This window comes from Balaenoptera ricei, chromosome 15 (genome assembly GCF_028023285.1).
Source record: "Balaenoptera ricei isolate mBalRic1 chromosome 15, mBalRic1.hap2, whole genome shotgun sequence".
Taxonomy (NCBI): domain Eukaryota; kingdom Metazoa; phylum Chordata; class Mammalia; order Artiodactyla; family Balaenopteridae; genus Balaenoptera; species Balaenoptera ricei.
Window position 1 is genome coordinate 408,857 of NC_082653.1, and position 119,944 is coordinate 528,800.

Here is a 119,944-nt window from a genome sequence, read left to right on the forward strand (position 1 = left end):
CCCTAGGCTAACAGGTGGGGTGAGCCCTGGTACTGGCTCTCGTGGGCAGGCCTCCTGAGCAATGGCTGAGCGCCGCTGCGTGCTCCACCAGGGCAGCCTCTGCAGCTCTCCGTTCTGCAGGGACCATGGACGCGGCATCCCAGCAATGCTGTTCTTCGTGGAGAGTGGCTGGGGGTCGAACCTTCTTGGTGGCGAGGGGGGCTCTCTCCGGGGGCGGGGGGCAGCCATCAGCGGAAGGGCCCTCCTCTGTCTGGCGGCCGCCCTCCTCGGTCTCCCCAGCATTCTTTGCTCCACGGGCTACACCTGCACTCCAGGCAGGCAGGTGGGGGAGGACCCCCGCAGAGAGTGCCCTCTGTCCCCTCAGGGAGGACAGAGTGACCGGCCAGACCCTCCTGGAGGCCGAGAGGCAGCCACTTCTGAGGATGGCTGTACCCAGCCCCCACCTGAGAGGGCCCAGGAAACGTGGGCCTGCGGTGCCAGACCCGGGGTCCTCCGGAGGAAAGGCCTGGGAGGGGCCCTGTGCCGGCAGGGCCAGCGCAGGCAGCGGGGAGTGGGGTAAGGGTGTCTGCACAGCCATTTCCAGGCGCCGGCTGCAGTGAGGGAGTGTCCCAGCCTTTCATCGCTGGCTGCCAGACCGCGGCCGCCCTTGTTCACTGAAGGAGAATCCACCCCCCCCCCCACAAGCCTGCCCTCCCCCAGCAGCCCAGTGAATGCCTTCTTACACATCCTGAGAAAGCATCCATAATGGCCCGCCGCCTCCCACCTTCCCAGGAATTCCGCGGCGCTGGGCCCGTAGGGAGGTAGGGCGCAGACGGCCTGAGGTGCCTCCCCATTGGATGGCCAGGTCGTGCTCGACTCCCTTGCCGCGGCTGGCCAGCCACAGGCTCACCTCCCTTCCCACCGTCGCGTCCGGGAGAGGAAGCGAGGTGGCCTTTGCCCCCGCACAGGCCAGCCAAGAATGCGGGGCCACGCTTCCCATTCTGCCCGCCCGAGGACTGGAGGACAGCGGGGGCGAGAAGGGACGCGCAGGGCCCATCTCGGGCAGCACGATTCGAGATCGCTTGCGGGGGAAGCGGGGCACCCGCTGCTTCGCAGGACCCCGCACCCCCCAGACAGACCTCGCGGGGGGAAGGACCGACGCGCGCGCGACCGCCGACGCTCCTCAGTTGGCCAAACTCAAGCCCCGGTGGCAGGCACTGTCCCGTGGCCCCTGCCCCGCGGTGCGCCTCTCGCTGGGCGCGCCGAGGTCCCCGACAGCGCGGCCCCGAGCCCCTGGGCGCCGTGGGAGCGCTTATTCTCTGCACAGCGCGCAGCCAGCACAACCGGCGGGGAAGGCGCGAAGTTTGCGAGACACGCGCGGCGCGTCTGTGCGTTGGGGGGCGCGGACAGCTTGCGGCCCGGGGACCCCGCGCCCCCGAGGAACAGGCGCGTGGGCAACGCCAGGAGCGCAGTCCGGGCAGGGTTGGGTTGCCCTCGTCCCGACCCGCATCTCCCATCGGTGGTCTCCCGGCTGCTGGGTCCCCGTGGGAAGGGGCTCGGGCGCCTGGAGACCCCACGCCGCGCCGCCCCCGCCCCCCGCCAGCCCCGCAGAGGGGGCTTCCCACAATTCCGAGCGAGCTCCAGCCCGCACTTCCGCTGTCCGGCCGCCCACGGGGGGGCGGAGGCGAACCGACCCCCGCCGAGGCCCCCTCCGCCCCGCGAGCGGAGCCGGCCGACCGAGGGGCGGGGCGGTGGCCGGGCCGGCGGGGCGGGGCCCGGGGCGGTGGCCGGGGCCGGGGCCGGGGCGCGGGCCAATCAGCAGCGGCCGGGCGCGCGCCGGGGGGCGGGGTCAGGGTCCGCAGGCGGGGCGCGCGCGCGGGCGGCGGGGGCCGCGGGGTTGGAGCGGCGCGGGGGCGCGCGCCGGCCTGACGGACAGACGGACGGACAGACGGACACAGCAGCCGAGGCGAGCGCGCAGCTCGGACCCGCCCGGACGCAGCGCTCGCCCGGCGGCCGCGGCGATCACCCGCGCTGGTCCGGCGGCCGCGGCGCCCGCCCTCGCCCGCGCCCCATGGGGTCACAGGTAAGCGGCGCCGGCTCATTGTCCGCGGCCGGGCCGGCGCATCGCGGCGGGGCCGGGGCTCGGGCCGAGCCGGCTGCTCCGGGCCGGGGCCGCTCCGAGTCGGGCGCGCCCCCGCCGCCTGCCCCTCGCGCCCCGCCGCGCCCCGCCCCGCGGGGGCGCCCTCCCGAAGGCGGTCGGCGCGCCCGGCTGCGGCTCCGGGGGTGGCGGTAGCGACCCCCGCCCGGCCCCCTCCGGTCCCTGAGCTCCGGTGGCGCGGGCGGGGCGGGGCGGGCGAGGGCGACGCGGGGTCCCCGCGGGGCTGCGCGCGGAGGCGGAGGCGGCGACGGGGCTGCCCCGCGCCCCTCGCCCTCGGCGCCTCCTGCCGCCGCCGCCGCGGTCCCTCCCCCGTCACCTCCGAAAGGGGAATTTTCCAGCTGGTAATTTCTGCTGCGTCAACGCCCGGCCCCAGGAGGCAGCCCGGGGGCGTCCTGGCGCCCCCCGCCCGCTCCGCCCCGCGCGCCCCCCGCCCGCGCCTGCGAGCCGCACCCGGACCCGCCCGCGCCGAGTTTGCCAGGAGTCTGAACTGCGGGAGGTGGGCGCGGCGGCTCCCCGCGCCCCGCCGGGCCTTGGGGGTCATTGTCTCCCCCTGAAGCCGGGCACCGGCCTCGTCTCCATTTTAATTACGGGCTGAACCTGGGCGCAGGGGCCTCGAGGCCGGGCGGCTAGAGAAGCGCGGAGGGGACGGGGCGCGCGGAGCGGACGGGGCGCGCGGAGGGAGCGGGGTCCGCCGCGAGCAGCGTCTTTGTTTCTCTGTAAATAGACATGTCAGTTTCACAGGGTAGCAAGAGTCACTGTCTGACAACTCAATCCCGATGGCAAATGGGGGATTTTCTGCACCAGGAATAGGGTTCTGGCTAGTTGGGGTTCCTCCGCCCCTGCTAACAAATTCATTATTTGTAGGTTTAACGGAGCACGCACAATAGGGCTGGACGGAGGAGCCTGGGTACAAACCAAATGGGCAAAGAACTGATATTTTCTGACACCGAGGAAATACAAACAAAAGAAAGTTTGACCGAGATTCGCAGCGAATTTCCTCACGCTTTCCGTGCTCCAATCTCAGCGACGCGTTTGTCGTGGATTGCGGAGGCAAGATTGTTATCAGCATTGTTTACAGAAATGCTAATTAGGCAACGGGTTTAGCGAACCCGGCTGGGCGCAGACACCTGTGCGGAGTCCTCGCGTGCGTTTTAATTGTATCAGTTGTAGAATCTTTCATACTGCATTTATCATCAAAGCTAACTTCCCTTTTGGGTAGCAGAGTGTGGATTTACTCTGTCGCTGGCCTGCGTGCTGCCTGTGAAAGCAGTGTTTCCACTCTACAGGAGTGGGAAGTAGTTTGTTCCCCAAAGGCAAATTTACGGAAGGGTTTTGCACATGAATAATGAAGTAAACAATAGAATTTTATCATAGTAGACTCGTTCTACTTGCTATATTTCATGGTAGTTTTAGGTGCTGTGAACTGAAAACTTTGGGACACCTTGCTATTACAGAAAGGACTAAGCGAGGGGCATACTGAGGCAGAAGTTGCTAGATTTAAGTAGGAACTTAGACACTATGTTCCCCTAAAAAGCTAGTAATTATTTTTATATCCTTTACTGAAGGGAAGGAGGTGTGTGTGTGGAGTTTACTGTGAGAGTTCTCTTTAGGGAGTGGTGGAATGGACGCATTTAGGCTAAACCCAAAATTCAGCCTTTCCTGGAGGCCAGCCTCCAGACAGGATTTCATTAGGCCTCATTGACATCATCCTGCATGAAAGAATTTTGTTTTGATGAGATAAGTTCTGTTCAGGTTTAGCTGTTTCGTGTTTGAAAATGAGCTGTTTTTCCACATCCAGTTTCTGATGTTCAGGACTGGCGGACTGTTGGCTGCAGGGGCTCTTGGGTGCTCTGTGTCCCTGCTCGGTCACCCAGGGTCAGGGGGCCACCGCCCTCTCCTCGGTCACACATTAGCACAGGAAGGTGAGGTCGACCCTGAGAATGGGTGAGACTCCTCCGGGGACCTGGAAGGACACCCTTTTACAGTCAGAAGATGTGTTATTTGCAAACACGTTAAACCAAATATTAACAAACTTTCCAACATTGTCCTTATGTGGGGTTTTTCAAATTAAGGGAAACTGGGCCACTGTGTCCCTGTGGTCTGTGTTTCTGGGGCAGCTGTGCTCCCGCTCTGCTCTCTACCAGAGGTCTTGGACCGGCTGAGGACAGCCCAGCAGAACATCTTCAGCAGGCTCCACGAGCCGTGAACTTGAACTCATTCCTCATTTTGCTGATGCTTTATGTGCCCAGGTGCGCTCTTGGCCTCTGTGTTGAAGTGGGTGGAGAGTTCTTGTGCCCTGGTCTGGGGGCTTCGTGTTCTCATAAAAACGGAGGATTTTTCTTCTGTCTGATTGAATGTATTCTACTTTGAAATCTGTTGAGTGATGGTAGATTGTCAAGAATTCCCTTGTGAATCTGCTCCCTCCCCTGAACAAAAAAGATTCTTCTTCTTGCCACAAGTGTGCTTGAATGGCCTAACTCCCAAGAATAAACAGATGATTGAAAAATCTCTACTGAGGCCACAAGACTCATTTCAGTCTTTGAAATACGGTTGTCTTGTCCTAATCCTGGCTCTCGTGTCCTCTGCTCTTGGCTCTGGCTTTGGTATGACCAGTACAGCTGGGGTCTTCAACCATGGGATCATTGGCGTTTTCCCTCTTTTCTGCCTTTCTAGCTTCAGTACTTTGTGTGCCTGACACGTGCGTACTCGGGCTTCGTGTTCTGGTTTGCTGTTGATGACAGAACACGTCCTCTGGTTCTGCTTGTAGATGGAGAAATCATGGAAAAGAAAAATAACTGTTTCTAACAAACTGAAAAGTTGTTCTAGTAAAGGATAAGGACGAGCTAGACCAGTCAGATCTGACCTTAGTGTGACTTATGCAAAGTTTTCCCTTCAGTATCTCTCAACAGTGCCATTTAACTCTTATTTAGATTTTTAAATGACTAAGTATTTTTAAATGCCATTATTTGGATTTTAAAAATTAGTGACCTAGGCACTTTAGAAAGTTGAGAAACAATGTTAACATATTTTTCAACAGCATTTACAGAGGTTTTGTGTTTTGACAGGTGTGTTTTTTGAGCCATGTTAGAGAGACATTCCCAGAGTTTCTTACTCATGACGATTTTTGACCTTATCAAGGGCTTGCTGTGGACCAGCCTTCAGGCCAGGTTGGGGACAGAGTTCCCACGGAGGGGCCGGTGACCCGTTGGGAAGGGTGGGGGGGCGGGGGCCTACAGGAACCACAGGTGACAGGTGCTAGTGAGAGCTCGGAGCAGGACAGGGTGTAGCCCACCTGGTGGGCTCTCTAAAGACTCTTGGAGGGAAAGGGTGTTCGTGCTGACACCTCTCCCGCCCCTGATGGGCCCATGGCTCCAGCCTCCGGTTCCGGTACGTGTACAGCAAATTCTGTTCTAACTTCTGCTTTGCCGAGAGTGGGTAGCCAGTGAGAGGGCAGGACTCTTGGGGCCAGGCAGCTTTTGGGGGCTGATTGGCTGTCAGAATGGGGGCGAGAGGTGGTGTAGTTACAAATGACGTCTTCCAAAGCCCGTGTTTCAGCACAGGAATCACTTCCTGAACATCCACGCCCACAGACCACCCTTCGTCTTTGGGGAAAAGTCTCGGGGAAGCTGTCCTTTTCCTGGCCCCCAAGTGGCACCCCAGCACTGCTTGTCTGAGTGGACCAGGTGTGCAGCCCTCTTCTGAAAAGATCCACATTTGTGTATGAAAACTCTCCTGTCAGTGCCGCGTGGTGGCCTGAGGCCCCGCGTCAGACCCCTTCTGTGTAGAGCAGAAAGAAGGCACCTCTGTGTCTTGGGCTGCGAATGGACGGTTCGAGAATCTCAGGCATCCAGAGCCGCCTCTGTGAAGGTGCACACACGTGGGCGGCACGGCCCGGGCGGCTTTGGGCGCGTCACCCTCTGAGCGCGTGTCACTCGGCGCGAGGGGGGTCTGCCCTGTGTCCTGCGGCCGCCCTGAACGCTGTCCATGGCTGAGCCTGGGGCAGGAGAGCACAGCGAGACCATCGGTCAGCAGAACACGAGCGCTCCAGACCAGGCGCTCCCTGGCCTGCGGTGCGGGCGTGCTGCTCTCCGGACGGGCTCCCCGGGCCCATCCGCCCCCAGGCACAGAGGTGGCCGCACCGAGTTACGCGGGGACGGTGTGGGCGCGGGTGCAGGCAGGAGGGCTTTCTGGAAGCACACTCACAGGACCCGCTGCCGGGCCCGCTGGGCGAGGGAGGGCACCGGGGCTCTGTGTGCACCGGAGAGTTGGTTACAGTGAGAGGGTGGACAGGGCGATGGAGAAGCCACCAGGAGGGTGGCCCAGAAGAACCGGGCGGGGGAGGGTGAGCGTCGGGCGTGCTGCAGACTCGGGGGGGGGGGGGGGGGAGGGCCGGGTCGCCGGGGGGGGGGAGCTCGGGGGGGGGGCAAGTGGGCAGCGCATCCGCCTCTGGTGCGAGCGGGTCAGGCCGGCGCCTAGAATGGGCCTTCGCCTACTGCTGTGGCCCCATCCAAGTCTGGGGCAGGTTTATTGTGTTTTCTCATCCCATCCCATCCAAAGTCATGTCGCTTCGAGCAGCAGTTTCCTTTTCCTTAGGAAGTTCAAAGACAGCTCAGAAACGACTCTGCTTCCTCCAGGGGCAGGAGCGAGCGGGCTCCTCGGGGAACGGTCCCAGAATCGCAGGGCCTCTGGCTGCTCAGCCCGGGTCCCCCCCGTCCAGTTCCTGGGCCAGCGACGTCCGCTGCGCTCCGGACGAGGTCGAGGCCGAGACGTCTGATGCTCAGACTCATGCGCGCAGGCGGCCGCCGCCCCTTCCAGGGAACCAGGCTCCTTGGCCTCGGACCCACCCTGACCCCTGGCCTCTAAAGAAGCCGCCCGTCTGCGCCTGGAACCCGGTCCTGCCCAGCAGCCCTGTGGCGGCCGGCTCCGTGGCCCACACCCTCTCTCGCACCGAAAGTGGAGCAGGCTGGCCAGCCGGAAGTAATGGTGTTTTTCCATTGCCTCTGGTGATATAGAAACATTGTTATTTCATCGCTTTTATTTTATATGAAGACTTTCCCTCCTCAACCTCAGAGTGTTTTGAAGAACTTTTCAGAAGTTCAGGGACCATGAATCATGACAGGCTCACTAGGTACCTGAAGAAAGTGGTCTTTAATGTTGGGTACCTTGACCTTTCCTATTTCTTTCTTTTTTTTTTTTTTTGGCCACACCACGCAGCTTGCGGGATCTTAGTTGCCTGACCAGGGATTGAACCTGCGCCCTCGGCAGTGAAAGCACAGAGTCCTAACCACTGGACCGCCAGGGAATTCCCCCTATTTTTTTCTTACGATGTTGGCAGAATGAGACCAGAACAAGGAGTGACAAGGTGACGGTGTCCTTGGACATCCCTTACCATTAAAGTCACTGAGCTCCACTGGACAGTGTGATACACACTTGGCTGTGGATGGGTGGTCTTTTAAATCTCTTTCCTTCTCTGGTCTGGCTTCTCCATCACCTGCTGCTTTTGATTCCTTTGTGGGGTGGAAATCCCAGCTGCCTGGACCCGGGAGCAGAGGGAGGGTAGACGTTCCCAGTGGTGGCAGTACCACGTGGCTGCGGGGACCGTGGTTCCTCTGTGATGAGCGGGGGGCTGTGGAGCTGGGAGCACTTCTGGGTGTGTGAGTGCCCTTGCGGGCCCGAGAAGCAGGTCGGGAAGGGTTAGTGCCAGGGGACCCGCCTTCGCTGTGGCTGGCAGGTCTGCTCCACTGAGGCTCGGGTGGTCCTTCAAAGACGGGGTGTCTTCCCCTGAGATCAGCAGACTCACCGAGCCTTGGAGAAGCAACACAGGGCAAGCGCCGGCTCACCCGATGCAGCCCGTGGGTCACACCGACCTCACATTTACTTACATTTTTTTTGCCTCGTCTTAAGAAGCAAGAATATCCATGAAGTCGTGAGTTTGGTATCTCAGTTATATTTTTCTTGGTGCACACTGAAACGGACATGTAACTATTAGGATAGACCATGATTTGTCCCTTTTCCTGCTGGCAGGGAACGTGCACTCCCCGTATCCCCCTCAGCCGCTCGCTGGGAGGGGACCAGCACCCTGGCCCAGGGTCCAGGGGTGAGACTGGACTGTGCGGATGTTGGGTGGGAACCCCTCATGCCCCATCTCAGAGGCCTTTCCTACCGTCTGACCGGGGAGCAGTTGGTGTAAGTTAGGCTGCTGTTTAAATGAGTTCCCTGGGGCTGTCAGAGCACAGGACCACCAGCCTGGCAGCTTAAAACAATAGAGCTTTATTCTCTCACAGTCTGGAGGCCAGGAGTCCTAAATCAAGGTGCGGGCAGGGCCACCCTCTCTCTGGAGGCTCCAGGGAAGGGCCCTTCCTGCCTCTGGTGGCTGCTGGCAGTCCTGGGTGCTCATGGCCAAGACACATCCCTCCAACCTCCTGCCCTGTTCTCGTGGCCTTCACCCTGGTGTCCAAATTTCCCTCTCCTTATGAGGACACCAGTCACACTGAATTAGAGTCCACCGTAATGACCTAAGCTTAACTTTATTACATCTGCAAAGACCCTATTTCCAAATGAGGTTACATGCCCCTGCAGTTAGGACTTGAACATATCTTTTGGGGGGACGTGATTCAACCCACTACACCGTTACAGCTTGTATTTGCCTGACACATTACCACATACATTTCTCAATCCCAGCGTTTCCTGAGGCCTCTGTGTGTGTCTCCAGCTGTCACCTCTCACTCCTGCCCTTCCCTTGCTGGTAGAGCAGACGTGGCCAGTGACAGCGGTATTGGTGAGTTCACCCTGCGGACCTGCACTCACCCCCACGCCTGCAGCAAGCAGGGCTCTTGGTCCAGGGACACAGCAGCCAACAAGGTCCTTGCTCTACTTCCCAGAGGGGAAAGGACAGGGCAGGCAGATGCCGACGACTGCCATGGAGAGGGATGCGGCAGGGCCCGGAGGGAGGGCGTGGGGCGGGGAGCAGAGGCAGAGCCCAGGGTACCCAACGGGGCCACTGGGGTGGGTACTTGCTGCCGCCGCTCCAAAGCAGGACCCGACCCCTCCTCTGGACCCCCTCTGCACGGCTGGATACCCATGTGCCCGTCTGCCCCCCAGGTCGGACCCAGGCCTTTCTCACCCCCAGGCAGCTGGTGAGACTTGTGGCCCCTTTTCTGGATGGCGTTTTTATTGCTTCCTGTAGGAGACACTGGAAAACAAAGTGTAGCAGCTATTGAAACATAGTCTCACAATCTAGAAAACTTTCTTCCACGCTGTAGTAACAAGAGGAACCTCACGTACCATCAGGTAAGGCCGTCGAGTGGCTGGTCTGAAGGCCTGATTCCTACAGTGAAGAGTGTGGAGGTGCCCCGTGGTGACCAGCGGCCGTGGTTGTGGGCAGGGCTGTTGTCCTTGGCGTGTCCTCCATGTTCACGGGTGAAGTCCCTCTACGGTGGGTCCCAAGGTCACCAGGAGCCTGGGGGCCCCACAACCTTGGGAGGCCAGGGTCCCTGCTGTCACTTTGGTTCACCCTCATGGTCACCCCCTGAATGAGGACCCTCGCCTGCTGGGGTGGGACGGGGCGGGTTGCACTAGGGGTGGCGCCTCTGAGATCTTTATTCTGTTTCGTGTTGTTTGTTGAAAAATCGGAGCTGTGGGTCCCACGTGGTGGTCTGGCTGGTGGCATCCTCTGACCGTCAGGAGCCCTGCCCTGTTATCCCGTGAGGGGTCAGTAGAGCCAGGCGGGGGGGACCCATGTGTCTGGTACTCAGGGTCCAAAGTGTGACGGTGACGTCTGCATCGGAATTTCTGACTTAAAAACAAATCACTTTCATATTTGCTGCCTGCTTTGAAAGATACTTGTCCCTTCCGTTAAGGAGATGTATATGTTTTGGGTTTTTTTCGTGGTTTTTTTTTTTTTTTTTTTGGTTGTGCTGCAAAGCAGTCGGATCTTAGTTCCCCGACCAGGGACCGAACCCGTGCCCCCTGCATTGGAAGCACAGAGTCCTGACCACTGGACTGCCAGGGAAGTCCCAAGGAGATGTATATGGAATTTTCAAGATAATATTATCACCTATATAAGTTTTATTTGAAAAATTCTAGATTTGCCATTGGTTAATAAAGTATAGGAACATCTTGGAATTTTTTTAACATAATTTGTTTGGCAAGATTATTCCTTTCGAATATTTTAATGTTTGTTTGGAGCCATGAGCTATTTTTTTTTAAATTAATTAATTAATTTATTTATTTTTGGCTGTGTTGGGTCTTCGTTTCTGTGTGAGGGCTTTCTCTAGTTGCGGCAAGCTGGGGCCACTCTTCATCGCAGTGCGCGGGCCTCTCACTATCGCGGCCTCTCTTGTTGCGGAGCACAAGCTCCAGACGCGCAGGCTCAGTAGTTGTGGCTCACGGGCCTAGTTGCTCCGCGGCATGTGGGATCTTCCCAGACCAGGGCTCGAACCCGTGTCCCCTGCATTGGCAGGCAGACTCTCAACCACTGCGCCACCAGGGAAGCCCCCATGAGCTATTTTTACCTTAGTTTTTTCCCAGGTAAGTCGTTTTTATCCCTGGGTAAAAACCAGCCCTGGGTCTGAAGTGTGTGAGCTGGCCCCTCTAGAGCAGTGGCAGCTGATGAAATAGGTGTATGGATGAGTGATGGGAGCTTAAGTCTAGAATTTCTGTCTCGTGAGGAAAACACTGGGATTTTGGCCGAGCTGGCGAGGGAAGTGGGGTTTGCTCGTAGTTGTTGCCCAGTTTCCCAAGTCCTGAGAAGGTGAGATTCTCGGGTGTGTTCCTGTCCGCCGCCTGGACCCTGATACCAGCCAGCACAGAATCGCGCTGGGGCAGCCCCGGCCCCAGAGGATGACACGGCGGGTCCCTGCAGGGCTGTCTGTCCCCAGCGTGTGCTTACTGGCCGGCGGGTGTGTCCAAGTGGTCATGAGTCCAGCTCAAGGTCCTGGTGGGAAATGTCACGTGGCTGCCACCCCCCTTCCTGGAGTCACTCAGCAATGTCACCGTATTTAAGGGGACCCATAAGGCGGCACAGCAGGCCTAGCCGCTTGCTCCTGAGCCTGCGCCTTCCTCCAGGCTCCCAGGAAACACTGGAGAAAGTGCTGGTTGTACCCAGGGCACCGGCGAGGGGTTCCCTCTGCCCCTCGGAAGTCAGGGCCGGGGGCAGGAAGGAGCCGCCTGTGTCCCCGGCGGCCCGCCCCAGGGCAGCCTGAGGTTCTGGATGAGACGGTGCGTCCCTGCGGGGTTCTGGGCCCTGAGGGGTGGCCCGTCCGCTGTCCTTTCAGGCAAGTGTGCGAAAGTGAAGCATGGACCCCCTGCCGTGTAACCCCAGCCCACACGCGTTCGGGGCCCAGTAGGAGGAGGAAGGTCAGCGTGGGTTCTCTCTGATCAATGCCGATTCTGCCTCCTGGACGTTAGTCTGGTGTCATCCGGCCCCATGTGAGCGGGTGGTGGACAGGCCTTTGATCTCTGAGCCTGTGAATAAGGGACTGGCGTGGAGGAATGGGGTCATTAGAGCGCACGTGCCGGGTCCGTGCTGCTCCGATTCCCACTTCTCATGAATTCTCAGCACCCGTGGAAAGCACATTTTTTTGCTCCTCTGAGTTGGGGCTTGTTCGTTCTCAGTGTGTTGGGGTTACTTCCTTGGGGGAGGTTCCAAAAATAGAATCGGGGTGAAGATGCAGCACATGCGTGACTCGGGGCACGAGTTCCAGAAGGACACCTTGCTTCACGGCACGGCCCCTGTGCGGACTTTGTCCTAACCCAGGGGTGGGTGCCCACCCCCAGCAAGCGTTGCCTGACCCCCACCCATGCCCTATGCTGCATGTTTCTGTGGCAGGGACGGCGAAGCCCCCGGGTGGGTGGGGGACCCCTGCCCGTGGGCTGCAGCCACTTGTCACCAGGGCGGGCTGGGGGAGCCCCTGTGTCCCCGAGGCCCTCCCCAGGTCAGTGGCAGCTCCCAGTTCCGACCTCGTGAGTCGGGGTTTCATGTCTTAAAGCACCTTGGAGCTGTCCCAGCCGCACTTGACAGAGAGGGGCTTCCCTGGGGGGGAGGCTATCCCTCCCACGCTGGAGGGGGGACAGGGTGCCCTCAACCTCCAGGCCCTCCCTGGAGCCCAAGCCCGGCCCCAGCCAGGGGGAGGAGGAACTGGCCCCCAGGGGCTCCTCCCCCCAGGGATTCTCCCCAAAGGAGCCCCCACCCCGGGGCCCGCAGCACCTGCTGAGCTGGCGCCCAGCTGAATCCTAGTGGGTCCAGGTAATCCCCATGCTGGGGCCCGTTTCCCGCCAGGTCTGTCCCACCTTGGCCTCCTGCGTCCGTCACACGCCCCTGCCTCAGACCCTGTGGCCTGGCCTGTGCCCCCAGCTGCTGCTGCATCAGCCCACCCCCCCCCCCCCCCATCAGGGGCCAGTGTGACCTCTTCACTGCTGAGGCCTGGTCAGGTCCGGGACCGCTGGGTCATTGACGTCCATGCTGTTGGAGGGCCGCGTGGTGCAGGTCCTCGTGGCGGACACACACTCTTCATTCACCCAGCAGCCGTCCACCCAGCCTTCATTTATTCAGCATCTAATGAGTGTTTACCGTCTGAAAGGCCTGTGCGGAAGTGATAGTGGGGACTTGGAAACGTCCGATTAGTGGCTGAAATTCCACCGGATGCCAGAGCAAACATTTGTGCTGGTCCAAGCCTGCGTGGTGCTCTCACCGCCGCTAGCCGGAAAGTGATGGACCACGTTTCTGCCTGCCCCAGGTCCAGGCCCAGCGACCCATCAGTACTGGGTTTCCCAGGCAGCACCTTAGGTTTCCAGCAATGCAACTTTTAAGAAAAAAGAGACCTATAGGGCTTCCCTGGTGGCACAGTGGTTAAGATTCCGCCTGCTGATGCAGGGGACGTGGGCTCGAACCCTGGTCTGGGAAGATCCCACATGCCACGGAGCAACTAAGCCCGTGCGCCACAACTACTGAGCCTGTGCTCTAGAGCCCTTGAGCCACAACTGCTGAGCCCGCGTGCCACAACTACTGAAGCCCGTGTGCCTAGAGCCCGTGCTCCGAAACAAGAGAAGCCACCGCAGTGAGAAGGCCGCGCACCGCAACGAAGAGCAGCCCCCACTCGCCGCAACTAGAGAAAGCCCGTGCGCAGCAACGGAGACCCAACACAGCCAAAAATAAATAAATAAAATAAATTTATAAACAAACAAACAGAAGAGAAAGACCTATTAAAGATTCCAGCAGTTACTTGATGTAAACAAATGTTGCAAAATGTTAAAAAAAAAAGAGTGGTGTTTCTGGTTAAGGGTTAGGTGGAAGTTCTCTGAATTATTCTTGTAACTTTTCCTTAGGTTGGAAAGTGTTTCAAAGTAAAAAGTTGAAAAAGACAACAAAAGAGTCCATCCTATGGCTTGAGAACAGGCATTGCTTTTACGTTACTTCCTATTTAGATTCTATGTTTTTCTTGGCGGCAGGGAGCACAAGTGTTAGTTAACATCTCGAGTCACAGTGTATCTCAGATTTAAAACCCTTGGAAAGCATTCTTCTGCCTTGTTAAGCTGATCAGCTTTCTTTTTAAGAAAAATTTACAAAAATTTTGAGTGGATGTGTGGCTTTTTCTAGGGCTTTTGTAACAGAGTGCCGCAAACTGATGGCAAACACAGCAGAAATGTGTTCCCTCTTAGCAAGGGGTCCAGGGCTGTGCTCCCTCTGGGGGCTCTGGGGTAGGGTCCTTCCTGCCTCTTCAGCTCTTGGGGCCCAGGAGCCCCTGGGCTTGTGGCCACGTCCTTCCCGTCTCTGCCTTTGTCCCTCTGTGCATGTCTGTGTCCAGATTTCCCCCTTCGGTGACACATCAGACCCACTTGGGTCTTAACTTGGTTAAATCTGCCAAGATCCAATTTCCAAATAAGGTCGCATTCACAGGTACTGTCTTTTGGGGACAAAATTCACCCCACGATAGCGAGTGACTCTGTATCCACCCCCCAGCTTTGCTGTGAGCTGTGACTGACGCAGACCATTGGAGCCCACTTCCCAGCCACACCTGCGGTGTCAGCTCTGAATTGCGAGACCCACAGCATGTGGCACTGGGATGTCGTGGGGCGTGTGGCCAGTCGTGGCTGGTCGGGGGCACGGCCTCACGGTCCACCCTCAGGCCCACCCAGGGTCAAGAAGGTGCTGTCTGCTTCTACTTCTGTCAACAGTTAAGATGGGACATTTAAACAATATTTCTTGATTTTAAAACGTAAGATGTCAATATCCCAGGTTTCAGGTGAAAAAGGTACTCCTGTCTTTTTAACAAAATTAATTAGTTAATTAATTAGTTAGTTTATTTTTGGCTGCGTTGGGTCTTTGTTGCTGCATGCGGGCTTTTCTCTAGTTGTGGCGAGCGGGGGCTACTCTTTGTGACAGAGCACAGGCTCTAGAGCACAGGCTTCAGTAGTTGTGGCACACGGGCTTAGTTTCTCAGCGGCATGTGGGATCTTCCCGAACCAGGGCTCGAACCCGTGTCCCCTGCACTGGCAGGCGGTTTCTTAACCACTGCGCCACCAGGGAAGCCCGGTACTGTCGTTTTGTTGACCCCCAAGGGTGTGCACCGGGACTGTTCAGCATCAAGATGTGGTCCCTGTGTGGAGAAGCTCTCAGATTCGGCGGGAAGGTGTGAAGGTGTCGGGTGACAGAGGCACCTTGCGAGCCTAGTGGGAGGATCCCCTGGAGGCTCCCTGGAGGAGGAGGCAGTGTCAGCAGCTGGGCGCTTGCATCCCTTTCGTATTCCACAGCAGGGATTGCCTTTGTCGCTCCACCTGTAAAACAAGCACGTTTGTATTGCCCGGTGCCCCAGCACAGCCCAAGGGAGCTGATAGTTTAGCTGCCCGTTATGATGAAGCGTGGTTTAGAGACAAAACGTCCAGAATGGGAGTCGAGTGTAGCAGGAGGTGCCTGGGAGCACAGGTAAAGTGGTGACCTCTTTCTTCCTCTTTCTCTCCCCAGTCCCACAAAACAAATTCCCCCCCACCAGCTTCCCACCAGCAGAAGTGACAGAGCTCTCGGGCCGACGCGCCCAGCTGGGGCCTTGGCTCTCACTTAGGCCTTTATGGGAGGTCTCCCCTGTCCCTGCCTGGTCTCTTCTGTTCTCTCCCTGCCCCTACACTTGTTCCCAGGGCCCTGGGCACCCTCCCCTGTGCCAGAACCCGAATCAGGACATCTGGGACCCCCCGGGGTGGGGGCTGATCTCCCCTGAGAGTCCAGGTCTCCCCTCAGTGTGTTGGGCCCTGGGCTCTCGGTCTTGGTGGCTAGTGCCACCCTGAGGCCTACACTGGCACCGCCCTGGCTGGTTGCGGGGTCTTTCCCTGGCCCTGCCCCATCTCGTTGTCGCGTGCTGTCTCCCGCCAGATGCCCAAGGTGTCGTGCCGTCTCTGGGCTGCCTGTGTTTTGGCCGCCGCTCGCTGCGCTCTGACCATCCTGAAACACAGGGGCTCTTGTGTCCCAAGGTGCTGGGGCCGACTTCTGCGGTTCTTCCGTGGGTCAGGGCCGCGGTCCTCTGGGCCTGGGCTGGAACGGCCTGGGCGGTGGCTCGGTGGCCTGGCACCTCCAGGGTCAGGGCTCGGCTGGGTCGCTGGGGTGGCTGTGCTGTCTCCACGCCAGCGCAGACCTGGAGTGCGAAGGCGGACCCTCTCCGGCCCCCTTGAGGATTGCTTAGCCGCAGGCCAGGGTCAGCGTGGGAGGGCCCCCCGCCGAGGCCCTGAACCCGGGAATGGCAGCTCGCGGGGCCTTGTGCGGAGGCCAGCGCCACTGCAACGTGCTGCTTCCTCCTGGGGCCCTCTCCCCCGCCCCACCCCCAGCCCCTACTCCCTTGTCCTGACTGGCTTGTGCCCCCATCTGGGACGCCTCCCCGATCCTGGCCCCTCCCCAAGCACGGGCGCCCTCGCGGCACCTGTGTGCTGCTCTGGAATCGCGGCTGGGGGGGCCTCGTCCTCAGCCTGGGCGCCAGCACCCAGCGCAGCTCCAGGCTCCTGGGCGCCACAGGGGCCGCTGCGGAAACGGCCTGGGGCAACGCCGGTATGTGGGTGAGACCCTGGGACTCTGTGGGTCCTTCCTCGCTGAGAGTGAGAGCTGGGCAGGCGGGGGGTGGGGGAAGCCGCCCCAACGGTCTTGGAAGGGGGGGTCCCCGCGGTCACAGGACGCGTCTGGCCCTACGCGGTCAGGGTGCGCACCCTGAGAGCGAGGTGACGTTTACGCAGGTAGGAAAGGCGGGGTGGGGGGGCACTCCAGCCTGGATGGAGGCGAAGGAACCCAAAGAGGGGGCAGCAAGGGAGAGGGCGGGGCGGGGCGGGGCCCATCCTGCCGGCACAGCTTTGCCTTCTGAGATCACGCAGGTCTCCAGCACCCAAGGGCGTCAGACTGTGGTCACCGGAGAAACTTTGGGCGAAGCCGCCCCCATCAGGCAGTTAAGGATGACTTCTGTTAACGCATGTGGGGTATTTCTTTCCAGGCAGGAGCTCAGTTTTAAATCTTAAAAGGCAACCATGAACACTGACAATACGATGTATATAAACTGTGGGTTATAACATGATTTCCCATCGTTGGTGTCTTGACCTTGGGTTTTTCAGAACGTCGTAACCCTCGGGGTGAGGGAAGTAGTGTCCGTGCAGCGAGGGTCCTGCCCGTGGGCCGCCCGGGGTTAGGCAGCGCGGGCTCTTGTCGGGAAGCATCAGAGTGCTTTTCATCTACGCTGAATCACCCCGTTGGCGTCAGTGGTGTTCCGTGGTAGATATGGTATGTCCTGGGGCTCCTGACAGAAGCCGGGGCTGAATGTCTTAACCGACAGAGATTTATTCCATCGCAGTCCCAGAGGCCAGAAGTTGGAGGGCAAGGGCCGCGACCCCTCTGTCCCGGGCATCTTTCCAGCTCCTGGTGGTTCCTTGGCTGTGGCCTCATCACTGTTGTCACATAGCCGTCTCCCTGTGTGGTGTCTGTGTCCCAGTGTCCCCTTCCTATAAGGACACATGTCACGTTGGATCAGGGCCCACCCTAACGACCTTGTCTTAACCAGTTACATCTGCAAGGGCCCTATTTCCAAATAAGGTCACATGCTGAGGTCTGGGGATTAAGACTCCAACGAGTGAGTTTGGGGGATACGGTGCGACCCACAGCAAAAGGCAATAGATATGCACGTTTGTAGTTGAACAAGAATGTTTCCATAAAAATAGATTCTAATCGACCTTGTAATGATTTGCTTACAACAAACTACTCATCAGAGAGTGTAGTTGGATGGGTTTGCACACGCCTGGGGTCTCCATCCCTCGCTGTCCCCAGGCCAGGCAGCCCCTGACCTGCCTTCTGTCCCCTTCCCTGTAGGTCGCTTTGCAGGTTCCGGTTTCACGGCAGGGACTCCTGCACTGTCTCCTTTGTCCAGCTGCTTTCACGCTGCGTAGTTATCTAGAGAGTCACCCGTGTCTTTGTGGAAGGGCCGTTTAGATGGGCTCGGCCGGTTGTGGGGGGTGCGTGGAGGAGCGGCCTCGCGGGGCCTGCGGGGAGCAGCTTGGCTTCTGCAGGCCAGCATGGGGCGGCTTGGTTCTAGCACTAAAGGTATCTTGCTTCCGCTTTAAAACAATATTTGCCTGTTAGGTAACATTTGAAGGAAAATTTCAAGGAAGTGTAAATTGAGTGCAATGAAAATGCAGAAGTGAGAAGGGAGATGAAGTTGTGTTGGCAAGGAGGTTCTGTGGGTGTTGGAGGCACTTACCTGTTAGGGTTGGGTTTTTCTGGACTGAGACTTGGTGACTGGCCTGGGGGAGGGGCCGGCCCACCAGGGGCCCAGGTCCCTGTACAGACCTGGGGCTTGTTTGGGTGCAGCAGGACACACGTCCAAATTGCATCCACTGTTTTACATTCTTATTGAAACCAGTTGCCTTCCAGGTGGAGCTCCTTAGGTACCAGAGGAAAAAAATACCCCATCCAGCTCCCAGAATTACTACTTTGAACACACAGTGCAGCAAATGAAATATACTCACAGCAGTCTCCACGTTTCATGGTTCTTGTGCATTTTGAGACTTGGCGATTTATTTGGCTTTTGCCCACGAAGCATCAGTGGTCTCATGGACGCGCTGGGTGAATAAGACACATAGCTCCTGCTGATAATTTGTGAAGATGGCTTTTGGTTGAGACCCCTCTACCTTCAGATGCTGTAGGGAAAAGGTTCGGGAGGTGCTCTCGGATTGGGGTGCCGGGGGCTCTGAACCCTGGAAGTGACAGACAGGGGAGCACCCCTGACACCCACATCGGGTACCTGCCGCTCAGAGAGGAGGCTGGCAGAGCAGGTCTGTGCTCACATCTGAGTGCGGCTTGTTTGGGGGAGACCTCAAAGCCCCCCTCACCCCTGGGTCACCGTGCTCAGCAGCCGAGACTTGTGTCTCTCGGGTCGTGGGAGCTGTCTCGCAACAGTGAGACTCGGGGGCCTGGGATGGTGGCGCCCAGCACGCGCTTGGTGGCTCCCCGACGGCCGGACTCTGGGAATCTCCAAGCCTCAGTTTCCCTGCCTGGCAGCTTGGAGACCACCTCCGCCCTTCCCGGAGGCTGCAGGATTGGAAATGGGTCCTGCAGCAGGCAGGCTGCCCACTGGGCAGGACAGACCCGCGGCTGCCCCCTTCGTCCCTCGCTGTGGGGTCTCTGGCATGGTCCCTGTGCCCCAGGTTACCCGTGTGAGGGCGGCCAGCCCCGAGCCCCGCACTGTGCAGGACGACGCAGCTTTTGGAGTTCGGTCTGGAACATGGATTCAAGTTGTTCTGGCACCGAAGTGGTCACGTTTCATAAGTGATTCTGTCCGAAACTGAAGTGTCTTGAGATTAGCAAGCTATAAATAAAATAGACAGTAGAGACCCCACAGGAGAAGTAAAAACACTGGAGAGATGGTGTGGCTTCCAGGTGGCACGTGGGTCACTTTGGTGAAGTCTCAGGTGCCGGTGTGGCAACAAATGCCCCTTGGTCTCACCCAGCCTTAGCTGCTCCTGTCAGTGTGGCATCTGAGTCCCTGAGGACCGCAGGCTTCTCTCGGAGGGTCCCTTCCTCACAGGGCTGCCCGCGTGGACCTTTGGATGCATGAAAGTGCCCTGTGATCTGTGCAGCAGCACAGGTAATTCAGAGATGACAGTCAGGTTATCAGATGTGTGTCCTGTGAACGGGTGTGGGTCCACAGGTGTGTGTTCTCTGAACAGCTGTGTGACCCACGGCCAGGTGCATCTTCACTTGACAGTAGCAGATGCTCTGCTACCCTTGCCCTCAAAGAAAAACTGTGGTGAGCGTGCTTTAGTCTGAAGCCTGCATCTTTCTTATCAGGCCCTCATATGATGTGACTACCCAGGATGCTTCCATTTTTAGGGTCACAGCTGCTGACATGCAACTGGGCAGCTGCTCTTCTGCTGCAGTCAGGTGGGTGGGACCCCCATGACCTCTTACTGATGTGGAGACATTACCAACTTTGTAATGCAAATTCAGTTATTCCCCTAAAGCTTCCTGGATAAATTACGTGTATCCTTAATACTTCCATAGCAGACTAATCTGTTGTTGTTTTTTTTTTTTTTTTTTTTTTGTCTGCACCGCACGGCACTTGGGATCTTAGTTCCCCAACCAGGGATCGAACCTGAACCTGTGTGCCCTGCAGTGGGAGCGCGGAGAGTCCTAACCACTGAACTGCCAGGGAAGTCCCCCAGACGAATCTATTTTTGATTATCATTCCTTTAGATGCCTTTTCTTTTTAGTGTACAGGTGACTTTTTTCCCTAATGAAAATTGTGTTTTCTTACGACAAAATCTCTGTGAAGTACATAACTGATTTTAAGCTGCTCTGATTGAATATTAATTTATTTTAGAACTTTCCATATGAGTTGAAATTATTTGAGAAACGCAAGCCCCCGAGGTAGTTGTTGCTTCTCTAAAATGGCACTGGCATTTTGCCCCTTTTCAGTGTTCTTCCTAATTCTTAGACTCTCTGTTTCACTGGCGAGTAAAGAGGCTTATTATTCATATAGGAAGCCAGGCGATGAGACATGTCTCTCCCTAACTTGAATGCGGGGTCCTTAGAGCTCTCGGTACCTCCCCCCATATTCGGCCGGAGCTCCGCGTGGACTCTGGGCATGAAGCCGATGCTTTGAGTTTAAATGGTCGATTTCCTGGTTTGACGTGTGTTTTGGTTCCTCCCTCAGCGTCTGGCTAACCTGAGTCCGTAACGCCAGGTGTGCGGTGTGAAGCCACACCTGGACGGCCTGTCTGTCCCCCTCCCTGCCTCCCACGCCCTGGGGGAGGGGCAGACCGGCTGCTGACCACCCTCGGGGGTGGTCTACGCACCCAGGGCCGAGCACCCCTGGTGTCAGCTGTGAGCCGAGGGCCCCCGCAGCCAGTTCTGAGCTTGCCTACTCTCCTCAGGGCCCGTCCGCAGGGTCAGGTCCCGCTGCTGTCACACGATTGATCGAAGCAGCGTGTTTCCTTCTGGTCTTTGAGTCGGGGGGCTGGTTGGAGCGGGGGGGTCTCTGTTCTCGCCTGGCAGGGCCGGTGCTGGGTGGGCTGTCGAGGGAGACAAGGGAGTGAAAGGCTTGGACCCTCCCCAGCCTCGTTCTCCCAGCCTGGGGACTGTGGGCGTTTCCAGGTGACCTCAGATGATGATGCGAAACGTAAAGTCTAAAGGAAGGTGTTGCACAAATGAGGCGGCCCCCGCTCTCCGCCCTTCCCCCCCCCCCACCCCGGGAAAGGTGGACGGACGTCCGCACCTTTGACCAGCTGGAAAACGGTGTGTTTATCAGGAAAGACCTGTCTTCTGCAGGGCATCTTATGTGGTGAGCCTGGCCCCAGGTTTCGTACAATGAAGTCCTAGCCCCCAGCGCCTCAGAACCTGACCTAGTTTGGATGTGATTTGTACTGAGGTAGTAGGATGGGCCTAATCCGATATGACCGTGTCCTTGTAGGAGGGGACACTGGGACAGACACGCACACAGGGAGACGGCAGAGGCAGAGGTGGGTGATGCTTCCACGAGCCAAGGACACTGAGGATTGCCGGTCACCGCAGAAGCTGACGGAGGCCAGGATGCATCCCCCGGCGGGGCCTTTGGAGGGAGTCCTGCCCACACCTCGGCCTTGGTCAGGCTCTGGCCTCCAGTCTGGGCGGCACTGAAGTTCTGTTGTTTTGTCTGCCCAGTCGGGTGGCCCCGGGAAACTTTGGGAGCAGCAAAGATCTGGGGAACGAGTCTGGGGAGAGCACCGCGTGGGGCCCAAGTCAAGAAATGATTCGGGTGCTTGGGACCGCGAAGGGGGTTCTCATCGCCTGGGGTCCCTCCCCGCACCAGACACCTTCCTGGGGGCTGAGCTGGTCACAGGGCCTTCTCCCTCTGGGGCTGGCTCGGGCTGGAGTTTGGGAGTTTGTGGACGTCCAACTTCAGTCCTCACTGTTCTAGGGGTTTTGTTTGTGTAGCGTGTTGTTGTCGCTTTGTTTTTAAAGGGTGCTTCTTCAAGGGTGAGGGATGAAGGTGCCCCTGGGTTACTTGGCCTAGATGTTCTGATTTTCTGTTTGGGTGAGAGAGTCGCTTCGACTGTGGATGGGTGTTCTTCTCCTTTCTGGAATATTTGTTTGCTCGGAGGGTTGGCTGCAGCGTGTAGGATTCTGTTCAGAGCGCCGTGTGCCCGACGACAGGTGAGCCTCAAACTGGACGCTGGTTCAGGTGCCCACCATCGAGTGCCCTGTGCCCGGCGGCCGCCCTCCGTGCACCCTCCTAACTCCCTCGGTGCGTGTGTCGACCGTGCGGGTAACCCTTCCGTTCTTGCCCCACAGAGTCCGTAGAAGAGACCACCCTGGGATCCCAGATGAACAACCGGCGGGAAGATATGGAAATCGCGTCCCACTACCGGCACCTGCTCCACGAGCTCAACGAGCAGAGGCAGCACGGCGTCCTGTGCGACGTGTGCGTGGTGGTCGAGGGCAAGGTCTTCAAGGCCCACAAGAACGTCCTGCTCGGCAGCAGCCGCTACTTTAAGACGCTCTACTGCCAGGTGCAGAAGGCGTCCGACCAGGCCACGGTCACGCACCTGGACATCGTCACGGCGCAGGGCTTCAAGGCCATCATCGACTTCATGTACTCCGCCCACCTGGCCCTCACCAGCAGGAACGTCATCGAGGTGATGTCAGCGGCCAGCTTCCTGCAGATGACGGACATCGTGCAGGCCTGCCATGACTTTATCAAGGCCGCGCTGGACATCAGCATCAAGCCGGACGCCTCAGACGAGCTCTCGGAGTTCGAGGTGGGCGCCCCACCCGGCAGCGGCGCGGACGCCCTCATCTCCGCCGTGATGGCCGGGAGGAGCATCTCTCCGTGGCTGGCCCGGCGCACGAGCCCCGCCAACTCCTCCGGGGACTCGGCCATCGCCAGCTGCCACGAGGGTGGGAGCAGCTACGGGAAGGAGGACCAGGAGCCCAAGGCCGACGGCCCCGACGACCTCCCCTCGCAGCCGCTGTGGCCCGGCGACGTGGGCTGCGGGCCCCTGCACGTCAAGGAGGAGCAGCTCTCGCCGACCCACTACGGGGGGAGCGAGCCGCCTTCCGCCGGGGACGCTGCCATTCAGAACTCCTTCTCCGAGCAGGCTGCGGGGGACGGCTGGCAGCCCACGGGCCGGAGGAAGAATCGGAAGAACAAAGACACGGTCCGGCACATCACGCAGCACGCGGAGGACGACAGCCGCGCCGGCTCCCCGCTGCCGTCTTTCCTCCCGACGTCCGGGTGGCCCTTCGGCAGCCGAGACTCAAGTAAGCCTTTCGTTTGTTACAGGCCGGGCTCAGGCGCCCTGGGGCCACGGACAGCCCAAAGGCGCTGTTTGTCGGTGGCCGCGGGGCCGCTCGTTTTGTCCATGAAGTGGCACCTCTCCAGGCTGACGCTGGTGGCTTCCCGCGGGTCACCCCCTTCTGTAGTAAATCGGTGTGAGCGCAGGGAAAGTGGCCGACGCGTCCCAGCGGGCGCGCTGGGCTGGGGATTTTCTGGAGCTGGAAAGGCGGGGTGACACCCGGAAGGAGCCCCAGCGTGGGGTGTGGAGGAGCCTCTCGTAGGCACTGGGTGGGGTAACTTAATTTTTAAAGATGTAAACGTGACAGCGTTAAAAAGATGAAGAAGTGCACGAAGTGACGTGACTCGGGTGGAAGGGAAGGACAGGCCAGGTGTGTGGGCTCCGGCCGCGGCCATTGTTGTCAACGTGGAAGAAACACCACGTGTGTGTGTTTCGTCCTGGGCACGTGAGGGCTCGTGGCCACAAGCTCCCCTCCCAATGAGGGGTATTTCCTCGTTGCCAGCAAGTGCGGGTTCTGTGGTCCGCCCACAGAGCAGCCGGTGGGCGTTACTGCGCAGGGGGGGAGCCCCTTCTGGACCCCGAGTCCGTCAGCCCTGAGGGCTCTTAGCTTAGCTTTGTTGACGCCGGCCTTCACCCTCTGGAGGATGGTTTTGTCTGTCTCCCAGGCTAGTAAACAAATGAAATGTTTCCTAGATGCCAGGTGCTCTTGCTGGCGCCGAGCATGTGATAACTATGGCTGCACCGAGCTTTCCCGAGTGGCAGATGGGGCCACGAGGGCTGCATTTGGAGTGAGGAGGGGCTTTGGTGGGACAGGGGTTGGTCCAGAGCAGGATGGAGGCTTCTCGGCAAGTGACCACGTTGGGAAGGCCCCTCCAGGAAAGAGGTTAGAAGTCAGTGGGGGCTCAGAGGTGGACAGAAGGCAGTGAACCGTGGGCACAAGCCCTGAAAGGTGTCTCCAGTGCTAGGCCTGTGCTGGGGTTGGGTGGGCAACCCTGGGGCTCTTGATACACTAGCTTGATTATTGTGGTAAAACATACGTATCATGAACTTCACCCCTTTAACCACTTTTAAGTGTGTTGGCATTAAATACATCGCCACTATCCATCTCCAGAGCTCTCTCACCACCCCCAGGAGACACTGTAGCCTTTCTTGTAGGTTCTCATTCTCATTGCTCCTGTGTGTCCCCAGCCCCGAGCGCTGGGCCAGCCTCCTGCAGGTTCAGCCCAAGCTGGTTTCACCAGTGTCTCCCCCTCGGCAGGATGATTCTGTGTGAGGTGGCGTCCTTAGCGCTGTAGGACATCGGCAGTGCCCTGGCCTCCGCCCACTGGATGCCAGGAGCCGCCCACCCCTGGTCATGACGTTGCCAATGTCCCTGATGGGAAGCCCCCCGCAGAACCGTTGAGTGTAACTGAACTAAGTCAGAAGAAGGTTAAGTTTCTGAGATGATAGAAAGCCCACCTGTCTCCCTGCCAGCGGTCGGCACGGTGGTCGTCTGTGTCTGCTCTCTCCGTGACGACTAAACATCCCTTTAGCTCTGACTAAAGCCTGGAGAGCAGCGTCCACAGGGCCTGACTTAAGGAACCTTCTGGGTGGGTCAGGGCCGCAGAGCGTTCCCGTCCTGTCCTACACCTGCTGCATCACGAGTCGTCCGGTGGGCTGCGGGGCTGGAGGCTCTAGGTCGGAGAGCCTATCAACACGTTAAGAACGAGGACGCTCCTTAAGCCTGTGGGTTTGATGTTTTAAATGCAGTTGTCGAGCAGAAGGTGTTTTTAGAATCCAACAAGTGATTTCTGCTGGTGTACTCTTGCTAATGTCTGAAATCCCTTGGGTTACCAAGGCAACTGCGAGATTTCCCCTGAGTTGCTAAGACAAGGACCCGAGGTGTGGGCTTGCGTGGGACGGCTCTGCCCGTCACGGTGGCCATTTATTCCTCTGCCCTGGCCCTGGGCTGGGGTTTGGAAGCGTAAATTGTGATCCCCAATGGAGGAGAGTTTGCTTTCATTAAAGATTTATTACATCTCAGAGGAGAGTATGGTTTTATTCTCATCCCGTTTATGGGAGAAAAGGCCCTTTTCCAAAGGAATGTGTCAGGTGGTTCCTGCGTATCCCTCAGGGCGCTTGACGAAGATGCTCCGATGCCCAGCCCTGCAGCAGGACCGCCCCCCTGTCCCCTGTGTGTCCCCACCTCGGCGTCAGGGACTCTGGGGCCTGTTTGCATTTAAAAGTGATTCTTCCAAGCAGGCAGCCAAGTGCTTTCTAACCCAGTAGCTTCCAAGAAAACATCCATTGAAATGTACCTCCGGGTTACAGCTGTGGGAAACGGCGTTTACACGTGCAGGTGCGATGGACACAGGCCGGGCCCGTGGTAGCTGCCGGCTCCGGCCTCGGCCCCTTGTCTATGATCCCGAGACCGTGAGCCTCCGATGCGGTGGGTTGTACTCGTTCAGAAGCTGGTGCCAGGAGAGCCCAGGTGCCCCATCCGGACATCCCACACGGGTTCCGAAAAGCATCTGCAGAAATAAAGTTCTGAGCTAGAATAAAGCGTGTGCGTCTTGTGAAGGAACTGTTTATCCCTGAACCTCGGTAAGGGCGGACCCTGGCGTCCTGGGATTTTGAAGAGCACGTTGGAAGAGCAGAGCGGGTTCAGGGCTTGCAGGTGGCCCCCGGAGACCCTGGTGGATGCTCTAAGCTCACAGCTGCCGTCCCGCTGGGACCAGGGCCCAGCCCTCCCCTGCCCAGGTCGGAGGGTCTCCTCCCTCGCAGCTCGATGCTGGGGCTGAAGCCAGGCCGGTAGCCCCTCCCTTGGCTGTACCCCCAGATGTTTTCCTTACAGAAATGAGCGGAATTGCCTGGAATTCCTCTGGTCGACCTTGGGGCCGTGCTCAGGGGGCAGCTGCTGCCCCGACACCTCAGCAGTGGTCTTCAGGCGGCGGTACGTTGGGAACGTACCTGCTGCTGAGAAGGGAGGTGGGGAGGGGCCCTCGTGCTGGCCCAGGAGAGCGGGATCGCTGGGGACGGGGCCTGGGCGAGGGCGGGGCTTGGCCCTGAGACCCTTGGCCTGTGCCCCCCGGCCGCCCAGTCCTGGCCTGAGGCCGCACTTCCGAGTTACCACCTGGATTGAAGAGCCTCGTCACTGTGGCTTTGCTGAATGGCCAGCGGAGCTTCTTTTCTGATGAAATGGAAGTTCCTGGACTTTCTAGAAAGTTCAGTTCATGAAGACAGAGCCCCTGAGGTCTCTCATCATCTAGATGTGGAAGCCGAGGCTGGTCCCCCGGGGCCACCCCCCCGACCCCGCCCTGAGGAGGAGCTGGAGGGTCTGGGTCTGGGTGGGTCAGGACAAGGCGGGGCCCCTGGGAGGCGACAGGTGGGCGCGGCCCACGGTCACTCTCGGGACCCCCAAGGCTCCGCTCGAGACAGAGGGACGGGGGTTGGCTGGGGCCCTTCTCTTGGCAGAGCTGTCTGGTAGCTTTTCCATGGCTCACTTGCTGCAGGGTGCGTCTCTGCTCTTCCTGGTCTCGCGGGCGCCCCCTGCTGACCTGACACCGAGGTCACCTGCCTTTGCTGCTTCCAGGCGGGTTCGCAGACATGCCACCACCTCGCTGGGTCCCGTTTTCATTTGAATTTGAGGGGTTTTGTCCTCTTCAACCAAGTGTGTGTTTTCTTCTGATGTTTGGACACTGTGACAGTGACGCCCCCCGGGTGCCAACTGGCGTGGGGACCGAAGCCCCGCAGGCACCCACCTCCCAGGGACAAGGAGGCTCTGGTTGTGTTGAAGTGCCCAGGGAGATGGTCGTATATTTTGTATTTGCTGTATATACGTGTATTTACATACATACACTTAAAAGCACAGCTTAGGAGCTTACGTTTTAAATGGAGATTCTAAAAGGAGTTGTGAACGTAATTTTTAACTGTTCATTTGAAAACTTTTATGCTACTGCTTTTTTCAAACTTTTAAAAAATGGAAGCAGAACATGCACGTTTGACTCTTCTAAGTCAAATCCCAGATGTTCAGCCGGCAAGGGGGGCATGACCCACCCCCCAGACACCCAGACGCCCGTCCTGGGCACCACCTCCCCAGGCAGTGTGTCCTGACTCGGCCTCTGTGTGCTGGTTTCTCCCGGTCAGCCTGCTGTTGAGGAGCCCCCGGGGGTGCCCGCCCCTTCCTGAGCCGTGGGCTCTGTCCTGACCTTGATGGGCCTGGCTGCCAGGACCCTCGGCGCATGCCTTCTGGTGCTGGTGGCATGTGTGTTTTTGGTGTAGACCTAGAGGTGATTCTAGGGGCGTGTCCGTTTCCTGCTGCTATGACAAATCACCGCAGACCTAGTGGCTTGAAGCAGCCCAGCTGTATTATCTGTCGCCCAGATGCCACCGGTTCGCAGGGCTGGATCCTTTTGGGGGCTCAGGGGAGAATCCCAGCATTTTCCAGCTTCCAGAGGCGCCACGTTCCTTGGCCCGTGGCCCCGTGTCACTCGGACCTCAGCTCCGGTGCCGCATCCCCTTCTCTGTCTCTGGCCCTCATGCCTCCCTCTTCCTCTGAGATGGACCCTTGTGTGGACAGGGACCCCTGGACGGGCAGGGTGATCTCCCACCACACTTGCAAAGTCCCTTTTGCCACGTGAGGTGACATGTTCACGGTCTCGGAGATTAAGACCCAGATACCTGGGGACCATCATGGGAACACAGATAATAACGAGGTGTTTTGGTGAAAACTGCCATTCCCTTTCCTATTGTTTTAAGTATGATATACATTCAGTAAACTGCACAGGGCTTCCCTGGTGGAACAGTGGTTAAGAATCCGCCTGCCAATGCAGGGGACACGGGTTCAAGCCCTGGTCCAGGAAGATCCCACATGCCACGGAGCAACTAAGCCCGTGCGCCACAACTACTGAGCCTGCGCTCTAGAGCTCGCGTGCCACAACGACTGAAGCCCACGCGCCTAGAGCCCGTGCTCCACAACGAGAGAAGCCACCGAAATGAGAAGCCCACGCACCGCAACAAAGAGGGGCCGCCACTCGCCTCAGCTAGAGAAAAGCCTGTGCACAGCAACAAAGACCCAATGCAGCCTAAAATAAAATAAATAAATTTATTTAAAAAATAAAATAAACTGCACCGATTTCAAGCGTACGGTTTGAATAATTTATTGTCTCTCTCCCTGCCATTTTATTGGGGGAAATATTCACACTTAGAGAAAAGTTGGAAAAACGAAAGTGAGCCTGCCAGCGCTGAGATGCTCCGCCTGCGCTGAGATGCTCCGCCTGCGCTGAGATGCTCCGCCAGTGCTGAGATGCTCCGCCTGCGCTGAGATGCTCCGCCAGCGCTGAGATGCTCCGCCTGCGCTGAGATTCTCCGCCTGCTAACGTCTTGCTGCGTTTACATGTTTATGCATCTGATCATCCGAACCCGCCTCGTTCTCTGAATTTCAGGGGGCCGACACCGGCACCTCATCCCAGCACTCCGGCCAGCCTCTCACCGGAGCCCGCATTTCTGAGGCTGGGTCCCCCCACCGTACATGTGCCGTTGGATGACAGACGTCCCCCTCAAGACATCCCCTCAGCCTCTGGACACCCCCCCACCCCACCCCGCCTCCTGCCAGCCTGGGGGTCGCAAGGGAGGGCGTCACACAGGGTGTGCTGTGCGGTCCGCTTGTGTCCATTTTGAGATGATGCGGATTTACAGTCACTTGTAAGAAATAATGCAGAGAGAGCCCGTGTACCTGTTAAGCAGCTTCCCCCAATGCCGACATGTCAGCATCACAGCCAGGAAGCCAACCTGGCCCCGCACGGTCACCACCAGGGGACCCTGGGCTGCTTCCCTCCACAGCCTCGGGAACTTCTCATCTGTCCCTGGCTGTGATTTCCAACATGCTCTCACGGTTTGCTCAGGCCGTCACGTGCGTCCACAAATCATCCTTTCACTGCCAGACGTTATTCCGTTCTCTGCTGTAACACACCTGCTGATGGACGTTTGGGTTATTTGGGTGATTTCTGGCAATCATGATCAAGCTGCCGTGCACGTCCCAGGACGAGTAGTTGTGTGATTCGTCTGCGTTCCCCCCAGGACTGGGCTGCTGGGCCGTCGGGTAGCGAGCGTGCAAGAAACCAGCGGTGTGTGCGAGCTACACTCGTGTCAGCGTCCTGCAAACGTGGATTGGGTTCGTTTTTAAATCTTAGCCGTTCTGGAGGGCGTGGGGGCATCTCCTTATGGTTTTCTTTCTTTTTTTTTTTAACATCTTTGTTGGAGTATAATTGCTTTACAATGGTGTGCTAGTTTCTGCTTTATAACAAAGTGAATCAGCTATACGTATACATGTATCCCCACATCCCCTCCCTCTTGCGTCTCCCTCCCTCCCACCCTGCCTATCCCACCCCTCTAGGTGGTCACAAAGCACCAAGCTGATCTCCCTGTGCTTTGCGGCTGCTTCCCACTAGCTATCTATTTTACGTTTGGTAGTGTATATACGTCCATGCCACTCTCTCACTTCGTCCCAGCTTATCCTTCCCCCTCCCTGTGTCCTCAAGTCCATTCTCTACGTCTGCGTCTTTATTCCTGTCCTGCCCCTAGGTTCCTTATGGTTTTCTGAGTGTCTTCTCAGGGGTTCACCAGCCTCCCCTGTCTTCCTTTGAGCGGTCTCTGCTCAGGGCTGTGCATGGTGGTGGGTTTGAGAGCTGGGCCGTCCAGCACCCTGTGCTGGCCGGGGTCCCGCTCTGATGACGAGCGTCGTTTCCTAGTTGCCATTGACCCCTCTTCCTGGGGAAGCGTCTTCTGCTGAGTGGAGCGTCCTCCGAGTGTCCTGGTGGCAAGTCCTTCGTCAGGTGTGTGCTCTGAAAACATTCTCTCTCAGCCTTTGGCTCGTTTCTTCCTGTAACGGTGTCTTTTGAAGAGTGTAGACATTTTAAATTTTGATGAAGGCCAGTATGTGAACTTTTTTCTTTTGTGGTTCATGCTATTCGGGTCTAATCCAAGGGACCTCTGCCTAAGGTCACAAAGGTTTCTCCCATGGTTCCCCTGGAGGATTGGGCGTGACTGCAGGCCTGGGATGCATGCTGATGTTTGCATGTGGCAGGCGAGGGGTCCGCCTTCACGGTCTTCTTCTGCATGTGGGGTCCAGCTGTTCTGATACCACCTGCCCGTGGAACTGCCTTACTAGCTGTATATATTTTTTTAATTAAAGAGAATTTCTTGTATGAAGTGAAAACATTTTGGTAGTTAAAGAAAATGAGGTAACTTGAATTTAACTTGGATAAAGAAGCACTTAAGAAATAATACACCCTAGACACATTAAGTAAGAAGGTAGATTTTAGACAAAGTGCATAATTACAGTTTTTTGAACTTTATTTTGCATTGTTCGTGAGGTCTAGCGGAAGTTAGGACTAAGGTCTGGTTTGAGCTGTAACTCGGGAGGGTGGAGTCCCGCGGGGAGACAGCCTTGGCCCCGCAGTTTCCACCCGTCCAGAAGGTTCCGCTGTGTTGCTGTTTGCACATCTGTGTTCGCGGGGTGCCTGTTCCCTGGATGAGAGGCCGCCAGCTGGGCTGGGGCATCTGCAGGAAGCCTCTCAAAGGCAGCTTGGGAACATCTTTGAGAATCGTGAAGAGTGGAGATTTGGGGAAATCTTAGAAACCGAACGTCTGCTTTCGACCAGGCCCTCGTGGTGAGGGGGGCCCTGTCCCATCACCCCCGGCCCTGGACTTGCTCCCTCCTCTGCTGCATCATCTGTTTATTCCCCACTTTGCGGCTCACACAGCGTCTTCTAGTTTACTTGTTTAGAAATTCTGTTTATTTTAATTATAATCTCTTTTCTGCTTTTCAGCTAAAGGTTGTAAGTGAGTGAAATTTTCAAAATGTTGTAATGTATCACTTAAAGGAAGAAGGACCCCCCCCCCCAAACCCCTTTCTGCTCTAGAATCAATCTTTACATTTAGCACTTGGCACTTTACAGTTAGATGTTGATATTTTTCATCCTGGTTGCCTTGTTTATTAAAAAGAGGTCAGCCTGGGGAAGAAGCCCTGAGCGCCTTTTCCCCTGCCCCGGGCGGTCGGTGTGGGGACATTTCCTGCCGTCACACGCATGTGTGAAATGGCTACACACACTCTGTCCCCTGTCTTGGTGGCCGGTCTCCCCGTCCAGCCGCTAGCAGTGCCGCCCCCCTGCGGCACCATCAGGTGACCCGGAAGGGGTCCACCGCCCCACAGCTAACAGCCGAGCCCGTCGCACTTCATCTGGCCCCTGGTTTGTCAGTTTTTTTGTTTTTTGTTTTTGTAGTTGAATTGCTGGCTCAAAGGGTCTGCACATTTTTAAAAAATATTTTATTATTTTTGGCTGCGTTGGGTCTTTGTTGCTGTGCGCGGGCTTTTCTCTAGTTGCGGCGAGCGGGGGCTACTCTTCGTTGCGGTGCGCAGGCTTCTCATTGCGGTGGCTTCTCTTGTTGCAGAGCACGGGCTGTAGGTGTGCGGCTTCAGTAGTTGTGGCACGTGGACTCAGTAGTTGTGACGCATGGGCTTAGTTGCTCCGAGGCAACTAAGGCCGGGATCTTCCCGGCCCAGGGCTCGAACCCGTGTCCCCTGCAGTGGCAGGCAGATTCTTAACCACTGCGCCACCAGGGAAGTCTCTGAAAGTTTTTTAACATCACCATTTAAGGTTTTTTCCTAAGTCACTGAGTCTAAGTTCGTCACAAAAGACTGTTCAGAGGCAAAATGTTAGATGAGATGTTTTCAGGGTTGTCACTTGGTGGATGAGCTCTAGCAGCTGAAGGAAGGAGCCCCTGGGGTCCTCGCTCAGGAGATGTTGTCCCTGCCTGGAGGGGACTTGGGGACAGTCCTGTGACACACGGTGGCTGATGGCTCGGGCTGGAGGCCGTTCCTGAAGCTCAGGTCCGAGCCTGGCTTCCCAGCTCTCCCGGCTCCTGCTGGGATCCACCTGAAAGCAGCACAAAATGAAGTCTGAGTTTAACCCGTGAATGTCAAGTTGCTAAAGAAAAGCCGTTGCTACTGCTAACGGGTAGGACAGCTGTATTGGTCCCAACCCCCCGCCCCCCCCCCCCGGAGTATTTGGAATGGTTTTAGTTTTTTGATAACAATAATCTAGTAAGAGCCTATTTTGTGGCTTTAGGTAACATCAAACTCTTTATCTATGAAAGGATTTGTTGCAATGTTAACTATTGCTTTCAACTCCCTGTTCTGTTTGTAGAATTTCGTTTTTGACCTCATCGTCTTAATCCCTCCTTTTGAAGTCAAGCTGTGGTCTGCAAGGGCCTGGGAAGGACCTGCTCTCCCTCCTGGCGCCTGGCCGGTGCCCCCAGGCACCTCCCCTGCCCCCTGCCCCTCGCCAGGCTCCCAGCCTGTCTGCCGGGCAGGAGGCTCAGGACCTGGGAGGGCCCAGGGTCGGCCTCACACCCTCTCCCTTCTGGGCACTTTCCTCCGCTTTCTCATTTGAACAAGAAATTCTGGGGAAACTGGGTCTCCCTGCACCTCCAAAGTGGGTGCCAGAGTGAGCGCAGGAGCCCACCCGGGCCAGCGTGGGGCGCCCTAGGCCGTGCTGTGCGTGTGCCCCGCCCATCAGGATGACGTCGGAGAGTCAAGTGCCCTCAGCCCCTCTGGTCTCCTTCACTGACTCTCGTCTTCAGAATGACCAGTTCCTTCCAAGCTTCGTTTGACTGGTGTCACCCCTATCCTGGGAGGCATCCCAAGTGCTGTTTCCGGAATTGGGGGCTTCTCAGCAGACAGACCGCAAGGCTTGGGAGATGGAGGGTGCGCTCAGGTGCTGGGAGCGTGTCCGCGTGTCCTTTCACGAGCTGCTCGGGGCTGTGCAGCTGGCTCTTTACCGGACCCGCGAGGGCTCTAGGTTAGGTCACCGAGTGACCGCAGGTAGCCTGACAGCCTCACAGGCGTGTCTGGTCTTGATTCCCTGGACGGTGGTGCCTTTCCTGAGTCATAAATGTTCATGTGGGGATTTTTCAGTTGATGGCCTTCATTTCCTTCACGGTCACCCTGCATCTCGTGGACCCTCACCGCTCACCCACCAGCATCTTTAGGACGTCGACCCATGAAGTGTGTCTGTGGTTCGTGCTCGCCGGTCCCTCCCACGCCTCGTCTCATGGCAGTTCTCAGTCGACAGACCCCAGACATCCTTCTTCAAAACCCAACTTTTAGCTTTTCACATGTGGTTGGAATCTTTCAGCTAATCTCGATTTCTTTTACACGCTTTTGAACTTAAACTGTTAATATAACTTCATTAAAATTTTGGTTTTGAAACCTGGTGTTTTTTAGTTTTCAGTCTGTTATGGGCTGAATGTTTGTGTCCCCTAAATTCGTATGTTGAATCCCTAACCCTGGTGTGGCTGTATTTGGAGATGGGGCCGGTGAGAAAGTCATCAGGATAAACGGAGGCCCTCGGCATCTGCGTCGCATTGGAGCTTGCCCTCCGTCTGCACACCCACCGAGGTGAGGACAGCGGGGAGGCGGCCGTCTGCAAGCCAGGAAGCAGCCTCCCCCAGGAACAGGGCCCTGCTGGACCCAGATCCTGGCCTTTCCAGCCCCGGAACTGAGACCCACTTAAGTCTTACAGGAGCCCGTGCAGACAGAGGCAAAGCCTTCATTTCAATTCGATTTAATCCCTACACTTAGTGGCTAGAAATGCAAAATCAGTACTGATATAACATTTAGGAATTGGCAGAAAAATATGAAAAGGCTCACAGTTTGAAAAAAAGAAAGTATCCTTCCGGAGCTTCAGTCAGCAGTAGCCCGATGCTACACCTCGACGGTGTCCTTAGTGTCTCGTAGTGTCCTTAGTGTGACCCATCCAGGTGGAGGCACCCAGGGTGTGCTGCCCTGCGGGACATGACGGCCCTGGTCAGGGCCCCTGTGATCTCTCAGCCTGTTCCCCGGGGCCCCAGCGCCTCCAGGGCGCTCGACACCTGAGGGGCTCTGCTGAGGTGGGCCCTCCCCACACCCCAAAACCCAGTTCCTATGCAGCTTGCGTGGACAAATGTGCACTTCCAGTTCGGGAGTGTCTGCAAACATCGGTCAGTGGCCACGTGTCCCCAAGGTGCCTGGGCCCCTGGCTCCTGGCACTGCCTGCCCTGGCTCTTCGGTTCTGATCCTGACTCCTGTTCAAGGACCGCAGTCAGAAATCCAGTCTCTTGCAATTATTGAACTGTTCTGTGAAAGCTGTCTGAGGCATTTTGGGTGAGTCTGGTGGATTGGCTGATGGTGGTTCTTGCCTCCGTGCCCTCTGGGTCTGCAGCTTCGAGTAATTTCCTCCAAAACAAAGGCGCACCACGAAGCAGGCTGGGTCTGAGTTTTCTCGTGTACCCATCAAGGCGGCTAAGGAGTGGCCGAGTCATGGAAGTCGCTCTGCTCTCTGGGGGCCGTCATGGGGCAGGCTGGCTGAGCCCCTTCAGGACAGAGGGGACCCTCTGTCCTCCTGCGTCTCATGGGGAGGCCCACCGGGCTCTCTCCCTCTTCATGTTCGGTTCAGCTGTCTGGAACCTCCTGCGTCTTTGCCTCGGTGCTCAGCACCACCCTAGCGTGCAGGTCTCTGCGGGGAGCTCGTGCGTCCCCAGGACCCCGCCGCCCTTGCCTTGCACACCTGGCTCCGTGGACCGGGTCCTGCGCTTTGTGAGCGGGCGGTCCACCCACCGCCCTCCGCTCACCTCCAAGCATGTGTTTGTGGGAGGAGCCATAGAACCACCACATGGGGCCACCTGTGGTGCCGCCTGGCACCTGCTGACCGCACTTCCCAGGTGCACGGGGCTGTGTCCGGGCGTGATACTCAGGCTGCTTCGGGGTCTCTTTGGTTTCTGCAGCCTTGGGCCCCGCTTCCCTGGGTTCTGAGTAGGGACCTGTCGCTTCCGGGACTGGGTCGTGAGCCCGTCCCACATTTGAGGCTGCCCAGCTTCCCCCCGCCACCAGTGCCTCCTCTGCCCCCCTCCCAAGACAGCCTGGGGGTGGGAGGAGAAGGGTGGCCCATCCCTTTTCCCCCGCCTGCCTTCATCTCCTCTCGGGAATGGTCTTGCTTTCCCATTTCTGTTTTGATTTCTCGAGTCACCACTTGTTCCCAGGGGGGCCCTGGCCAGACAGCAGCTCTCCCTGGGGTCCATCTGGCGCCGGCCCGTTCTGGGGGCACCTCCATGGCCCAGATGGTACAGGAGGCTCCTGGTCCTGCCTATGCGGCCCTGAGCTAGAGGTTGTCACAAATCCTCTTGTTAGTAGCAGCTTTATTGAGACGTAATTCACACTGCTGACAACTCACCCATTTAAGGTGTGTGATTCGCTGGGTTCTAGTCTATTCACAGGGCTGTGCAGCCGTCACCACAGTCGACTTTAGAACATTTTCGTCACCCCAGAAGGAAACCTGCACCCTTAACAGTCACCCCAAGACCCACCCCCTCCATCTCCCCCGGCCCTTGGCAGCTCCCAGTCTCCTTCTGTCCCCATGGATTTGCCTTTTCTAGGTATTTCACGTGAGTGCAATTGGACGGTATTTGTCCCTTTCACCGGGCATGACGTGTTCGAGGTCCATCCGCATCGTAGCCTGCGCCAGCGCGTCATTCCTTTTTATGGCTGAATCATATTCCTCTGTGTTTGTCCTTCGTTGGCAGCTGGGTGTTTGGGCTGCTCCACTTCTGACTGTTATGGGTGCGGTTGCTCTGAGCGCGGACGTGGGTCTTTACCCTCCTGGACGTCCTCCCACCAGTGGAAATGCCGGGCCACGTGGGAACTTGGTGTCCACCCTTCTGAGGACCCGCCAAGCTCTTGCACCACAGCTGCGTCATTTTACGTTTTTACCAGCAGCCGGGGGGGCTCCAGGGTCCCATGTCCCATTGGCACTTGTGGGTTGCAGCCGTCCCAGAGGGCGTGGGACGACCTCCTGGTGCTGAGCTGCGTTTCCCTGACGACGAATGGCGCTGAGCACTGCTCACTGGCCATTTGTGTGTCCTCTTTGGGCAAATATCTGTGCACGTCCTTTGCCCACTTTGTTTTGTTTTGTTTTGTTTTGTTTTGTTTAATGTCTATATTTCCATGTGTTGTACAATTTATCCTTGTTGCTTATTTATTTATTTATTTTTAAATTTTATTTATTTATTTTTGGCTGTGTTGGGTCTTCGTTTCTGTGCGAGGGCTTTCTCCAGTTGCGGCAAGCGAGGGCCACCCTTCATCGCGGTGCGCGGGCGTCTCACTATCGTGGCCTCTCTTGTTGCAGAGCACAGGCTCCAGACGCGCAGGCTCAATAGTTGTGGCTCACGGGCCCAGTTGCTCCGTGGCATGTGGGATCTTCGCAGACCAGGGCTCGAACCCGTGTCCCCTGCATTAGCAGGCACACTCTCAACCACTGCGCCACCAGGGAAGCCCCCCTTTGCCCACTTTTGAGCTGGAGTATTTGTCTTTTTGTGGAGCTGTAAAGTCCTCTGTAGTGTCTAGAGAGGCTCTCGTGTCAGGCGTACAGTTTGCAGATATTCTCTCCCACCCATCCTCTCACTGTATTGATGGTGTCCTTTGAGGCCTTCAGGGGTTTAATTTTTGACGAAGTCCAGTTTAATCTGCTTTAGTGCTTGTGCTTTTGGTGTCACAGCTGGGAACCCGTGGCCCAGTCTCAGGCCGCGGAGGTTTTCTAAGAGTTGTGTAGTTTGGGCTTTTTGATCCATTTTGCGTGTTGCCCCTTCTCTGAGAGATGAAAATACCCAGATGCTCAGCCCCGGAGCAGACCCCCTGTCCTGGGTGGGCGCCCACCCCGCCCCCGGGTTCTGGGTCGAGCCCCTCGCGAGGTCTTGGCTGTGACGTCACCACTGTCCTGGGACCTCGTGGCAGGCCGGGATCGGGCTTGAGGCCAGGCCGCTGGGGTTCAGGACGCTCGTGGCTCCAGCTCCTCCTAAACTTGCCTGCTTGCTGTTCGGAGGGTCCTGAGTCGCGGGCGAGGTCTCTAACGTGTGTTTCCCTCCCCAGACGCGGACTTGACCGTCGCTGAAGCCAGCAGCTCGGACAGCCGCGGGGAGAGGCCCGAGCTCTACGCGCACGTGGACGAGGGGCTCCTGGGAGGAGAAGGCAGCTACCCGGGAGCCCCCCTCACCCCCGAGAAGGACGACGCGCTGCACCAGGCCACCGCGGTGGCCAACCTGCGGGCGGCGCTTATGAGTAAGAACAGCCTGCTGGCCCTCAAGGCCGACGTGCTGGCGGATGACAGCTCCCTGCTGCTGGAGTACCTGCCCAAGGGCACCCACTCCCTGTCCCGTAAGTGCCGCGCGGGCGCTGCGCGGGGGCGGGGTGACGCGCCTCGGGCCGCGACGGGACGGACGCGCTGAGGGCGCGTGCGTGCGTGCGTGTGGGTCGTGGCGGTCGAGGGGCCTTCGGAGAGGAGGCAGCGCTGTCGGGGCGCCGGGAGGGAAGCGGCCGAGGGCTTGTCCAAACGCTCATACTTGAAATCGAGGCATCCAGCCCTAAAGCCTGATCGAGCTGGCACGTGCTGGGCCGTGAGGGCCTGGGACAGGGAGCCCCGCGCCCGGGAGGCCTTGGGACGCGGCGGGCTCGGGCTCCCTCTGCTGGCCTCGCCCCCTGCCTGTGCCGCCTCGTCCTGCCTGGGGAGCGTGGCCAGGCTGCGGAGCCTCGCTTTCCGCCAGGCACTGCTGCTGGTGTGTGAGATTTAAAGAGGATTTGGGGGTTGTGTTTACACCTTGAGTGTCTCCAGCTGAATTCCAGTTGCTCACAAGCAAATAGCAGAGTAACCTAAGGAGCGGATGAGGTACAGCGGTGCTGGCCGAGGGTCCCCCGGGCGCCGGCCTGGGCGGGTGCCCCTCCCCCTCGGCTGGGGCGCTCTGAGCATCACCCACCCTGGGTGCCCGGGGCCTGGGGGCCTGGGGCGGTGTGCCCATGTCCCGGGCGTCCCGAGAGAAGCGCTCTGTTGGGTTGGTGTCTGTGAGGGAGAGTCGGGTGTGGCCCCGTTTCCCTCTTCGGGGCAGAGTGACACACCCCAAAGCAGGCGGCTCTGAGTGCAGAGGGCGTGGGAAGGGCTCCACCCCAGGGCCCTGCGGTCCAAGCGTGTGTGGCTGGCAGGCCTGTGTGTGGGTCCCTGAGCACCCCCGAAGGAAGCAAAGGAAAAGCGGCAGCCAGTGACGGGGGTCTGGGGAATGTGTCTTTCATTTTTGCTCTAATTTTAAAAACAATATTTTCACGAGCGCTAAAATATCCTAAGCATTTGTGATGAAAATTGCTTGTGGCTAATAAAGTCTGACCGTAGAGAACAGTGTCCACATTCTCTTTATTTATCGTGCCGAGTCCGAGGCAGGTGGGACGCCAGGGCGGTTGTAGGACTTGGCTGTGAAGTCAGACCCAGGGGTGGATCCCCCAAGGCTGTTGGACACACTTTAAAAAATACGTTTAGGCCTCGTTTTTTGCATCTGAGAAATGGGAATAGCGTCACTTACACAGTTGTTGTGAATGTGAAACGTGGGACACGTAAGTAAAGTGTGTTTGATAAACGCTCCACGATATTAGTCCATTTCCCGCTCAGCTCAAACCCTGAACTTGTCAGCAGAAACTGTTGGGTTTGTGATGAGCCGGTAGCTTGAGGAGGTGGTCCTAGGGTATCTGCGGTATCTGGGGTTTAGAATCGGCGAGTCCGCGGGTGAACGTCCTGCTGAGGGGACGGCTGGGCAGTTTCATGGACGTCGTGGAAGGAGCAGCCTGGGTGTGTAACTGCAGGGCTGGACACTGGTTCTGGCTCTTTCTGGACGCTCCCAGTTGGTGGGAGTGAACCCCACGTGTCAGAGGCCCTGGGAGGTGGCAGCGGCTCCTTTGTGGCTGAACCGCGTTGTCACGAGGGGGGCGGTTTCTCGGGGTTTCTCCTCCTGTCCCCGCGTCTGGCAGCCTTCTCCTCTGGGGTGGGCCTGATCCCCAGGCCTTTGGTGTTCTGTGCAGAACTGAGCTAGGGATGGGGCCAGGGGTCCAGGTGGCCCGAGAGCACCGGTTGCACCCGCGTTTGGTCAGGCCGTGAGCCGTGAGCCAAGGGTCTGACTGTGGGGGTCTGGGACGAGTGAGGCCCAGGGAGAGATGCTCTCCACCCCCGAGAGTGCCCCCTCCTCCGGCCCTGTCCCTGCAGAGGCCCAGACCCGGCCTGGCAGCACGTGGGGCAGCTGGGTGGAGTCAGAGGGTGAGCGGTGACCCTGTCGGGTGGTCTGTTCCCAGCGGACACGCAATCGGGCAGCCGCACCTGCCCCGGGCACGTCCCCAGGCCCCATGTGCACACACACCCCCCTTCGCAGTTCACAGGGAGCTGGGGGCAGGGGAGTAAAACCCCATGCGCTCTATTTTTAGTACATCCGTGACTAACCCGGGGTGAAGTTGACTGGTGGGTTTTGATATTTTGTTATTTCGATTATGTTTTAACCTCTTTGCTGTAAATACTCTAAATTTCCCACTCTTTTCATTAGTTCTGCCCTTACGAGAGGGTTGAGAAGTTGGCGGCTGGGAGCTGGTGACTTGGGCCGTGTCCAGGGGGCCAGGCATGGGCTCCCATGTTCCCTCGGGCAGAGAGGCTGAAGGGCTTGCTGGAGGAATGGGTTATTTTAGAACATTCTTTTCTGACATCCTAAGTAAAATCTGCCTGTTCTGGGCATACACTAAAATGAGGAATGGAAATATCCAGAGAAGAACTTTATTTTCCAAGATCGTGTGGTCACCTCCCTGTGGCAGGCGTTCCGTCCCCAGCGGGCGGGTGGGCAGGGCCCGCGAGCTGCCTTCCTGCGTTGAGCCGGGACTGGGCAGCCCCTGCGGAGTGCCCGTGGGCGCGTCTGCTCCGTGCTGTTCAGTTCACGGGCGCCGGCTTCTGTGCGCGGACGCGACAAAGCGTCAGGCCCCCCAGAGCCCCTGCCTTCACCCCCCGCCACCGCTCTGCTTCCAGACGGGCCACGGTTTCCGTTCAGTTGCAGATGTTGTCAGGGGTCGCCGGATGGGAGCGTGCGGATGGGGAGACCCCTCCTGGGTGCCGCCCAGTGGTGACGCAGGCCCTGAGCCCAGGCGACTCCCAGCCCGGGGAGCACCGGGGACCTAAAAACACATTCGAAGGAAAACACTGGCTTCACACTGGGCACCAGTGCCGGCAAAGCAGAGGCGCCGCCACCCGGGCTCCAGTGTGGAGACACCCCCAAGCTCGGTAGGTGCAGAGCCTGCCACGCTTCCTCCGGGGAGGCCCGGAAGGGAGATGGGAGCCCTGCTGCGCCGCTGTGCTGGGGGTCCCTCGCCCCTGGTCCGGTTCGAGGGCGTTGGGGGGGCTATTTCCTGACTCCGGCCCCCAGGCTCCTCAGGTTGTTAACAAGGTTTTTCCAGGGCCGGGCCTTTTGTTTTGTGACGTTGGGGGTCCTGTAGGGCCGACGTCCCAGTAGCCATGACTCGTGGTTGGAGGAACAGGGGGAGGGCACGTCCCCGTCGTGATGTCTGACGGTGGCAGCTGGGTGGCGTGGGGTGTGCTGAGCGGGGCTCTCGGCCCTGCTGGGCCGTCCTGGTCTCGAGGTGGCGGGCCCTGCAGTGCGTGAGTGTGGCCTGCCGGGCGTGCAGTGTTGCAGAAGAAAGGGGTGGTGGTCGCAGATGTTCAAATTAAGTGCATCAAACCCGCAGGCTGTGCAGAGCCGGAACCGAAGGTCCTTTCTGGAAGGTTCTGGAGCCTCCGAGAAAAACCGAGTTTCCTTGCTTTCCCAAGTCTGATAGCGTTTGGCTTGGCAATTAAGTTCCACAGATGGTTTCGTTGCTGGATCATCACTCTTTAACTGATTTCTCCATAAGAGGACTTTTGTACTTTTTGTTTTGATTCGGTTTAAGTTGATTCTTTTGCTCTTATTACGTTTGCAGCAGGAGGCTGGCATCCCATTGGTTAAAAGTCACTGTTCACTGAATAGAAACCGTGACCAGCACGTTCATGGCACACAAATGTAGCTGTTTCCCTGAGCTGTGTTTGTGGGTGTGTCTTGATCCGGGAGGGACCTTGAAAAATGCTGAGAGAACATGAGTAACTTTGATTTCACGGGAATGAAGTGGAGATGAAGCAGCCGCTCTGGTTGTTGGGGGCTGAGTGCCCGAGGGGCGGCGCCGTCCCCAGCCTCCCAGAAGCCCCGACCGTCCTGCGCACGTCGCCGCCACGGCTCCGGCGGCAGTCGGGGATTCCTCCTGACGGTGATGGGCGGTGCCGCCCTGTCTGGCTGGAAGGATGTGCTGCTACGGGGGAGAGCTCAGACCTGGGGTGGTGGCGGGCGGGGTCTGCCCTGGACCGGGGGGGCCGCCAGCTGCGGGCTTCCCCCGCCCAGTGTTTCTCCGGGGACGCCCCTGACATCTGTCGGGGAACAGCGGCAGCTGGGTTCGTTCTGATTGTGGCTGAAAGAGTGTTTTCTTCTGGTGTTTAAAATGATCAAGGACTTTACTCGAGTCTGGCTTGATACTGGAATCTTAAGCAATCTCTTATGAAAGGGCATTTGATGGAAGTATTACCACCCTTTTAGGTAAATAGTCAGGTCGACACACCATGAAGGACTTTGCAGAAGATCCTTCCTCAAGCACAGGTGAGCGTGTGCCATGTCCACGCCACGGGTTCTGACTTTCTGTGCAGACACCCCGTTGTAATCATGTTGCTTCTGGGAGAGAGACCCCGCCCCAGACAAGTCACGTGTGGACACCCTGGCGCTTGGGAGTGGCGAGCTGATAGAAGCCCCCAAACACCCTCGCCCAGCGAGATCCGGGCCTCGCCACCTGGCAGCACACGGCTCACCGCAAGATGGCCAAGGACGGTGCTTCCTGAACTCTCTACAGCCCGCCAGCTGGTGTCCGTTCACACGGGTGAGACTCGTTTCCTGTGTCCCCAGGGCCTGGCGCCAACCCGAGTCACCTCCCTCCAGCCCCTCCACCCTCCTGCACTCAGAGCCCGGGATGCCCGCTCTGGGGACCGGCCAGACGGAGCCCAGGGAGCCGGCCACCTCCCCAGCCCAGGTAAGACGGGAGGGCGGCCAGCCACGTCGGTGCAGCCCCGGCCAGACGCCCGTCCACCGCGCATGTCCTCGCGGGCATGGCGCCCCAGAACCCGCGTGCTCGGCATGTCCTGGGCGAGCCTGTGTGGTCACAGCTGCTTTCCCGTCCACCCTCTGCTCCACAGTCCCCTCGGCCCCATGTCACTCAAGGTGACACAGGTGTCAGCTTTGCAGTAATAGTTGCAACGTGTTGTATGAAGTTAAATCGGTTTTGATATTTAAATTAAAATAGTTTTTGGAGGCATTTCCCCCCCTAATATACAGACTCATACAGCAGCAAGTTAAAAACCCAGTTCCTCAAACTGAGCAGTGCCGGCCTGTCTCCAGCAGGTTTTGCCCCGGTGCCGGTGGCTGCGTGTTTGTCCCGAGGCGTCTGAGATCCACTTCCTGTGCCTCAGGTCACAGCTGGTTATTTAAAGACAGGTCTGTTAGGTTCCATTGTTTCCCTGAAGAAAAAAATATTTAAGGAGGGAGAACTTGATCACATATTTTGTAATTTGAAATAAATCAAATGCTATTCCCATGTGTTTGAAAACAGGATGGTTTTGGTGGGAGGGGCAGGCGTTCTGTTGACGTGGATTTTTCGCGCGTCCGTTCATCAAGAATTAACTGCAGCTTCCTTTCCAGACGCGTGGCGGTTTCCGTGTGGTGACTGGACGGGGACACGGTGAGTAGGGGGTGACGCGCGTCTGCACTCCGATCTTCCCAATTCCATCGCGTCCCAACGGCCTGCAACTCATCTGTCTCTCCTTCTAGGTTGATGTCCCTCGGACCGGGAGGCCTGGGCCGAGGGGCGGGCCCCTCCGGAGGTGGCTCCAGCAGGTGCCTGGGGTTTCCACGGGGTCCGCCGGCCCGGCCAGGATGACCAGGGTCTCCTTCTGGCTCATTATGTGGCCAGGAGCACTTTCACGGCCTGGACGGACTTGCCCAGGGCTCCGCCCTGAAGTCAGCCAAGGAGCCCCAAGGAGACGGACGCCTCCGCTGCGGACAGTGGTTTTGAGGCGGCCAGGCTGGAACAGGCACTTGGCACTTGGGGGCGGACGTTTGCATGGGCCTCTGCTGCGGGAAGCCTGGCGTCGGGTCCAGGTGGCCAGCGGGTGATGGCAGAGCTGGCACCAGGCGTCGGTGTGAGCCTTTAAAACGGTCACTTCCCGAATCCTTCGCCGGGCCTGGTGAAGGCCTTTCAGTGCCCAGTGGTGGGCAGGTAGGACAGGTGTGCCTCCAGCCTCCAGGCAGTGGGGATTGTGTCGGATCTTGGAACCAAGTGGCTCTGACCCCGTTACTTTCCAGAAAGATGTGAGGATGAAGCCCAGTCTCCACAGCCTCGGTGTGCCCTGCCTGCCACATGTGAGGGAGACAGAGTTACCAAGCTGGCTTCTTTTCAGAAAGGGCACGTTGTCCTTGCTGGAGTCCAGCTGCCCTGGACGCGTTGGGCCCACGTCTGCGGGTGGCTGAGGATGCAGGGACTCCAGGACCCTTGGCCAAGCAGCAGGTGGGCTTAGGAAGGAAGCAGGCGGCCCATTCCAGGGTCCGAATTCCTGGAGTTGCCAGGCCCATTCCCACCCCCCGTGGCCGTGGCCGTGGCTGTGGCCGTGGTCAGGGCGTGGTCCACGTGCAGCTCAGGCTGCCCACCTGCCCAAGTCACTCCAGTCTTTACAATCATTAGATGAGTTCTGAAGATGGAGAAAAGTTGGGCTTTGAGAGAGGCCCAGGATGCTTGTTGCCAAGGTGACCCCGCCGGAGCAGTGTCCCTGGGAGTTCAAAGACCTGTCGGTGGTGTCACTCCTTCTGAGAGGGTTTATTAAGTGCCTGTTTGCATATAGACAACATTTCTGAGAAAAGGAAGCTTTCCTTTCCTTTTTTTGCTGGTCACGGTGGGATCTTTGGCTGTTAGGTCACAGAGATTGTGTGTCCAGATGGGGTTATGCTGTCGCAGAATGCGCGTGTGCACCACCCATGTTACCTGCGCCCCCGGGGATGCGACCCTGTAGCTGCTTCCCTGTTACTTGCTCGCTTGTGGGACTTTTCCCTGTGTGGATGGAGCGTGACCTGTGCCTGCAAGGAGGCCTGCCCTGTGGAGAGGCCCCGCAGTATTGTGCAAAAAGGCTTTTTGTTAATTTTTTTAAATAATGAAGAAATTTCAGAAAGTTTCCGTTGTACCTAAAAGAAATAGGTTTGTTCATTGAAGCAGTATTTACAGTATCCAAGATATGGAAACAACCTGAGTGTCCATCAGTGGATGAATGGGTAAAGAAAATTCAGTGTGTATACACACACACACACACACACACACACACACACACACGGGATATTACTCAGCCATAAAAAAAGAATGAAATAATGACATTTGCAGCAACATGGTTGGACCTAGAGTTTATTATACTAAGTGAAATAAGTCAGACAGAGAAAGACAAATACTGTATGATTTTACTTACATGTGGAATCTAAAAACAAAAACAAAAACAAACAAACAAAAAAAACAAACAAGCTCATAGATACAGAGAACAAACAGTTTGGTGATTTCCAGGGGTGAGGGTGGGAGAAATGCATGAACTGTTTTGGTGCATTTTATAGTTTAAATGAGTTGAATTTCTTTTTAAGATAGAGAAAGAGAGAGAATATCTCTTCTTTTAAAAAAGATGTGTAGATGGTAAAGTGATGGGAACATAGGAAACATTTTAGGATAGACGGCCCCTGAGTTTGTTCTTAGTTCTAATATTATTTCCCTTAAAACAGTACTGTCATCCAACATATGAAATTTTAAGCAAGTTTGTTTAGGTATTGCATTGCTTACATTTTATTGAATTTCTCATTGAAATATCCTGGCTCAGGAATTGATTTCAAAGAGTTTTTAAAAATTTATCAATATGTAATGTTAATCTTTCTTGAATACAAAGGATTGCAATAATAAAAGGTTGGTAATTTAGGTCTCTTTACAGCCACAAAACTTGCTCCATGTCTACAAGTTCACTGTGGGCTTCCTGGCCTATTACCACTTTCACAAAATGTGACTGGGTAGCCTCACAAACTCGGGTACCAACCACGTGTTGTAGGGTGTGTCTGCATGCGTGTGTGTATGTGTGTAGAAATGGGGACTCCTACTTGCTTGGGGATACTAACTTACTGTTTAGACTGTATTTAAAATATATAAGAATCCAGTCTGGATCATTGTCAGTTTGGTGGTTGCACATAACTCAGGAGCTAAGAAAAGGCACTAATTTATTTTAAAGAAAGAATTCTGAAATAAAATTTCAAGTTCCAGTTTCAACCATGACTAGCTTGTATTGGGCTTACCCTCCAGGCAAAAACTACCTGAAAAGCTGGCCCCCCAAAACCACACACACATATACACACATACACACACCTACATACACATATACACACATATAGACACAAATATACACACATATAGACACACACACACACACACACACACATCCTGGGGAGCAATCAGTGCAGGTGGGACTTGAAGGCTGCAGTCCTTGAGGGAAGGAAGAATCTGTAAAAAAGAGTCCAGCAAACCTGCTGGAACTGAAAATACAATGTGTGAGGCTGGGATCCATTAAGTAGTTTACAGCAGTCTGGGTACCACCCGAGACAGGACGAGGAGACTGGAAGACAGAGCGATGGAGAGGATCCAGGCTGAAGCTTAGGAAAGAAAAGCATGGGGACAAGCAAAGACACACAGAGGAACAGTGAAAATGTCTAATACATGTGTAATTGGGGTCCAGAGGAGAGAGGAGCGAAAATGGAGCAGAAGCAGTATCTGAAGAGACAATAGCAGAGAACGTTCCAAAACTGATGAAAGACATCAATCCACAGATTCAAGAAGCTCAGCAAACCCAAAGCAGGACGAACACTAAAATAAAACAACAACCAAAAAACAAAACTGGGCATGTTGTAGTCAAACTACTGAAAACCAAAGACAAACATTAAAATCTTGGGCTTCCCTGGTGGCGCAGTGGTTAAGAATCTGCCTGCCAATGCAGGGAACACGGATTCGAGCCCTGGTCTGGGAAGATCCCACATGCCACGGAGCAACTAAGCCCATGCGCCACAACTACTGAAGCCCGTGCGCCTAGAGCCCATGCTCTGCAACAAGAGAAGCCACTACAGTGAGAAGCCCGCGCACCACATCGAAAGGTAGCCCCCGCTTGCCACAACTAGAGAAAGCCCGCGCACAGCAACAAAGACCCAACACAGCCAAAAATAAATAAATAAATAAATTTTAAAAATATATAAAGGTTTTTTTAAAAAAAAAAATCTTAGAAGCAGCCAGAGGAAAAAAGACATTAAGAGGAACAACATTGAGATTGACATCTGACTTTTCAGTGGAAACGATGGTGCTAGTCTCTGAGGCGCTGCAGAAATGCCGAGACCAGTATTCTATACCCAGCAGAAGTATCCCTCAGAGACCAAGGCTACATGATGACAATGTCACACAAAGAAACAAAACCGAGGGGATTCATTGCCGGCTGACAAGAAGTACTAAAAAACAGCCCTCTATAGAAAGATCTTAATCATTTAAGGCAATATTTACAGCTCCTTGTGGGGTTTTTGACTCAACTAGGAGCATAGCGCATGACACAAACAGCTCAAAGGGTGGGGGGGGGGGCGCGGCGAGCGAGCTTGGCCGTTGGATGAGTCTTGCCTTCTCTACAAAGTTGCAGTGAATAATGGCAAAAATCATCACGTACAGCTCAAAGGCTTATGAAGAAAAAAGTGGAATAATACTTGATTAATTTGAAAGAAAGCAAGCAAGGAAGTTTAAAGGAACAAAAACCATAAAAGGACAGAATAGAACACACATAGGGAGATAGTAGACGTCACCCAACTACACTAATAATCCTGTTATTACCAATGGACTGAACACTGCAGGAAAAAGAAAAGATTATCAGCTTGCTTTTTTTTTTTTTTTTTAAAGAAATTCACGTTCTTTTATTTATTTATTTATTTATTTATGACTGTGTTGAGTCTTCGTTTCTGTGCGAGGGCTTTCTCTAGTTGCGGCAAGTCGGGGCCACTCTTCATCGCGGTGCGCGGGCCTCTCACCATTGCGGCCTCTCTTGTTGTGGAGCACAGGCTCCAGACGCGCAGGCTCAGTAATTGTGGCTCACGGGCCCAGCTGCTCCGCGGCATGTGGGATCTTCCCAGACCAGGGCTCGAACCCGTGTCCCCTGCATTGGCAGGCAGATTCTCAACCACTGCGCCACCAGGGAAGCCCTATCAGCTTGCTTTTTAAAGAAAATTTGTTGTTTGTAGATAACATGCTTTGTAGATAAGAGCACAGAAAGGTTTCAAGCAAAAAGATAAAAAAGAGAAACCAAGGAAACACCAGCCTACAGAGGCTTATTGATGTCAGCTGCAAAGTAAACTGGGAGGGGTGTTGCTCTAAGGCCACTACACAATGACAAGAGAGTCAGTTCAGTGGGAAACGCAGATCCTGAAATGCATAGGCTTGCTTTTTAAATATATGGAGTGAAAGTTGACAGCACTAAAAGGAGAAAGAAACAAGTCCACAATTAGAGTTGAGGATTTTTAACAAATTTCCTCAGTAATTGATAGATCAGCATACAAAATATCAGTAAGGACGGAGCAGATTTGAACACAGTTTTCAAATATTAACCTTGAATTCCTGGAATAAACCCACCGAGTCACAAGATGCTGTTCTTTTTCTATATAGTTGGACTCAGCTTGCTATTTTGTTTAGGAGTTTTGCATCTTTTTTCAGAGAAGTATTGGCCTATAACAACATGGTTAACCAGGTCGTACATTGCACCAAACAAGTGCAGAACATTCCAAATGCACAGGAAACAGTTACAAAATAGACCAAGCGGGAATGAAACACAGGTCTCAGCAGATCCCAAAGGACGAAATCATACAGAGTGTGCTCTCTAACCTCAGTGAAATTAGATTTTAAAAATTAACAACAGAAGGATACTAGAATAAGTCACAATGGAAATTATAAAATATTTTGAACTGAATGATAATGAAAATACAACATATTAAAACTTGTAGGATACACCTAAAGTGGTATTTAAGGGAAATTTATAGCTCTAGTTGCACTTATTAGAAAAGAATGAAAGTTCTAATTTGGGGGGTCAAGAAGTGAGAAAAAGAATAGCAAATTAAACCCAAAGAAAGCAGGAGGAGCAAAACAGAGCAAATATCAATGCAATAGAAAGCAGACGGACAATAGAAAAATGACCAAAGCCAAACGCCGGTACACTGAAAGATGAATGAAACAGACAAACTCCTGTCGCAATGATCAGTAAAAAGAGAGGGAGGTTGATTGTCAATAAAAGGTATAAAAAAGATCATTGCTAAGATCCTACGGACGTTAGAATGATGATAAGAGAATATCGTGAACAATTTTGTGCTAATACCTTTGACAAGTTGGAGGAAATGGGCAAATTCCCTGAAAAACACGGTGTATCAAAACTGAGCAGAGGGGAGCCCCGTTGGCCACACGGGGCTGCCCCTGGTTGTCTGGTCGTGGGGTGATCAGGCTGGGAGTGTGGCTCAGAGTGTGAGAGCTGGTAGAGGACAGCGTGGCTCTGGCTTGGTCGCCAGGAAGCTGTGCTCACAGGCTGGTTATTTATCATCTCTTGGAATGCCCCGCCCCGGGAGGGCAGCCCTGCCGCGGTCACAGGGCCCCAGACGCCGCAGGCTACAGAGACTGGGAGCAGGGTCAGCGCAGACAGTGGAGGATCTGGAGGAGGGACAGACGCCCAGCCTGACAGCGGCCGAGGGGGCCAGGCAAGGAGGCCGTGGACGAGGGTCTGACTGGGCTGTGATGTGGGCCCCTGTCAGGGACACTGGGGCGGGCGGTCTTTCCAACACGGGGACCCAAGTAAGCTGGATGCCGGCGCGGATGAAAGAATGAATCTTGATTCCTGCCTCAGCATTAAGATGGGAATGACCACAAACCTAAACGTGTTTAGAAGGGGATGGTGGTGCTCGTGGTCATGGTGATGGGCAAAAGTTTCTTAAGCACTTCTTAAGAAGCACTCGTGATGAAAGTTTGATAAAAATTTTGTATTAAAAGAATTAACATATGGGACTTCCCTGGCGGTCCAGTGGTTAGGACTCGGCACTCTCACCGCCGGGGCCTGGGTTCAGTCCCTGGTCAGGAAACTAAGATCCCGCAGGCCGCACGGCATGGCCAAAAAAAATTTTTTATTAAAATTACTGATTTCTTCACTAAAAGACACCATTGTGAGAGTGCAAAGGCCAGTCGCAGACTAGAGAAAAGGTCTGCGGTAAATACATCTGACGGAGGACCCAGGTTCAGAAGCGTCCATAAAACTAAAACATCAGGGACTTCCCTGGAGGTCCGGTGGTTAAGACTTCGAGCTTTCGATGCAGGGGGTCCGGGTTCAATCCCTGGTCGGGGAACTAAGATCCCCTATGCCATGCGGTGCAGCCAGAAAATTTAAAAAACAAACAAAAAATACCCCCCAAAATAAAACATCAAAGGAAAAGCAACTCAGTGAAGGATCAGAAGACGTGACAAGCACGTCACAGAAGAGGGTGTGCAAATGACCAGGGGCTAGGTGTCGGTGGTGGCTGGGAGATGCCGATTCCACTGGGGCCCAGATGTTCTTCTCAGGTGCGCGTCCAGCAGAGGTGAGAGCCTGGCCCACCGCCCGTCGCTGCCGAACGGGCACGGGGTCCTGTGGTCACGTGGATGACAACACGGCAACGAGCAAGGCCACGCTGGCTCCGTGTTGAGTGAGCAAGGCCACACCTGGGTGTCAGGTCCCCCCAGACCGAGTTGTAGCCCAGCGTTTGGTGATGGGGAGCCAAGCGGCCGTCGCCTGGGGTGGGTGGTACTGACCAGCCGCAGGCGCCTGGGTGTGCGGTGTCCTGTTCGGGTGGTGGTTCCCGGGTCTGTCTGCAGGTGAAAACTCACCAAGAGGTACATTTAAGGTGTGTGCACTTCACGTATGGTTCAAAACCTTCCGAAAGCAATTTGGACACATGATAGCTTCACTGCGTTCTGACACACGATAAGTGGCAGCCACGTCAGTTTATAAAAGGAAAAACAAAGTTTGGTCCATGTTAGAATCCCTTTCTGAAATGCACTTGAAGTGCAGTGTCCTGGGAATTACAATCAGGAAGAGTACGAATCCAGGACAGTGACGGATCAAAGACTTGAGTGCCCTTCTGGGGAAACCGCCCCTCCGGACTCACCTGCAACCTGCCAGTGCCTTTGGTTTGCTGGCAGTTCCTTGGTGTCTTGGGCGTTATCTTGAAATCGTTCTGGAACGTTCACTGGTCAGTGACGTTTACGACAGGTCTGATTCTCTGCAGGGCTGGGCGGAGACGTGGCTTCCTCTAAGGCTGTTTTGCTGAGTGGTGTTCTTGTATGTGCGTTTCTGCAAAATTGTAGCTCAGTGTTGCTGAACTTCATACTTTAGATAATCTGGTGCCAACTTCTGACGTCGCTTCCTCACTTTCAAGCTTGCCGTTCATCCTGGAAACTTGGTTCCAGACAAAAGGGCTCCATTTTTAGGGCAGATTGGTAGAGAGTGTCTGTTTCAATTTGATGCTATTTGTGCTTTTTCATTTATTTCAATTACTTTTTCTCTATGTGGATTTTTAAGGCTTTATTAGTGTGTTTATGAGAGTCAAACTACATGATGTTGAAAGGTTCTCTAAGACATATAGACTGTAAACCACGAGGTATGGAAGTGTTAGCTTCTTTCCCATGTGAAGTTATTTTAATCATAACAGTCAATGAAAACTTTCCTCAGTACTGTTCATCAAAGTAGTGGGTTGCATGGTGCCCTCCACCCAAAAGACACGTGCACATCCTAATTCCTGGTACCTGTGAATGTGACCCTATTTGGAAAAAGGGTCTTTCCAGACATAATTAAATTAAGGATCTTAAGATGACATCACCTTGGAATATCCAGTTGGTCCTAAATCCAGTGATGGGTGTCCTTATAAGGGACAGAAGAGGAGACACAGACACAGAGGAGAAGCTACGAGAAGACAGAGGCAGAGACGGGAGAGATGCAGCCACAAGCCCAGGGACGCCTGGAGTCACCAGAAGCTGGAAGAGGCAGGAAGGACCCTCCCCTGGAGCCTCTGAAGAGAGTGCGGCCCTGCCCACACCTTGACCTCAGACGTCTGGCCTCCAGGACAGAGAGGACCGGTGTCTGTTGCTTTAAGCTGCCCAGTTTGTGGATATTTGTATTAGCAGGAAACTAATACATTAAGAAAACACCAAAATTTGGGACTTCCCTGGTGGGGCAGTGGTTAAGAATCCGCCTGCCGATGCAGGGGACACGGGTTCGAGCCCTGGTCTGGGAAGATCCCACATGCCACGGCGCAACTAAGCCCGTGCGCCACAATTACTGAGCCCATGTGCCACAACTACTGAGCCCACACGCCTAGAGCCTGTGCTCCGCAGCAAGAGAAGCCACTGCAATGAGAAGCCCGCGCACCACAATGAAGAGTAGCCCCCGCTCGCCACAACTAGAGAAAAGCCCGCGTGCAGCAACGAAGACCCAATGCGGCCAAAAAGAAAAAAAGAAAGAAAGAAAGAGAAAACAGCAAATTCCTCATCACGGGGTAGGTTCAGAAGCCTGCAGCTGTGTGCCTAGTGGAAGCGTGGGGCGGGGGTCACGCTCACATTCGTGCAGCTGAATTGTGTTTCTGGGGAAAAAATACAGCACTTATGTACAGAGATAAGTGTTTTTTTAACATTTAGGTCTGAATTGTTAAATGCAGGCTAGAATAAATCAGATTTTAATTTTATGTTTATAGAAGCAGAATAGAAAGCAGAAAATAACTCAAAAAATTTATTTGAAATAAAATAACCTAAAAGCTTGTCTCCTCACTTGCCTTTTCCATTGCAGAGCTGTGTTCCGTGCTGACATGAAAACCGGGCTCTGTGCTGGGGAAGCGGCGGGAGGCAGGTGTGGGGGGCCGTGCTGCCGCCTCGTCCACCAGGCGGGTCGGGCCGGGCCTGGGGGTCAGACAGGAAGGGAGGCGTAGAGTGGGGGCTGCCAGGGGCGGTCCGTCCAGACGTGCCAGGCTAGGTACCCTTCCCTCTGTCCTGTCTTGGACCCCCACCCGGACCCACCTGTCTGCGGGCCCTCCTTGGGGAGGCTGGAGCCGCCACCTGGGAAGGGCTGCTTCCTCGCGGGTCCAAGATGCTCTGGTCGCCCCTGCAGCCGGGACCCCGGCCTACGGCCTTGCAGGGAGCAGTTCTGCTAACAGCAGTGACCGCCGTCTGTGTCCCGCGTACCGGAGCATGGCCTTGGCCCTCAGGAGGACTGAGGGTGTGTGGCCCACGGGGCCCGACGGCCGGCATGGCCCACTTCTCTCAGGATTTCTCTCCAGGGGCAAAGGTTCTTTTGTAGGCACTTTGTTGAAGCATCGTTCACAAGGGTAAAAAAATGGAAACACTTTACACGTTTGTTGAATAAATCATGGTGTATTCGCACATTTAAGAACTTACAGTTAAAAATCGTAGCATGAAAATGTGGTCACAGCCGTCACACTGTGAACTGTGGCCGCCTTGTGTGAAGGGATACGGGCGACTGTCCACGCCTCTCGCCTCTCGTCTGCCCCAGCTCCCAGCCACAGGCACGTGGAAAGCTCCTACACGTGAAAAAATGCCTTACTTCTTAGGACAGGGCTTGGATTCTCAGAGACACGTGGTGACTGCCCAGGCTTGGTGGGGACGTGGAGCCCCTTCTGTGTGCACAGACGCCGTCGGGCAAGCGGGCGGCCGGGCCTGGGGGTGGTCATGAGCTGCGATGGGGTCCGCCCAGCCGTCTTGCGGCCGTGGTGGCCTCCCCGGGTGAAACTGTCCGGCATGCGCGTGGACAGGGGCCATCCTGGGCGGTGTGTCCCTGGTGCCTGACGTCCGTGGGTGCGGGAGATGCCAGAGTGAGAGCTCTAGGGTCCATGAGAATGGCCAGGCTCCTGGCAGGCCCTGCAGACGGTCTCACTGACCCATGTTCTGGAAAATGAAGAAATCTGGTTGCTTGATTATTTAGGCACCCTTTAAGATGTCTCAGGAGAAAGTGTACGGCTTGTTTAAGAAGCAAAATAAAACGTTACACTCGGTGTTGCCTGGTGTGTTTCAGGGGTGGAGGTGCAGAGTGACCACCAGCCTCTCGATGCTCATGGGGACCTGGGTGTGTCCAGGGCCGTTGGGCTCCGTGTCACTGCACTGCACCTTCCAGTTGGCGCCATTTCCATGGCGACCTGCCCGGGGCTGGGTCTGAGCACCAGAATGGATTGGAGGCCTGGGGCATGCTTCGTGCTTCGCGGAGACGGCGGCGAGGGCCCTGCCCCCGTGTGATGTGCGGGGCGGCCCGGGCTTGGGGGAACTGGGCAGGATGGAACTGTCCCGTCGTTTGTCCAGTGACCTGGCCGGCTCCCTTGAGCGAGAGGGGCCAGCTTTGGTCACCTTAGCTTCCCCGGCTTCTCCCCACGCTGTGGGCTGTGTCACGTTGCAGCCTCTGTTTTCTTGTCTGCTTCCCTCTGGCACTTCTGGGGGCAGCTGTGACCGTGGCCAGGGCCTGCCAGGCACGGACATTCAGTGGCGTCTGACCAGGGGTCCCGCTGCTGCTGGTGTTCATTCCGCCCGCCTGCCTGCCTTTGGCCTGACCGTCGGGACCCTTGGTCTGTCCCCTGGGTGCTGGTGCTGGGGTGTGGCCGGCGAGCACTGTGGGTGGTGCGAGGGCTGGGGCCTGCTTCCAGATGCCCGAGAGCAGACATCTGCCCCGGGCTCCCTACCCAGGACGAAGTGCCCTCAAGCACTTGGGGGCTCCCAGCAACCCTGGTGAGCTTGGGATGACCAACCCAGGAGGCCTTAGGTCTGAGTCCTGGATGGATGCCCCTTGGCTCAAGAGGGGGTCACTGTGGTGTCCGTGGGGGCTCAGCATAAAGGACGTCACTCGGGGTGAGCTGCCCAGTGCCCGGGCAGAGCGGGACTGACCCCACGGACCCCAACCCCTGACCTCCCCCCTGAGCCCCCTGGAATGTGGCCCCGGCCCGGGGGCCCACGGTATCACTCCCTGAAACATGGGGAGGGACAGTGAGGCCGGACGCTTGCTGCGCATCGGGGGCTGGTGTCCTCTCGCTGGGCCGTGTCCACCAGGTGGCACCCCTGCCCTGGCTGCGGCCATGCGGACACGTGGACGGGGCGGAGACGGGTCTGCGCTCCTGTTTCTGTAGATTCCGCGCGTGCACTCGTGTGTTTTAGGGGCTGACACGGGAGGTACTGGCTGATCTGAGAAGCGTGCTTTCTTAGAACGTGGGAGCAGCCCTCTCTGCTCTGGGCCAGGCCTGACTGGAGGCTCTGGACCCCCAGCCCCACGGGGACACCCGAGCGCGGGCGGTGGGCGGGCTGTGCAGGGTCCGCAGGCTGACCGGCCGCCACCTATCTTGCAGTGAACGAGTTCACGGTCATCAGGAAGAAGTTCCGCTGCCCCTACTGCAGCTTCTCGGCCATGCACCAGTGCATCCTCAAGAGGCACATGCGCTCCCACACGGGCGAGCGGCCCTACCCCTGCGAGATCTGCGGGAAGAAGTTCACGCGGCGCGAGCACATGAAGCGGCACACGCTGGTGAGCGGGCGCAGGGCCGCGTGGGGGTGGCATGTGGTCAGTGGGGGGTCGGCGTGGGTGAGCATAGGGGTCATCACGGGGTCAGCGTGGGGGTCAGCACAGGGTTGGTCCAGGGCACGCTCTGCATGGGGCTGCGGTGTCCGGGCAGGATGGGGACGTGGGCTGTCCAGGATGCCACGGGAAGCCCTGAAGTGGGGCCCGCCTTGCGGTGGGAAAGACCAGGACAGCGGGGAGGCACCCCAACCCCACATCCCTCCTGAGCAGCTCTGCCCCCGGCCCCAGGTGCAGAAGGCAGGTGAGCACATCTCCCCCAGCCCCACTCCTCAGCTTCCCCTTTGGGGCCCCCTCTGCTCCAGCCCGGCCTCTGCAGGTGCTCCCTTCCCTGCCAGGACCCTGCCCCCCGGCTCCTGCCACGTGGCCACTTCCTCCGTGCCCCGCCCTGCAATTGCTGTGGGACCCTGGCCCCTCTCCCCTGCAGCCCCTGGAAGGTTCTGACGGCCTGGCTCGCAGCTCAGGAACAGGTGCTGCGCAGATGAATTTGCTTGGCCAGGAAGTGATAGAAAAGGTCACCCTTGAAACAGGGAGGCAGATTCACCAAAACACAGCGTGAGGAACCCTTGGGTGGGTGAGAAACGAGGGAGGCCAGGCGGCTGGGGCATGGGTGGGGAGAGGACGCTGGGGTGATGTCATGAGTGAGGGGACCTCAGGGCCGCACGGGCTGGGCCAGACCCCCGCAGCACCCTGATCCGCTGACCAGCAGGAGGGGAGGAGGGGCGGAGGGGCCACATCCCCGCGGTGAGGGGGGCCGAGGCGAGACCTCAGGGGTGGCCCCAGCGGGGTGAGCCACGCGAGGGAGCGAGGGAGAGCCCACGGCCTGGGCCTCATTTGGGGCTGGGCTCCCCGGGGAGGCTCCCTGAGGCCAGGTGGAAAAGCTGGAGGGGGAGGCAGCCCTCGGAGCCAGGGCCCGGGCTGGCAGACTGCAGGGACGCCTGTGTCCCCCCGAGGGGCAGGTGTGCAGGGCTGGGAGGCAGCTGAGCCTCCCCTGACAGCAGAAGGGCAGCTTGTTCCTGCCCCGCCTGCCCCGGGAGGCTTAGCCAGGGCGCAGGGGGTGGGGGGGGCCGTCTCAGCAGCCGCCTCCCCGTGGAGCCGAGTACTGGGTCGCCCCGGCGCCCACATCCTTCCCTGCCCATCCATGCGTTCATTCGGACGAGTGCCCAGAGGACAGGCTCCGTGGCTCCCCGGGAGCTGTCCCCGCCGCCCGGCCCCGCTGTGACCGGACTGGGGTCTTTGTTCTTTGCAGAGGGTCCCGGAAGCCCTGGGTTTAAAATGTAGCAAATGAAAAAGACCCCGGAAGGGTCCCGGGAACCAAGTGGTTTGAGGCTTTGTTTCTGGAATCAAAACCTGTGAGGCGGCCCAGGTCCTCCTGACGTCCGACCAGGGCGTACCCGGCCTCTCGCCTTGCCTAGGCTGGTTGGCAGCAGTCGCAGGTCCTCGTGGTCGGGTTTCAGGGAAGGCTGTGATGGGGCAGACGTTCACGGTGGTCTGCGGGACCGCTGAGCTGGGAAGCCGAGGGCGCTCGGCCAGGCCCGTCGGTTGGAGAATTCAGAAAGGCAGGAGGCAGCATTCGAGCAGCAATCACGGTCCCCCTGGGACCCCCAACCCTGCCGCCCCGCGGGTTGGGCACTCAGCCCAGCTCTTGGCTGTGCTGATGGCTTCCCAGAAGGCAGGTGCCTCGAGTCCCTCTCGGTCAACGCTGTCCTGGGCTCCCATCACCCGTGCCCCCAGGCCCCCCAGGCCCAAGCCGGGAGCCACCAGAGCCCTGGCCATCCCCTCATGGGGCAAAAGCGGGGGCGGGGCGGAGGTGAGTGCTCCGCCTTGTGTGCTGGGAGGTGTGGGGGCAGCATGACCCCCAGTGCAGATCTGAGCCCTGGGCAAGCCCTGGGCAAGCCCCGGTGGGGGGGAGACACGGCCGGCCCAGTGCCCAGCAGCCCTCTGGATGGGGACGAGCTTTGGTGGCACCTGCAATTCTGTGCGTTCTGGCTTTGTGCAGCGGCCCCCGGCCAGGGCTAGGGGTCTGAGCAGCCTAGCAGACTGACTGCCACCCACCCAGACCTCACCTTCTGGGCCACTCAATCCTCCCCCTCCACTCAACTGACTGTACGTCCCCCTGCACTGACTGCCGTCCCCCCGCACTGACTGCCGCCCCCCCGCACTGACCATCGTCCCCCACACTGACCATCGTCCCCCACACTGACCACCGCCCCCCCGCACTGACCACCGTCCCCCCGCACTGACCGCCGTCCCCCGCACTGACCGCCGCCCCCCCCGCACTGACCGCCGTCCCCTCGCACTGACCTCGTCCCCCCGCACTGACCGCCGTCCCCCCGCACTGACCGCCATCCCCCGGCACTGACCTCGTCCCCCCGCACTGACCACCGTCCCCCCGCACTGACCGCCGTCCCCCGCACTGACCGCCGCCCCCCCGCACTGACCGCCGTCCCCCCGCACTGACCTCGTCCCCCCGCACTGACCGCCGTCCCCCCTCACTGACCGCCGCCCCCCCACACTGACCGCCGCCCCCACACTGACCGCCATCCCCCCGCACTGACCATCGTCTCCCCGCACTGACCGCCGTCCCCCCGCAGGTGCACAGCAAGGACAAGAAGTACGTGTGCAAGCTGTGTAGCCGCGTGTTCATGTCGGCCGCCAGCGTGGGCATCAAGCACGGCTCGCGGCGCCACGGCGTGTGTGCCGACTGCGCGGGTGGCGGCGGGGCCGGGCCCCTGGATGGCGGCGGCGCCGAGGGCTCCCCTGAGCTGTTCGCGGGCGACGGGCCGTACCTGGAGGACCCCGAGGACCCACGCGGCGAGGGCGAGGAGGAGCTGGGTGAGGACGAGGACGACGTGGGCCTGGCCCCCGAGGACGCACTACTGGGGGATGACAAGGAGGACGAGGACTCGCCGCGGGGGCCTCACAGCCCTGCCCGGGGCACCGACAAGGACTTCACCTGGATCTCCTAGGCTGGGCCGGGCACTGGGCCGCGGCCGCCCCCGCCTGTGTGCGCCCCGGGCCCCCTTCACCTGCTCCCCCCCACCCCTCGAGGACACCCGGGGCTCGGAGGCGGGCGCTGCCCCAGCGCACGGGGCGGGTCTAAGCCCAGGGAGAGCCCTTGTCACCTCTCCCAGCAGGGGCGCGGGCCGGGCATCAGGGGAGCCCAGGACGCACCGGTCTGGCGTCGGACGCACCGTGGCCTGTGACCCGGAAAGGGCCAGCGCTGGCTCGGGTCCCAAGTGTGGCCCCGAGGCCCGGGTCCGGGAGCTGTTAGGAGAGTTCTCCTGACCCTGGGCCCCGCCCAGGGCCCCCGCCTCCGCTCCCCCTTCTCAGCCGTGGGGTCACTGCTGGCGGCTGCCGCTGCCCCCTGCCCTCGAGGGCTGTGCCGTCCGGTGGCAGCCTGCGAGATCCAGGTCTGGCGTCCAGAAAGCCCCGCGGCCCTCCCGCCTCTGGGCTTTGGTGCTCAACACACAGCAGCTGCCGACCTCGGCCCAGGGTGCCCAGGTGCTATCCCCCCACTGAGGCAGCTGGGCGGGGGCCCAGGTGCTCCCACCGTAGGGGCCTCCTCTTTCTTTGTGTGCACTTCTCTGGGCTGGCTTGCCCCTCCGCCCCACCCGTCCTGCCGCGCCCAGGCCACTCCTGCTGACCGTTCCGGGCGGTTCGCCTTCGCTGCTGCTAACACCGGATGGTGTCCCCGACGCCAGTGCTCCCCATGCCACCTGCGGGGGCCGCCCCCTCCCCGGGTGCTCAGGGCCCCGGTTCCGTGAGTAGCTAAGGGAACTGAGGCTGGCACGTAACGTGGTTCTGTTCGGTGTTATCTTTCCCGCTCGACGACACTCGCAGACATGTCTTTCCTTTGGTTCCTTCCCAAGCCCCCTCGCCGTCTTTTAAACGCGCTTACGACCCCCTTCTCTCTCTTTTTTCTGAGAAGCCGGGGCCCCGCCGTGTGCTGTGAGGACACTGTGGCCCAACCCCAGCCTGTCTCCCTTTCAGGCTCGTGACACATACATTCCATCCCCTCCACCCGCCTCGCTTGGGAGCCCCTGCGGGACACCGTGCCAGGGCCCCTTGGGTGCTGAGCTAGAGCCGAAGGAGACACTGGCTTGATTTTCTCTCCCCCCACAATCTGCAAGCCGAATGGCTTTACTGCATTTCTCCCGGGTCCCATCTACTCTTTCTAGGTGGAGAAAGGCAAATCCCACAGAACCCTCCTTAGTAAGTGGCTGGCTGCGTGAACACGGACGGGTGCTGTCCTTGAAGCCCTGCCCGGGGAGAAGTCGCAGCTTCATTTTTTGTTTTGCTTTGTTTTAAACATAGCCACCTTTCTCTCAGTCAGAAGAGGGCTGCCCTCCCATCCTCAGCTGGGGACGCTGCGAACTCCTCAACGCCGGCATCCTTAGGGAAGGGCCGGGCCGGGCCGGGCCGGGCTGGGGGGCAGGAGCCCGGGGCGGGTTGGGGTGCCTCCGGGGCCAGCGCCCCCGTCTGCCTTTCACAGTGGGGCCCAGCTTAGCCCCTCGGTGGGGCTCCCCACTGTGTACCTTTCCCCCACTTTCTAACCCCTTTTATAAAGACTTACTTTCTTATCAAATGCATTTGGAAACCAGACCTTTGCTACCAAGCGTCTCTGGGTTTTGTATGGGGCCACCTCTCAGCCCGCCGCCCGCACCCCGGGCCACCTTTGCGCCACACTCAGGACCTGCTCGCTCCCGCTCTGGACCGTCCTGGCTGACTTTTAACGGGGCCCTCAGTGCCACAAGGGCATTTTCTTCCTCAAAACAATACCCTGGAAAACCGAGGGTCCCACCTCCCGCCCCCGAGCCCCGTGTGTTCACTATTCTCGTGTGCGGTTAACTCGAGAGCTGGATTTCAGAGATGCAGGCGAACACATCGCCTCCAGAGGCGTGGAGGGAAAGACGTGTAACGAAGGTTTCTTTTTTAACGTGATCTTTTTTTTTTTTTCAAATCTATGTTTAAACTAATAAATATTTTTTTATGAAGCGGAAAAGCGTGTAGATCACATCTCACATTTTGTACCTTTCCGTCTGTGTGCGTCTGTGTTTGGTGTCTGCAACGCCGATGTGGGACGCGGTCCATCGGGTGGCAAGGTCTTTGGGGGTGGGGGAGGGGCGGGGGAACCAAGATTTTGTATCAAGCTCTGGATCCTGACCGGGTTGTATGCTTGAACTCTGGGTTTGGGAACAGTCACAACACTGCCAGGACTGGATAGGGACCTCAACTGAAAGGACACAGCTACTGCTTCCAACTTTGCACATCTTCCTTTTTAAAAAAGAGAACTCTGAAAAAATGCAAAAACTGGAACTTTTTGCAATATTATATTAAAGATAATCTTATTTTCGCTCATTCTGTGACATGTGCAACTCTTAAGAAAGCCATACTTAATGGTGTTTTTATTTTTTAGATCCTATATTGTGTTTTGTATGTGGCCCTTTTTAGAACTACTTGTAGTGAGGGCGCTGTGTGTGTGCTTTTCTTAAATATTTATTTTTTCAACATGCTTTCAACCTGTCAACACAAAACAGACAGAAAAAGGGCAGTGTTTGAAGATTGTTGATCTTTTCTGGGGATAATCTATATTATATCGACTTTATATGAATTATTATAAACCTGTGTTTGTATTGGAGATGTGTTTCATATTTGGGGGAGTCTTTTGTAATTGGTCAGTGGACATCACGGCCGTCGCCTGCTTCCCTGGAGCCATCGACGGCCAACAGCACCTCCTCCCTAGTGGTCTTGAGATTTCTTGTCTGCCGGGCGCACTCCGGGCCCGCCTGTGGGTCTCCTTTCTGTGACGGGATTAGTTAGACTTTCTTGCAAAGCGATCACTTTCAATAAACTGGGAAATTGCTGCTTGAGCAGATGCCTCGTGTGTGTTTCAGACAGCGTCCCCTCCTCCGGCCTCACCCTGGGTAGCGGGAGCCAGAGAGTAACCCCCACCCCCAGCCCTTTGTGGCCTGGTTGCTGGCCTCCTCTCTGCCCACCGCCACCCCTGCCCATGGCGGGGTCCCGGCTCCGTGTCCCTCCCCCCAGGAGGCAGACACAGCTTTTGGAAAAATCCCGAATCTTTAATGTTACTCCTCGCCTGGTTCAGCCCAGACGTGAGACACCTGAGCTTGGCAAACACGGTACAAATGTCCACCCGGGCCCTCAAACAGTCAGGTTAAGTGCGGGCAAGGGCGCCCCCTCCCCGACACCCCTCAAAGTGCATCGAGGATGGCCCCGTGTGGCCCCAGAGCAGGGCCCGTCACACCCCTGACAAGTTCAGGGCCGACAGGTGGGGGGCGGCCACCCCTGGGGACCCCAGGCCAAGGGGACAGCTGTGAGGTTTGGCATTAGTGCAAAAGGCCGAGAGGCTGGTTTCTTCAGAGGCACTTTGAGTGGTGGGGACCGTCCCCCACCGGTTAAAAAGAAGGCCCTGCAGCTGGGAGAGGCCCCGGCGGGCGGGGCTCAGTCCAGGAAGCGTTGGCAGGCCTTCTTCCAGCGGCAGGCCGTGCACCACAGGTCCCGGTGGTCCATGCCATACACTTTCCGGCACTTCTTGGCGTCACCTCGGGGCTTCCTGGGGGGACACATGGGGGGCATGGGGTGCTGTTGGGCCGGGAGCCTCCCTGCCCGGTGCCTTCCCCGGCCCCTTTACACACACGCACCTCGGGTTGGCACCGGGCTTGGCGGGCAGGGCTGGCGCGCAGGCCCTGACCGGGATGGGCTGTGGCTCCGGGTGGACGGGTGCCAGGCAGCCCTGAGAGGAGACACTGCTGTGGCCTCGCACCCCTCCAGAGCCACCCGAGGCCTCACCCACCTGGTAAGCGTGGTCACTGGGGCACACCTGGGGGGCGGGCAGGGAGCTCAGCACCGGGGGCGGGGGCAGGGCGGGCGGGCGCAGCAGGCTGGGCAGGGCCGGGGGCTCCAGCGGCTCCAGGCGGGGGAAGGCGGGTGGCACGGAGGCCGTGGGGGACCCCGGGGTCAGGCCAGACAGCCCATCGGTCAGCGAGTCCACACCGACATCCAGCTCCGTGTAGTAGAAGTCCTCCTCGCCGTCGCTCTGCTCCGGCTCTGCCTGCCGCCTGCTGGGGGGCGGGGGGTGGGGTGCGAGCTGACGCAGAGGCCCGCCTGGCGCCCCCCGCCCCGCCCCCGCCCCCGGCCCCGCCGCACCCCAGGTGCACCAGACGGATGTGTCTCTGCATCCCTGACGCCGAGCTCAGCACCTTCCCGCAGCGCTTCCACAGGCACTGGAACAGCCCCTGCAGCGAGCTCTGGGCGACAGGGGGCGGTCAGCCTCGGCGCCCCCCACGTCCACCCCGCTCCAAGGGCTGCCCTGGCTCACCTTCCTCTTCCTCAGGGCAGGCTCCCCGAACAGGAAGTGGGCTGCCTCAGGGGGCAGCGGGGGCGACGGGGTAGATGGAGAGGACTGGTCACTGGTCGGGCCCCAGCCCCCATTCCCGCTGCTGCCGCCGCTGCCCGGTGGCCGCACCGGGGCCTCCCTCCAGGGCTCCAAGCTGGGCTCTGCGGACACACACCGGCGCCAGCATCAGGACTTTTGGGGGCCACGGCTGTGCTGCAGACGCTGCTGGCTACGGGTCCCTGAGTGCAAAGAACCTCTTGGAGGAGGGAGTGGCCGGGAGGAGCTGACCACGTCAGCCCGGGGACGAGCCTCTCCAGCACAGAGAAGGAAAAACAGAAGAGTACGGGGTGGGGAGATGCCTGGCCAGCCAGGTGGAGATGGACAGGTCACAGAGGCCTGCAGGCCTGGGGCACTGCAGCTTTGGCCGCAGGGAGGGGCCATGGGGGTCCTGATGTCGCTTTAGGCCTCAGGAGATGCACTTAGAAGATGGTATTCCAGGTGAGCGGCTCTGCTCGCCCCACAGGGGCTGGGCAGCTTGTAGGGTCCTGAGCCCTGCCGCCACCCCCCACCCCAAGCCAGGCCTCTAAGTCTCACCTGTGCTGAAGGCTACAGCCGGGGCCCCCAGCAGGAGGGGGCTGGTGGACAGGCTTGTGAGGGCTGCGGCAGCCATGACCTCGTCCAGCCGGGCTTTTCCTGGGGGGGCTCTGGAGGAGATGGTGATGGGGGGTGGAGGGGTGGGTAGGGCCCAAGAAGTACTCCAGGCCCGTCCCCGTCCCGGCACACGTGCAGGCCTGGGCACGTGTGTGCACCCAGCTCCCTCACTCCAGGAGCCGGGCAGGAGGCCCAGCTCCACCTCCAGCTCGGGTTGCCGAGCTCCAAATCCCCAGGAACCACCGGGAACAGGCCTGGGCTGGGGTCTTTCCAAAGCCCGACTTCTCTGCAGCCTGGGCTTTGTTCCACCGTGGCTCCTTCAGACCCTGTTGCTGGACAGGAGTCTGAGGCCCAGCCGGTGGGGCCAGGCCAGGCCAGGCCCAGCCCAGCCCTCCCCCCAATCACACATTAACCAGGGTTGTGCAACAGCAGCTGCGGGCCTAGCGCCAGACCTGGGAGGGCGGGAGCAGCCAGCAGTCAGCAGCAGCCAGGGGAGACTGGGCTCGAAGCACAAGCGGGTCCCTGGGCCCCAGCGGGCAAGGCCAGAGCCCGCCCCCGCCTGCGCAGCCAGCCCAGGGTGTCAGGCACCTGGGAGGGTTTCTCTCTCTGCAGACAGGGCTGGGGAGACAGCCATCGGGGGCCCCGGGATGCCTGGACGGTCGATTCCACGCGGGCCTCACAGCCTCTTGGGCACAGAGGCTGACAGGCGCCCCCTCCCAGTTCTGCGCTCTGGCCCTCAGGGTTTGGGGAGGAACAAGGCATACTGATACATCGGTCATTTCTGCTTAACTCCTCCAGGGCTGGGGAGCCGAAAGGCAAGGACAGAAACCCAGTGCAGGATGCTGACCTGCCCTCCCCCGAGGCCCCCCTCGCAGGGGTGGGGTCTGGAAGGCTCCAGCCCGCGCCCCATCCACCACCCCTGCACACACAGGCGCACGGGTGCACATGCCCCCTCGGCCTGGCACGCGAACCCCGGCTCACCTATGCCCTGGCACCGGGATGTGCGCCGACGGCGTCGGTGGCCCCGCCGCCCCCGCCCCCGGGGCCCCGAGGTCCGCGGCCCGCGGCTCCGGCTCCTGCGGCAGCGCGAACTCCACGGCAGGGCCCTGCGGACGCGGCCGGCTCAGCGCGGGCATCGGCCGAGTCCCCACCCCCACCGCCACCCCGACCCGCTGGTGCCCGCCCCCAAACCGGCTGCGGCCGGTGCGGCCCCGCCCCCGGCCCCGCCCCCGGCCGCCGCGGCGGGAAGCGCTCCGGGCGCCGGCCCAGCCCCGCCGGACCCACGGACACGCGCGGCGACGCACCGCCCCCGCCCGCCCCGCCCCGGGGCCCAAAGTTCGTGCAGCCCGACGCCATCTTCGCAGCGGGAACTTTGTCGGCGCCCCCAGCCCGGTACCTGCGGCGGCGCGGGCACCGACACGGGCGCGGCCGCGGGGTCCCGGCCGGCGGCGCGGAGTGGGGGGCGCCCGCAGCCCGGGCCGGGCGCCGGGGGGCGCTCGGCCTCCATGGCCGGCCGGGTACCGAGGCTGCAGCGGCGAGGGCGGACGCTCCGGACGCGGCCCCGGGCCGGGCCGGGCCGGGCTGGGCCGGGCTGGCCGGGCCACCGACCCCCGCCCTGGATCGGCCGCCGCCCGCGCCGCGCCGCCCGGAGGCTGCCGGCCGGCCCCGCCCCCTCCTCGCGGCCGGAGGCCCCGCCCGCCCCGCGTCCATTGGCCCGCCTCGCGCCCATTGGCCCGCCCCGCCCCGCGCCCATTGGCCCACCCCGCGGCCACACCCCGCCCCTGGCAGGCTGCTCCCGCGCTGGCTGCTCCCGCGCCGGTCCGGGAGGGGGCCCGGCTTGTGCCGCCCGCCCGACGGCCCCCGCCCCGGCGCCCCCGTCGCCGGGGCGGGCCGGCTTCCTCGAGGGGTGCCCGTGCGCGAGCTACCGGACCCGGGAGGAGGCCGCGTCTCCTTGGCGGGCTTCCCGGGAGCAGGTTATTCTTTAACGCACGACTGCCCACCTCCCGCGCCCCTTATGTAACTCCAGGGGCTGGGTGGTGGAGCCTTTCCTGTCGTTCAGGGTTCAGGTCCCACCCTGGGGTAGCCACCCTGCGGGCCGGCTCACCGCTCGGAGGAGCCCCTCGGCCTGAGGACTGCCCGCCAGGGCTTGCCTCCCTCCCCACTCGGTCTTCTGAGCCCGACCAGCCGGCGGCCCCAGGTGACAGGGCGCTGGCACCCAGCACCCCCAGCGGGAGGAAGCCCGTTCCCAAGGAGAGGTTTTCACTCCTTCCAGACCCCACCCCGCCAAGCCTCCCAGGCTTTCAAGAAGAGCAGGCTGAGGTATAGTAGTGTTCATGCTCCCTGAGCTGGGGCTTTATTGAGGTCGCACCCCACTCTGGAGGAAGGATCATCTGTACTTGGGTGTTCAGGGCAGAGGGGATGAAGACCCCTCCCCAGGCTTAGACAGGAAGCAGGGGGTCTCCATGCCCTGCACATGTCCTCTCCTGGTAAGAGTTGGAGCTGGGGGGTTCCAGGTACCCAGGAGCCCCCATCTCCTGGATGCTGTCATACACGTTTTCCAGGAGGCTCTTGTCCATGCCCAGGCCCCTGAGAGGGAGGACCTCGTAGGCCAGGTCACTCCCCAGAGCCAAACTCGCTTCCCCACCCTTGGGGTCTGGCTGGTCTGTGGAAGGTCCTGGGTCCCTCCTTTTAGGCTTGCTGACCCTGGAATACAGGATGTCCACCTGGAGAGAGGAAGCCAGTCCAGGGAGGGGTCAGCACCATCCACTCGGCCAAGGATCTGCCCAGTCCCACCCACCCTACCTCACACACTTCACTTCACCTGAGCAGCTGGGGTCGCCTCGACTTTCCCCTGCTCCAGGCCTTGGGGGCCCCGATCTGTTCCCTTGAGCTTCTGGACACACGCATACTCAGCCACCACGGGTATGGCCTCGGGACCAGGCCTGGCACAGCTGCTGGTCAGCTGTGCCCCTGCCCACACCCCAGAGGTGACTGCCAGCCCGGCCCTGGGGATGGCAGCCAGCCCCACATTGGAATAGGTGGCCTCAGGGCCGGTGGAGGGCGTGGCCAGGGGCAGCTCCTGGTGTGCGAAGGCTGCCGGGGGCCTGGTCGTCTTGCCTCTGGACGCCTCCAGCCATTGTGGGCGCAGATCCCTGCTGGCAGGCCGTGGGGCTGAGGGTGGGGGCAGGGCAGAGATTACTCGGGGGTCCGGGGACGCCTGCCCACCGCCAGGCTCCGGCCCTTCCACCAGCTCACCTCTGCTGCAGGGCCGGCTGCGGTGCAGCTCGTGCAGTTTGGTGTCCAACTTGCCGAGGGAGCAGTGGTGGGGTGGTCTCAGCAGTGAGTGGGGGCGAGGAAGGCTGGCCGGTCCCCTGCTGGCCCCAGGGACACCCTGACACCGCTTCTGCTGGCATTACACTGCCCTGCAGCGCAGACAGCTGCCTCTGTGCCCGCTTCCTGGGCGCAAGCGGGTCATCAGAGCGGGGAGGCAGAGGTGCGGGTCAGAGGCCCGTAGGGACGTGTGTGTAGACAGCGCGTGCTGGGCCTGCCTGAGTCCCGCCCCCTCTGGCTGTAGAGCTGAGCCAGGCCCCACCCGGCCAGGGGTGGTCACACCTGTGGCAGGCTGTGCATGACACCCACAGCCAGAGGAGCAGGGCGAGGCGCCCTAGGCCCCAGAGGGCAGGAGGGGCCGAGGGTACCTGTGGCCTCATCCTGCGAAGCCGTGGATGGGCCTGGGGGCAGAAGACAGGGTGCTGGGGGCTGAGGGACTGGGCACCAACCTGACAGCCCCACTTCTGCACCTTGTGCTGCCGGAAGGTCCCCCACCCACCCCCGTGCTCTGACTCAGCACACAGGAAACCCCAAGGCTCAGCAGCCCCTCCCTCCTATGGAGGCCGAGGGGACACAGCCTCAGCGCCCACCCTCCCGCCTCTGCCCAGGGGCTGCTGGTGAGGGATGAGGCATGCTCTGCCTGGTCCCCATGAGGACCTGAGTTGGCAAGGATGACTCAAGTGATGGCCGAGCACGGGCAGTTGAGGAGGGGCAGGGCAGCTGGGACCTGGCCAAGGCCCCACTGTGGTCACTTAGGCCACACCTGAGAGCTGAGGAGGCCCCCAGGCCACGCCCCAGGCTAGCAAGCCACAGGCCACAGACCCACCTACAGCCATGTCCTACCCAGGCATGGCTCCTGTCCAGGTGATGCCCCCTAGCTGTCCACTACGGAGACTGGCCCCCTGAAGGGCTGGAAAGCTGGGGGTCAGCAGGCAGGAAGGGCTGCTTTGGACACTGACCACCCCACCCCTGGCTCTCCATCCCTCCCCTCCAACTGCCCCTGCCATCGGACGTCTGCTTCCTGGAGTCTTGGCACAGGTGCCGGAAGTGGGGGGCCAGCAGCATGGAGCTGTCTCCGAAGGTGGGGGCCAGTCTGCTCAGACCCAGGGAGTGGGCTTTCCTCACCAGAGGGCCCAGGTCCCAATGCCCTGACCTGGTAGTGCCCAGTCTTCCCAGACCCCTGCCCTCAGCTGCCCTAGGAAGGCACCAAGGGGCCCGGGGCCCTGGCCAGGCTGGAAGCCAGAGCCGGCACTCACCAAGGCTGGGGCTGGTGCGCCTCCTCCGCCACCTAGGGTGGCGGGCAGCTTGGGCACCTCGAGCCGCGAGGCCTCTGTGTCGCCCTCGGCCCAGCTCCCCACCTCACTTCCTGCCCGTGCACCACGCCGCGTCTTCTCACGCAGCTGCCACGGCAGCCTCACCCACCTGCTGTGGCCCTGCCTGGGGTCTAGACGGGACTTGGCAGGGGTGTGCTGCGAGCTGGTGCTGATCGGAGGCCCTAAATCATGTTGTCTCCACCCACGATGCAGTGGGTGCGTGTGGGCGACAAAACAGGCGGGCACGGACCCAGGGTGCCAACACCCCCCGCCCCGCCGGGTCCTCCTGCCTCAATAACGGCGCTCCCTCTGGGCCCCGCACAGCCACGGTCTCCTTCCATCACCGCAGCACCGGGCTCACCCGTCTGCGGGAGTCAGGCAACGCGGGGGGCACCCTGGGCTGTGGCCGCGTCTGGGAGAGCAGCAGGGATGCCCGTCCTCCCGGGCCCTCTGCCTCTCGGCGGGGTGCTGGGCAGGACCCTCACCCAGGACCCCCCCAGCCCAGCCCCGTGACCCAGTGCAAAGACCCCTCCTCCTCAAAGGCCCCACAGCCAGCCGAGCCTCCACTAAAGGACACTGCAACAAAGTCACTTTAATGTTCTTGTTCAGGAGACAGCCCAGGACACTGGTAGGTGGGCTCAATGGTCAAGGAAGTGTCAAGAAGGGACCTGACAGGGACCCCTGCAGCCTGTCTCCTCTCAGCAGTGACCACACGCCTGAGGCCGGCAAGAAGGCCAACTGTGAGGGCTGGCCCCTCTTCCGGTGGCATCCTAGCTGTCGAGCGACAGCTGGTCTTCCTGAGGGCAGCGGGAACCGGGGTCCCTGAGCTCTGTCCACGCCACGTGTGGGGCCCTAGAACTCGGTCATCTTCTTGTGGGTGTCCGCCTTCCTCTGTTCCCTCTGCAGGCCCGCCTCCTGGGCCCGGAGCTGCCCCAGCTGCCGCTGGGCTCCCGCCAGCTTCTCCTGCAGCTGGGCCGCTGTCACGCTGTGCCTGGGGAGGGGCCCGCCATTCAGCACTGCCCATCATCCTCCAGCCCCTCCTCAGACCTGGCCCGCCGCCCTCGGGTCAGGGCGAGCTCTCACCCAGGCACCACGGGCAGGGCCCACACGTACCGGCCAGCATTGCGGGCAAGGGCCTCCTGGATGCCCCGGATGGCTCGCTGGGTCTGCTCGATCTTCTCCTCCGTCTGGAAGAGCTGCAGGCTCAGGGCGCGCTTGGCACTCCTGCTGGCGTGGTACACCTCCTCGCCACTCCTCCTCCCCGGGGGCGCCACCCCCGCCTCCAGGGCCCCAGGAGCCCCGCCTTTCAGCTTCTCGTTCAGGAAGTCAAACACACTGCGAGACGGTGGGCGGCCCCTAGGCCCGCCCCCTCTGCCCCGGCACTTTGGGGGCCTGCTGACGCCAGCCTGGCCGCCCCCGGTCCTCTTCTGCAGGATCTCTGCGCACTGGTCCAGCGACTTGCCTCGCGGCAGCACCACGGCGTGGATGGGCTCCACCCGGCCCTCCGCATGCCGGCCCAGACCTGGGGGTACACCGAGCTGGCACTGCCACTGGACTCTGGGGCCGTGCTGAGGGAGCCCTTCGCCCCCCCGTGCAGCACACACTCACCCTTGCCAAACTCGTAGCCCATCTTGGCGAGGAGTCTGGAGCCGATGCCCCGCGTGTGCACCTCCCAGCCGGCGAAGGCGGAGCTGCAGGTCCCGGGGTCAGCAGCACCAGGTTCCACCACTGCAAGCATCAGAGGGCAACAGCTTCACCCCGCTGCACGCGGGGCATCCTGGGCTCCGGCCAAGGTTAGCCCAAGAGCTCAGCTCTGGGCCAGGGCCAATCCCCGGCACCCCTGGCTCCCTGCCAGTTGCCCAGGGCTGTGTGGTGCGAACGACGGGCAGAGCCTGTGGCAGAGCCCAGCCCTCTCCACACTTCAGGGTCACGACCTGGTCACGTGGTGGCCCCTTTCCTATTCCCTGGAGGTGGGTGCCGCCGTTCCCCTAACAGAGAGTACTTGCCTCTACCTGCCGGCTCAGTCCTCCCCTCCATCAGCATGGACAACTTGGCTAACAGATCCCAGGTGGACACCCCCCTGGGGGAGGGCCAGACACTGCTAGCCAGTTCCTCTGTCCACCCGCTAGGCCCCCATGCCCTGCAGGAAACCGTCCCTTCCTGTGCGTCCCATCCACTCCTGTGGCTCGCGTGGGACTGTCATCATTCTGGGTTTCTGCATCTGTAGGTCTCTGGACCTGCCCCAGACCCATCACGCACCCTCTCCTCTCCCCTGCCCGCTGTGGGGGCCTCGCGCCTGCTCCCCGCCCCGAGTGCGTCCTCGCACTGACCACAGTATGGGACCCTGCCAGCCAGGAGGCCCTAGGGGTGGCAGCAGCCATACCTCGAGCATAGCTGGGGTCGTCCACGTCACTGCCGTCTGAGTCAGAGGACCCTGCGGGCTCCGTGCGCAGCGGGGGCAGGATGCTGTCCCCCTCCACCACGGCCTCTTTCAACAGCAAAGAGTCAAACTTGACCGTGTAGTAGCCGCTGTCCACATCTGGAGGGGCACAGAGGCAGCAGGGCAGTGGCCTCAACACATGGAAGGAGCCACTCTGGAAGCTGGGAGCAGGGTGGGGCCAAGGTCAAGGCGGGGCCTTGCTCCTCTTGGGCGTGGGGTGGGATCCCAATGCCCGAACAGAGGAGTGGTCAGGCAGGACTAATTTGGAACACATGGGGAGGGCTTCCCAGAAAGGACCCCGTCAGGGAGGCCCCGGGCAGCCTCACCAGTGATCCGCGCTGGGTACCAGAGGCCGTCCTGCCGCTTGGCCAGACACGCAGAGCCGGCCTGCAGGGAGCTCAGGTCCGGGTCCTGGAAGGGGCGCAGCTCATCCACAGAGACCACTTGCCCATGGGAGAACCTGCAGAGAGGGCCACAGGGATGCAGACTCAGATACGGCCACCAGGGCCCCATGAGCCGGGAGAATCCAGTCTACCTGCCTGGACACCGCCTGGACAGGGAGACAGACACACACATCTACATCCATATCTGCTGAACACACGTGTACATATGCCACACACACCCATGCACACACACACAACACACACCCACGCGCATATACACTGAACACGTGTACAAACACGCAACACAAACACCCACACACACACACACTACACTGAACACATGCGTACACATGTATGCACACAACCCATGCACACGTGTGCACATATACACATCCATGCCCATACATGCATATGTATACACACATGCACACACATGCACAATACACCCACACACATACATATATGCATGCATACATATGTGCACAAACGCATACGCACACATGCGTACATGTGCACACACATATACACATGCACACAAGTATGCACACGCACACACACTCATGCACACGTGCACATACAAACATGCGTGCATACATACGCACACACATATGCACACACATGCACACTTACACGGTATACATAAGCACGCACCTACACACGTATGCAATACACACGCACACGTGTACGCACATGTGCATAGATGTGTACATATGTGCATGCACATGTATGGACACACACACACTTGTGCTTGTGCTCTCACTCTCAGGATGGACCTGGGTACCCTGAGGACAAGATGCTTCGAGTTTCTCCCCAGCCTTCTGGGCTAGAGTCATGTACACACAGGCACACACACGGCTGGTAGACATCCTTGTGATGAGAGCTCCCTGGCGCCTCTCCACCAGATACAACAGGTCATCAAGGCAAGTGTGTCTGCGTGCTCTCACAGGACTGAGTCCTCCCCAGCCAATTAGAAGGAGCTGGTTGTAATAGTGCTGCCTTGACTTCTAGATGTCAGTGAAACAGTGAAACCAAAATGAAAACCGGGAGAGAGGGGGTGGGGGAGGAAGTGGGAACAGAGGGCTGCAACCTTTAACTTTGCCAAATAAAGACATGAAGCAACCACGCACACGTCTCCTGCTGTGCCCCCATTTCAAGGAGGAAGCGGTTCTAACCCCATGAGAGTAAGCGAAGACGGGCACTCGCTCCGGACACACAGCCAGCCCTGCCGTGGCTGTCCTCCTAGGTGGAGCCCATAGGGAGAAAGGAGAGGAAACGAGGCATTTCAGTCACCTTCCACAAGCAGACAAAGGTGGCCTCGGATGCCTCCCTGGCGGGGTTCTGGCCAGTTCCTTCTCACCCCTGACTGTCCTCAGGCACCCAGGGTACCACCAACGGCCAGTGGCACCAGCAGCTGCAAAACTGGCCCACGTGTCCTGCAGTGGGCACGGTGCTTGAAGAGCCCTCTTCAACCAAGGAAAGAGGCCCAGACTCGGTGAATTTGGCCAAACACCCCCTCAACACACCCAGACACCACAGACGCCAACTAAACCTCCCTGCAAGAATCTTTGGTACTCGTAGAAGCCGTAAAATTTGGTGTCCCCCTTAACCCAGCAAGCGCTTCTAGGGAATGACCCTAAAACAATAATGAAAGTTTGTAAAGACTGAGCCAGAAGGATGTGACCCAAACATGAAAGACTCGGAAATAACCTAAGTTCCCAGCCATGGGGCGTAGTTAACGGCGTGTCCATGAAACGAATGTCAACCAAGAGCACAGGCAGCCTGATCAATGGAATGAAGTGCACCCAGGAAGAGCCTCTCGTACAACAAAATTCACGCAAGACAGAGGAGGTGTTACCAACGAGGCAGGAAAACACACACTACGGATTTCGTAAGGAAAAAATTTAAAATTAGTTTCCCATACAAAAAACCCCAACATCACCCCACTCGATCATTTGCTTCACAATATTCACGAAAATACACTCCAGAATAAGTAAAAACTTGAAGCAGAAAACAAGCATTTAGAATGAGTATACACCACAACTCAGTTTGGTTTATCCCAGGAATGCAAGGGTGGTTCAACAGGTGAAAACCATTCAATGAAACAGAGCACATTAATAGAAAACCAGTTCGTCAACCGATATAGAAAAGATACTTGAAAAAATCCAACACCCTTACATGTTAAAAAACACTCAGGGACTTCCCTGGTGGCGCAGTGGTTAAGAACCCGCCTGCCAATGCAGGGGGCACGGGTTTGAGCCCTGGTCTGGGAAGCTCCCACATGCCACGGAGCAGCTAAGCCTGGGCGCCACAACTACTGAGCCTGCGCTCTAGAGCCTGCGAGCCACAACTACTGAGTCCACGTGCCACAACTACTGAAGCCCGCGCCCCTAGAGCCCGCACTCCACAATAAGAGAAGTCATTGCAATGAGAAGCCCGCACACAACAAAGAGTAGTGCCCTCTGGCCGCAACTACAGAAAGCCTGTACACAGCAACGAAGACCCAATGCAGCCAAAAATAAATAAATAAATATATTTTAAAAAAACCAAAACAACACTCAACCTGATAAACAGCAACTATGGAAAACCCACAGCTCACATCACACTCAGTGGTGAGAGACTGGGTGCCTTCCCCCTAAGATCAGGAACAAGACAAGGATGGCTGCTCTTGCTACTTTTATTCAGTGTAGTATTGGAAGTTTTAGGCAGAGCAATTAAGCAAGAAAAATAAATAAAAGCCATCCAAATTGGAAGGGAAGAAGCACAAGTGGGCTTCCTTGGTGGCACAGTGGTTAGGAATCTGCCTGCCAATGCAGCGGACACGGGTTCGAGCCCTGGTCTGGGAAGATCCCACATGCTGCGGAGCAGCTAAGCCCGTGTGCCACAACTACTGGGCTTGTGCTCTAGAGCCCGTGAGCCACAGTTACTGAGCCAGCGTGCCACAACTACTGAAGCCTGCGCGCCTACAGCCCGTGCTCCGCAACAGGAGAAACCACCGCAGTGAGAAGCCCGCTGTTCGCCACAACTAGAGAAAGCCCGAGCACAGCAATGAAGACCCAATGCAGCCAAAAAAAAAAATAAAAACAAAGAAGCAAAAGTACCTCTATTTGTCAATGACATAATTGTATATATAGAAAACCCTAAATAATCCACAAAAAAATCCTATTAGAGCTAAAAAATGAATTTGACAGTGTTACAGGATATAAAATCAACATACAAAGATCAGTTGTATTTTAATACACTAAAAACGCACAATCTAAAAATGAAATTTCATTTACAGTAGCATCAAAATGAATAAAATACTTAGAAATAAATTTAGCCAAGGCTTGTGAACTACAGAACATTGCCGAAAGAAATTAAAGAAGACCTACATAATTGGAAAGAGATCCCATGTTCATAAATTAGAAGACTTCATTTTATTAGGATGGCAATACTCCCCACATTGATCTACAGACGCAATGCAATTCCTATCAAAATTCCAATCTTCTTTTACACAGAATTGGACAAGCTGATTTTAAAATTCATATGGAAATGCAATGGATCTTGAATAGCCAAAAGAATCTTGAGAAGAAAAAAAAATGTTTGAGGACTATGTACTTCCTGACTTCAAAACTTACTACAAAGCTACAGTCATCCAAACAGTATGTACTGGCATAAACACATCCAGTCCATTGGTGTGGACCAATGGACTGGATGAGAGAACCCAGAAATAACCCCTCACACACATCAGTCAGATCTCATCATGGGTGTCATGACAATTCAATGGGGAAAGGACAGTTCTTTCAACAAATGGTATTGGGAAACTGGATACCTACACGCAAAAGAATGAAGCTGGACCCTTACACCATTAGAGCATGTGATTTACAAGGGAAAAAATTAAACTTTTCAACAATATTTTATGTCAAAATGGAGTAAGTTGTATGAAATATTCAAGGAAAGTAATACGAGACAAGAATCTTATACAGTAAGTCCCCTACATACGAACCTTCAAGTTGCGGACTTTCAAAGATGCAAACGTGCCACTGCATGCCAGCTGTTGTACTGTACTACTGTGCTTTTCAAGGTACTGTAAGATTAAAAATGTTTTATTTTTTGTGTTGTTTTTTTTTTTATGTACTTGTGTGAAAAGTATTAAGAGCCTATTACAGTACAGTACTATATAGCCGATTGTGTTAGTTGGGTACCTAGGCTAACTTTGTTGGACTTATGAACAAATTGCACTTACGAACGCACTCTCAGAACAGAACTCGTTCGTATGTAGGGGACTTACTGTATTCAACAAACCTGCTCTTCAAGTATAAAAGACACAAACAGAACCTAATCAACATGCCAGATCTCCGGAAACATTATTCCTGTGAGCCCTTCCTGAAGAATCTACCAGAAAACGAGTCTCAGACAACTGAAATGCTAAAAAGACCCCAACAGATGGAATGATGGTAAGCATGAAATGCAAAGGTCCTTCTAGAACTAAGGTTGGGAGTAAAGGGGAAACAATGGCTGTAATGACCACAAGATCCGACAATGCAGATCTAGTGCAATCACAAAGACAGAGAGAGAATGTGGGTAGTAGTACATGTAAAAATGCTTTTAACAGTTTTCAATCATCATAATTGAAGAATGAATGTTGTTATTCTGAGTGTCCTGTGTGTGTAAAATGGGATAAAACAAATTAGTTATGGGTCCTTTGGAGCCCATCATTCCCTATGTCCTTGAGAACCAGAGTCCTGGCGTAAAGAAGGAAATACAGATGTGATCCAGAAAAGATTAAGTAGAAACACTGCAGTCCTTAATTTGAATTGGAAGTATCAATATAAATTCACAAGGTATTTGTCCTTAAAAACATAAGTATGTGGTATGTGTATATATACACTAACATGTACATTAGTGTGTGTCCACCTATATTTCCTAGCTCCGTCTGCTGAAAAAGCCTACAGCGATGAACCAACTAGCAGCAAAGTGCGTCCCAGTGCCCCCACTGTGGGTTGTGAAATACCATCTCCCATTAAAAGAAACCAGGGCTTCTTGGAGACTTGGCTGCCTTCAGGTCGGGGGTAGGAAGAGTGCAGATGACTGTGGGAAACCCTGACTCCTGGGGCTGTGTCAAAAGGATGTGGGAGCCAACCTGAAGGAGCTCCCACTTGGCAAGGGTGAGACAATTTGAGTTTCAATAAAGATCAGAATCTCCGTGGACTGAAATTCATCAAATATATTTAAATCCATCAGTCCATAAGGATATTAAAATTTTTTTAAAAGCCAATTTATCACCTCAGGATGAAAGAGAACCGATTTGCTATCTTGGAAACCAAGAAAACAAAACAGGAAAGTCCGGCATTATCCTGCCTTTTCCATATGATCTGTACCACTAGGTAGCCAAATTGTAGACAAGGAAAGGCATCTCTCTATAACGTTCGGCTAGTAAATGAACTGACAGAATTAAAGAGCTCTTTTTTGCAATCCACACTGTATCAGTGGATCTCGGCGTTGAGCACCGTTGGCAGCTATACATCAGGTGCCTCCTGACGGAAGCACAACACCTAGAGACATGCCCAACTGGGGGTCCTGAGTGTGACCAGGTCCCTGGATCCATATGCCAGCCTGCGGTGAACACAGGAACATGCTGGGCTGCACCAGGGCGGTCGATGACGATCAAAGGGTCTGGTCCGTCAACAGTGAAACTGTGAGGCCAGGAAAGGCGGGGGTGGGGGTGGGGGTGCAGACACAGCAGTCTTAAAAAGTGAGCAAGATTAAACTACAACGTTTACACCCCTGTCGCACCTGAGTAACAAGCAACAAAGAACACAAGGAAGTGATTATCATAAAAGTCGGGAGAGTGCTTTCTTTTGGAGGAGGGGGAAGGCTATGTTTGGGCTGAGGCAAACAGAGGGGCTCCTGGGGTAACTGGCAAATTTGTAGTTTTGATCTGAGCAGCGAGTACTAGGGTGTTACAATGATTCCTCATGCTATTTCTTTACTTCCTCTGTCTGATTTTATTTTACAATAACAAGACAAAAATTTGAAGTCCACTGTGTCCTTACTACATGTTAGCTACTGTTCAATATTCTTTTACTTCTATCAGCGCATCCCGTTCTCCCAACAACTGTGAGAGACAGCTTCATCTCTGTTTTACGGATAAGGATATTGAAACATAGAACGATGAAGTTAGAACAAATGTACGAAAAAATGCTCAATCTTGCTAATAATCAAGGAAATACAAGTTCAATCAAGATCACCTCCCCAGCTCTCAGTGGGCACGAAGTTGCAAGTAAGAGAACGTGACCGAGGGTGACTACGGAGCAGACCAGGCACTGGGAACCGCACGGCGCACAAGGACAGAAAACGCGTGTGTTCTCCACACTGCTACACACCGGGGACATTCTCACCAGGGACAAAAGATGTGCACTAGGATGTTCACAGCACGTTGTTTGTAATAAATAACAACTGGGAAACTGGACTTCCCTGGTGGCGCAGTGGTTAAGAATCCGCCTGCCAATGCAGGCGACACAGGTTTGAGTCCTGGTCCGGGAAGATCCCACACGCCACGGAGCAACTAAGCCTGTTCGCCACAACTACTGAGCCTGTGCTCTACAGTCCATGAGCTACCACTGCTGAGCCCGTGTGCCACAACTACTGAGCCTGTGCTCTAGAGCCCGTGCTCCGCAACAAGAGAAGCCACCACAATAAGAAGCCCGCGCACCTCAACGAAAAGTAGCCCCCGCTCGTTGCAACTAGAGAAAGCCCGTGCGCAGCAACGAAGACCCAATGCAGCCAAAAATAAATAAATAAATAAATTAATTAATTAAAAAAACAAAACAAAACTGGGAAACACCAGAAGGAGACAGAATAAAATGTGGCATATTCATGAGGAAAATAACACAGCAGTTAAAATGCACAGAATAGTTCTATAAATATCAACGTGGACTTTTCTCACAAACACGCTCTGTGAGAAGAGCTGCAAAACGAAGCATCCTGCATGCTAACCATTTAATTAGAAAATAAGGCACAAATATGTCCTATTTATAGACAGATACACGTCTATAAAGGTCTCATGTACCCTAGAGAGAAACACACCACAGATGTGACAACGAGCCTCCCAAGAAGGGGAGGGGACTGCGACAGAGTGGTGGGTCACAGGGTGCTTCAACACTGTCTATTCTATCTTGAAAATAAAATTTTCAATAAGTAAATTTCAAAAATCCAAAGCAAATGCAAGAAAGTAACCGTGAGGCCCGGGAGGTGGTGAGGGGCAAGTTCGCGGGCTGCTCGGGCCGGGCCTAAAGCTGGCGGCAGGCGGCAGCGGAGGGCACGGCCGAGGGGAGCCGGCTGCCTGGGAGGCCCAGCGGCCACGGCAGCCACGCACACGGCCTGCCCGGCGGGCCTGCTGCCAGGGGGTGAACACGCGTGGCCCTGGGGCCGGTGCCTGCCCACAGGACGCAGCACAGGGACACGCCAGTTCTCATCCCCACACAGGACACGGCCCAGGGACGGGAGGAACCCTCCAGAGGGACCAGGGGCAGAAAGGATGGAGGGCTCCCGCCTCTGCTCCTTGACTGTGTGCTGGGGATAGGGGTGCGCCCACCCTGTGGAAGCGGCAGGAGGCTGATGACTGATCTGCTGTGCACTTTGCTGTATGCACGCTACGCCTTTCACAAGACTTACAGAGAAAGACAGGAAAAAAGGGGGAAATGTAGCAAGTAAGACTTTGGGCCCAGCAAGCATCTATAAAGAAATAAGACAACGGAAGAACTGAAGGAAGTTACCCTGGACTATTGGCTAAAAAAGAAAATCATCTACTGGAAATCTCGGTTAAGTATTCTTTGCAGAGAAAAAGTAAAAAGAAACAAAGTTAAAGTCATGTGTTTAAGCAAAAAGCAACATCGTTACAACTGTGGAAATTTGAATAGAAACAAAGTATTGCTCTTAAATTCCGTAGGTGTGACGACGACATGGAGATAGTTCTTAAAATAACACCCTTATCACTTAGGTGAGGGTGATATCCTGAAGTACTTAGAAGTGAAAAGCCCAGTAATTTCTACAACTTGCTTTAAGGTAATCCAGAGGCAGGAAGAGTTGCAACAAGACTGGCACGACCTTGATGCACAATGACGCCTGCAGCTGGAGCGCGGGCAGCCTGTACGCTACTCCCTCTAACTTCATGTGTGTTTGACAACTTCTATAATAAAGCTTCTATAATAAAAGTAAATTTTAGAAGTTTCACTCTAAAGAATAAAACTGGTGATGGGAGCGGGGGTGGGGGTGGGGAGTCCATTCTTTTCAACATCAGCCCTTCCATACTTCTTCATCTACCAGAGGAAAATCCAAGTAAACACCTAAACAAGGACACTGCTAGAAGAATCCCCTGCCCCCCAAGTTCTCTTCTTGTCAGCACTCTGCTGGACAAAGAAGGACAAAACTTCAAAGCCCAGACGGCCCACCTAGCCCCTGATCCTGTCTGCAATCCACCCCCCCCCCACGCCCCCAGGGGCCCCAGGAACCCAGGCCTTACCTGCAGCTCTCCTGGAAACGGCACTTCCCCTCCAGGAAGAACGGGCAAGGCTTCAGGGACTTGTGAGTGGGGTAGAGATAGAGTACGCGCACGCCCGAGGAGCCGTCATCCGCCTCCTCGGTGCCCACGATCATGGCGTTGTGATACTCCAGGGTGCCCCAGGCACTGTAGTAGGGGGCGTTCACCTTCCTCCCACTCAGCTCTGCCCCGTCCTCGTCCTCCCCCTCGTCCTCCTCCCGCCCAGGCTCCGTGGGTCCTGGCCCGGTCTCTCTCATAGGAACAGTCTCCAGTTCCGCCTCGGGGGCTACTGGCACCTCCACTGCCTCCGCAATGGCGTTCTGGAAAGCCAAGTACTCAGCATCCTCCTGGGCTGGGCGCTCTCCATCCAGCGCCGCCAGCAGCTTGCTCTTCCTCACGGACACCAGGCTGGCCTCAGTGAGCTCGATCAGCTCCTTCAGGTCCCCCTGCAGCTGGCGCAGGTCTGCCAGCTCCGAGGGATCCAGGCCAGCACCCAGAGCCAGCTCCACCTGCTGCAGCTGCGCGTCGTAGGTCCGGAGGGCGGTCTGCAGGCTCTCCTCGTCCATCCTGTTGGGAAGGGCCGGGTCCCTGGGTCCTCACAGGGGAGGCGTGGGAGCCAGAGCTGCGGGGAAGAGAAGCCGGATGAACCCGGGACCGGCCGTCCCCGAGAGGCCGGCACTGAGCGCTGGCCAACCGCCGCCCTCGGTGGACAGCCTGCGGAACCGTGAACCGCCCTGCCTCCCGTTTGGGCCGAGAGAAGTTTCCAGCTCCGAGAAGAAGAGCCAGGGCCAGCCCTTGGCCGCTGGCCTCACGGCCTCCGCTCCATTCCCGGGAGCTGCCGTCAAGTTCCTCCGGGGTCTCTGCGTCCCAGCCCAATGCCCCCGGCCGGGCCCACTCCCCGGGCCCCGCGCCGCCCGCCCCCGTTCGGCCCGCCACCAAGGGCCCAGGCCCCGTCGCCCAGACCCCCTCGCCCCCGGCCCGGCCCTCCTCCGCGCCGTCTCCCGGCCGCCGCCACAGACAGCCTGCCGGCCTCACCGGCCAAAGCCGCCCGGCGCCCGCTTCCGCCCCCGCAGCCGACAGGCACTTCCGCCCGAGCGCCGCCGCCGCCGCCGCCGCCGGAAGTGCCTGGCGCGGGGGCCGCCGGGACGGCTCCGCCCCTCCCCGGGTGGCCAGCCGTCGTCCCGTCGGGCGCCACGCGGGGTCAGCGCGGGGTCAGCGTGGGGTCGGAGGGCCAGGTGCGCTGCGGTTCCGACGGCTGCCCGGCTCCCCGGCTCCGCGGCCCGGCCGGGCGGGCGCAGGTAAGTCGAGGCGGGCGAGCGGAGCTGGGCCCGGGCCCGGCGGCCGGTCCGCAGTCTGTCCGCGCCGCCCTCCACCCGCACACACGCGCCCCGCCTCTGAGAGGCGCCCGCGGCGAGCCGGGTGCGAGGCGGGCGGCGCGCGGGGAGACCCGAGCGGAGCGAAGCCCGAGGGAAGCCCGGGCTGGGGAGCGGGGGGCGCGCTCGGGGTGAAGCGGGGCGGGACGGGCCGCCCTCTGCCTGCGAGCGGAGCGCCCTGGCCGGGCCGGGAGTCGGAGCGAGGGCGCCGGGAGCTCCGGGCCGATGCGGGAGCAGTTGCGGAGGCGAAGGCGGCGGCGGCAGTGCCGGGCTGAGGGGAGGCGGGTCAGGAGGAGCCCCGCTCAGGGCTCCAGCTCTGAGCGGTCAAGCGGGCAGACAGACCCTCTGCCCGTTGGGGGGTGCTGGCGGCGGGTGCTGGGGAGGCGCGGTGCGGGCCGGTTCGCCCGTGACCGATCTCGGGTTCCCAGGGCAGGATGTACACGCTGCTGTCAGGCCTGTACAAGTACATGTTCCAGAAGGACGAGTACTGCATCCTGATCCTGGGTCTGGACAACGCCGGGAAGACGGTACGTGCGGTTCCGTGTCAACACCCTTACTCCCCCGCTGCCCTATGGTCTTGTTGGTTTTATGCTTTTAGCTGCATGTTCTGTACCCAGATAGGATCCGAACTTCGCTTAAGGCCATGGGACAGTTACCGCTAGCTACCTTGAAAGCAAAACTTTGTTTTGTTTTGCTTCGATTTAAAGGAATAGGCCCAAGTAGGGGTATTTGTGAAGCAGCCATGAGAACTCTCCCAGCTCTCATCTCACGCCTCTCTCTCTGCCTTTAGACCTTCTTGGAGCAGTCAAAGACGCGGTTCAACAAGAACTACAAGGGGATGACTCTGTCCAAAATCACTACCACTGTGGGCCTAAACAGTAAGGGCGTCCTTTAGGGCTGTGGGTTTGGGGGCAGAGCCCTGAGGATGCTGCGGTGTACGAAGGCCGAGGGTGAGGCCGCTGCTCCGGCTCCCATTGGCCACAGCATCACGGAGCGCCGGCACCGCCTGCTCCTCCCGGGAGAGCTGGGAGCCCGTGTGTCAGGGACCAAGGCCACAGCCTCACCTGTCTCCTTTTCTCCCCAGTCGGCACTGTGGACTTTGGAAAGGCCCGCCTCATGTTCTGGGACTTAGGGGGGCAGGAGGAGCTGCAGTCTTTGTGGGACAAGGTAAGATGGGCGGATGCCACATAGACTCCCTGGCCTGCCTGTCGTGCCATCTCTCTAGCTGGCACCGTGGTCTCTTCCTCCCTTTCCTCAGAAGGCCTGGCACTCCCCTTCTCTCCTTCCTGTTGCTGTTTTCCGTCACCCACCTGGTTCCTGAGGCTCGCCTCCATCCCAGTTCCCAAGTCACTCTCCCCAGGAGCAGGGACAAACTTGGTTCCTTTTGGCTTAGAGATTTTGTTGCTAATCAGAACAGGACGAGACGAAGAATGGTCGGGGAGCAGACGTGGGGGAGACGCAACGCCTATTTGGTGCTCAGCTGCAGCACCGGGACCTGAGTCTCACCTACTGCGTCCTCCCTCAGTCCTAGCTTAGGACCTGTCCTCCGTGGTGGCCCCTTCCCCATCAGGGGAGGGTGTCCTCCACGGTCCACAGCAAGTGTCTCCTCTTTCGAGGTAGGTTTGAAGCGTTTCTGAGACCTCAAGACTGGAGTCGGTCTTCAGCTCAGTCTGTGCCAGGCACTGGGGTCCAGTAGAGAACAGGGCAGGACAAGCCTCTTCCCTCAGCCCCCTCCCAATGGATTGGCGTGGCGGGTTTGGTACAGCCTAGTGCCGGGGGCACAGACAGGCTCACCCTGATTCTGGGGGCAGATGTGCCCATCCCAGCACTTGCCAGTGGGTCAGTGCCCTGGTCTTGATTTCTGGTTTGACCCCAGCAGCAGGTACCTGGTCACTTTTTCCTTTTTCCTCCCAAAGTGTCCCCCCCATCCTGACCTCCAGCCAAGAGGACAGGTTCCATCCTGCAGCCAGAAGGTCACTGACAGACCGCCTGTGGCCATTTAAGTCGGACCAAGGCAGAGCCAAGCTAGGGGCTGTCTGTGCAAACTCTAGACTCACACGGGGAGTGTGAAACAGGTCCTGACATTCTGTCATAGGCCAGGGTTTCGGGGGCAGATGCTGCGGCAGAGGTTGGGGTGCAAGTGTATGGGGGGGGACGTGGGCCTGGGCAGGGGCGGGGTCATCTCAGATGCTGCCCCACGTCGCGTGACGCTGGCTGGGACTCCATCCCTGTGGCAGGTCACCCCGGTGGGCTGCCCTGGGCGGCTGTGACATGGTCAGGTGGCTCTTCGTGGGTCAGAGTGGGTCTCGCAGGAGCCAGCAAGGGGATCTGCACCGGGTGCACTGCTTGTCACGACAGCCAGGCCACGGCCGGTGACAGGCGCACCTGCACACACACGCCTCTGGTTGGGGACCGGCCCCTCCTGAGGGAAAGCCGGGCTGGTTGTGCCCCCCCATCCCCCCACCAGCTTCCACGTCTGTTGGTGGCGTGGCCTCGTTGCCGCATCACGAGGGGCTGAGCCCCGATCGCTGAGCCTGCCGTCTCGGAGGGACCCTGGGCTGCTCACGTGCTCCGCGACTCGGGTGGAGTGGGTGCCCTGCCGCCTGCCTGTGGCGTCAGGTGCCCCTGCCAGGGTGGGCGCCCTGCTGGCCCCTGTGAGCAGGTAGCATGGAGGTGACCACACCCCTAACCCCAACTCTGAGTCACCAGGAGGGGTGGAAAGTGGGGCTCCTGCTCCCCCTCTGGTTCTGAGACGCTATGTCGTGGCAGGCCCCCTGCCCCCATGCCATCCGGCACGGTCTGGCGGATCTTCACTCGCGTGTCCACTGCTCTCCGTCTACCCCACACCTCCGCTCGTGCCGCACACGGCTGCTCACGGGTCTGTGCGCGTGCCAGCCTCAGGCCAGGTCTGCGGACCAAGCAGACCACCTGGCGCCCTGCCACAGGGGTGACCTCTGGCCTCTGTCCCTCCAGGCCACAGCCGAGAGCCCTCCAGTGCGAGGCCACAGGTGACACTACCATCAGGGCCTGGGCACGGCGGGTGCCGCGGGCTCAGGGCAGCCCCTCGCGCTCCGGGTTTGGCTCACGCTCAGCCCCAGGGGTGCCGCTCCTATCCCTGCCGCTGCTGCCTGGCCGTCACCCGATGCCCGAGGGCGTGGCGGTGGACCTGGCCCCATCTGCCGGCGCCCCGTCTGCCGGTGCCCGGTTGCACATGGATTGAAGTCCCCTGCCACCACAGGGGCCCCAGGGGCAGAGCGGTGATTCCCTCACTGGCTCGCTGCAATCCCCACGCTGTTCCCTCCTGCCTTGGAGGCCTCCACGGTCGGGCCGCAGCTCCTGGCCCTGCGTCACCCAGCAGGCTGGCCAGAGAGGCCCCGGGTGTGGGACACACGGTCTGCAGACCCGGAGGCCACCCATGTCGGGCTTCCTTTTCTGTAGCGAGCGTAGGTGCAAAGGCTTGACTTGTACTGGGGGGGGGGGGGGGTGGTGGCGGGGACAAGTTGGCGTCATGCCCTGTGGGACGTGTGGGTGTTCCGGATTCCTGGGCTCACGCTGGGCAGGAGCTGGAGTGGGCGTGGGGGGGGTCACCCGCTCTGCCAACGTGGGCATTTCCGTGCTCTTTTCTGATCGGGACAGAAGGCTGACTTGCCAGGCCCGTTTCGTGTGTCTGTCCTTTCCCAGGGGTGCTGCCGTTCACCCCCCATAGCTCTCCCCGTACCCTGGGCTCTGGTGGTTTTAAGTGTCGGGGTGGCTCCTGTGTGGCCGCTGCTGGCAGGGAACCCAGGGCCGGCCGCCCTCCCGGCCCCGGTCCAGCCTGCAGAGCTCCGAGCTCGCTGGCGCTGGCTCAGTTGTTGGTTCTGTCCCGCACAGGGGACAGAGCTGCTTTGAATGTTCTGGACTCGCCCCTCGGTGGGCTTTCCGTAGCTCCCCGATGGCAAGCTGCCGCTGCCCCCACCCCCAGGTCTGCTGAGACCCCGAGCCCCATCCCTTTCCCTCTGGCCGCCGTCAGGCCAGCAGGTGTGGTCGGGTCCTAGGAGCGGAGGCTGAAGTGGTGTTCGGAGCACAGCACCCGGCAAGTGGGCGAGGGAGGTGGCAACCCCAGTCCAGGGGGTCTGGGGCGCCTCTCCACTCTGCCCTACCTCCCCGCCCCCAGGAAGCACCCCAGAAGGGTCTTCCAGCTGGGGGCTGCCTCGAGGTGGCCGGGTGCCCGCAGCTCAGCACCCCGTTCTGCTCCCACCCAGTACTACGCGGAGTGCCACGGCGTCATCTACGTCATCGACTCCACGGACGAGGAGCGGCTGTCCGAGTCCAAGCGAGCATTCGGTGTGTGCGGCTGGCCAGGCCCGGGAGGCGGGGAGCGGGTGGTCCCGTCTGCACAGCCCGCTTCCAGAGCTGGGCTTGTGGGGGAGGGCGGCGCCATGTCAGGAGGGCCCCGGCCGAGTGCGTCCACACTTGTAGGGGGTCCGCGAGGGCTTGGGGACCTCTGGGCAGAGGCGGACAAAGGGCGCTCACTGCCGCCTCTCCGCTCGCCCCAGAGAAGATGGTCACAAGCGAGGCGCTGGACGGTGTCCCCATCCTGGTGCTGGCCAACAAGCAGGACATTGAGGTGAGCCCCTGGGCCTGGCGGGCCCCACTCCCAGGGGACAGGGTGCCTCTCCCAGGGGAGGGCCGCTGCCTTCCTCAGACACCAGAGCACGGCTGCCCCGGGGGCAGAGCCCTTCCCCCACCCCAGGCCTCTGGCTGCCCTGCTGCCAGGGACCGGGAGCCTCCTGCTGGGCAGACCCAGGTGAAAGCTCTGGAAAGAAAATGCAGAGGGACCAGGGTGGGAGTCAGCCCTGACCCCGATCTGTCTGCTGCCCTTGAGCACGGCAGCTGTGCCGGCCTCACCCCCTGGGACCACTGGCCAGTGGAGGTGCAGCGGCCATCCGCGTGGAGGGGGCCCTGAGCAGGCCGGTGGCGCGATCCTGGAGCATCTCGGTCGTGGCTGCCAGGGTGCGTCTCGGACCACCGCCTGCTTCCCTGTAGACCTTCCCTGACACCTGCTCCTCTGAGGCTGCTCGCCAGGCAGGACCCCTCCTGGACAGAGTAGCCCCAGGGTGCCCCCCGCAGCTCTAGGAACTGCCCTGGGGTGGGGCCGGGCCTTGAGACTGATCCTTACGGCCTCGCCTCCCCCAGACTTGCCTCTCCATCCCGGACATCAAGACTGTGTTCAGCGACTGCGCCTCCAAGATCGGCAGGCGTGACTGCCTGACCCAGGCCTGCTCGGCCCTCACGGGGTGAGTGGGGCTCACCCTGGGCGCCGGGGGCCACGGCTGGCCCCGCCTCACACCTGCTGTCTCCACAGCAAGGGGGTGCGCGAGGGCATCGAGTGGATGGTGAAATGCGTCGTGCGGAATGTGCACCGGCCGCCGCGGCAGCGGGACATCACGTAGGCACAGCCGGCCCAGGGCGCCCACCGCTCGTCCCGAAGAGCTCCTGCTGGCTCCGCACCGCTGATCCCCCTGGGGGCTGGGTTGGCTTTGCCTTGTGGTGGTTCTACTTGCTTTGTTTTTCTTCTAAGACAAACTTTTTTCTGTATCCAGAAAAGCGTAGGCATCCGGAGGCTTCTTCTGCCGAGGGGAGCTGGGGCGGCAGGGACCCCACCAGACCCCCACATCGGGCCTGGACCCCGACCTCGAGGCCCAGTTTGGGGGCCCCGGGGTGAGGCCTTGGCAGGCCACCACTCGCTTTGGAGCTGCTGTCCAGCAGGCCTGCTGGCCTGGACCTTCGTGGGGCCTTGTGTGGCAGCTGCTTGGAACTGGGTTTTTCCAGAGGTGCGAGGCCCTTCACAGTGCCCAGGGTTGCTCCATGCATCGTGCCCACGGAGGGGGCTGGGGGGCCATGGCTGTCCTCAGCCTCTGTCCTCCCTGATCCTGGAGGCGGGCTGGGGGGCTGGTGTCACCTCGAGGGAGACCTGGGCTCGCCTCCGTCCTTGTCCCGATGCAGCCTCGGGACGGGGCAGGGGAGACCTGCCTGGGAGGCTGTGTGCCCCCGCCACTGGCCCAGCCACCTTGTTTTGATCCCCAGCAAGGACGGTGAAGCTAGGCGGTTGTGCTGGGGGTGGGCAGCCCCCCCCCTGCCCCCCCGCAAGCCTGCCTGCCACCCACCTAGGATGACCGCAGTTACCACCTCGGGGGTTGGGCTGGTGGTGTGCTGGGCCTGCGCTTCCAGCTGGCGGTCAAGGGCGGGGTCCCCCTTAGGGCTGGGGCGAGCCATCTAGAAATCCCTTTCCAGGCCTGTGTCCAGGAGCAGAGGCCCTCCAGGCAAGGCTGGTCCTCAGGACCCTCCCACACGGCCCCTGCAGGAGCTGCCAACCCCCCACGAGCCTAGCCGTGGGTGAAAGAAATAAAAGACAATTGGAGTGGCTCCTGTCCACCGTTCCTCCAGAGGCCTGGTGGCTTCGTGTCTGAGGGTCACAACCCCAGCTGCTCTCTCTGATGGGGCCCAGGAGGAGATGCTGGGAAAGGGATGAGTCAGGGCTGGGGATGGGGACCAGCTGCAGCTGATGTGAGTCATGGGGGAGTGGGGGGCTGTGACCCTGCCTCCCCTGGGGCCCTTCCTGGGGGTCAGGCAGGGGGCTGCCAAGCCAGGACTGGGAGTCGCCCTGGATTGATGAGTCAAGCCCTCATCCAAGCCTGCCCCAGAAGGGAAAAGCGACGTTTCCCAGAAAGCGAGTGAGACACGCTGTCCTACCGGGAGGTCTTGGCTGGTCCCTTGCTGGGAAATCCCCTGCTGCTTTGAGGGTGGAGCCCAAAGAAGGGGTAACTTGAGGGGGAAGCTTCTGGTGCCCCAGGGCGCATGGGCTGGCGGGTTGACCACTCCGGGCTGGCTTCTGTTCCACAGTGAGAGCCCGGGGACTGGGCGACCCTCCCTCCACACCGTCCTAACCACTGAGAGCACAACTGGGGCGGGGAGGATCACGCAGTGAGGCCTGGGGACGGCTGCCACCTGCTGTCCCTGTCTCCCACAACCCTCCCCCCATCGAGGGTCTGTTCCAGTGGTGGGGGGGGGGGGGGAGGCAGCAGGCCGCGCCCGGGCAGCCCGCCCAGGTGTCCCCTGCCAGGTGTGCCCACCGCGCGCCGGCCAGACACCACACTCGTTTGCCAATCGGCTTCATGAAAAATAAATTTAACGCCACAGGGGCCGGATCCAAAGCCTCTTTAGGTGCGACTTGGAGGCTGCCCACGCGGGGGGCTCGGGCCGGGAGCGAATAAATAACGGGGAGGGTGCTCAGCGCCTGCGGAGGAAGCGCTCGCGGACGCTGCGCTCCAGCCCGGACAGCCTGGCCGCGCGCAGCGCCCGCAGCAGCCGCGCCCCCAGCGTCCCGGGCCGCGCCTCGCGGAGCTCCGTGAGCTGCCGCCACAGCCTCCGCCGCAGCGCCGCGCGGTCCTCCCTTTGCGGCGGCGGCGGACTCCGCGCCCCGGGGCCCGCGAGCGCCTGCTGGAGCCTCCTGGGAAAGATGTCCTGGAAAGCCACGAAGTCGACCACGGCGCGCTGGCACTCCTCGGTCCCTGCGGGAGGGAGGGGCGAGGGGGTACTCGGTTAACTGCCAGCGCGCCGTGCGCGTCCCTCCGCGCCCCGCGGAGACAGGACCGAGGGATCCCCGCGCGCTAACGAGTGGGTGAGGCGGCAGCCGTGCTGGAGGGTCCGGGGCGACCGCGGGAAACTCGGCCGGCAAGGAGGCGGGTCTCGTGGGACGATGCCGGGGGTGGGATGCGACGTGAAGGGGACCCGCCACGTTCGCTGCCGTGCCCTCCCGCAAGCTGTTTAAACCCTCGGAGCCTGTTTCCCAACGTCGGCGGGAAACGGCATCATCCGTCAGCGCTGACGCCCTCAGCCAAGTGCATCCCCTAGGCTGCCCCCACCACGCTTCCGGAAGCCCTTCCCAGGAGCCCACCTAGGCCTCCGCGCCCCCCGCCCCGCTCACCCAGTGCCCCCGGCTCCAGCGAGCCGAGCGGGAAGCCCGTGCGTTGGTGCACAGGGCATCGTGGGACGGGGATCCCGGCACGTTAACGGCTAGGCCCAAGGCCGTGCAGTTGCGGTGGGGTTGGCACCGCTCCGAGCTCGAGCTGCTGGCGGAGAAGGTGCCCGGGGAGCACGGTTGGCACTGCGTGTTCTGGCTGGGGGTGCCTGAGGACGAACGGGGAGGCCGGGGTCAGGAGAGCCGGGTTGGCTCCGTTCGGCGGAGGGCCCGGCGCCGCGGCCCCGCCCTGCACCCACCGGGGGCAACCACGCCTGTGCCGGGCGGGCAGAGCGCGTGCTCCAGGCAGAAGCCCGCGTGCGCGAAGAAGCCGGGGAGACAGCGGCAGGCGCGGTTGTGGGTGGCCCCACACGGCCGCGCCTCCTCCTCGCGCTCCCCGCAGATAACGTTGCAGTAGCGGCAGCGCTCCAGGTAGTGCCAGAACTGCGTGTAGTAGCGCGGCGGGCACGCGCCGCACGTCGTGGGGCTGTCCCGGCCGCAAGGTCGCTGCACGAAGGTGCCCGGGGGACACTTGTCGCACGCCAGCCACTCCCCCGTCTCCGCGTCCCGCCACGGGTAGGTGGGCGCGCCCGCCGCCGTCCCCCGCGCTGCGAGCGCCAGCAGCAGCGCCAGCAGCGGCCACAGCGAGGGCCTCATGGTCTCGCTGGAGGGGCAGCGGCCTCCCGGGCCGCGTCCTATAAGGGCTGGCTTGGCCACGCCCCCGCGGAGCCCCGCCCCGCCTGAGGGGAGCGGTCGGCCACCTGGGGGCCCAGGCTTTGACCCCTCCCTCCGCAGAGTCCAGTGCCAGGACGGTCCCGTGCGGGCCCCCAGCACCACGGGCAGCTCCTGACCCCGTTACCAGGCCCGGCAACCAGCGGGTGGAGGGGGCAGCGGCTCCCCCTCTGAACAAACCAGGTGCGAGGGCGGCTGCCCAGGCGCCTCCTTCCTTCCAGGCTCCCCCACCCCACCACCAAGGCCGGGCCACACAGGCTGCTTCCCAGCAGTGCCAGCAGCTTTATTAGAACCCTGGCCCTTGAGCAACAAGCAGGTCCCTGGAAGGTCCCCGGGACAGAAGGTGCAGGGCTCCCCTCCTTCCTGCTGGGGCTCCACCCACAAGCTGGCAGCCAGGGAAGTTCTGGGGAAGCACCTTCCAGTGGACCCACCCCAGACCCCAAGGTGGCCTCGGGGCCTCTCACAGGGGGCCGAGATCCTGCTGCCGTCTCAGAGGTTCCCCGCGGACACTGGACTGGCCTCCCCGTCAGGTGCGCTCTTGGCCAAGGGGTTTCTGGTTATCAGGCCTGGCCCACCCCCAGCCGACAGGCAAGTGTCCAGGCTGCGCCCCAGGCAGGAGCAGCCTCAGCCTCCGCAGACCCTGCAGCGCCCAGAGGGTCTCAGCGTTCACTGGGGCTCCGGCCAGAAGACCTGCGTGAGGCTCTGCTTTCTGGTGGCAGCATGGCAGGCTGGGCACGTCCTAGAGGCCTGTGGGGAGAGGGCGCTGGACACAGCTGCCAGACCCCACGGCTCACCCCAGCCCCGCAGCCCACCGTGTGGGGCAACGCCCAGCAGGCCACGTCCACAGGGGACACGGCCGGGTCCACAGGGTCTGGCTGCCGACCTGGAGGTGCTGTCGCCAACAGGCCCGGCAGCAGTGGAAGTCGCAGGAGGGGCACTGGAAGGGGACCACGTCCTCCGCCCTGCAGCCAGGACACGCCAAGCCCACTGCAAGGGGGCTGACGTGAGCGCCACGGGCCTGCTCAGGCCGGGCCCCCACTCCCAATGGTCCAGGCAGCCCCTCCCACGAGACCTACCCCACTCAGACTGTGCCTGCCCGCAGGGGGCAGGGGGGGGCCGGCCGGGAGCCCCCGCCCCCCGAGCCGGCCTCTGCGTAAGGAAGGAGGAGATCTTGCTCTGGGTCTTCCCGGGGGGTTTCTCTGGCTGCGAAGGGCCTGGAGACAGGAGGGAGTGAGTACGAGGGGTGCCTGGCTCTTCCCTGCTGCCCACCTGCCCACCCTGCCAGGGCTGAGGGGGGCTGGGGCGACAGGGCGGCAGGAGCACTAGGCAGGCGGCCCTACCTGGCCCGCGAGCCCCGCAGACGAGGTCGGAAGGCGCAGCAGGGCTCCCCTCCCAGGGTCCTGGAGCCTGGGTGCCCAGGCCCGCGCACGTCTGCCGGAAGCGCTGCTTGTGGTGCGGGCGCACGAACATGCCGAACCCTGCTGGGAGCGCGGAGCATGTCTCAGGCGTGGCATCGCTCAGGAGTGGCCTTGCCGCCCACCCACTGCCCGCCACCCACCGCACTGCCCGCCCCCCACGCGGGCCACTTGCTCTGCAGCAGGGACAAGTCCTCAGGCTTTGCGGTGGTGAGTGAGGCCACCACGGCCACCACCTTCTCGAAGTCGTCGTCCTGCTTGTAAGTGGTCAGCGCCGCCAGGAGCTGGCTGTAGCCTGTGGCCCCCAGGGCCCTGTGGGCATCGGCCAGGTAGGCACTCACAGCGGGTGGGTGCTTCTTTGCTCCAGGGGCTCCAGACCCCTCAGGAGGCCGGCGGCTGGGGTCTCCTGGTGGGAAGGTAACACACCTCAGTCCACCAGCTTCCCAGGAAACCACGCTGGCCTCCCCTGCTCTGGGGGCGCAGAACCACCGCGGCCCCCAGGAGGCTCCTCCCCGCCAGGCTCTTCCCTCTGCTCCTGGCTCTGGCCCAAAGCCTCTTCCGGGACCAGGCACCTGCAGGGAGCAGCCCGGAGGCCAGGTGGGGCCGGCCCTGGTTCAGGTGCTCGCGGGGGTCCAGCTGCCTGGCTGCACCCTGGGACACGGTCAGCTTGGGGTCAGGCTCCCTCCTTCCTGAAGAAACACGGAGACAAGGAGGCACCCAGCTGGTCCCTGAGGGTCCAGAGCATGACCAGGGAGGGGACGGGTCTGTCCAAGGGGAGACCGGGCCTCAAACTCTCATTGGCCAACCGCAGGAGGCCCCCGACAGCTGGGAGCGGGCAGGCCTCCTCCCTTGCCTTAGATGGGGGCCAGGCACAAGGACACCCCAGTCCAGGAGGGAGCAGAAGCGTGACTCAGGCTGGACTCGCCAACCCCAGGGGCCCCCTGTGATTCCCGTCCTTGGGGAAGGCTCGTCCAGAGATGGGCTCTTCCGTAACCAATGGGAACAGCGCCTCCCAGGCCCTGGACGTGCAGGGCCCACTCCAGGTGGAGACAGGGGTGGACGGGGCTCCAGGACCCCTGTACGTACACGACTCCCCAGGCACAGGTCCTCCTGGGAGGCCCGGGCCATGTGTCCTCTGGGGGCCCACACCTCCCCGAAGTGGGGCCCCCCGCATGGATCTGTCAGCCTCAGGAACAGGGAAGCTGGGCCACATGAGGACCCACTCCAAGGGCCAGGTGCCACCCCACACTCAGGGTCTGAGTTTGAGGGTCCCACCCAGGCAGGGCCGGGCTCACCGCTGGGGTCCAGGGCCGGCTGTGCTCCTTCCCTCCGGGGGCCATGCTCAGGCCGGGAGCTGCAGCCTCGGCCCGTCAGTTGGCGGCAGACCTCCTCAAACTGCTGCTTGTGGTGGGGCCGCACGAACTGATAGAAGCCTGTGGGGAGGGGCGGGGTCTGGGCCTGCAGATCCCCGGGGCTGCGGCCACTGCACGGGGTCCCCACCCACACCTCTGCAGGTCAACCAGGGACCCTGGTGGCCCCCCAGCCCACGGCCGCAGCACGGCCCCCAGGGTGGGACCCTCAAGTGGGCAGCCTCTACCAGCCAAGGCACCTTGGAGCAGGCTGTGCTTCTTGGGGTCCTCGGCAAAGAGGGGGCCAAGGTGAGCGGCCAGGGCGGCGAGGTCATCGGAGCTCTTGTAATCCCGCAGGGCCTGGGTAAAGGTGTCGAAGCTGGCCTGGCTCAGCGCCTGCTTCACGGCCGCCATGAACAGCTTGGCCCCGCCCGTGTCCGCGCCGGCCTCTGGCCCCTCCTGCCAACACACAGCCGGTGCCCCTGTCAGGAGGCACCAACCCTCCCCGCCTGCAGAGGCAGCGAGCTGCTGTCGGGGGCTGCTGGGAGGACGCTTCGCTGGCCTGGCCCAGCTGGGGTCACCAAGGGCAGCCAGGAGGAGCTGGCAGGGAACCCTCAGCTTAGCCTCAGCTTAGATGGCCAGGCCCGCTAAGCACAGCAGAGGGACAGAGTGTAGGCTGGCCCTCCCCAGGCTGGCGGCTCCTGCTCCTCTGCTGAGGTCCCGGTGCCCACGGCAGGGGCCGCTGCAGCAGGTGCTCGGGGCTCGGAGGACCGTCTGCTCACAGCAGGGGATGCTTCTCAACATGCCAGGGCTTCAAACACCCCCGTGCCCTACTTCTGCTGCACACCCTAACCCTGATCCCAGACCCTCGAAAAGGATCCTCCAGGCTCCCAGGCTGCCCCCCAGCTTGGCCCTCAGAGGCCCAAGCCCCTGGCACCTAGGCCACTTCCTCAGTGTCAGCCCCCTGGGCACCGCCTGGTTCTTCCCAGAAGCCAAGGGAGGCAGACAGAGGCACTGGCATTTGGGGCTTCCCGGAGCGTCTAGGATGTAACTCAGCTGCTCTTAACTGCTTTCATCCAAGGCTGGGAACACCACGTGCCTCACACGCAGGCACCTCACCATCCACGTTCGTGCCAACAGCCCAGCCTGGCCTGGGCCAGGGGAGCCAGCCCGGCTGCAGGCCCCACACCAGACCTGCCAGAGGGCCAGGCCTGGCTCCTGCCCAGCTGGGAAGACAACACCTTCTGTGGATGGAGCCCACGGTCCTGCGTGGACCCGACCCCCCCACCAAAAAGCAACACAAAACGAAAGGCCCACATCTGCCAAGTGTGCAGGACTCCAAAGTGTGGAGGGTCTGCCCTGAGAGGGGGCACTGCCCAGGGACCCCAGTAAGGGGGAGGAGGCGTGAGGCAGGCGGTGGCACTGCAGCAAAGGGCACACGGGAACCCTGTGCTGGTTCTGAGAGCTGAGTGGAGGTGAGATGTTCTCACGGTAAAATATCAAAGGAGAAGAGGGACGGGATCCGAGCAGGCCAGGCCCCGGCACAGCACGAGCCTGGCGGGTGGAGGGCGACAGTGGGATCCGCAGAACAAGCAGCTCGTCTGTGAGGAAGTGGATCCAGCCGAACACCGGTGGTGGGGTTGGTGCGGGCCCTGGGTCTGCTGTCCTCCCTCCACCGCTGCACCCGCCCTCAGGCCCGGCTGCTCCCTCCCCTGGGCCCCGGCTCCAGCAGGCGCCCTGCAGAGCCTGTCCCCCAGCGGGGACAGCTGGGTCAGGCCAGCGGGCAGGTTTGGCCCGCTCACACCTCACCCCACCCCGAGCCACACCAGCCGAGGCGCCCACCAAACTTCCGCCGTCTGCGGGCCGCTCACATACCGGGCCGCCGACCAGCCTGACCTTCCTCCGCCTGCCACGCTGCTCCTCCGCTGGCCTCTTCTCACGAGGGCCCCACGGGGCGGAGTGGCGGGGGGCCTGAGGGCGACACAGGCGTGTCCGACTCAGGCCCTCAGGGCCCCGAAGCCCTGACACTGCCCTGGGCGGCAGGGCGGGAGAAGTACCCTCGGCCCCTTGCAGGGAACCAAGTGTGAGAGCAGGTCCCGGGCAGCAGCGTGGCAGTAACTGAAGGGCACCGGCGGGAAGGGAACGAGAAACGCGAGTGGGGCAGCTGCGCCCTGGGCCTAGAGGGCGGGACAGCGGGGAGCGGGCACTGACGCCCGGCGGGAAGTGGGGAGCTTCAGGTCAGCTGGGGAATTATGGGCTTCTGGACAAAGGCCCCAGGGCAGAAGGTCCTGCCCGCAGCTCAGGCTCCCAGAAAGGGCCAGGCTCCGGCACAGCAGGAGCGGGAAGTGAGCGGACCGTGTCCAGCACGGGGGCGTGTTGGGGGCCCAGCTGAGGGCTGGGGGCTGTGCCGGGGCGGGGCAGGCCCACAGCACCACCAGGCATCTGCTGAAACCCCCCCGCCCTCCTGCCCAGCGGGGGTGCAGCGGTGAGCATGGTGGCGCCCGAGCCCAGGTGGGCCGAGCCATCCGTGTCCCTCCCCCGGGAGCCCGGGCCCCGCACCTCCTCCTCCGTGGGGAGGGCCTCCTCCCCAGGCCCCTCGGCCAGCAGCTCGCTGTGTTCCAGGGCGGCCAGCAGCCCCACGGGCCTCCGCTGGGCCCGGACGGGCTCCTGCTCGTACTCCACACAAAGGCTGCCCTCGGCATCCCCGGCGACCGGCGAGCCTGCGGGAGCACGCGAGGGCGACGGAGTCTACCACTGCCCGCTGGGCACTCTGGTCGTCGGCCCCAGCATGCCACCAGCCTGCTGGAGGCGCCCCACCCTCCACCCTGGGGGGCCCCACCCGGCCATGTCGCCCAGCCACACGCACCCGTGCCTCTGCGCCTCAGGCTAGGGACGTGCACGTCCAGACTCATGGCCTTCCTGGTGCGGAGGGGGCCGGGTGACACGGCCACCGAGGCAGTGCCTTCTCCTTCGCCCAGACTCGGAGCAGCAGCTCGGGGGGCCAGCACGGGCATCTAGACGTTCACAGGAGATTGTGGAGGTCCCACCCTGCTCCTTCCCCTGGGTGGGACACGAGGGCACAGCCAGCTAGCGCTCAGACTCACGGTTCTCTGAGCGACGCGGAAGAACTGGGCCACATCTCTGATGACGTGGCCGAAGCTGTCATACACCTTGACGTGGGGACGCACCCAGGAGGGCAGCTGGGCTCTGGCGTCCGCGGAGCTGAACCTGCAGGGCGGTGGGGCCGTCATCCCGGGAGCCCCGCCTGCCCCGGAGCCCAGCTCCCTGGCAGAGTCACCAGGGGGAAGAGCCGGTGCCCGGGGCAAGGGCTCTGGCCCGAGAGTGCAGCGGTGGCGGGGGTGGGGGGTCCTGCACCTGTGGTCGCAGAGGAAGACAGCCCCGTAGTCATGGCGATGACGGATCACCCGCCCGATGGCCTGGTTCACAGCCCTGGACGCCTGCTGCCGGTACCAGTCGTGCCCGGAGAGGAACTGCGGGGCCGGGGCGGGGGGCTGGCTCAGCCACGGGGGCTTGAGCACCACCTGCCCACCCTCAGCCCCACAGCCTCTCACCTGGTCCCGGGCCCCATTCTGGCCCTTCATCTCATCCAGGAACTGCATCTTGAGGACAACTCGGGGGTCCATGCGGGGCGGGTATGGGAGGCCCGTGACGATCACTCCACGGCCATTCGCGTCTGCGAAGTCCAGCCCCTCGCTGGCCTGGGGGGCAGCGGGCACTCTTTTCCCCCATCTGCCTCCACTGAAGCCCAGGACCTTCCCTAAGGGCCCACCTGTGCCTGGACCCTCCCCGCCCCATGCCCCCCGGGATGCGCAGGGTGGGACAGACCTCCAACTTTGAACCAGGCTGTACCTGGGGTCCACCACTCCCAGGACCCCATGACCAGCTTCTCATTCTCAGGAGCTCCTCTGGCCCACCTGCCCACGGCCCACACGTGGGCCCCAATGCCCACCCTAGGACCCCAGGGCCGGTCCCTACAGGACCAGGAGGGCCACACCCTCCTGTGTCTGCTGGACATGGGGCCTGAGGGAGGAGACCGACCTCTCCTGCCCACGGTGCAGCCCCCAGGTCACGAGCCCTGAGCCCCCTCAGGCACAGGCTCCAGGCGGGGATGTGGAGCCAGGTGTGTGGGACCCGGACCTCGGGGGCCTCACCTTCCCCCGGCACACAGCCAGGAAGGCGGCCCCACTGGACCCGGGGGCGGCGACTCTCGTGTAGAAAGCCTCCATCACCTGGAAGGGGAGGCTGGTCAGCCCGGCCTGGCCCCTCGCCTCCTTGAGCAGGACCCCAGAAACCACCCTGCGAGATGAAGCGCCGTCCGGGCCAGGAGGCAGGCCAGCAGAACTGCAGCAGCATCTTCGTGGCACGGGCTCCCAGGCTGACCCGGAGCCAGCACCCAGTGCCTGCTTGCCGTGCCCAGAAAACCCAGGGGCCCCGGGGCTGGGGGGTGGGGGCAGACTTGCTGCCATCGTCCCCAAGCCCAAACTTCCTAAAGGGCCAGCAGGACCTTGGCCACACACACCCCGGGGCTGGCCTGAGCCCAGGGCAGCCTGCAGGGCAGGGGGAAGGAGCCCCGGTGACCCAGACCTCCGAGAAGCCTCCTTTGGTCCTCGGCTCCACGAACAGGGGCTTCAGGACCTCCAGCTTCCTGGCAAAGTCACGGGCCTACGGGAGCAGGCAGAGAGGGGACGCCCGTCACGCCTTCTCAAAGGCACGCGGCCGGCCCTGCCAGACCCTTGGCTGTTTGGGGCTCCCTCCCGCCCCCAGAGGACACTGGAAGGAGGGACTCACCCGCCAGAACGCCAGGCTTTTCTCCATGACGGGGTAGGAAGGGAAGAAGACCAGGAGCCCGTGCGGGACCACACGGGCGATGTTGCCTGCAAGCACCGTGGCCTGCGTCAGCAGGAGAGGATGTCCGCAGAGGGCCCCTCCAGCCCCTCAGGAAGACCAGGCAGGACGGGGAGCGGAGCGGGGGCGGGCGACCTCGGAACGGGGCAGAGGCCCAGGAACGGACAGCACGGGCACTTACCCAGCGCCTTCCCCAGGGACGACAAGCACTCGTCAGAGAACCTGCAGGGAACCGGGGGGCTGTTGCTGTGAGGGGCCTGGCACTCGGCCACCCACCTCGCCCACCAGGCCCCCTACCGTTTGTCAAAGGCGGAGCTCAGCTGGGCTCCGTCGGGGCCTTTGGGGACAATCCCCACCCAGATCTGGTGCTTGTCGATGACGTGTGGGTTCTCCAGGCAGACTGGGAAAGGGCTGGAGGGAGGCAGGGGGTGGCCCCTGTGAGATCCTGAACCCCCAGCATCCCGGCAGCCCAGGGCGGGGGGGCTGGCTTCGGGACCCCCGCGGGGGGGCCAAGGGGCAGCCCTTACATCTGCATCTCCAGGGTGAAGGAGGACACGGGGGCCAGCGTGCCGCTGGTGAGGATGAGGGTACGGACGCCCTGGCGGACCAGCTCACGCATGCTGTGGCCAGGGCTGAAGCACCAGTAGCTCAGCACCTTCCCTGCGGGGGGCAGGGGCACGTGTGTGAGGCCCAAGCCGCCGGCCCAGCAGCCATCGTGTGTCCCCCCAGGCGGTGCTGGGCCCTGAGGCCCAGGTGCACAAGTCTCGCCTAGGGGGCCTGCCCGCCCTCCCTTGGGGTCCCAGGAGCAGGAAGCAGACCAGAGAAGCCCGCCAGCATCCTGCGGCCGAGGGAGGGGGATGCTGAAGTCACTTCCAGAGAGGCCAGCCTACCCCAGCCCCAGACGTCCTTGTGGCTCAGTGAAGAGCCAGCCCCCCTCCCTACACTCCGGGTGGGACTGCCGAAGAGGGAGGGGCGCAGGCCCACAGCCCCTGGAGGCAGGAAGCCAGGGGCAACGTCCTACACACGTCCAGCCCAGCCAGGGAGGATGCCAGAGCACGGCCTGCGGGCAGACACGCCGGCCCTCACATGCGCTCCCAGCGGCTCCGGAAACCGGAGATGGAAGAGCACAGCGGATGCTGGAAACGTGACTCTCGGATCCGACCGCGTCACAGGGCAGCAGGAACGCTCCCCAGAAAAGAGCAAACCACGTTCCGGGACCAGAGAAGCCTTTTCCAACTTCCGGGACGGGACCTGCTCCTCGGTGGGGAGGATGGAGGCGCGGCTCGGAGCCCACGCTGTCCTGGGCCAGCCCTGCACCAGCAAGGACAGGAGTGACCACAGAGCACGCTGCGGAGCCACGAGCCCGGTCTCGGGGCGCTCTGGCTTCTCTGTCCAGCAGGGGTCTGAGGGCAGGCCCCGGGCCAGCGGGCCCTCGGAGGTCTTTCACTTTGACAGCTCTGACTCTTAGAGGGCAGGTGGGGCGTCACCTGGAGAAGGCTGGAGCGACAGGCGGCCGGGAGCCCGCAGCTGGACGGGGCCCCGCCCCAGGGGGAGCATGTCCCAGCCACCCGAGGTGCCGCACCTTGCTTTCTGGCCGCCGTGGCGTTCCAGGCATCTGACCGCTGAGCTGTCCTCCGGTGACCAGCATCAGGGTGGATGTGCACCTGGACAGGTGGAATGGAGAGGTGTCCTGGGCCCCACTCGGGAGCCCCCATCCTGGAGGCAGCCCCACCTTGTGGGACTGAGACCCCGGCCCGGGAGCCCCCATCCAGGAAGCAGACCCACCTTGTAGGACTGACACCCCGGCCCCACCATGGAACCGGGGCCTCCTTCAGCAGGGTCCACGCTAAACACGATCTGAACGGCAGAGATGAGGGACAAAGTCAGCAGGACACGCCAGAGGCTGCCACCCCTGCCGAGTCGCTCCCACGCAGGACAGATGGACACTCAGGACACAGCCACCACCTGCCCCTGCTTCCAAGCCAACAGCGTCCCTGGGGCAGGACCCCAGGCTGAGGAGCCGGAGCTGCCGGTCCCCTCCCCTCAGGGGCCCCGCTGCACTGGAGACACAGCCGCCCTGCAGGCCCCTCCTCGGCAGCCAGTCGAAGCCTCTCACGGGGACCGGGCCCAGGTCAGCCGCCCGCCCTCTCCGCTCTCCCCAAGGGCTGGGTCAGGGGCTAGGGCAAAGGAACCCCGTTCACACCGAGAAGTAATAGGATGAAATTAATCCCTAAATAAAATAAGCGGAATTGTATTCTTAGCCAATGCAACAAGCCAAGAAAAAACCACAAGAGGGATAAATATGGGGGCAGAAAATACAACACACTAGACGTTACAAACAACAGGACCATCTACTTAGAAAATCCAGAAAACCAAACAACAAACTTTTAGAACTGAAAACTTAGTAAGATAGCTTCACACAAGACCAACAAATAAGTCAATGCTTTTCTCACACACAAGCACCAGTGAGTTAAAAAGACCCCTTTCACAACAGCAACAAAAAGTATGTAACGCTGGAGATAAAGCAAGAGACAGACGTCACTTCCTCCGGAACAGTCTGTGAGGTCGCCCTGGAGGAGAGCCGGACCTCTGGACATCACAGAGCCCCGGCTCTCCCCACAATAACCCGAACATCTGAGGCATCCCGGCCAAAGCCCAAGAAGCTCCTCACAGAAAGGGAACAATCTGACTCTGACACTCAGCTGGTGGAAACAAGGCCAAGACACGTTCAAAAGGGACGGCGTGTTCCACAGCCCCGCGTCGTCACGCCACTCCCAAGCGCCTTCTGCTGGGTTAGAGGCTGAAGATGAGGCCACGACTTCCACCCAGCGTCCGTGAAAACAGACAAGACCGGCACCACCGGCGCGCATGGGCAGAAGCCTCACCCACCAAGTCTTCCTATGAACAGGAAAGGCCTCGGGAGCCCAGATCAGCAGCCTGTTCTCAGCAAACTCCTGCCAGGCCCAGGGGATGTGGGCGCATGGCCAGGAGGAGCTGCGGGCACCCCATGGCCCTGCACATGAGGGCCCAGAAGCACGGCCTGGGGGTGCAGTGCAGCCTGTGAGGAGTAAGTTCCAAGGCGAGAGGAGCTTTGAGAAGCACTTTCATGGTCCAGACGGCAAAACACCTGGCCTCGCGATTCACCAAAGTGTCTGCCTGCAAGGGCGGAACCACACACACTGGACCTGATCCCGGAGCGGAGGCCACACCGCCTGGTGAGGCCCCTCTGGGGCCATGGCTTCCTCTGCAAAGCCCTGCGTTGTGGCCCCAGAGCGGCCCTCACACCTCAAGGGACGGCCAGGAGTGTCAGACAGCGGTGTGGCTGCCCTGTGTCCGAGTGCCAGACACAGGCGGGCGGCGGGGGAGGAGGTGGCAGGCACGGGTGCAGCCGTAGCCCTGGGGGCGCCCGCTGCAGCCTCCCTCCCCGGCCGGGGCTCTGCTGCCTGCCCACGGCCAGCTCTGCACTCCACCCTGGGGGCTCCGTCCCATCTGTGAGGCGGGGATGGGGCTGGAAGGGCAGCCGGGGTCACGGAGAAGAAGGAACATTCTAGCGTGGCATCCTGCAGGCCCGGGCTCTGTCCCCCTCGTCCCATCACTTCCTGCCGGGGCAGCGAGCGTCCCAGGCCTCTGCCCCCCGGGGCGGTGACCCACCGTTACTGCTGGGTCTCCAGGGAGTCCCGAGCCCCAGCTGCGGCCCCCCGGCCCTGCCCTGGAGGCCCTGCCCCTGCCAGGCGGGCCCTCCCTCCGTGGCGCCCTCTGCCCGTCCTCCCGCCCTCCTCACACGTCCCTGCAGCTGAACAGGCCAGCAGGCCGGGGCGCCCTCGCTTCCGGGCCTGCACGGCCCCCTCCCCTCCCCGACGCCCGTTTATGGAGCGGGTTCCTCCCTGCTCCATCCTCTCTGGAACCCAAGCACCACTAACCCCATTGGTTTGGAATTTCCCTTGGCAGCTGCTCTAAGTAGCCCCTGGCGGGTGACTCAGCTTCCCCTGCTGCCCAAGCCGCCTACGGGCCACGCTCACTCACCAGCGTGTCACATCCCCTCCAGCTGGAGGGAGTGTGGGCCGGCAGGTGCTCATCCCACACCCACCGTGATGAGCACCTGTGGGTGCGGCCAGGGGCCCCGCGGACGGCGTCCTGCACAGGCCGACCGCAGGCCCGGCGGGCAGCGTGGAAGGGGTCGTGCAGCCGTGGAAGCACCGCGAGGGGTGGGGAGAGACAAGGAGGGGGCGACAGAGTGACGCGCTGCCGGGCAGGTCACCCAGGGCCTCGAGCCCACTGAGCCCTGCCCGCAGCCAGGCGCGCCCCACCGTGACGCCGCGCAGCGCGGGCAGCCGTGCCCACGCCACACGGGGCCTCGGGTGCCCTGGTTTCCCCAAGGACCAGCGGCCGTGGAGGGGCCTCTGAAGAAAGGCCCAGCGAGGCGCAGGAGGGGCTGGACCGCCTGGAACCATCACACCGGCCCTCAGCGGCCAGCTGGGCAGCACACAGCGAAAGGAAGGCGGGCCCTGGCCTGTCCACTTGAGCTGAGGAAGCAGCTCAGCTGGGCCCGAGGGGGACAGCTGGACACACGGGACGGCACGTTAGGGGCAGGAAGTCGTCACGTCCAGAGGCCCTGAGGCGTGTGACAGCCCCCCTGGTCACCTGGCCTGGGGAAGGTGGGGTCTGCGTGTGGCAGAGGAGGGGCTCGGTGAGCCCTGGAGGCTGCCCCTCCCCCCAAGCGGATCCCAAAGCCCAGACTGAGGCCGGCCTGGCCCAGAGGACGTGCAGACCACCCAGTGACTCCAAACAGCAGCCCCAGGCCCCACCTAATGGGTGTGGACGGGACACACTCACCCCTCGTCTCAACGCCCTCTGGGCGAGGCTGGCCCGGCAACACAACAGGGGCTGGGGGACAGAGTCCATGCCCCCCACGCCGGCACGGGCTTCTGCATTAACTTTCCCCTGCAAAGCTGTGTCAGCAAGAAACTGGAGAAAAGGCGGCAGCTGGCTGGGTAGGAGCCGCTGGGCCTGTCTGAAAACTGGAGGGACCTACCAGACTCTCACCCTAAGCGGCCCCGCTCCCCGCCTGGCTCCGCCCTCAAGGCCTGCGGCGGGTGCTCAGGGCGAGAGGAAACCAGCCCTGCGGTGCTGACTTGAAGCGTGTGCTGGGGGCGCCTTGTTCTTCCCCAAGTCTAGAATCCACAGCAGCTCTGCAGAGCGAGGCCCCGCCAACTTCCATCAGGAAAGGAGAGGAGACACCCCGTCCACGCGGCAGCGGTCCCTACCTGGATGACGTCTGCCAGCTTCTGCAGCCCCGCTGTGCTGGTGAACAGCCCCGCACCTGCGGGGGCAGCGGGTGCTGACCGTCCACTGGGCTCTCCAGCCCCCGTGTCGGCTGAGGGGCATGCCCTCAGAGGGCAGCTCACCCTGTCTTCCCAGTGGGTCTCCCGTGGGTCAGTGGGACAAGAAGAGAGGCTCTGCAGCCAGGTAAGGCTGGGGCTGCCCAGAGCCCAGGAGCATGGCAAGGCTGGGCACCCCCGGTGAGACCAGAGGGCTCCGTGGCACAGCCTCTGGGAAGCAGTCCCATGGAAACTCTCTGGGCAGAAACAGAGCGCAGGAGATTTGGGGGAGAGGATGGTGGGGCCTACAGCTCACTGACCCACCCAGGCTCCTCACTGCTCTTTCTTAAAAGGGGCTAAGCAGGGAAGACCGCTCTTTATAGGACACACGCCACCAAACATGCTAAGATCTCAACATCCGAATCAGAAAGGCAGCTCCATGGGCCAAGTTCCCGTCAGGCTGCGCCCTTGAGTAAGGCGTCAGCCACAGGGCGCAAGGCGGCCGGGGACTCACGTCCTGCCAGGTGTTGGATGATCTGGTCCAGGGAGTCAAGGATGCAGCCCTTGGTGTGAAATGTTATCTGGGCTTCGGCAAACAGCTCGAAGATGTAGCTACGAGGAAAGAGGCAGCTCAGGCCTGGCAGGAGATTAGGCTGCACTTTGGGAACCTAACAGCCAAAAGCATTTTAAGTTTCCTTCACCCAAAAGCAAGCTCTGAGCCTCCGGGGAGGCCCAAACCTGGAGGTGAAAGGCCTCTCCCCTCAGGAGCCCCGGTGGGGAGGACAGCGGCTTGCATGAGACCGGCATACCCAGAAACAGGCCTGGGCTCGGGGCTCGGGCCCTGCAGGGAGGCCGGGAGGTAGTCATCAGGGCCCCCCTGAAGTGGTGGCTCTGGGCAGGGCACCGAAAGGGCAGTTCTGGAGAGTCGGTTGGGGGGCGGGGGGGGAAACGGTGCGCAGTGGAAGCTGCAGAGGAAGCCCTGCGGGTGTGGGAGCCAAGGAGGCGCCAGGGCCATTTGGGAAGCAACCGGGCCCTGCGAGGGCCTGAGCAGAGCGGAGCAGATGGGGCTCAGGGACAAGGCAGGCAGCCCAGCACTCCAGAACATTCCAGAACATTCCTTGCCTCGACAGACCTGGGCCTGGGTCCCAGCGCAGCTGGCAGTGGTGCACCGAGGAGGGTGATACCTGCCCCAGGCCACCATCCCACGGGGAACAAACCCCGCGACTTGGAGGCCTGTGGGACGTTCAGAACGTTCCAGGCGACTTTTCGTCCTAACAGAAGGTGGCACGGAGGCAGGAGCCTCGTTCTAAAAGGCAACTGCAGTGCAGACAGAGGGGTGAACCAGAGGAGAGGGTGGCGGTGCCGACACTCTCAATGACCAAACCCTCCCGGGCCTCCAAGATGGAAAAAGACTCTCTGGATTGTGACCCAGTGACATTCTAGGCCACGTGGGGTAGAATGCTGCAGGGACAGAGCCCGGCACACCCGCCCTGCTAGGTCCCTCACCTCCCAGGCTTGGTGACACCGCCGTCACCTCCAGGCAGCTCCACGGCGTCAATGGCCCCCTCCAGGCGAAGCAGGATCGCTGTGGGGTTAGGGGCTCTCAGGGCGGGGCTGTGGGGGGCAGTCCACGGCAGGCGGGAGGGGGGCGCACTTACTCTTCAGCTTCGCGAGGTCCTCCAGCTCCAAGTTCAGCCCTGGGCAAGGGAAAGCACAAATGCACATGTCTGCATCCTTCTAATTCCACCACCCCGTCCTAAGGAACCAGGATGCTGGTGTGGAGGGCAAGACACTGACAGAAGAGGCTCTGAAATCCACACGGCTGGAACTTGACCTGGAAGCAGCAGCCTGAGCTGAGGGGGGCAGTCACCTTCAGAGACCCTGTGGACATGCACATGAACGTGGTTCTGAGCTGCGTTTTCCTGATGACCAATGGGCTCCTTTTTACATGTGCATATTGGCCATCTGTGTATCTTTCAAGAAGTGTCTATTTATATCTTTTGCCCATTTTTCAATTGGGTTGGGTTGTCTTTTTGTTGAGTTGTTAAAGGTTTCCTCCCTATTCTAGATACCAATCCCTTATCAGATATGTTATTTGCAAAAAATTCTTCCTGTTCTGTGGGATGTCTCTGCTTTCTTGATGGTGTCCTCTGACGCACAAAAGTTTTTGATTTTGTTAAGTCCTGTTTATCTATTTTTTTCTCTGGGTGCTTGTGCTGTTGGTGTTACTTCTAAGAAGCCTCTGCCTAACACAGGGTCACGGAGATTGATACCTGGCTGAATAACCCCACTCCTTAGGTGTGGGCTGTGCAGAGTGACCTCCGTCCAAAGAGAACAGTGTGGAAAGGAGGGGAACGAGTAACTTGGAGCCCCTGACAAAGCCGACCTCAGCTGGCAATCAAGGTCATAAGTCACGCGGAGTTGACTGCAGGGACCTGGATGCAGTACAATGAGGCGGGCCCTGTGCATCTGAGCCCTTCCTCCCCAAATCCCACACCCCCGTACGTCCAGGGGAGAAACGTCACACAAATCCAAACCCCAATGAAGGGGCATTCTACACAACGTCAGAGCAATCCTCCTCCAAACCACCAAGGGAGGTCTGAGAAACTGTCATGGACAAAAGCAGCTAAGGAGGGCTTCCCTGGTGGCGCAGTGGTTAAGAATCCGCCTTCTGGGGGCTTCCCTGGTGGCGCAGTGGTTGAGAATCTGCCTGCCAATGCAGGGGACACAGGTTCGAGCCCTGGTCTGGGAAGATCCCACGTGCCGCGGAGCAGCTGGGCCCGTGAGCCACAATTACTGAGCCTGCGCGTCTGGAACCTGTGCTCCGCAACTAGAGAGGCCGCGATAGTGAGAGGCCTGCGCACCGCGATGAAGAGTGGCCCCCGCTTGCCACAACTAGAGAAAGCCCTTGCAAAGAAACGAAGACCCAACACAGCCATAAATAAAAAAACAAATGCTTAAAAAAAAAAAAAAAGCTGCTTTCAAAAAACAGCCATAAGAGAAACTTTAAAAAAGAAAAAAAAAAAAAAAAAAAAAGAATCCGCCTTCTGGGACTTCCCTGGTGGTGCAGTGGTTAAGAATCCGCCTGCCAATGCAGGGGGCACGGGTTCGAGCCCTGGTCCGGGAAGATCCCACATGCCACGGAGCAACTAAGCCCGTGCGCCACAACTACTGAGCCTGCGCTCTAGAGCCCACGTGCCACAACTACTGAAGCCCGTGCGCCTAGAGCCCGTGCTCCACAACAAGAGAAGCCACTGCAATGAGAAGCCCGCGCACGAAGAGTAGCCCCCGCTCGCGGCAACTAGAGAAAGCCCGCGTGCAACAAAGGCCCAACACAGCCAAAAAATAAATAAATAAAATAAACAAATAAAATCAACATAAACGGCAAAAAATGGAGTATGAAATGAAATATAAACATAACAAATGAGCTTAAAATGAATAATATGACCACAGTGAAGCAGAAAGAAACAACCCAAGGAACCTCTGAAAGAGCGTTTTCATTCTGTGGTCACAGACCAACGACAAAAAGGACGTGAACAAACATTAAACCTACTGAGTAGATGTTCATTTATCGTGGGTGGGCTGGCAATTCTCAAACAACTGTCTGTGGGTTCTAGGATCAAACAAGTAAGTACGATACTGAGAAAAAATGGAAGCTCGTTTTCTCACAAAAGGCGTTACGAACATGGAGGAAAGAAGAAGGAACCGTGTGGTTCTGGACTAAAACTGGGGCGGGCGAGAGCGTGAACTCACAATCCTACGCACACGGGTGTGGGGGTGAGCACGTGAGCACGTGGGCCCACATGCTGACGCGGAGGCGGAGGGTAGTACAAGACCTCACACGGAAGATGGGAGGATGAGAAGACTCATCATTCTGCAAACATTATGGAAATCATTAACTCAGGGACGACTCATTACTGGATGCCACAAATGACTTAAGAATCACAAATGGAAAAGCAGTGACTTCACAGCAGAAACACCCAGCAGCCATCACGTAACCAGACTGAAGTTAACATCACCAATGTCACCTGCGAGACGACGCAAGTCCGCGGTATTCCCACCAAAATTCAAAACCTGACTCCAACCATGAGAACACAGCAGACAAATCCAAACTGTAGGACAGTCGACGAAATAACTAGCCTTTCTCTTCACAGGCCCGGAGACCACGGCACCGGGCAGAGGGGTGACACGGAGTAAAGGCGCCAGGCTGGCAACCGCCCTGAAGGAGGCAGAGAAAGAGGGAACCTGTCCACTCAGTGGGGGGCTGGTCAAATGGGGCAGAGCATCGGCCGCGGGGTCTGGGGAAGGCACGCAGCAGCTGTAGCAAGTTAGCTGCGAGCTGGTGAGAAAACAGAAGATGACGGTGTCAGGACAGGACATAAGACATGAAACAACAACACGAGCCAGGTTTTCTAAAACTCAGAAATGAAGCAACAGAACTCAGACACAACTAGGAGAAAAAAACACTTGAGAAATAAAGATTAAATTAGAAGAACACAAAAGTAGATACATGCCACATCATCTTAAAAGAAACAGATGGTGAAAGGGGGGAATTTTTATAAGTCAAAGAAAAATAGAGACAAAAGGATTTGAGAGAGTGACAGGTTCTGAACTCAGGTGGAAGAGACACGACATGATCCCTGGAGCAGAAACCGAAGCCAAGGCTGGGCCCTGAGCGCTGCCGTGTGGGACAACATCCCCCCCAGGTAAGAGGAGACTTGGAACTACAGGCTGAAAGAGCTCATCGTACATCGATCCGGAAAATCAACACTGAGACAAACTGCAGCAAAATTACTGGGCTTTAAAAAGAAAAAAAAGTCCTAGAACAACATCCAACTTTAAAAGTAAAAGACAATTTTAAAACAGCAAGGTTTATGATGCATGTGACTGCCAATCAGAAAATCCATTCCTAGATACGCCCCTGGAGAAATGCTGACCTATTTACTCAGGCACATGCATTCGGGGTCGAAAGCAGCTGACTCAGAAATTCCCATCGCAGGTAAAGACGGTGAAGCCAGGACCGTGCATCCACGAGGACACCTAAGCAGCAGAGCACAGCGGGCCAAGGGACCCGGCCCGAGACCCGTCCAGGATGGCTGCAGAGTCAACCTATTTTCGTGGTGCTGCTACTGCCGCTACTGCTATTCCTACTGATACACGATTTGCCTTTTTCCTTCTTTCTCTCACAAATATACAGTGTAGTTTCCCAGAGGCTGATACTGGTCCCCACACATGTCCATGTTCTAATCCCTGGAACCCACGAATAGGTCAGCTCTGCAGCCAAAGGGACCTGCAGATGCAACGGAGTTGAGGACCCTGAGATGGGGCGATAATCCTGGATTATCCGGGGTGGCCCTAAATGGAACAGCAGGGTCCTTACAGAAGCATAGGAGACCGAAGAAGCAGAGGTCGGAGACGTGGGGTCACAAGCCAAACAACGTGGCGCCTCTAGAAGCTGTAAAAGACCAGGAAACGGATCCCCCTCTGCAGACTCCAGAAGGAAGAGCACTGCTGGCCCATCCTGGGCTTCTGGGCCCCATGAGATAATACATTTGTGTTGCTTTAAGCTAAGTCTGGAAATTTCTTTTAGCAGCACTAGGAAATAAATACAGCCATGATGTGTAGTATCACATCAGCCCAAAGCAGGAACAGTTACGAGATCCAATTACCTTGTATTAAGCCAGATATTAAAGAGATTTGCAAAACTGAAATAATGCCACTCTTCTAATTTTTAAAATATAGTTATTTTTCCAAAAAAAAGTGTTATTTATGTTAACATGTCATGGATTGAATTGTGTCCTCCAGAAAGCTATGTTCAAATCCTAAACCCTGACCCCTGTGAATGTGACCTTATTTGCAGATATGGTCAGTCCGAATGAGGTCCTAGAGGACTGGGTTGGGCCCTCCTCCAGTGACAGGCGTCCCTATGAGAGAGGACACCGTGCGAAGACGGAGCGAGGCGTCTACAAGCCCAGGTCGGCCAGCAGCTGCAGAGCTGGGACAGGGAGGCCTGGTGCACATGCCCCGGGAACTCACAGGAGGAGCCTCCCCGGCTGACACCCAACACGTGGACGTCTGGCCCCAGAACTGAAAGGATAAACCTCTGTTGTTGAAGCCTCCCAGCCTCTGGTACTTTGTTAAGGCAGCCCTAGGAAACTGACACCTAACTGTTCCTTATTTAGTTGTTTAGTGTTTACTTCTAATACACTAATTATCCATAGACGTAACTCACATAAACAAAGCTCAGTAAGTTTCAAGAACGTAAAGTTTAAAACATAAAGGGTCCTGAAGCCAACATGTTTGAGAACTTCTGTGCTAAACACACAAAGCCGTTTACAAACCCTCCGTCCCCAACACAACCTGTGAGCGCGTCAAAGGAGGCCTGGAGACCCTCGCAGAGGGGGCGGAAGCAGGCGGCCTGGCGGCAGCAGGGGCCTCCGCACCCTCTGGAGTCTGTCCACGTGTGTGACCGTAAAGGGACCGGGAAGCTGAGGCTGTTCACGCCCCGCCCCACACTCGCGTGAAGGACACGGCGGGACGTGGATGACGTCCACAGGGCAGGGCGCAAATGCTACGAACCTGCAGCAACTCGACGGTAGAAACGCTTGCTACAAAGTGGTCTGGGTGAGCAAAAGGTGGGTTCCTAACACTAACAAAGGCCATGCAGAACGTCTGGACAAACTAACTGCATCCACCAAAGATTTCTACACACACTGCAATCACTGCCGCAAAAGGAAAATGCGGGACATGACTCTCTGAGCGTCGCTCCTGTGGACGATGCCCGCAGGTCATTACAAAATGTTGTTGCGGCTGACACCCTTGGTTTTCACTTCTATGCAGTAGAGGCAAGTTCACACCCCCGGGGAAACGGTGAAAAGGACTTGAGAAAGTGCTGACTGGTTGGGCGGTACCCAGCCCCCCAGCCCCATCTGTGAGGCCAAGAAGACTCTTACAGAGGCTGGCGCTGCCCCTGAGGCCAACTTGAAAGAAGGGCCCTGGGCGGACGGGCCCCTCGTCTGGTCTGCGGTCCCTGCCCGGAGCGCACCTGAGCCAGCGGAGTCCGCGCTGAACTCCGGGTGGAGCTCGGTCTGCTGCGCCACCTTGGTCTGCTCCTGCAGCACCTGGTCTATCACGTCCAGTCCCGAAGCCACGTCGTGGGGCGTCAGGTCAAAGGACGCGGCCTCCTCACACATCTTCTCCTGTGAGCCCAAGCACACCCGTCACGGCGCTCCACGAGGCAGAGGTGCGGGGGGCAGAGGGAGGGGAAGCAAGAGCCCCCCCAAGCCCCACCTTGTGTTCTCAAGGCCGGGTCTCAAACTGGCCCAGAGACGGATGTCTGGCCCAGACAGTGTTTGAAAACAATTTTACTTGAGCTGCCTACATTTTATAGTTAGAAAATTTACCGTTAAACTCTAGCTTCTAGCTTCTCTCCAAAGCCGAATCTGGCCCATGGGCGCACCGTCCCCATGGCAACAACTGCCTGGAACCCAGCGGGGCTGAGGATGCCAGGCTCCCCAGGTGGCCTTCCTCCAGTGCTCTGGCCAAGGCCCAGCACTCCTGGAGACGTGGTCCTTGGGCCCCGACAGAGGCCACAGGACGGGGGTGGCAGGGCGAGCGGGCAGCAGGGAGGCAGCAGCCGGGGACAAGAGGGAAGAGAAGGAATGGGATGGCAGGAAGGGCCTGGGGCTCTTGCGTGCAAATGGCAGGCCCAGGCCGGCAGCCCACCTTGCCCAGTTTTGCTTGGTCCTGATAGTGGGACGCGGGGGTCTGGACAGAAAGGCCCAGCTGTTGTGCGCAAGAAAGTGGGCAGGAGGAAGGAGGTGTCGGGAAGGCCACCCAGACACTCACCACGTTGTGAGCTTCGTCGAAGACCACGACCGTCCCCTTCAGGTCGATGCCATGTGCACGGCGGCTCTACAGCAAGAGAGGAGGACGCCAGGCTGGGGCTGATGCTCCCAGGCGGCCTCGCGGGGTCCAGCTGGAGAGAGGGACATGGACCCCGGCCGCGCGGGGTCCCCTCACTCCTACCAGGCCACACACTCCCAGAGCTCAGAACGAGTCACAGCCCCGGGCTGGTGAGGGGCTGGTCCCTCGGCACCAGCCTGCAGCTCAAAGCGAAGGTCTGATCCCAGCACGGCTCTGCCGGCCCCTCCCGAGCCTGGGACACGCCCTGCCATCAAGCACCGTCAGCTACGCAGGCCGAGGCCTTACCTTGGTGTCCAACAGGTAGTTGTAGGGCATGAAGATGATGTCGGCCTGCTGCTTCAGGTTCCGAGACAGGTAGTAGGGGCACAGCCTGGAGGGGGAGGAGGTGCTGGGGCACGGCGCAGGCTGGGAGGGTTCCCCGGGGCACACGCGGGCTGGGGCCTGGGGCAGCGGGAGGGCTTGCCGGCCACCCCTCACGCCATCAGTTTTCAATCGTGTGAGTGGGTCACCCATTTAAAAATCTACAAAAACAAAAAGACCAAGCCTGATGCTGGACGGGTGGATGAGATGGTGAGAAGCAGGACAGTCGGGCAGGCGCCACCACGACTGGAGCCCTGGAGCTACGAGGTCGCAGCCAGCGTCGGAGAGGAGGGGCAGTATGGGGGGGGACGAGCTGGGCGCCCCAAGAACAAAGGCCCACCGGGCGGGGGCAGGGGGCTGGGGGCTGTGAAGGAGCGTCTCACTTCTTCCATTACTGCAGGAAAGAAACGTACCCGCCTCTGCACGTCGAAGAGGCCCAGCCCTGGGGGGGTTACCTGTGCCTGGTCCCGCTCCTGACCAGGTCCTCGATGTCCAGGATGGGGCTGGCCAGCTCCTGCTCCAGGCTCTTCTCTGGGGACACGGGCGGGAGTAAACACAGGCTCTCTGGTCCACTGAGTCCCGGGACCACAGGAGGCACTCAGGATGGAATGGCTCCTGGCAACAGGCAGCCCCTGGGGAGGGCACCAAGCCTAAAGCGAGTCCCAAGGGAGCCCTGCTCTGTGCCTTGGGCAGCTGCAGGCCTGAGGCTGAACACCAAGAGGAGACCCCGGGGTGGGGTGGGGTGGGGGCCGGCCCTCAGCCTGTCACCGCCAGACGCTCTCCAGGCCAGGCGGCTCCCATGAGCCCCGGGGCACCTGCCCTGCAATCAGGCTTCAGTCTGGCAGCAAGTCCCTTCCTCTCTTGCTTCACCTCCCGCACAAGAACAAGCCCATAGTCTCCCTCTAGAAGGAAGCCAGGCTCCACACGGCCAGCAGCAGGAACACTGAGCTGTCACTGCCTGTGCTGCCCGGGCAGGGGTGCAGAGCCGGGGCCAGGTGGGCAGGAGGCGCAGAGCCCACCTGAGGCCCCGCAGCCCCGGGGCCCCTTCCTCAGGATGCAGCCCCGACAGGCCCCACTCCCTGCTGGCTGTGTGTTCCTGGGCAGGACGGGCCTCAAGAAGGGACACGGGCCCCCCAGCTGGGCCCGCAGGAATCGGCCAGGGAAGCGCTATAACCCAGCGACGCCCAGGCCTGTCCCAGCGGCAGTGACCGCCCCCAGGGTGCCCCCCCCACAAGACAGCAGGCAGGGGAAGGAAGAAGAGCCATCCACTCAGCAGCACCATAGCAACAGACCAGCCAATCGGCACGCTACGCAGGCCAGCCCCAGAGCTCGGTAACCTACCTGGGGCGAGGGGGGCTGGGGAGGGGGGGCGAGGAAGAGAGGGCAGTCAAGAGGAGACAGTGGAGAGGAGGGAGAGGAGGGCGAGGGGGGCTGGGGAGGGGGGGCGAGGAAGAGAGGGCAGTCAAGAGGAGACAGTGGAGAGGAGGGCGACGGGCCCGGCCGGGCCGCACTGCTTGCTCCCCGCGGGCCGCGGCCAGGCAGGGCTCCCGCTCTGCACGCCTCTCAGACCCCTCCTGGGGTCTCTGCCCACTCCTCTCCCCCTCCAAGGCCTGGGCACCTGCTGGAGACACCCCACTGCATCCCATGGGTCAGCTGGCAAAGGAGGCTGAGACGGCCAGGGTGCGCCGGTTTACGGGGAGTGGACGCCCTCGATGAGCAGGCAGAGAGCACAGCAGAGCAGGGGCGGGGACTGGGGAGGGGACAGAGGCCGGAGCCAGCAGGCCAGCTGGGGCAGCCCCTGCTCTGCCACGCAGGGCCTGGGGCAGCGGGGGGGGGGGGGGCCTGCAGCCAGGGGCCCCACACGCAGCAGCTCCAAGGGTGCCTCCACCGTGGACGGGAAGCTCCCCCCAGCTCCCACCGCTCCCCTGGCCTCCTGGCCCCTCCCGCCTCAAGAACTCTCCAGGTGAGGTGAGGGGTGCTGCAGGTGAAGGGCAGGACCCTGCAGGTGAGGGCTGGTCCAGCAGAGAGGGCAAGCTGGCCACTCCAAGCTGCTGTGGAAAGGTGGCTGGAGCGGTTCACACCCAAACTGCTCTGGCCTGTGGCCAACAGGACACCTGGAACCCCCTTTGCCAGGGACAAGGACGGGGAAGGCAGCCACAGTGCAGCAAACGGGGGACGGCTCCGTCGAGCATCACGGGCCTGACGCCAGGGCCCGTGGGAAGGCAGGACTGAGGGCAGAGGGCCGAGTAGCGGGGGGACGAGGACAAGAGACCAGCCTTCAGGTGACCCGACACCCACAGGCCTGACGCTGATGGGGCAGCAGAGCTGGCGGCCAGCAGTCTCCAGCCCGGGGCCACGACAGCTGCCACAGGCCATCCTCAGCCTTACACTTCACTGCTGTCCTGAGGGTCCTTGGTGCCACCAGACCAAGGGACACCGCCAAGGGGAAGGCGGTGAGGAACGAGCCTGGGACCCTGGGTCCTCGCCCCAGAGGCCAAGCCGTGCAGCCCTACCCACAGCCGGCCCGCCGGAGCCCAAGCCGGCATCAGGCAACCCCCCTCCATCTCTCCAAGGGCGCTGGGACTCCCAGTTCAGGCCTCTGGGACTGTACTGCTGTCCTGACCCGCTGCCTAGCACAGGCCTGGCCCACTGGGGTTGCCCAGCCTGAGTAGACGGTGGCCTGTGGGTCACCAATGTGAACACTCCAGGGCCTGGCTCACCGCAGGGTCTGAGTCCCAACCCTGAGGCAGGAAACAGAGAGAACCCTGACCCCACAGAAGCGTGACCCCCGCCCCCCCCCAAGGCCACACAGCCCTGTCTGGAAAGGCCACACCACAGAGAAGCCTCTCTGCCATCACCTGTGGCTCTAGAAGTCCTGACAGACACAAAGGACAGCCACAGGCGGAAAAGCAGGAATCTGGAGGCAAGGGCACCAGTGCCGCCCCACTCTGGGCCCCAAGAAAGTCAGTGACAGGAGACAAAGGGACCCCCCCTTCACAGGGCCCTGGGCACCTGCGGTCACACCACCACGCTGCACCTGGGCCGGCCGTTGTCACGAACACTGTGCTTTCCACTCTCATCCGTTTCTGGATGAGGCTGGAGGAGTCACTAGGAGGACCCCAGGGGCTCAGGGCACGTCACACCCACACAGTGACAGGATGCACCACAGAACCAGCAAAGGGAAAAACATGTGGAGGAGCTTCCAGAACCCCCTCCCTGGCTGACTCCCCCAGAATGAGCCGAGACCACGAGTGAAATGCTCTCCAGAGACCCAGCGCCCAGGGGGCACTGGGGACCGCTCACGTGGGCACCCCTGCCTGGCAGGCGCCCAATTTCCAGCCTTCCAGGAGGGAGCACGTACTCTGCACAAACCACGCTGTTTGCACAGTTCAGGCCCTTGCTCGGCCCCACCGCGTGAGCTCCTCTGCACGCACGCCAATGTTGATCAGGAGACAGGGCTCAGGCACCTCAACAGCCCAGAGCAGGAGGCAACCAGGCTGGAGCGCCGAGGGGCAGGAGCCAGCAGCCCAGGAGGCCACTGAGCCCAGCCCCCAGAGGCGCCCAGACTCCACTCCCCCTGCAGCGTGCCCTCCGTGGGCAGGAGACACCACCCCAAGCCCTCTCACCTTCCACGTTGTTGTAGAAGTGACAGGAGCGACTTGCCACCTTCTTGCGGCACAAGTGGACCTGGGCGAGGACGAGGTCTGGGCTCGTGTGACGGCCGAGCGCTGCCCCAGCCCCAGCCAGGCACCCCCTGCCAGCTCCACCCGCGCCAGCTCTTTACCCCTCTGTCCCCCAGGGGCACAGCTGGGGGCTCTAAAGCCCGGGCAGCACCCACGCAGCAGCAGCAGACCCACCAAGACCAGGGTGGGCGCCCCAGGAGCCCACCTGCATGTGGTTACTCTCCTGCTTCTTCACCTCAGGATGGATACACAGCTGCTCCCGGGAGCCCAGCACACACACTCGGGGCCTGGTGGAGGAGACGGTTGGGGGGCCCAAGGATCAGAGCGGGGGGCCCCAGTGCTGTCCAGCGGCAGGAGCCACGTGGGCTGCACCGGGAGCCCAGGGAAGCTTGGCTCACACGCCCGCCCGGGCAGCCAGAGGGAGTGGCTGGGGCGGAAATCCACCCCGGGCTCGAGAGGGGCTTTCACCGCGGCACGGCCCGCTCTCAGTCAGCATCCAGGACGAGCAAGGAGGCGAGGCCGAGAGACTGGGGCAGGCCTCGGGGAGACCTTGCCACCTGCATGCTCCCTCTCGGGGGAGGCCAGCGGGGAGGGGACACCAACTCCCCTGCGGCAGTGCTGGGGGCTCCGACATGGGGCAGGGCCTCCCCCCGCGCAGCTGCCCTGACCCACGCCCACAGCTGACACCCCGATGGCTGCGAGGAGCTCAGGGCATGAGCCTGAGGTCAGGGCGGCAGCCCCACAGCCAGAGCACAGCGCGCGCCCAGGGTGGCGTCCAGGCAGAACACCCCCGTGACCCCGAGGCAGGGGTGGACACCGCCTGACCCACCGGTAGGAGGTGTTCCGGAGCTCCCTGATGGCCTGAGTGAGCTGCGAGTGGGTCCTGGAGGCGTAAATGATCTTTGGGACGTCCGCGTAGCACGCTGCCCGGCACAAGGGAACAGGACAGGTCACGGCCCAGGTGAGCAGTTAACCCGAGGCACTCAGCTAACTCGGCCCGGGGACAGCTAAGCATCGGATGCCCGATACTCGCTACAGGAAGGAGTGCAGTGGGTCTCTGCAGGGTCCTCACTTGGCCAGAAGGCTCTGACCCTAGGTTTACAGCCAGGACGGCGAGAAGTGACGTGGCAGCTACAACCCCCCTTCCTTCCCCGCCTCCCCGCCCGGGGCCAGGAGAGGGGCAAAAAGGGGCATCACCTGGGACATCTCCTTCCGGGACAGCGTTCCCCCAGGACGCCAAGGCGCGGTCAAGGAAGAGCTCCCCTGACGCCCTCTCGGCAATCCTGCGGGCAGAGACAGCGTCTCGGAGGTGCTCCCGCCAGGCCAGCGTGCTGCAGAGGAGACAAAGGGTCTTCCCCGTGCCCGTGGGGCTCTCCAGAACGCCGTTCACTTTCTAAATGGAGTGGGGAACAGGGTCACGGGGAAGCAGGGGCAGGCTCCGCAGGCCACACAGCCCACCTGAGGCAGGTGGCTGAGTGACAGAGCGTCCCCCCGCTCTGCCCCCACTCAGCGGGGGACGTAAAATGCCGCAGGACCTCTCCACTCTCAAACCAAGAGCTGTAGATCAAACCAGGTCTCGTTAGCAAACAATTTACAGAGCATTACCCAAAATACCACGGTATTTTCCAGTCTAATATAAACAGGAAGATGACTAATTAGGTGTCAAGCCCCAGAATAGGAGTTTGATTCTGTATCCAAGCAGTTACACTACCTGAACGGAATCTGACGGCCTACACAGCTCTCAGCCGGTAGCCTGAGTGGAAACCTGGGCAGACACAGGCATGTCTGCAAAGCTGCCGCAGGAATGGGAACATGGGCCCAGCTACAGAGGGCAGCCCTCAAGGGCTGGGGGCTTGGGCAAGGTACAAGAGGGCATGCCCAGCAACCCAGCAGAAAGCAAGCTGCACCCCCTGAGGTTTAACGACCTCCCCTAACGAGGGCTGGCGCCCCCTGCCCCTATGTGCGAAATACTTCCTCCAGCCCCTCAGCCGGCTGCTGCTCGTTGCTGGGCCTCAGCTGACATTCCATCTGCGCAGAGAGGCCCCCAAGGCCTCTTAAGCCTATCACCTTATGTCTTTCCTTTCCAGCACTCGTCACCGGCTAGAATTACCCTTTTTGTTTATTTGTTTAGCATCTCTCCTACCCCACCTAAAACATGAACCCTATTTATGGTTGACTCCCACATCTAGAAGGGTAGCTTCACCAGTAGGACCTGGCCGGCGTAAACAGGACGGTGCACGTACATTAGGTCTTGCTGAGGCTCTACCCACTCTGACCCATCCCCCGGGGACAAGTCCCTCAGTCTGCAGCCTCACCTTCTGCAGACACTCCAAGACCTTGCTCATGTACTCCTCTTGGCATTTGTATGGCTGGAAAGGGAAGTCCACTGTCACCCCATTCAGGGTTATCTTGGGCATGCTGGCCTACTCTCGGTCTCGGGCGGACACAGAGGATGGCTGAAACGCAGGCTGTGTGGGTCTGCGAGACAAACCCCCCTCTGAACATCTCAGGGTCTCAGCCGCTCCAGGTAAGTTATGCCAGCCTGTGCCGCTGGGACACGTTCTCCACGGGAGCCCCTACGGCAGAGACGGGAATGACAAGACTGTTTTTAGCGACCCTTTCCCGAGCGCCAGGCCACTTCACCAGTCCCCTCAGGCAGTGCCTCCGCAGACAGGTCCGAAGGCGAGCCTGTGACATCCTGTCACAAGGAGCTCGGAGAGGTGTCGGCCCTGCCTTGTTCTCCCGCCCCAGGCAGCTCCACCGTGCTCCGGGAGAGGCGACAGGAGAGGGGCCAGATGCAGCTCCACGTGCTCCACCCGCAATAACACTGCATTGACCTCCGCCAGAGCTTGAAGGGCCACAGTTCCCAGCGGAGCCCCCCCCCACCCCAGCCTGGGCCGGTCGGGACCCCCCGCCCCTGCGGCTCCCAACCCTCCGCTCCACGGGCCAGCCCCATCCCTCCCAGGTGGGCAGCGAAAGAGCACGTGTGCTGCTCTGACCTGGGACGCGAATCCGTACGGCGCCCAGCAAACCACAACCTCTCGAGGCCTGGTCTCGCCTGGACACTCGGACTAACAGCCCCGCGCTCCTAAACCCCACCGGGCCGCCCTTCCCGCGGGCCCGGCCCCTCCACGAGCGCGGAGCCGGGCACTACGCGCCCCACAATGCAGCGCGCCAAAATCGCCTGCGCGCGGCCCGAGGGCTGCGCGGGGCCTGCCGGGAGTTGCAGTTGCGGAAGCCGCCGCTTGGGCACAGGTTCCAGTGCCAAGGTCTCCGCGGGGAGCCTTCCACGACCGGGATCCCCAGGACTTTGCCCCAGTCCGTCAGACTCACCACCACCGCGTCCTCAGCCGGCAGCCGGTCCGACCTTGCGGGCTGAGACGCGCAGTCATCCCTGAACGCGCTGCACTTCCGCCCCCAATTCCGGTCCGTTGCGCAGTGCTCCGGCCGGAAACTGGTCCCTTCCCTCGGGGTCCGCGCTCTGCTGGCGCGCAGCGTTCCACGTCCCACCCGCCCCTTCCGTTGACCCTGAGCCCGGTGACCGGCATCTCCTCGCCCGCGGGCACGAACCTGGGGTCCCGCCGTCTCCTCCCTCCCCACCAGGTCTCCATTCCACTTCCCGCCTGGGCCAGGCCCCCTCGGACAACTGCCCGGACAACAGCACAGGCCTTCTGACAGGTTTCCTGTGGTTTCCCCCCTTTTCTCGAAAGACCCAGAGGTCTTTTTAAGACTTGAGTCTGAGCTGATCACTCACCTTAAATTTCGCAAATGGCTACCCCTTGCCCGTGACTCGGCTCCTGAGAGCCCCACCAACTCCTCTCCTTACTGTCCTCTGGGTTCAGCCGCTTTTCCGGTCAATGTCCCCCACTGGTCAGGGCGGGACCTCTGAATCCCCAGCACCCAGCACCAGCTGGCAGTCAACAGGGAGGTTCCAGGGGTCTTCACAGCTCTGTGTGGTCAGAAGTGTTTGTCTATGGACGTCCCTGGTGGCGCAGTGGTTGAGACTCTGCAATCCCAATGCAGGGGGCCTGGGTTCGATCCCTGATCCAGGGAACTAGAACCCACATGCATGCTGCAACTAAGAGTTCACGTTCCACAACTAAGGAGCCCATGAGCCGCAACTAAGGAGCCCGCCTGCCGCAACTAAGACCCAGCGCAACGAAATAAATAAATATTTTTTAAAAAAAGAAGTGTTAAAAAAAAAAAAAAAAAAAAGAAGAAGTGTTTGTCTAGGTGACCCCAGCATGCCCCAAAGAGCACCAGGAAGAAATTGACGCTGAAGTGACAGCCCACAGTCGCTGGCAAGGCTGATTTTAGAGGGTCTCGTGGGCTGTTTAATGTCCAGATGTTTTCCTGCTGATGGCATCTCAATGCCACATGAGTGTCTAGGCTGATGTGTGGGAGATCATGCTTGGGGAAGCCCCTGGCACACACTGGCATCCACCCACACCTACTTGTTCCAGTGAGGGGACAGTAGAGTGTCTATCTCAGCAGGGAGCTTGGAGAAGAGGAGACCCGGCCACACACTTGCTGAATGCTCACTAGGCACACATTTCAGTACTACCATCCATGCAGGCATTAACACGGTTGTCCTTCAACGACCCCTGAGATAAGTGCTTTTATGATCCACTCCTTACAGGTGAGGAAAGGAAGCACAGGCTGGGGTGGTTAGTAGATTTCCCAAAGACGGCAGCAAGTCCCAGAGCCAGGAGTCCCACTCATCACCTCCACACCCCCCATCTTGTGAGAGTAATGGCATTTCCCCCACAAAAGTCCAAGGAAGGGAAGTCCAGGACCCAGAGACTTGGCAAACTCCTGGGCCAGAAATGGAGCTGAGGACCCTGGTCACACATTGTGCATAGGGACTGCCTGCCCAGGCTCCTATTAATTATAACACGTAAATGCTGTGGTACTGAGTCCTGAGAGGTGAGCAGAAGGGGAAAAGAAGGCTGACCATAGCAAGCCCCCTCAGCAGGCACGGGGATCTCGATCAAGTCAACGAACTTGCACTGAGCGTCTGCTCTGGCAGGCTTTGTGGGACTCCCACGGTGGACCAGACCCCGTGTGGACCACAGGACTGATGTTAACCAGTCACATGCTTGCTGTGTGTGCACACAGAGGTCCTGAGCCCTCCTCATCTCTCTGTGTGTTCCCGAGGTTTCCCAGAGATCTAGTTCTGGCTCTAGGACTTCATTGCTTGTGGAGTCAGCACTTCTCTTGGCCTCGGTGGCTCCATCCCTAAAATGGGAATGACGCTCCATCTGCCTGACTTCCCATCCCCATCACCAAAGAGGTGACATGGTCACTGCGGGAACAGCTCTGCCTTTGGGGGTATCAACCAAAACCCTGAGTCTGGCGGGGGGAGGGGCAGGATGCCACCGACTCACCAAGTGTGCGACTCTCTCCTACACCACCTGGGGACTGACACCATTGTCTCATCTCACACCCGAGAAATGGAGGCCCAGAGAGGTCAGAAACTCGCCCTCAGTCACACAGCAAGTAGATGTCAGAGCTGGGATTGGCTCCAGTCTCCGTCTCGCTCCAAAGCCTTTGTTCTAGGCCTCTTCACATCAATTTACCCTCTTCTCTGCCTCAGGAGCTGCTCTCGGATGCCCCTGGAGGCCTTCCAGACCAGCCCCCACCCTCACCATCCATGACTCGCTTTGCCCTCAGCACAAGCCTGGGCGCACAGAAGGCACCGCCCAGCCTCCACTGGCCTCAGTGAAGAGCTCTCCTACCCCACTCTGATGTTGAGGCCTATCCCGTCCTGCTGCACCCACCCTGGGGAATTGGGGGCTGTTTCCGCCATCCCCCCGAGAGTGCACAAAGCCAGGGTGGGGGGGGCACCGGCTCCAAGTGGTGAGCGGTGGGAGGATGGGCAACTGGTTGCAGCGCTCAGCTCTGCGTCCCAGGCTGATCTCTCCCCTCCCATCATCCCCTCCCATCATCCCCTCCCTCTGACGGCTGCAGCCTGTGCAGCAGCCAGGCGCTTTCTCTCTCTCTCTCTCTCTCTCTCTCCCTCCCTCCTTCCCTCTCCCCGCTGCTCCCGCCTCCTGCCCTCCCTTGCCCCCTCCCCTCCCCGACACTGCAGCATTCGCCGACTGCAGCTCCAGCCACCGCCCGCGCCTCTCCGGCCTCCGCAAGCCCACCGCCGCCAGCACCATGGCCAGCACCATGTCCGGTAGGCACCGGGGCCTCGGGAGTCCTGGGGCTGCGGATCTGAGCAGAGGCTATTGTCTGGCCTCGCCCACCGCTGGGCCGATTACGGAGTGTTTTCCCATCTCGGACCCCACGCTCTGCAAGGGCGCGGGCGCGCTCCGGGCGGAACCCGCAGGAGACGGGGTTCAGGGCCGCC

The 119,944-nt window shown here is 59.8% G+C and overlaps 7 protein-coding genes across 18 annotated transcripts; 2 read left to right on the forward strand and 5 right to left on the reverse strand.

Moving 5' to 3' along the window:
* Positions 1-1,930: 1,930 nt before the first annotated feature.
* ZBTB46 (zinc finger and BTB domain containing 46) lies at positions 1,931-59,671 on the forward strand. The gene is made up of 5 exons (XM_059897173.1): positions 1,931-2,062; positions 21,924-22,892; positions 36,867-37,151; positions 54,347-54,522; positions 57,168-59,671. Exons 2-5 carry the CDS (start codon positions 21,956-21,958, stop codon positions 57,540-57,542), a joined length of 1,773 nt encoding a protein of 590 aa, XP_059753156.1. The 5' UTR covers positions 1,931-2,062; positions 21,924-21,955; the 3' UTR covers positions 57,543-59,671.
* A 964-nt stretch (positions 59,672-60,635) lies between these two features.
* Positions 60,636-64,294, reverse strand: SLC2A4RG (SLC2A4 regulator). Its single transcript, XM_059897716.1, is given in 9 exon segments — positions 60,636-61,150; positions 61,239-61,330; positions 61,418-61,655; positions 61,744-61,844; positions 61,916-62,094; positions 62,528-62,637; positions 63,566-63,690; positions 63,981-64,160; positions 64,163-64,294. Coding segments are annotated over 9 exon segments (1,269 nt in total). The 3' UTR covers positions 60,636-61,038.
* Positions 64,295-64,909: 615 nt separating this feature from the next.
* LIME1 (Lck interacting transmembrane adaptor 1) lies at positions 64,910-66,363 on the reverse strand. The gene is given in 5 exon segments (XM_059897413.1): positions 64,910-65,307; positions 65,406-65,755; positions 65,840-65,979; positions 65,981-66,040; positions 66,197-66,363. Coding segments are annotated over 5 exon segments (933 nt in total). The 5' UTR covers positions 66,295-66,363; the 3' UTR covers positions 64,910-65,022.
* Positions 66,364-67,799: 1,436 nt separating this feature from the next.
* Positions 67,800-79,685, reverse strand: ZGPAT (zinc finger CCCH-type and G-patch domain containing). Its single transcript, XM_059897561.1, has 7 exons — positions 79,604-79,685; positions 78,551-79,190; positions 69,994-70,127; positions 69,611-69,766; positions 68,836-68,955; positions 68,341-68,749; positions 67,800-68,218 (listed from the first exon to the last, which is right to left on the reverse strand). Exons 2-7 carry the CDS (start codon positions 79,132-79,134, stop codon positions 68,080-68,082), a joined length of 1,542 nt encoding a protein of 513 aa, XP_059753544.1. The 5' UTR covers positions 79,135-79,190; positions 79,604-79,685; the 3' UTR covers positions 67,800-68,079.
* A 67-nt stretch (positions 79,686-79,752) lies between these two features.
* Positions 79,753-85,527, forward strand: ARFRP1 (ADP ribosylation factor related protein 1). Of its 3 annotated transcripts, none has more exons than XM_059897175.1 (8): positions 79,758-79,866; positions 80,370-80,468; positions 80,732-80,819; positions 81,026-81,108; positions 84,183-84,264; positions 84,477-84,547; positions 85,117-85,217; positions 85,286-85,527. In XM_059897175.1, the coding sequence occupies exons 2-8, from the start codon at positions 80,376-80,378 to the stop codon at positions 85,371-85,373; spliced, it is 606 nt and encodes a 201-aa protein (XP_059753158.1). In that variant the 5' UTR covers positions 79,758-79,866; positions 80,370-80,375; the 3' UTR covers positions 85,374-85,527. The 3 variants fall into 3 exon arrangements, with proteins under 3 accessions (XP_059753160.1, XP_059753158.1, XP_059753159.1); XM_059897176.1 differs by having other exon boundaries at positions 79,760-79,866; positions 80,375-80,468; XM_059897177.1 differs by lacking the exon at positions 85,286-85,527 and having other exon boundaries at positions 79,753-79,866; positions 84,482-84,547; positions 85,117-85,204.
* A 1,592-nt stretch (positions 85,528-87,119) lies between these two features.
* TNFRSF6B (TNF receptor superfamily member 6b) lies at positions 87,120-88,843 on the reverse strand. Its single transcript, XM_059897174.1, is given in 4 exon segments — positions 87,120-87,491; positions 87,908-87,949; positions 87,952-88,110; positions 88,201-88,843. Coding segments are annotated over 4 exon segments (879 nt in total). The 5' UTR covers positions 88,598-88,843; the 3' UTR covers positions 87,120-87,210.
* A 91-nt stretch (positions 88,844-88,934) lies between these two features.
* On the reverse strand, positions 88,935-117,011 carry RTEL1 (regulator of telomere elongation helicase 1). Of its 10 annotated transcripts, none has more exons than XM_059897162.1 (37): positions 116,923-117,011; positions 115,905-116,165; positions 114,787-114,982; positions 114,419-114,512; positions 113,795-113,876; positions 113,533-113,593; positions 110,362-110,437; positions 109,832-109,916; positions 109,469-109,534; positions 108,666-108,819; positions 103,279-103,317; positions 103,127-103,205; positions 102,135-102,232; positions 101,567-101,622; positions 98,088-98,159; positions 97,885-97,966; positions 97,389-97,613; positions 96,830-96,962; positions 96,600-96,713; positions 96,484-96,524; positions 96,246-96,331; positions 96,042-96,119; positions 95,609-95,686; positions 95,009-95,155; positions 94,812-94,948; positions 94,541-94,664; positions 94,303-94,450; positions 93,996-94,156; positions 93,312-93,407; positions 91,697-91,895; positions 91,383-91,520; positions 90,660-90,776; positions 90,231-90,493; positions 90,013-90,150; positions 89,749-89,886; positions 89,556-89,659; positions 88,935-89,419 (listed from the first exon to the last, which is right to left on the reverse strand). In XM_059897162.1, the coding sequence occupies exons 2-37, from the start codon at positions 116,004-116,006 to the stop codon at positions 89,332-89,334; spliced, it is 4,095 nt and encodes a 1,364-aa protein (XP_059753145.1). In that variant the 5' UTR covers positions 116,007-116,165; positions 116,923-117,011; the 3' UTR covers positions 88,935-89,331. The 10 variants fall into 10 exon arrangements, with proteins under 10 accessions (XP_059753145.1, XP_059753146.1, XP_059753144.1 ...); XM_059897163.1 differs by lacking the exon at positions 116,923-117,011 and adding an exon at positions 116,589-116,714 and having other exon boundaries at positions 94,812-94,927; XM_059897161.1 differs by lacking the exon at positions 116,923-117,011 and adding an exon at positions 116,589-116,714.
* Positions 117,012-119,944: the final 2,933 nt, after the last annotated feature.

Bases quoted from the DNA above. Each gene is read 5' to 3' on its own strand.
- ZBTB46 (XM_059897173.1), top strand. From the start codon at position 21,956: ATGAACAACCGGCGGGAAGATATGGAAATCGCGTCCCACTACCGGCAC. The intron at 22,893-36,866 runs GTAAGCCTTTCG...TTCCCTCCCCAG, and splicing joins CTTCGGCAGCCGAGACTCAA to ACGCGGACTTGACCGTCGCT. The intron at 54,523-57,167 runs GTGAGCGGGCGC...GTCCCCCCGCAG, and splicing joins ACATGAAGCGGCACACGCTG to GTGCACAGCAAGGACAAGAA.
- ZGPAT (XM_059897561.1), bottom strand. From the start codon at position 79,134: ATGGACGAGGAGAGCCTGCAGACCGCCCTCCGGACCTACGACGCGCAG. The intron at 70,128-78,550 runs GTAAGGCCTGGG...CCCTCTCTGCAG, and splicing joins CGTTTCCAGGAGAGCTGCAG to GTTCTCCCATGGGCAAGTGG. The intron at 68,219-68,340 runs GTACGTGTGGGC...GCCCCTCCCCAG, and splicing joins CTTGCCCGCAATGCTGGCCG to GCACAGCGTGACAGCGGCCC.
- ARFRP1 (XM_059897175.1), top strand. From the start codon at position 80,376: ATGTACACGCTGCTGTCAGGCCTGTACAAGTACATGTTCCAGAAGGAC. The intron at 80,469-80,731 runs GTACGTGCGGTT...CTCTGCCTTTAG, and splicing joins TGGACAACGCCGGGAAGACG to ACCTTCTTGGAGCAGTCAAA. The intron at 80,820-81,025 runs GTAAGGGCGTCC...TTTTCTCCCCAG, and splicing joins TACCACTGTGGGCCTAAACA to TCGGCACTGTGGACTTTGGA.
- RTEL1 (XM_059897162.1), bottom strand. From the start codon at position 116,006: ATGCCCAAGATAACCCTGAATGGGGTGACAGTGGACTTCCCTTTCCAG. The intron at 95,687-96,041 runs GTCTGGGTCACC...CTCCCCTTCCAG, and splicing joins CCAAAGGAGGCTTCTCGGAG to GTGATGGAGGCTTTCTACAC. The intron at 89,887-90,012 runs GTAGGGCCGCCT...TCCTGTCTCCAG, and splicing joins CTGCGGGGCTCGCGGGCCAG to GCCCTTCGCAGCCAGAGAAA.